At 40.1% G+C, this 144,179-nt stretch overlaps 3 protein-coding genes across 5 annotated transcripts; 1 reads left to right on the top strand and 2 right to left on the bottom strand.

The window, feature by feature from the left end:
• Positions 1–41,658: 41,658 nt before the first annotated feature.
• Positions 41,659–50,078, bottom strand: isg20l2.L (interferon stimulated exonuclease gene 20kDa like 2 L homeolog). The gene is made up of 4 exons (XM_018231438.2): positions 49,940–50,078; positions 44,355–45,279; positions 42,568–42,768; positions 41,659–41,894 (listed from the first exon to the last, which is right to left on the bottom strand). The coding sequence occupies exons 2-4, from the start codon at positions 45,147–45,149 to the stop codon at positions 41,781–41,783; spliced, it is 1,110 nt and encodes a 369-aa protein (XP_018086927.2). The 5' UTR covers positions 45,150–45,279; positions 49,940–50,078; the 3' UTR covers positions 41,659–41,780.
• A 112-nt stretch (positions 50,079–50,190) lies between these two features.
• Positions 50,191–65,342, top strand: mettl25b.L (methyltransferase like 25B L homeolog). 2 transcript variants are annotated; one of them, XM_018229182.2, is made up of 10 exons: positions 50,191–50,325; positions 52,028–52,082; positions 53,586–53,700; positions 54,312–54,433; positions 55,402–55,615; positions 58,155–58,217; positions 59,613–59,738; positions 61,631–62,415; positions 63,481–63,665; positions 65,098–65,342. In XM_018229182.2, the coding sequence occupies exons 2-10, from the start codon at positions 52,072–52,074 to the stop codon at positions 65,274–65,276; spliced, it is 1,800 nt and encodes a 599-aa protein (XP_018084671.1). In that variant the 5' UTR covers positions 50,191–50,325; positions 52,028–52,071; the 3' UTR covers positions 65,277–65,342.
• A 4,475-nt stretch (positions 65,343–69,817) lies between these two features.
• Positions 69,818–94,576, bottom strand: LOC779037 (FL3). 2 transcript variants are annotated; one of them, NM_001096707.1, is given in 10 exon segments: positions 69,818–71,140; positions 73,638–73,672; positions 74,828–74,890; positions 76,301–76,347; positions 77,786–77,801; positions 79,567–79,623; positions 83,040–83,156; positions 85,665–85,943; positions 87,812–87,844; positions 94,505–94,538. In NM_001096707.1, coding segments are annotated over 10 exon segments (720 nt in total). In that variant the 5' UTR covers positions 94,536–94,538; the 3' UTR covers positions 69,818–71,098.
• Positions 94,577–144,179: the final 49,603 nt, after the last annotated feature.

Raw genomic sequence — 144,179 nt, 5'->3', positions numbered from 1 at the left:
GAAGTAGCTGAAAGGCGAATGGTGGGGGGGGGGGAATAATTGTGCCGTAGAGTAATCTAATCCCCTGACATTGTTAAGAGCAGTGTAGATCATTTTTATGGTCCATGTAGCAGACAGCCCTTTCTATGACTTCCCATTTTATTAAGGCAGGAAGGAAACCCTTGCCCCTAGTTTTAATGAAAGGTCTGCAGAAGCTTTCCTGCTAGGGATCTCAACTTGCCCTTTGGAAGCTTCATGTTTTGCTTAACTCATTCAGCATTGCCTTTGTCTGGAGGCTCTCTCAATAAGACCCAACTAACCCCAACTAAAAAGGTAGGTACCAATATTGTTTTGTGTAGCCAAATAATCATTAACAAATGGCACATTTATAGATAACACACATTTTGAAGTCCCACAAGATGTCTTTCATGATGACAATTCTACTTCAACAAGATTCAGATGGGCAGGCGCAAGCAAGGTCAGCTCAGTTTGTAACCCAGACTTATCCAAACACCAGAATGTCAGATAACGGATCTACAGCCAATGAATCCTTTTTGCAAGCATTCCTCCATTGACCCTCACTATGACATAACTTCAACAACCACTTCAACTCCAGCCAATTTTATATGGTGCACCATAATTAAAAACTGACCACACATGGGCGTATATTAGCTTGTAGATTAGACTGAGTCACAAGCTTAGGGGCAAACTGATGGCCTTCTTGAGAAAAGAGAACCACATTGGCATGTTGATGAGTCCTCTCCTTACGGATCTCCTTAAGGTGGCCATACATAGAAATATCCGCTTGTTTAGCGATGTCGAAACGAGCGGATCTCTCCCCGATATGCCCAATGATCAGATCATAACTACACTTATACGGGCGGTCAGATTGCGGAAACACATCAACGAACAGATGTGATCCATGATCCTACGGGATTTTTAAACCTGCCTGATCGACATCTGGCCAACTCTCGGCCAGATATTGATTGGGGAAGCCCGTCGGATGGCTCCATAAACAAGCCATTAAACTGACGATTCGGTCTGTCTGCAGCTTTGATCTGCATGTGTATGGCCAGCTTTAGGCTACTTTTATGGGCAGAGGGTATGGAAATGACTGGATCAGCACCTTGAGCGTCTGTACTGTCTAGCCCTGTGACCTTCATACTACCTCTTGATCTGAAATAAACCATGATCCCTTTGCTTCCCTTTTCCAGGCCCAGTTAAAGCTCCCTTCCACCCTCGTTTTCTGTTGTATCAGACGCAGTTGATGATTGATTTATGGTAAGATCTATCTTGAAATGTGATGGAGCTTGGAAACAAGAAATGGAGTTGATTTACTCTTTCATATACAAAGAATAACAGAATTGTTCGATTGTGAGAATCAGGCTCCTTAGTTTTTCATTTCAGGTTGCACAGATGTTTAAAAAATGCAATGAGTGGTGAGAACCTAAGTTATACCTTAGGCCGTGTTTGTCCTCTAATGTCAACAGCATTCTCGGTATTCTGATTTGCCTTGCAGTCAAAAAATCTGCAATCAGATAACATTTGTAAATAAGGAAATTTGTCATTGTAAAGACCTTAGGTGTTGACTGTTTTCATACAGGGATGAGCAAATTGATTTGACGCCCCACCTGTTGCCTATTCAATAGAAAGGGGTCACTATAATTAGCACCTAAGTTTCCATGAGCAGGGCTTACCTTTACTGCAACTGTTTGCTATAGGCAAAGTGTTTCGCCTTCTATTTAATAAGTCACAGGGACACAAAGGGTAGGGTGTTCTGACCACCGTTGACCACCGCAGTGGTCAAAATGCCACTTGCCAAAGGCCTACGAGAAACCTCCAAAAAAACTGTCAAAATTATGTGACTCGTCATCAGGTCTTGCACAAGCCTCAGCTATTCCTGAATGAGGGTTTTAGGCTTGCTTCATCAATACCATGTCTGTACAACAGCTGAAACCTCCCTTATCTTATACCAATTGTATCGCTCTGCTTTCAGTGTGAGCCTGTCACCTCTAGTTCCTGCTATGAGCAGACCATCGTCTAAGTTTTGGTATAGGAACCCTTACTTTTATTTGTGGCACCCTTTTTTGTAATACATGTTGTATATTGTCTTTTTTGGTAAGGTCTGAAACTCTACAATATCATATCATCACCTCTTATGCAGCTGAGATGACAATAACGTTTGACTTATCTTGAGAAAACTATGACAGGTGGTTCCAGATGGTTTCAACACTATGGACACATGTGCACTTGAGATATGAGATGACTGGCTAATGTGATGTCTGAAACCTTTGCAGTCATAAAGTGCTTTAGAAAGAGCTTCAGGACATTTCAAGGATATTAGGAGGGTTTCAGGTACCTGGGGCACAATGATCAATGATAAGAACTAGCTTGCCCCAACTAGAACCACCACTAATGAAGTAGGCAGAAGAAGAACTTGCATTGACAAGAGACATCATTAACTAAACTAAACTATTTGAAACAAAGAGCAGAGCTCCCACTTGCCCTTGTAGGCTGACCTCTGGCAGAAAAGGGGGCTCAAATGGAAGTACCACATCAGCTATAGGCCTGGATATATATGTTTTTATTTACGGAGCAAATAAAGTCTGTTTCTTCCATTGGTATCTCGGTCAGAAAGATGCTAGCAAAGATGCTAATTAAACAGTGACCTCTGCTGGGATCATTTTCATTAAACACGTGGATAATTACTCTAATGCGTTTGACAAGTTTTTCGCCCATCACTTAATAAAGCCAGTTAAGCTGTCATGGTTCTATAATATTTAATATAAAATCCACAGCAATAACCTGACGCGTTTTGTGCCATGTGTTTTTTTTTTTTATGTGGTTCCTACAGGTCATGAAATCTCTGCTAAACTACGATCAGTGGTGGGAAAAAGACGAAAGAGTCAAAGATAGTGAAGTTTTAAACAATGAAATATCTACCATACTCATCCAATATTTTGCAAAGGACCCTGGGCCCTTTGGATATCATATAGAGGTATAGGATCTGAAACCCGTTATCCAGAAAAACAGTCTCCCATAAACTCCACTTTATCCAAATAATCCAAATTTTAAAAAATCATTTCCTATTTCTCTGTAATAATCAAACAGTACCTTCTACTTGATTCCAACTAAGATATAATTAATCCTTATTGGAAGCAAAACCAGCCTATTGGGTTTATTTCATGTTTACATGATTTTCTAGTAGACTTAAGGTATGAAGATCCAAATTATGGAAAGATCCATTATCCGTAAAACCCCAGGTCCCGAGCATTCTGGATAACAGGTCTCATACCTATGTCATGGAGAAGTTGATTTGTAGTAAAGAGGAACCCATGGAAGGAACTAAAATGCTCCTCCAACCCTGGCTATCTGTAAACTAGACTTATAAATAAATTCCTTACAAAAATTTTGCTGATTCTGAGTTTCTCTGCTTAATTCTCTTTCTTCACAGAAAATAAGCTCTCGGCTCCAGCTGGCCGCCCTCCAGTGACTGTCGCTCCAGGCATTAACGAGGAGCTAACAGTGGAGAGACGAGAGTGGGTTACACCATCGCTGGCTTGTAGTGTGGAATCCGCCTGAAGATATGGTGGGGTTTATACCAGCCAAGAGATCAATGAAATAAAAGAGATGGAAATCTGGATTTCATTTGTACCTGCTATAAAGGCGAGGTAACTGCAAGTCCAAGGAGCACACACTATTTATTTTTTCAAAATATTCCCATGTAACGGACCTATGTGCTGAGCCAACATTGTTTTGACCCCTCAGGCCTATAATCAGATCTTTATATAGAACTACGCAGACTGTCTTGCAGTAGAAAGAATAAAATGAGTGTATATCTGGTGCTGATAAGGGTACAGTACAGTGAAAGGCAGCTAAGCTAATAAAGAGAAAGCGGTAAGAAGAAGAAAGTCTGGTCAAGTAGGTATAGGGTTTTCTATAGGCCCACAGTGGAAATAAGGACAGGCTGATGACAGTAGTCCTAGGCTGGGGGCCCACTAGCCTACTGGTAGATCCTGTGATGCTCTGGTAGTCAGTACAACCATGGCCTACACTTCTCTACTGTATGTTCTGGTTTTCCGGTGGTGTCCTCCCTGTTAAAGAGAATTTTATGAGCATTCTTTTGAGCTGGGATGTTTTTGCTATGGCTAGTGTTGAACTGGAGTGTTCAGGGCCCACTGGGGTCACCGACCTGGGGCCACCCACCCCAGTTGCCAGATCTAGCTCATAGAAATGTACCACCTACCTCTTGCTGCCATGAGCAGGGGCAAGGAGAGCGACAATGGCCAAATCCGACCCTCCTATTGGCTCTTTTAGTTCAGATGGTACAATTTTACTCTTTCCACTAACTACATAGATTGTAAGCTCAAAGGGACAGTTATTCCTTATGTGTTTTTAATCACATGGCACTTTATATTGTACTTATATTAATAGGATATTACATTCATGGGATATTTGTTTACTATTATTTATTACAATGTTGTTGCCTGTGGGCACTTTTCTATACAGGGAACTTTTATCCAGATTCCTTGGGACCTGGGGTTTTGCAGATAACGGGTCTGTCTGTAATTTGGATCTTTATACCTTAAAGGGATCCTGTCATCGGAAAACATGTTTTTTTTTCAAAACTCATCAGTTAATAGTGCTACTCCAGCAGAACTCTGCACTGAAATCCATTTCTCAAAAGAGCAAACAGATTTTTTTATATTCAATTTTGAAATCTGACATGGGGCTAGATATTTTGTCAATTTCCCAGCTGCCCCCAGTCATGTGACTTGTGCCTGCACTTTAGGAGAGAAATGCTTTCTGGCAGGCTGCTGTTTTTCCTTCTCAATGTAACTGAATGTGTCTCAGTGAGACATGGGTTTTTACTATTGAGTGTTGTTCTTAGATCTACCAGGCAGCTGTTATCTTGTGTTAGGGAGCTGTTATCTGGTTACCTTCCCATTGTTCTATTGTTTGTCTGCTGGGGGGAAAAAGGGAGGGGGGTGATATCACTCTAACTTGCAGTAAAGCAGTAAAGAGTGATTGTAGTTTATCAGAGCACAAGTCACATGACCAGGGGCAGCTGGGAAATTGACAATATGTCTAGCCCCATGTCAGATTTCAAAATTGAATATAAAAAAATCTGTTTGCTCTTTTGAGAAATGGATTTCAGTGCAGAATTCTGCTGGAGCAGCACTATTAACTAATTCATTTTGAAAAAAAATTTTTTCCCATGACAGTATCCCTTTAAGTCTACTAGAAAATCATATAAACATTAAATAAACCCAATAGGCTGGTTCTGCTTCCAATAAGGATTAATTATATCTTAGTTGGGATCAAGTACAAGCTACTGTTTTATTATTACAGAGAAAAAGGAAATCTTTTTTGAAAATTCAAAATATTTGGATTAAATGGAGTCTATGGGAGACGGACTTTCTGTGATTTGGAGCTTTCTGTATAATGGGTTTCCCGATAACGGATTCCATTCCTAAAAAACTGTACAGCATTTCGTGTCCTAGTAACACTTTATATCAAGTTATACATACAAACACTAGCAATGGGCACTTCTTGCTCCACTTTGAACACAGGAGAGGCAAGTGAGGGGGTTCAGGCCTCTGGTTGGCTGCCTTGTATTTATAGTAAAAGGCTGATCCAGGGGCTGCAGTGATTTAGGGTCAGAAAGTAACTTTTCCTCTAAAGAAAGAGGAGTCTGAGGGTAATTATGGTTACGAAGAACAAGTGTAAAATGGTAACAAATGGAGCACTTAATGCTTCTCTGTCAGTGACTAATGTGTCTACTAAAAGGTCTAATTGCTGACAAGAACATCAATATTATTCCTTCTATATCCTAGCGGAGGTCTGACATATGGTCCTGATATTGGCCATGGAATCCATGGATGTTCTGAGGAGCGGAGAAGATGTGTCAGGATACATAAGTGAGTGCATATGGGATAAGCTATCTCTTGGGACAAACAACCACAGGGCAACTCCGCTCATGGTAATACAATCCCTGGACCTGGCAGTCGTTTCATGACATCTGAGATTTCTGCCTTGTGTTTGCTATAAAAGCCTTTCAAGAAGTCCTTTATCTCTCACACGGGGGAACTGACATCGGCTTCCTATGAAGATTGCTGAGCTAAAAAAAGCCACAAGTCGGGTCAGTCAGGTTCAGTTGCCAGAGGGAACTATTTTCTGGGTAGGGCTACCTGGCTAAAGCTAATGTCATATGGAGAAACGTTCAAAACCAAAGACTGCCATTGGCTTTAAAGGACTGTGGAACTCTATAAAGCCCTTTTAATGACTGTAATGGGGCAAAAAAGTTGCACTTACTTATTCTATCTACCCATAGTTTCAGTCCTGGCACCACATGGAGCAAGTGCAGCATACTTTAGGGTAGTAGGTATCTCCAGGATTTACTAGGGGTTAGTGATGGTCGAATTTCTCCCGTTTTGCTTCGTCTAAAAATTTGTGAAACTCGAAAATTGACGCCCGCTTCAATTTTGATGCCGGTGTTAAAGTCAATGAGTGTCTGAATAGTGTTTGATGCGAGCGACTTTTTGGACGGGAAACATTTTTTTTTTTATGCCTGGCGAATTTTCGTTGGAGTTTATTCACCGACGACAAAGCGCAGAAAATCACGCCAGGCCCATCAGAGGTGTCTCATTGGCAAGATTTTGTAGGGAACAGCTAGAACACTGATACCTATGCCCCTCGGTGCAGGTTGGTGGGTCTATAATGCACTGGCTGGTATAAAAAATGATGCCAAAGGTTTTGATATCACTGCACATTAATGCTGCCCAGGCAAATACAAACTGCTGTTTTGTCCACACCCAGGGCAGCCATCAGGGGGGACAGGGGGGAGAGTTGTAGGGGGCCCTGTGGGTAAGGGGGGCCCAGCCACGCCACACTTTCTTGATTAGCCGGACCCCCCTGCTTTCTGAGAGCTGCTGACTCCGGGAAGGCACAAGGGGAGGTATCTTCTGTTCATTACTTCCCCTTATTGGTCACTGAGTTTAAGCCCCGGTTGAGCTGCTCAGGGATTGGATAACAGAGGTTTGAACTTCTCCTCCAACTCATCCAATCACCATGCAGCTTTACCAGGACTTGAAATTCTGTGACCAATAAGGGAAGAAAATGCTGTCACTGGAAGAAGATGCAGCCACCTGTGCTCCCCTCCTCCCTTCTGTAGTTGGCAACTCACTGACAGCAGGTGGGCCACACTAATGAAGTAAGTGTGACATGGCAGGGCCCCCCTAAAGGTAACCCTTTTTGGTCCCTGTTGTGTGGTGGGGCCCTGGGCACCAATTTTTTTTTAAACTTCTGGGGGGGGGCAAGTTTTTTTTACATGGACGTTTAAGGGGGGCCCTGGCCAGCAATTGTCTTATAACGTGGGGGGGGGGGCCTGGACACCATTTTTTTATAATGTGGGGGGGGCAGGCCACCAATTTTTTTCCCCATGTGGGAACCATAGCCATCAATGTTTTTTCTTTTTTAGGGGGGTGGACCCAGCGCCGATTCTAATGAAGACGCCGCCTGAGGCGGCTCCTTAAATGCCGCCCCTCCCCTCGCAGAAACACTAGTGCGGAGAGCGCAACTGCGCTCTCTCGCACTAGTAAAGCCGAATTTCCAGTTTCAAAACCGGAAATTCGGCTCTTTAAAGTGACAGGAGCGGCTTTTTGCCGCCCCTGGAATCTTATCTGGCGCTGCCGCCTGAGGCGAGCGCCTCAGCTCGCCTCATTGGCGGAGCGCACCTGGGTGGACCTGTGGGGTGGGGAGGGCGGACCTTTAGGTGGAGCTTGTGGTGGGTGCAGACCAGGGGGCCCAGGAAATTTTTTCATATGGGGCCCTGCGATTTCTGATGGCGGCCCTGCCCACACCATACCAAGATGGCACCTTAGTAACCTGTGTATGGGGTATTTGGAACTGGATATTTGACTGTAAATGGGCCAGGTATATATCAGCAGGTTTGATAATCTCACCAGGCATCAACATGGCAATGTGGACATCACCCTCGACCTTCCCATAGTGGTGCAGTGCCCACAAATATCCACTCATATTGCAGTTTGCACAGAGAGGAGTTTGGTGCAAAGAAAAGCAACAATTAAAACGTTTTCCATTGGCTTGTGGCACATGGGTTGTATCCAGAAAGTTTACATTTATGGCCAAGCAGCCTGTCATTAGTTTTAATGGAATCCGCTCGTTATTAGTGATGAGCGAATCTGTCCCATTTCGCTTCGCCGAAAAATGTGCGAAATTCCAGGAAAATGAGCGAAAAGGTGAAAAATTAGCGAAACGGATTGAAGTCAATGGGCGTCAAAATAATTCTGACCTGCAACAATTTTGACATGACAATTTTTTTATGCGCGTCTCTTTGGTCCTAATGCATTAAAGTCAATGGGCATCCGAAAAATGTTGACGCGCGCCAATTTTGTTTTTTTGCAGTGAAAACATTTGCAGGTGGCAAAATGTGGAAATTCAAAGCAAATCCATGCCTGGTGAATAGATTCGCCCATCACTACCATAACTAGACCTGAAAAATACCGGCATGAATTTCTATAAGCCTTATGGTCACATTCGCTAGCCTAAGGGCAGACCCTTTAGTTTGTTAGCAACAGACAATACATGTAATTGTTCAGCTACAATAAACATCCTGATGCTTTATGTTCTCATATCCTGCCCTGGGGATCTCTACGACAGCCTTGTCAGTGGCACTGGGGGTTCTGGGAGATGTAGTTGAACACAGGCCGGACATGCATTAAGTACCTTGTGCTTTATGGTTCTGGGTGGGTTTTTTTCTGTGTTTTTCTGTGTTCTGGGAAAGCAGTCAGGAAGATAAAGTTATACCAGACAGACCAGGCAGTTTTCCTAAAATATTAACTGTCATTGACAGGCAGAGATTTGTAACTTTTTACATTAAAATTAAAATGCAGCACTCCTGGCTGGGTATCAGTGGGTTGCCTAAAACTCTCACCTCAGTCTGGATTGGTTTGGAAATACCCAGGCCTGTTGAGGTTTCCTACCATTTCCCCCAGCGCAAGAGCAATAATCCCTTCTGGAAAGGAAAGCTACGACTATCAGACAGAAATAGCGAAACGCGTTGGGGGCAGGATTAGGGAACCAGCCTCCAGACAGGAGTGGATTTAGCTGTCAGACATGATAACTGCCCAGACGTAACTCTCAGGGAACCGGATCTGTATTTGCTTAACATTAACTGCTTGGATTGATATCAAGTAATAAGTTAATGGCGTCATTAAAATCTACTGATTTCATGTATGAAGGAATGATCTCTGGGAAATTAATAGCAGGCGCCCCTAGGCCAACAGACGTCCATCGCCTCATCCCCTCCCCTTCCATTGTGCACATATGCAAATTTTCAGCATCGGGTCCGGAGTACTGGGGATTTTTGCACAGGGAATTTTAAAAACGATTTTATCTCCTGTGAATCCCAAGTGCTTCCGAACCAACGTGGGTGTGGGCTGCAAACCACCCTCCTGAAATTCTGCTGCCCTAAGCCCGGGCCTTGTGCTAGGGTTGCCACCTGGCCAGTAAAATTTCGCATGATTGCAATGTTAAGTATAGGGAAAAACCATAAAAACTAGGGATGCACCGAATCCAGGATTTGGTTCGGGATTCGGCCTTTTTCAGCAGGATTTTGATTCGGCCGAATCCTTCTGCCCAGTCGAACCGAATCAGAACCCTAATTTGCATATGCAAATAGGGGGTGGGGAGGGAAATCGTGTGACTTTTTGTCCCAAAACAAGGAAGTAAAAAAAAATTCCCCTTCCCACCCTTGCATATGCAAATTAGGGTTCAGATTCAGTATTGGGCCGAATCTTTCACAAAGGATTCAGGGGTTCGGCCGAATCCAAAATAGTGGATTCGGTGCATCCCTAATAAAAACATAGGATGGCCGGTATTTTTTTCTTGAAAAGGTGGCAACCCTACTTGTGGCCTTTTCACAAATCTGGGCCTGGGGCTATTTACCCAAAAAAGTGAAATTATTTTGCACTTTGTACCCTGCCCTACAGGTATATGAATTGCTGCAGGTCTCTGCACTTGCCCCATACATACAGCGCTGTCTGTGTTTGGCATCAATGTATTAATGAGGGGCAAGTGAGGAGTGGCTTGTAGGTATCACCCCCCACCCCCCTGTACCCTAACTTTCACATTATCCAGAGTCGGAGCACCGAGACCCCAGGCACAAAAGTCACATGCCCCTTAGTGCCCATTTAAAAAAGCCCAAAAAAGCTGGCATAAGGTTAAGAGTGTACCTCCAGTGGGCACAAAGTAGCCTTGTCTGTACCACCAGTTACATTTTGGAGCACAGGGATCTGTGTCAATTCTTCTAACTTCACCCTGCCCTGTAGGAACCCATAATAGTTGCCCTATGTCAGACAGTAAGGTCTGCCTTGTGCCCACCACCTTGTGCAAGATATTATATCCAACGTCAGATACAGAATGCAGACAAATCCCGGGCACAAGCACTTTTATATGGTTGCTTTTGCTTCTCCTAGTGCTCTTGCTTTCTTGCTTGCAGGTGAGTTAGAATCCCATGACTGGTAGAAAGTGCTCAGGCCCATGATTACCAGGAAATAAATGTTTTACAGAGATAACACATCATTCCTATCAGCGATTGCCCCAGTGGAGCTTACAATCTAAGGTTCCTATCTCATTCACACACACACACACTAGGGTCAGTTTGATCGAGCTTGTTAAAACTCTGCATTGCAAGTGACTGGCTGGCTTTGAGAATATACAGTATATATCGTATGTGCAGTTATTGGTCCTTTAAGTCACTTGATCTGTTGCCTAAAATAATTGAATGTCAGAAGCTGTTAACATAACGAATGCCTGGCACTGATAGAATCTACCCTTAAACCAAACAAGGCTCTCTCTGCATTGTGTTTCCCGAAATTCAATTTTAGTTTTATGTATCCCGCATGTTCATACAGCAGCCCTGCAGGAAATATTAAACAAATACAGAGAATAAAAAAAATCTGTAGTTCAAATTTTATACGGTTAATTAGCGGAATGAAGTGAAAGAATGAACGGCGACTCTCACGTTTCCTTTTCGTAATCTTATTTCTGTTGTCCCGTTCCTGCTGCTATAAAAGCAGATAATAGATTTTTTGGAGTTCCCAGGAAGCCTGGAAAGGAATAACGTATAGCACTTTGTGTCACTATGAACTAGGAAACTAGGAATCACACTTTGAGGGGGGGTATTTTTGAAAACTCAAATTTTTCTAATTCCCAAAATGATTTCTTTAATTAACTAAAAAATCTGCAACTGAAAAAATCATGCAACTTTTTCGAATTGTTGCCTGAAAACCACAAATTTTCAGATTTTCGAACGAAAACCAGCATCAAAATATCTAAAACCCTGGTGAGGTCACAAAGGCCCGGGCCTAGGGAGACATGCCGCCCAGCCACATCCCTTACGGAGCACTGGGGACTCAAAGCCTTAACATGCTCTGGTGATTGAAAGTACGCTCACTCGCACTTAGCCTGGCAGGCGCTAGGACCATGTAGCGGCGGCAGCAGGGGGCGTACACAACAGAAGAAGCCGGCGCTTGGACCATGCGGTCTTGGGGTCTGCTACTCGAAATTCGGCCCTGCACGAAGATCATGAAAGCTTTCGGGGCCGGAACTAGAGGTAGTCAGAAGAGGCACCTGCATAAGGCACAATAATAAGGGGGATGCTGGGCAGGTACCTGTTAATGGGTTTTCTGCCTACCCATAGTTACTCCTCTCTGCCACTCCCCCCCCCTCCGTCACTCCCCCCTCCCAATGCTCTTGGGGGGAACATAGTGGCTGGCCAGGTTGGCTAGGACATTTGGTCAGCTTGGCCAAGCACTGCATTTGCCATTGACCTCTACAGGTTTTAGGTGGAGTATTTTCCAGTTTGGATTTTTAGCAGCTCTGGAGCATAATAATTTTAGAAAAATTTGAGGTTTTTTTCCCCTTAAAAACTCGACCAGAAAAATTCAAGGCTTAAGGCCCCTTAGACTCGGTTTTCTCACTCCAGCATATGTTGTAAATGAAGAACATATCTGGCAAATAAAGCACCAGGTGTAGCCATATTAAGCCTAGAATCAATTGGTTCTTACCCTAAGTAGATCAGGGAGCCCAGATATTTGTGTACCGTTGATAAGTGGTTTTTCGGCCAGTTGAAGGGAGCAGATGGTTGGACTACAAGGAAATTGCCACCAGCTTAACCAGGAAGTCAATAGCAAGAAGATAAGGAAGAGAGCTGGACATTCTCTAAAACCAAGATCCCCAACCTTTTTTACCCGTAAGACACATTAAAATGTAAGAAAAAAGTTGGAGAACAACAAAAGCATGCAAAAAGTTCCTGTGAGTGCCAATTATGGACTGTGATTGACTATTGGTAGCCACTGGCATTTGTCAAGAGGCTCTAGGTGCAACATCCAAGGGGTTGGTGAATAAAATTTTGCTCACAAGCCACTGCTCTAACAACTTAGTTCTTCCTTTTATGGTAGAGGGTTTTCGTATAAAGCAATGTGTTTAAAAGTTAATGGTCAGTTTGAGTCAAGTAGTATGGCCCTTGTACATTTGATATAGGGTTTTGACCAGAAACATGTCATGCATCCACTACCCTATTGAAACCAATTGCTATGATAAAGCCTGCTCTCACTTCTTTATTTCTTTCTTATTGAGAAGGGTGTATAAAGGTCACTCAGTGTGGACTGGAGTAGCGGAAGGGTTTGCAAGGGGTTGTGAATTGAGGACAACAAAGTAGAAGGTGTATAATATGGATCTGACTTTTTGGGAGAGGTTATAAATATATACAGTTAGTCTCCTTGTGGGGGACACTAAGGCTTCCTAAGTCTTCATTTTACTCCACCTATGATGATGGTTACGGAGAGAGAGAGAGAGAGAGAGAGGGTGCGAAATAATGTTTTTGCCAGCAGATGTTATGCTGAACTCTTTCTTCTACAATAATCCTCTAGCAAGGCTTACTACATACTGTATACTTTGCCCAGTTGTCTTCTTCACTAACGGTTTGGCCAACTGGATGTTGCCCATCCGGTCTCTGCATGGGATGATGTCAACAGCCATAATCCACAGCCTGTATAACTTTCAGTTATTTAGTCATAGTAGGACAGAAAATATATATTCACCCCAAATCTCACCCTAACTTACCTCCAAGCTGGGATTTTGGGTGTACCTAGGAGAGCAAATGTTCATTCTCACCAATTCTCACTGTAAATGGCCTTCAAGCTGATTAAACTTTGCTCCAAGCCTTCCAAGGGGGTTGTTCCTCTGTTTGGGAACCACTATAATAATGCAAACGTGCATTCTCCTATATACTGTATAGAAAGGATTCATGTTAGAACCATACAAATGTTGAAACTGTTTGGTGCTCTTAATTGAGAACTAAATGGCTAAAAATGCCATATTTTATATATTGAACTTATTGCAACAGCCTATAGTTTCATCAGCAATGATCCAGGACTTCAAACTTGTTACACGGGGTCACCATCTTGGAAAGTGTCTGTGACACTCACATGCTCAGTGGGCTCTGAGCAGCTGTTGAGAAGCTAAGCTTAGGGCTCGTCACTAATTATCCAGCAGAAAATGAGCTTCCCCTGTAATATAAGCTGATGCTACAGGTTTGCTGATTATTAAATTCTGGTGCTAATTGCACTGGTTTCTGTGCTGCCATGTAGTAATTATCTGTATTAATTACTTATCAGCCTTATATTGTGACATTTCTAGTCTATGTGTACTGTATATTGTGAGTGGGTCCCTAAGCTCAGTAAGTGACAGCAGCACAGAGCATGTGCAGTGAATCAGCAGAAAAGAAGATGGGGAGCTACTGGGGCATCTTTGGAGACACAGATCTTTACTGCTAAAGGGTTGCGGTTGCCTTGGGCTGGTACAGAAGCACAAAAGATCATGTACAACATGTCTAGCTACTTCTTTAGTTAGGCTTTAGTTCTTCTTTAAAGGGAGTTCTTTGCTTTTTTGATCCTGCACAGTGTGGAGCCTGTAGATCCAGGGGTATTAATACACAAAATACTGTGAAACAACACCAGTACAAGTAATTGATTATTATACAAAGAGTAACACAGGCCTGTAGGTTAAAGTGTCTCCCTCTTAACAGACTTATACGCAGGCTTTATTTTATACTGGGGTCTGCTTGTATATTTTATAATACAGTCCAGCTGTATTCCATTCATGAAGACACAAATCAGCTATTTCTGGTTTCAAGGTTTCTACTAGATTGAGGCTGATTGAGAATGTTTTTAGCATGCTGTAAAAGCAGGGAAACCCTTCCAAGTCCCTCTAGTTTATGAGGAAACCCACAAAATAATATCAGTAACATGTTAACAGACCACAAACAGTCTCCATCTGTAACCTGTTTAACCACTTCATCTTATTCATCCACGAGTAGTCTTGGGACGCAGAGGAACATTCTTGCCCTCAGAGGTTTATTGGGTTTTCTTCTGCTACCTAAACGGTCAGGATGAATAATGTTCCTGATTTAGGAGGATTCTCAAATGATCTGGAAAATGTGAATCACACCTTTCATCTCATAAGAAGTTTAATGCCCAGCTGGGCGCAATCCCATCAGTCTTACAGGGACATTAAACAGACAAATTGAGGATTTCGAAACAATAAGTTCATTGTTTGGCTCAGTAAATCTAGGTTCCTCCCTTGTCTAAGGATTAGTTAAACAGAATTACTACTTGCAGTGTTCTGCTATATTCCAATTTGACAACTGCAGGTTCTTTTTCATATGGGTTTTATAAGGAAATAAACTACATATAAGCCATATCAAAGGAAGAATTTACCATTGTATTTTCCTGCAAAACAGTACAGGACAGTACCCATGCTGATATAGTGCTCATCTCAGCCTTCACTTTATCTTTACCTTTGCAGCAATGGTCTCTTTAGCACAGTGGTCCCCAACCAGTGGCTTATGAGCAACATGTTGCTCACCAACCCCTTGGATTTTGCTCTCAGTGGCCTCAAAGCAGGTGCTTATTTTTGAATCTTAGGCTTGGAGGCAACTTAAACACTGCATAAAATACAGGTGTACTGCCAAATAGAGTGTCCTGTAGGTTGCCAGTCCACATAGCGGCTACCAAATACCCAATTACATTCCTTATTCCCCTATAGGTTATCTCACCCATGGTTTACCTGCATTTCAGTCTATCAATAAAAATAAGTTTGTGTATTCTATGGGTGAGACTGTGAACCATCTCAATGAGCCAAAGCCATTTTAAACTGAATAATTTATATCACCTGGCCAATGTTTTATATTATTCTAAGATCCCAAACTGTAGGGCTGTCCCCCATAGGTGGACTTGGAACCAGTAGCAGGGGTTGTGACAGTGTGAAGGTTAGGATCAGATTTGTTGACAATTCCTGTTTGCTCTCCTAAATAGACCTGAAAGTCAAGCTTGAAGTTCATTTAAGATGAGATTTGGGTTGAAACTATATTCGTCCTAGATATTCTAAGACCTAAAACCTTTGTCAACATTATATTAAAAGTTCATTTGAAAGTGAATTTATTTTTATAGGAGGATTAACACAGGTGTGGTTTCTTGTCAATTAAATGAATGCATGTTCCTTAAAAATGTTTGCAGTGCTAATGTTGGTTAGACAAGATCTGTGCCCCGGCAATGATCCAATTATTCAGCATTGTGCAGATCTAATAAATTACTTGAAAGGCTGATGCAACCTGATTGGCTTATTACCATATACACATGTTATGGCAGTGGTTCCCAACCAGTAGGGCTGGCCCAGCAGGTGGTGCTGGAAGCTTGTGGCAAGGAGGCTAAAGCTGGCCATAGACGCAAAGATCTGATCGTACGAATCGAGGATTCATACGATTTTCGAACCGTGTGTGGAGAGTCCCGACATTTTTCGTCCGGCGGAGATCGGTCGATTGGTCGATCGGACTGTTAGAAAATTTCTGTCCGCTGCCGATAATATCTCTGCGTGTATTGGCGATCGTACGATTTTCAGTGGGAGACTGTCACCAGCTTTGGTTGGACATAGATATCGTACGATTGCTGTCAGGGGCAGAACATTGCTGATCTGTTCTTTAACTAATCTGACTGGTAAGACTTTGATCTGAATGGTTAGTGGCGGGTCGGGAGATGGGAAAGTCCGATCGTACGATGATTCGTACGATCGGATCTTTGCATCTATGGCCAGCTTTAGCCTCAAGGCCAATTAGAGTAAGAATTGGGAGGAATGGCCATTAGATCTGCTAAATACCGGAGAAAGCCCAGGCTGAAAGTCAGTTTAGATACGCTTTGGTGTGAATATGTATTTGCTGCTCTAGATAGAATATGTATTTGCTGCTCTAGTTTATCATGGGCTCAGCAGATTTCTCTTCCTTGTTGTCAGATTATTGGAGTGGGGAGTCATGTTGGATCTATTCATGGGCCATGATAATGAAAAGTACCTGTAGTTTTGCTCTCAGAGGGAGGCATATTGTAAGGGGTAGCCTACACTCTACTGGCCTGGGAGTTGTTAGATGTAGCCTACACTCTGGTGGCCTGGGAGTTGGTAGAAGTAGCCTACAATCTGGTGGCCTGGGAGTTGTTAGAAGTAGCCTACAATCTGGTGGCCTGAAGGTGACACCGGCCTGTGGGTGTACTATTGATGGAACTAGTATGCTTAGAATTGGGAACCAAGGAGCCAGCATAGCAAAGGTAGAAGGATGGGGGTGGGACGGGGTGAGCAGAAACCAAGAAACATTATATGGATAGAAAACATGGTTATTTGTTTATGATTTTCATAAAGCTAAGAAACATCTTTGAGCATGTTCTTATTCTTCTTCATAGCCAGTATAGAAGAACTGGTCTAGAAGAGCTGGTAAGGGACAAAAACTTTGATTGGCATCCTCATACTCTCCAACCCCTCCATGTCTTTTTCCCAGAGCTGAAGAGATTTCGTGGAAACTAGACTTAACGAATCCTGACTTCTGGCCGAAGCTGTCTGTGTTTATACAATCCATCATCTCCGTATTATTACATTTCATCTTTTATAGCTGCTTTTAATTCATTCCATTTGCTTGAAAGCCAAGTTCCTAACAAGATAAGATTAACTGGGAGATCCATTTGTTTTTTTTTCTTACTTTTTTTTCCCTCTTCCACAATGAGGAAGAAAAAAATAGACTGTTGAATCGGTGACTAAGGAAGTAAGGAACATGCCGAAGCAATTAGACGCTATTGTGAAACTGCCTTCACATCTGCAGTGCTGTGGAAGGTATAGACCAGGAGATGACCTAAGCAAGAACAGACAAAAAGGAAAGCGGAGATTCTTAACCCCTGATATTCTAATTTGGGTATTTTTTAAAATAACAGAAAGAGTGATTGAATGGAAATTGACTCATTATGCTCTGATTAACATGCCCTGAGCTCAGGGGGCAAGCCCTCTTATTTCAACCCCCCCCCCAGATCTAGGAACCAAATGGTTAGGAGATATATATTCAAGGCATCAAAAAAATCCAGGTACAATGTTAGTTAAAAATCTTTTTTATAATTAATTCATTATAGGACAAATATATCCCCAAACAATGTAGGTCTCTATAAAAATACTGCATAAAACAGCTCATGTGTAAAACTCTCCTTCATCTAAATAAACCATTTTAATAATAATATACTTTTCTAGTAGTATGTGTTAATCCTAAACAGAAAACGGGCTTTTTAGGAACTAAGGGCCACCCCGTGGGATCCTATTATTCACAGTGAACACAAAAAAGCCAAACATGTTAGGTTACATTAGGGTCGCTACCTTTTATCGAACGAGACAGGGGACAAGGGTGACATCACAGGGGGCGGAGAGACCTTGTCACGGGTCGGGGTGACTGCATAATTGGGGCGGGGCTAAAAAAAAACATGGCTGTCCAGGTCAAAACCAGACAGGTGGCAACCCTAGGTCACATGAACCAATTACTGGACAAAAGTTCTGTTTTTTGCTCCCACATATATTAATTTTAGTGACCAGGTCCCACCATCACACCACAACAATATCATAGTACTGCAGGGGGAAGAAGCCATTGGGAGAACTCAAAATAGGTTCTTACCTGAACTAGGGTAATGGTCAACCATTCCAGGCATTTTGTAGCCAGAGCAATTGATGGGTATGTGACAAAATGCACCGAACCACCACTCCCATAGGGTATTAATGTTCTAATGATCCATTATTTTCAACAATCAAAGCTGGAGACTTTGTCTTTTTCCAACCTGATTTAACTATGTAACTATCACTTGATGTGCAAGTACATCTGGAGGGTCCAAACGATCCCTATAAAAATCTATCAGGGGTGATTCGAAACATTTTGTTGTCTTCTGAGATTGTTCAGGTGACAAAGCACCCATAATCATCCCATCTGCCATTATCCCTAAACATCCCCAATACATGCACTTGTTGGGTTGGTGTGGGTTTCTTTTTATAGACCAAATACATACTAATAGCTAAATTAGCTTCCAATAAATACATGTGAAAGTTGAACTGCAAGCTTCCCTGGCAAAATAACATCCCTGAAATGTCCTACAGAATATAGAATAGCTATAGAGAAGAAGACTTGCAGAGAAGACAACTTGCAGGGTGGTGACTGAGGTTCTAGGTTCAGTTCCAGCCAGGGCACTATCTGCAAGAAGTTTGTTTATCCTCCCACACTCCAAAAACATATAGGTAGGTGACATATAGGAGTGTGAATGGCACAACCTTGACTGTAAGCTCCACTGGAGCAGGGATTGATGAATAATGTATGTGGATATGCCAGTGCTATATAAAGAATAACAATAACACATGTACGTGTTTTATGGAGTATCACACATCAGTGATGACGACTTGATTTTAAGAGGCTTTACTACTGAACGAGTCCTGTATTTCTTTAGAATCTGCAGGACCAAAAGAAATGGGCTCATTTATAAGAGCGAGGAGTTAGGTTTAATAACACGTGGCTATAGGTATATATAATGAACAACAGTTGTTCCATTGTTCCATTTCGTTTTAATACTCTGCCGAATGAAGTGTGTTTGGCTCGGAAACGTTCCCCAATCCCTTATAAATACCACATCGTATTCTTTTACACAAAGTCTCTGTCTTGAGAGTTATGGTATCCGTCTTCTCCAACACTGCTCTAGTGGCGAAAATTGATAAAATAACTCAAAGCAAGGGGAAAACAAATCTCCATTATTGACATGAGGGATGGATGAGAAGGTGGCGTTGGATCAATGAGTGCCAGTCTTTCTAGTTCCCAGGTTATTACGGCAGTTGGTTCCACCAGGTTGGCTGAGCTGCTTGTGGGCTCGGTGCCAGGCTCAGGATGATGGAGCGAAACACAAGGAAATGTAGACTTGATCACACAGGCAAAGCAAAATGAGTTGGCAGCCGTGCCTAAACTAAAGCACACAGTTATTTGCGTGGTTTGCACATGAAATCATTTCATGGTGTATTTTTTTCTGAACAAATCTAATTATACCCATTTATCACAAAGCTGACCTGGAAAAGGGGGCATTTTCGTACGTCTCATTGGAATTCTAAATAATTTATTTTCTTCCATTCCTTCCAACTTTCTTTTTTTAATTCTTTAAAAAAACAAAACAAAGGTAAATCGATATGGCAGCCCATGCTTGCACAATTCAGTTGAAATAGGGACAAAAATGCATAGTGAGCACTCTTTATTTTTAGTCCCATAAATTGCATGTGAGGCATATGTAAACCTTTCTTGGCAGTAATACCTCCTTCCAGCTGTTCTCCAGGTAGAACACCATACATTATAACCTCAGTTTGGTCCTTTCAAGTTAGTGGAGGACAAAAGGGGTTTAGGAAGCTGAACTGTAACTCTCACTAATTTAATACTTTATGAAATGCTGCTAAGGAGCATGTGAAGGATTAAATTTACCACTCAGGTACACGTCCATGTAATGAATCCCCTCCATTGTATGCCAATCAGGGCCCGTGGGACACTGGGAAAACTTCTCGTCGGCCCCTGATGGCCCAGACCTGCTGCCTGACCTCCCCTACCGGCACTGCATTGTTTCTTGAAGGAAAAAAGTTATGTGCAGGGCAGGGGGGCAGAAAGAGGGGGTTGAGGCTGGGGCGGAGGTCATTGGAGGGGGGTTGCACCTGGGGCAGGGGTCCCCTCAAGCAGCAACCAGTTGGGCCACTGGACCCCCAGTCCGATGCTTAATCAAGGTCAAAAATAACCTGAATCTCTTTGCAATCCATGGTCCCTACATGTTGGAGAACTAACCCTACATTACTATTCCTTGGTGGAGCCCAATAATGCTCTTGCTAAGCTGGGCTGTCTAACTCACAACAACTCCTAGGAGTCTGGTATGAAAAAAACTGCCTTCCCAGGGTCCCTGTTCCCTAACTTCTCTAAGGTTGTTGGTCTCCATCAGGGCCGCCATCAGGGGGGCACAGGGGGTACAACTGTAATGGGCCCAGGCCTGAAGGGGGGCCTGGCTGTGCTGCACTTTTCGAAAGTCGTGCCGTCCTTCAGAAGTCCGGAACCGCCAAAAAGCCAAAGTCCTGAAGCGACGAAAAGACCAAAGTCTCGAAAACAGCTGAAAGTCCTGAAGCAGTGAAATGACACAACGTCATGAAAGGAGGGCGAAGTTGAAGTACTGAAGCCACGAGTTCAATTCTACTGAACACCAATGTGTGTTTTTTTTTAATTTTCTTTAATCCCCTGACCACCAATATTTTATTTTAATACTCTATAGGCCCCTGCCACCAATGTTTTTTTAAAAAATATTCTCTGGTTCCCCAATTTTTTTTTAACTTGTAAGGGGGGCCCTGACACCAATGCTTTTTTAAAAAAATTTTGTTTTACGGGGCCCCGTGATTTCTAATGGTGGCCCTGGTCTCCATAACACACAAAGATTGATACTGGGGTCTTATGCTTTAGGCTTCCACCATATTCACCCCTGGTACTAGGTAGAGACCAAAGAGGAAGAGCCAATTGCCTCCTCCGATTAAATAACAAGAGGAACAAGTCACAAGGTCCCAGGGCCAGTTGGGGCAACCTCCCTCCAACTGGGTATAGGTAAGAGAACCCGGACTTAGCAGTAGGAGAGATTTTGGGTCCTCAACTCATTATCCTGTTTAGGGTTTCAATTTCAAACTTCAACCCTTGACCTTATGTCTAAAACGATTGAAAGGTTATTACTATAAACAAGAAAGGTTTCTATAAATTACTATCCATGGAAGGAACCCCAATTTTTCATCAAGATCAGACTGAATTTTGCATCTCCATCTTAGAGACCCATTTATTAAAGGTTGAATTTTAGAGGTATTGGAGCTTTTTGAAACCATGATTACATTCTATTCCTCTAAAACTATGAATGCCATGAAAGTTTTTAAAAGCTCTGAATATAGAAAGTACGAATTAAAAAAAGTGCGGAAAAAAATCGCAAAACCTCTAAAAGCTTGAATGGCTACATAATATGTCCAATAGGATCAGTATTGCTCCGATTGGCTTTTATGGGACTTCTTTTACTTTAAAAAGTTTTGTATTAGAGTTTTGTGTGTTTTTATTAAATCTAATTTTTTTTTTAGTTTTAGAGAAATAAAAAAACACAATTTTTGGATTATTTGGATAATATGGAGTCTATGGGAGATGACCTGTCCATAATTCAGAGCTTTCTGGATAACGGGTTTCCAGACAATGGATGCCATACCTGTACAGTGAATAATTAATTATTCTTGATCAGTTATATTCTAGAAAAAAAATGAAATCTGATGGTTGGTTATTGGAGACTACACTGGCACAATCAGCATAGTAACCCATAGTGAAACAGATTTATAATACTGCTCTTCAAAGGGCATGTAAAGGCAAAAAAAAATTCCAATTTTCACTTTCTTTAATGAAAAAGAAACCTATCTCCAATAAACTTTAACTGAAAAATGTGTACCATTTTTATAAGAAACCTGACTGTATGCAATGAAATTCTCCCTTCATTTACTGCTGTGTATAGGAATTGTCAGACGGTCCCTAACTGCTCTGCAGGGAAACAATCATACTTATGAACAGCAGGGGGAGCCCCCGCCTTACTTCCCAGCCATGCAGAACTCAAGCAGGTTGTTTGTTTCCCTGTAGAGCAGTCGTGATAGTGTAGAGATTTGTATTGGATTTTATTTTTGCCTTTACATCCCTTTACTGTTTCCAACTCCAGCTGCAGGGACAAAGATCACGGAGTCAGATTTAAACTGGGATTCTATTTGGAGGATTATTTTGCTGCAGCCACTGGTTCTGCAGAGTTAGAGAAAGTTTGTATAAAACAATACAAAAACTATAAAATCTACATTAGATTACATGACAACACAGCGCCCAGTGCAGTATTTTGATCAATCAGTCTTGCTGTATCAGCTTCTGCCAGATATTTTTTGACTTGTGCTGTTTTGATAATTTATGACGATCCCTAAGCAGCCCAGACCACACTGAGCATGTGCACAGTCTTGGTCTTGCAAATATGTTTATGTACAAGATGGTGACCCCCTGTGGCCAACTTTGAAAGCATAAATCATTTGTTTGATTAGGCTTGTGGTGAAGTAATGTTTATGTTTAATATACAAATGGGATACATTGTTGGTCCAATGACCCTGTAAGAAGCTGTTATCTATGGGAATGGCTGTCATTAATGACCTTTTCTACATAGTAACTCTTTGCAGTACAGCTAAACTCGGAACACAAAACTATGTGAGGTCCACAAATCAACCGAAGTGTTAGACCTTATCAAAACAATCAGGGGACTTGGCTGGAGGGCTTGAAGCCGGCTAAGCACTGTTTTAATATGCGGCATTAAAGCATGTGTTTGGCATAGTGGGAATTTCCCATATGGACTCGCTGTATTAATCCTTTCAAAATGAATCACATGTGCAGCTCGACAGGAAATTGAACACTGCCCGAGGTAAATCCAAAGCCTATAGAAGAGGTGATGGGCCAGTTCGAGTTGAGGCTCGGTGGAAAACTAAATTTTGCTGAAGATTTAGAATGAGATAGCCAAGAGAAACAACTCTCCTCTACTTTAATGTCCATGGCCCACATTGACGAAATGGTTTTGATTTGCAAAATTGTCTGTACAACATATTGTAGGATAGTGTGTTTGTGTAAATAGGTTCTGCCAAGTAGTTCATTCTTCTTCCCACAGCCAAAAAGCATACAGATAATAGGTTCCTGATGGATCTGACCATCATGTCTGTGTATGAAAGAGAAATAGGACTGTAAGTGCCATTGGGGTACAGAATGAGGTCAATGATTACAAATTAGAAAGTGCACAACCCTTTTTTGGGTTGTTCTTACTTTGTACATTCATTTTTTGTTGTTGGAAATGATGACATTTATATCTATTTTGTCTTACACGACTAGCAATTAGTATTGATCGTATTGTACTTCACTTTGCATTTGTTAACTGGATGCTTCAGAAAGTGTAAGTAGTCTAAGGCCATGGTTTTTCGAGTTATTTGGTTCAAGCCCACCTGAAGTCTAAATTTTTAAAAAGCCACCTTCACTCCTTACAAGATAAGAGATACGTACATGAATGGCTGTTACATCAGCCATATAGCCAAGAAAATCAAGGGAAGAAAATATGTCTTCTCCCCAAATTAGCTCTAATTGACTTTCGGTGGGTTTCCATGAGATATCTAGGAGAAAAATGAGTCAATCTCCCTAAATATATCTCTAATTATCCTACAGACTAGGCCTTCCCAGCCAAGGCTCTGAGCCCCCCTGGGGGTGGGGGTCAGCCACTAGCTGGTTGTTGCTATAAAAAAAACAGATTAAAGATCACAACACACCACTGTCAACTCGCTACAGAGGACAACCCAGCTTTCCCTGCTCAGGTTCCAATGGCAAATGTCATTAGAAACTCATAAAGGAAGCTCTTCTTCTTATTCGGAACATCTGATACATCATTATAAGTAGCTACAACTAAGGTCAATTTTATCAGAAGCCAATCAACCTGCCTGTATGCATTTGGAAAGTGGAAGGACACCGGAGTACCTGCAGAACCTACACTCAAGCACAAGGAAAACACACAAACACCTTTCATGGTGGACCACATGCAACTTTAAAGAAGTACTATATTTCTATTTCATGTTTGGCAGAAGAGTTTAAGCCACATACAGCGCAATATATGCTTGCATATACACCAAATAGATGAAGGCCTTCATCAACCACTAACTCAGGTCTTTGTATCCTTGATGCTTATATATGTATCCATGTAAGTGGGGAATTTGCAAAGTGAGCACCAGTACTACAATTCCACCATCAGTTTCGATTCAGAAGCTCTTGGAGGGGACACTGGGGGTTGTAGTCTCATTGCAATCAAAGCGTTACAGCATGGAGATCCCTTGTCTACATGGATCTTGCGTTTCACCTCTCGGGGACCTTAGACGAAGTGAGTGGAAGCGACATGTCGCAATGCAACTAAATACATACGTGTCGGATGTTTTACAGAAAACGGAAGTGAAGGAGAAATCGCAGGAAACAACTACACTGATCCGAATGTCGGATGAAAACGCATCGCGCTACATTTTCGCCTCGTCTAGTCCTGCCCAAGGCATTCAACATCTGTTAAAGGGCCAAGCAATGAGACATGTGGTTTCTGTTAAAGTGTGACTAAGGATGAATAATGTAACTGTGGTTTTTGTACTGAGTGGTATTTAAATGTGAGGAAGTGGTCTTCCTAAACCTAACACAAAGGTATTTTTAATTTTAGGGAAAAAAAGGAAAAATTGAGCTGGCAAGTGAAAGGCAGAGAGGTCTCTATGCTTTAGGAGCTGTGAGTTTTGCATGTGAAAATGTTCCATCTGCTTCTGAGTTAACAGCGCTCTGTTCCGAGCTCAAAGCCTCGGGGCAGCCATTTCCACAGTGTAACAATCCTCTCAATGATTCAGTCTTTCGCTCTGCAGCAGATGTTGGAATAAATAATAAATCTGAGGAAAAGGCCACCTAGTATCCTCTTAAAGGGACATATTTGTGATTTTGTCAGAAAACCAGTGGTGGAGTCCCTTTGGAGAGAGTAGCGTGCATAAGTTGGGTTGCCTTTGTAGGAAGTGCATTGTTATTTTGAGACGTTATTATGAGAAATTGCCTCAGCTTGGGTCACTTCTTCCAAGCTTCAACAAGTGACTGGTGAGCCTCAGGAGAGATCAAGTATTTGCCAAAGAAAGGTTTAGTTTAAGTGTAATGCTTATCCATTTAATCACAGGTAGCACAGTGGCTCAGTTGCCTTGCAGCACTGGAATCCTGAGTTTAATTCCCACCTAGGCACTTATTGCTATGAGTTTGTAAGATCTCAACACATCAATATGGGTTTCCTCCCACAATCTAAAATCATGCAGACTGGTTATAAATCTGACTTTGAGACTGAAAATGATTAAAGGAGAACTAAAGTTCAATAAAAAAAAGTAGGTTATAAATAGGTTATAAATGCTACACCTTATGCTTTGGTGTTCTGTATCTGTATCAACTCAAGGCTACCACATCCCTTTAGTAGGGAAGATCTGAAGATGGCCCCAGTAGCGTCTCATCTTCATTTCTGCTGGTTCACAGCTCATGTGCTGTTCATGTAACCTTACTTTCTGCTGTGTTGATGATTTGCAGTGGCCCTAAAGATTTTCAACAGCAGTCCAGAGCACACTGAGCATGTGCAGAACCACTGACATGCAAGATCCAAGATGAGGAGCTGCTGGGTTCAACTTTGAAGGCCTGGATCAGTACAGTTAAAGGGCTGCTGGACGTATAAGCTAGTTCAGTATTAAATACAGCTTTTCTAGCCATATTATTTTTTCGGACTTATGAAAACCTAACGTGAAGTCACACATACCTCCCTCAATCAACTCTGACTTCTCCTGTCACTAACTTTTTTGCATCTACAAAACCTCAGTAAAAGTGAATCACTTGCCCTCAGCTGCCTTTCTTTCACCAACCAAGTCTATTAATTTAGAATCCCTTGTGCTACACATCCCCCAGCTGAACACACCTTGCCTAATATCTATAATTATTGCCAAGAATCAACTCAGCAGGGAGACAGATACAAATAAATAAACATTTTGTATGGAATTGCACTTTCCTCTTTTTTTCTAATGGATCCTCCCTGCCAGATCCAACTCACAGTTTCTCATCACTCATCTGATTCTTTCCTACAGTATCTTTCCAGTAATAAGTTGTAACGTGGCCAGGGTGACAAGAATATCAAACAATAACTATAATTCTGGATTAAGAACCCTGCTGACTTGGAAATTAAATCATTCACTTCAGCTCCTCTCTGGCTTCATAAACAATGGAAATGTCACCTTCAGCCTCACATTCCTCATTATATTGTCAATGTCTGGGCCCAAATGTATTTCTACACCTGTGGAAACCTGGTTGTAGGCTTTTGAATTAACACTTTTGAGTTTTATACAAAGGAAATTAAATTGTTATAAATTATTATAATGAATAGGGCAGAATGCCGGTGCAATAATTAGCATTGCTTCCTTGTAGCACTGTGGTCCTAGGTTTGACACCAACCAAGGCTTTATCTTAAAGAGTTTGTTTGTTCTCCCTGTTCTTGTGTAGTTATTCCAAAAATGTACAGTCAGGATAAGATAAGACATTGATTTTTGAAATCTTTCCAAAAACACAGCTAGAGTCCCCCTTCTGTTGTGGTAAGTAACTCATAAGGTTCCTCTTATTCTATAGTTAGAATGGAACCCTTGGTATAAGGTAAAGTAATGGTATGAGCTGTCTGTTGGGGTGACTACCCAAGGTCATACATATATGGAGTGGCTCTGAAGAGCAGCCATTGTAATGAGCTATAGAAATACTATATAATAACTATAATACTTGGCAGAAGAAAAAGTTGGCAACAGTAGGTCAAGCTGGCGATCAGGGTCAACTTACAGACCTTCAGCACAACACCCACAGGAAAAATAATGTACTCCCCACAAAGTATTTTTTCCTAGACTGGGCACACATAACTGTATAGAGAAATTGAGCAGGCACTTCCAAGGACCAATCTTCCAGGCATACTTTTCAATTAAAAAGTATTTTATTTATTCACTTGTAACAGGACACAACCTAATGCGTTTCGTATCTATAGGATACTTAATCATAGGCGGTGCACCTGGACCCCTTCTCTAAACTGGTGAGTTCTTCACCTGAAAGATTTACTGCATTTAGCTACTAGTGTTCATGATCCTAATTAGAGACCTTGACATTGGGTAGGGTGGTTTTAGCGTCTAGTACCAGTATTATATCCTGATTTGATTAATACAGATTAGAGCAGTTGCCTTCCATTTTGTACGTACCAGCGTTTGAGGTTCAATAGTTGGTCAGAGCCTCTATTGGCTCATACCAAACTTACAGACAAATGAAAACATTCTTATAATATGAATTCTATTCTAGTCCTGAGAATATATGAGCAAATATCCCAAAACTCACCCTAAATAACCTGTAGGTTGAGCCTCCAGGATTATCTCCTAAGATCTCTAAGACCTTAACTTTACTAAGACTCTAACTTCACTGTCCTTCCGGCTTGGTCCCAACCACAAACTGATCCAGGCCCCCTGTGGTAGCCAGCCCACAGTTTGAGAACCACTGGCCTAGAGTAATGTAGTTTGCAGATTGTACCTTGTTGATAGTCTGTTTCGCAGAGGCTTTCAGTATGGGGTCACGTCTTACACAAGTGCACTCAACTGAGAGAAATGAATAGCAGCTGGGCCATTTCAGGGGATTAGTATGTTGTATGTAAGCAAACTGGGAACAAGGGAAAGAAAGGACTTGTCCCCTCGAGCACAAGGAGAATCAATCATAACTTGCTCTCTAACCGTTTTTAATGCTTCGTCGAGGATTAGGTTGGATTTCCAGTAGAGATGAATGCAAAATGATTCTGCGAGTACTTATGGCTCAATGCTGGGAAGAAACTTCACCAATTCCCCAATACAGGGATTGGAGTGCGGTTGCATTTTAAAAAAAAATCTCTGCTCTTTTGCCATTATACTGCTTGTTAGAGAGTCACAATAATCGACTGGCCTACAAGCATTTGGCAAAACAAAGGGATAAAACTAGGTTTTTCTCAATGAACCAACATACAGAGAGAGTTACTGCCCACTCTGCTTTCATGTTATTGTCAAATATAGGGATTCATAGCACTAGATGGCTCACAGTTCATGTGCCAGCCTGTCATCTATTATTGGTTTAATGATCCTCCCTGAGCTGAAGGTGCACCTGGATCCACCATTGATGTGGTGAGTTTTCTATACTTCTGAGTATAATAGTTTCCCTTATTTCCTAAGAGCACTAGATGGATACCTAAAATATAGTGGGACATAGACAACAATTCTATTTTATTTGAGTGGTTCTTGAAGTAGAACTACCAGTCTTTGACTGACTTGGTTCAAACTGTTCTTCAGAAGTAGGTGCCAACCCGCCAGCTATGGCTGAAACAGTATAGGCTGACCAACAGAAATGTGTTACTGTTGCCAACTTGCTGCCATATTCACCTCCTGTATCCATATTTCCATATTGTCACCATCTTGCACTACTGCTGCTGCCATCTTGCCTTACTGCACCATGTTGACCTATTACAGTTATGCCCTACAGTGATTATTTTCCTCTACTGTCACCATCTTTCCCTATGGTTAAAATCATGCCCTGTTGTCACCATTGTGCCCTACAGAAGCCATTTTGACTTACTGTCTCCGTCTTGCCCTACTGCCACTACCTTTTTCAGCAGTTGCCCCCTTGATCTACTAATGTCATGTTGCCCTACTGTGACCAGCTATTCAACTCTATGAACACCCCCATAAAGGCATACAAAAAACAGTATAAAGTGGCCATACACAGGTAGATAAAAGCTGCCAACTCAGCCCCTCCAGATAAAGTTGCTCATTGGCCAATGTGTGGGGGCCTTTGGACCCATAAGTAGTCAAACACTGGCCAGATATCTATAAGGCAGGTTTTTAAATGCCATTGAAGAAGAACTGCATTGGTGCATTGATCAGGTCCTCATCGGACGGGTCTCCCTTGTATCGCAGCATGATCCAATCTTTGGCCAGTATTCAGATCAGCCAGATTTGGCCCATCGATTGTGTGGCCACTCAAAGACACACTTTTTGGTCACTTAGCCGAACAAGCAAATTTCTAAGTGTATGGCCAGCTTGAGGCACATATATAGATACCCCCTTATTTGTCTGAGCATCCAGTCCCCTTTACAGACACTCTGTCATTGCCAGGCGCATTTCTAAGACGCTCTAAGCAAATATCTACACACACACATCACATTTTACAGTTGTACACCCCGTCATGCCCAACTTGTCCTCTCCCACCTCTCTACATACTTCCCTCTCCATCAATCCCTTTCCTCACTTGTCTTACCCAAACATGATTAAAGGGAATGAAAAAGGCAACACATTCCTTATGAAAGGTCATTGCATTAAGCCGCTTCCCAAAAAGCGCTGGCTGTAGAGTTATGGTGATTTAACAAACAACTGCACATTTCATGGTCATCAAATAGTATGTGTCTGTTAATGTTAGAATAGCTAGAATCTCAGCCATAAAGCAAGGCAGGACTGCTGCTTACAATAGGATCAAAGCACTAAGAATAAGGATTTAGTCCTTGATGTCATTTTTGTGGGGAAGAAGAGTTATAAAATAACAGGTAAGCAAAAGTAAGAGTAGAGAAACTCTGCTAAGCTAATGAATAAGGCAGGCAGCCTGTCACTAGCTGATCCCATTACTTATCTCTGGGAGATGGATTTTGTGGCTTGGGATAGCAGGGGGTGGAAAGAGAGACCCAGGGTGATTTGTGTGTCTGATTGAATCATTGCTTATACAAGCCCAGCATGGTTCCCCCCTCAGCCTCTATCAGCAATGATTTCCACGGAGACTCAATTTTATTTGCTTTCCATGTGAGGGCCACAATTCTCCCGCAAGCCAAGCAGACTATGAGAATAAATAATGCTGATATTTTATTTAATGCTGCGCTGGGCGAGATACATATGGTTATGTCAGTCCCGAAGAAGCCAGACACCCCTCCCGCCTCTACTATCGAGTTCTACATCCATCATTCTCCCTTCACAGGGGAAATGAAATATTAATCCTCCCTGACGCCAGAAGCTATTGGCCAGATATCTCTGGGATTCGATCATCTGAATTAGACCCCGTATATCTATTCATAGCGTTCTTTTCTGAAGATATCCAGTCTCTTGCAAACCCATTGGCAATCACATCTGAAGAAGATGTTAACTCTGCAAGGAGGAAATATAAGTATATGGGAATAAAACATTGTGTGCTCTGCAGGAAGAATTTCAGGGTGATGTTTCTGTTAAGTTAGTTTCAAAAGGTTTGCAATAAACCTTTTTATAATGTAAAATAATCATCTAGAGTGTAAGCTATTGTGAGCAAGCTTATATTAGACTTCAGTTTCTCAATGTCATAGATGCCTGTTTCCCATATGAATGAAAGGATAACTTAATATTCACAGTCAAGACCTCATGGCCTTGATGAACACTAAGGGTTAAACTGATAACCCATGGAATCTATTTGTTGGGAGGTTTATGTGAATTGTGGTGTAACTAGATGAATATGCAACCTCTGATAACTGCCACCTCCTAATAGCCATGTCCCTAATCTCCACCAGTTGCCCTAAATCAGAGGTTGTCAGATGTTTTTGATTGAAGACCCCTTTGGAGGATCAATTTTTGTTCAGGCCCCTCTCTCTCCTAGGCCTCCTACAAAATCATGAATTATCATCAATTTATCGATAGTTTCAAGAATATCTAGGAAAGAAAATTGGTGTAAATCTCATTCTAAGTGACCTTCTAGCTGAGCTTGCAGTGGTATTTAGAACAGCAAAGAGCTACTGAGTTAGCCTTGGGTTGTGAAGAAGAGTCAATGAATCAGTTGGGTAGAAGAAGAGTGACCAGGTTAGATTTGGTTTGAGCAAATCAAGGTTTTTAGCTTTGGGTTGGTAGAAGAAGAAGAGTTACTGAGTTAGCTTTGGAGTGGGTAGGGAAAGAGTTATTGAGTTAGCTTGGGTTTGGTGCAAGATTTCCTGACTGACAAAAGAATCAAATTTGTCTTGGGTAGAGGAAGAGTTATCGACTTAGCTTTGGCTATGTAGAAAAAGTGTTACATTAGATTTAGGTTGGTTATATGAAGCGTTATTAAAGGAGAAGGAAAGGTTAAAACTAAGTAAGCCTTATCAGAAAGGTCCATCTAAATATACCAGTAAACCCCCTTAGTAATGCTGCTCTGAGTCCCCTTTCAAAAGAAACACCAAATTTCTTTCCTTCTATTGTGTACACATGGGCTTCTGTATCAGACTTCCTGTTTTCATCTTAAACCTCATTGCCCTGGGCAAGAGCATGCTCAGTTTGCTCCTCTTCCCGCGCCCCCCTCCCTTCTCTACTGTAATCTGAGCCCAGAGCAGGGAGAGACTCAGGCAGGAAGTGATGTCACACCACATCAATACTGCAGCTCCTATCCTAAACAAACAGAGTGTTTCTAGAGCTTTTTACTCAGGTATGGTAAAACATTCTACAGAATAAATATAGCATTCTAGCTTGCACTATTGCAGCTAATCTATTGGCAATAAAATGCCTCTGTAGCTTTCCTTTTCCTTTAAATTAGATTTGGGTTGGATACAAGAAGGGTTAAACAGTTAGATTTGGGTCGGTTACAAAATTTAGTTCTTTAGCTTTGGGTTGGAAGAAGAATTACCAAGCTTTTTGGTTGTTACTATGTTAGAATTGGGTTGGGTAGAGCAAGAGTTACTCAGATTTGGGTTGGGTAGAAGAAAAATTACCAGGTTAGATTTGGGTTGGATAGAAGAAGGATTACTAAATTATATTTGGGTTGGGGACAAGACGAATTAATAAGATAGATTGGGGTTGGGTAGAAGAGTTATTGAGTTAGCTGTGGGTTGGGTAGAAGAGTTACTAAGTTAGCTCTGGGTTGGGTAGAAGAGTTACTGAGTTAGCTGTGGGTTGGGTAGAAGAGTTACTGAGTTAGCTGTGGGTTGGGTAAAAGAAGAGTTACTGAATAAGATTTATGTTGAATAGAATAAGAGTTACCAGGTTGGATTTGGGTTGGGAAGAAAAAGGGTTACTAAATTAGATTTTGGTAATTTGGGTTTGGTAGAAAATAATTGACTGAATTTTCTGTAAGTCAGGGAACAGAATAAGACGGGGGTGGGAAGAGCGATACTTCAAATAAAGGCAGCTAATAAATAGAGGACTCATATTTCAAGGTTGCCTGTTGATATGCGACTACCTCACTGTTCACTCAGAAATTCCAAAGGCATTTTACTTATGTTCCTGGTGAAATCCAATGAACCTCACACAGATCTGCAACAAGTAAGAACTTATGTAGAATGTAGGCCAGCAAATAGAGACAACACCGAGAGCTGATTGTATTGAGGGAAGGTGCTGGATGATACCTTTTTAATATTTATTTATTGTAGGACTCGTACAAGTAAAAATTCCACTCTGGGATGTGCTGCAAAATGAATATATAAAAATGACTAATTATATAGTTGGGGTTTAGAAAAGCTATATATTGATGAGGAAGGCAAAGCAAGGTCACCATGTAAAACATCAGGGACTCCTCTAGATAATCCAGGCTAAAGGTTTAAGTTTGGTGTCTCAACAGCTGAGCAGGTGCTACTCACACTCACAAATGGCCAAACAAAGATGGGAAGCTGCTGTAGATATTGAAATGGATACTTGTTATAGGGTTTCTAAACCTCTGGACTCTGGCTATAGTAAGTTCTCTATATAAAAAACTGCATTTCTAGGCATTGTTTTTAGGATTAACTTTCTCTTTAAAGTTTTTTGCAGCAGCGTCCCGGTGGTCTCCCAGTGAATATCCTGGAAAAGATACATGTGGAAAGGCAACTAGAGCTTCAGAACAGCTATGATCCCAGGAGACGGTTCAGAGGACCAGAAGGGAGTGGAGACTATCTGGCTAGCGGGAAGGTAACCTCGTGATTGCACAGGATGGGGTGTTTGTTTACGAGAGGGGGAAAGTGATTGCAGGAAATTGGATACACATTCTGGAGATGGATTATTTGCATGCACTATGGATAAACTGAATAGAGCTGGAAGTGATTAGCTTGGGTTCTGTAGGACAAACAGGTTTTTGACCTTACTAAGCAAGAACTACAGGGGGAAACTGTAATACAAGGAGGGTGACAATGGGAAATGTAAGGACTAGACTGGGTGGCCATCTAGCACCCACCACATATTCAGCTGACTCTGTATATCTGGTACCCATGTGTTTTATTGCTAAACGTCACCAGGGCCCTTTCTTGTCACCAAGCCAACTTGGATGGTCATTCGGAAATGTTTCTGAATATAGGCCCTTTCTGGTGTATGTTCTCTTACTGAGAACAGTAGAACATCGAAATAGCACTAGTCAAGGTATGGTGTTGGTATAAATGGTATAATAAAATGCTGAATACTTTCTAGCCTTGATTGTAGACTTCTGTGTGTAGTGCCATATGGTTTGAGTCAGCGAGACAGCTTTAGGTTCAGATTATGGATGACTAACTGTACCTATAAAGAAATATTTACCATAAAGGGACACCATGCCTTCATTTTTTGACCTTCTCTTTCTACTTTAATATTAAGATATTAAGATAACATAACCACAGGCTTGCTGTTTTTGTACCGCCTGTGTAGGGTATGATGCGGAGCAGAAGCATTGAGGAAGAGGAGTGAAAGACCTGGGGAGAACTGAGAGTACGTTGGCGTTGCTACGTCAAAGCCTTATGCTCTGGTTATGAGTGGAAGGATACAAGTCAAAGTAAGTCATGCTGCCAATGTCTCAGACAAGCTAACAGCCTTCCATAGTCCTCCTGTTGTGTTATAATTCTATATCAAGAAGTCAGATGGAGAAGTGCACTTCCATGGTGTGATCTGGTAGTCATTGGGAGGTAGGTCTGCTGAATAGAACCATGAATGGCAATCTCCATAGCAGCAACATCTCTAAGTTGACCCTTAACCTCTACAGAGGTTACATAAAAGTATGCCCTGTACTAAGCACAATTCAGATGGAATAACTCAATACATTTGCTCATAGCAAGTACAGCAGTGGCTTTTTGTACTGAATTCCACTTACTTCAAGTTTTCAGAGAGAGTGTCATTAAGTTCCAAACTTTTTGGGGGGGGCAGAAAATAAGAATTCCATCCCAATAAATCCTCAAATTGGGATAACTGAAGCATCTAGAAAAAAAATAGCCATTACAGTGGAACCTCAATTTTACATCACCTGATTTTAAGTTTTCCCCTCATTTTACATTGTTGTTTTGTAGTCCCACCTATATATTATGCATAATACATTTCCCAGATTTTACATTTTCCTTGAATTTACACCATTTTTTTCTGTTCCCCTGAAAAATGTAAATGCGAGTTCTTCTGTATATCCAAATTGCACTCTAACTGGCTTATAGGGTAGACCCCCCACCCATTGCTCCATGTCTCCCAACATGAGTGAATGGAAGGCCTCCAATTTCTTGGCTGTTTCAAAGCCTATTTAATGCAGAGGCACCCTGACAACTCTGGTATAACAATATGACCTTATGTAAGAGCGTATTCCCATACTCAATAGCAGAAATCACTTCCATTCCTTTGCATTCACCTACTTCTACCTCCGGAGCTGCCTCCCTTTATACTGAGCATGTAAAATGGCCTCAGTGGTGGCTGCAGATCTGCATCTCCGGTCTCCAAGCATTATATAGGAATTGCAGCTGCAGGGGTTACTTTCTGGCCTTGAGTGCTGCTGTTTTGACTCCTGCAAATCTTGTCGAAGCAATTCATATGAACTGCTTGGGACTGCATTTCTTTGCAGCCAACTTTAATTTTAGGATAGGAGGGGAGTCTCCTATGTATTGTAGGAAGATATTAACAAATATGATATTGCGCGTCTGTGAATGAGTCACTTACTCCTGCATCCCATACCGATGTAATCAGAGCAAATACGTCATTTTTTTAAACCACAAATGGACTGCGGTAATCAAAACCACTAAGATTATTCGAGATATATTTTTTGCAATTTAATGTGAATAACTGGGAACCACAATGCCAATCAAATGAATTTAATAGCAAAACCATTTGCTCGCTATGTTTGTTACATGACTAAATATCCCTCCGCTCTTGTCCAAAAGTGCCTCTTGGCTAAGGCAGGTGAACATGAGCTATGACCTTCATCCCACTCCTCCAAGGTCAAAGCGAATGAGACTAAAGCAAAAAAGATTTACGACGTGCGACATGAAGCTCTATGAAGCGGAGAGGCCTCATTTTCCGAGACAGGGATTCACATAATGGTGACTGGGCTAGAATTTGATTTATGGGGCTCTGGGCCCATTATTAGGAATAAATGATGGATTTGTGCCAGATTTCCAGTTCATAAACCTGAACTCTGAAGGGAAGACATCAAAGCCCCGGGGAGGAGCCAAGGCCTTTTCTCATTGCCTTTAGCCACTTCATGCTTGACATAGGCCAAGGGGTCGCAATATCTCAAGTCCATGCAACCATTTTATCCATAATGAAAAAGGGAGCGGGTGAACTGGTCATAACTATGCTCAGCAGGATACGGCTATTCCGCCATGCTTCGGGTCTAAGGCCTGCCCCACTACTGACCCCATTCAATAACTGTTTTTTATTATTACAGGCACACAAAAAAAATACGTGTGAATAAAAGGAGGTGGAAACGGCATTGAAAAGACATTGAAGCTCTGGCCTCCTCCTCATTTCATCTCTCTCTAGGGCTTCCTCTCATCACATCAGGACCTGTTTAGTTTCGGCTGTCAGTAGGAGGTCAACTGCAGGGAAGTATGTGGCCCCCAAGGGATTGCAGGGTCCCACATTAGACAGTGGCTTAGGAACGAGGAGGTCAGAAAATCACATGTATTTAACTTTCTCATCAATCCAAGTTGGGAAATGTTGGGGGAGCTTCAGCTTGAATATGAATGTTTCTATAGGGCAGTAGGTCGTAGTAGGAAAGGCAAATAGTGAGAGGAATAAAAATGTAGTCACTACTACACAACCAATATACCTGGGATCACTGACCCTAGGAAACATCTTCCTTGTTTTGGGATCTTTGATCCTGCCCTAGCCTGTGCCATATGCACAGTATCATAAAAAAATGTTTTTGGCCATGGACGAAAAGATTTGATCGTATGAATCTCTGTTTCATACGATCTTTTTGTCCCAACATTTTCGTGCGATGGCGATCAGACGTTCAGTCGATCGGACAGGTTAGACAATTTATGTTGGCTTCCAATATCTCTGCATGTATTGCCGATCTGACAATATCAGTGAGAGACTGTCACCAGCTTTTGTCGGACATAAGTTTCGTACGAATAGCTGAACATCGTCTGATCTGTTCCTTTACTACTTCTGTAATGCACATGAGCACAGCCCAGTCCCTGCATGGGTTCCCTGAAGGTAGAGTGACGCTCACTAGAATACTACCCCATAATGATGTGTCAACAACTCTCTTTAAAACAGGACCCAGGGCAACCTGGTAAGCCGTGACTATTTGTAGACCTGCACCAACCCGTCTACCATTGGCATCAACACTGGGAGTGGGGAGGGGCAGGCGCAAGTATATAAATAAGCAACCAGCTGACAGAGGAAGAATAGTAGCAATGCTAATGCCATGGGCAAGAGGGGTGGTGCATGGGTAGAGTAAGGCCTGCCACCTGTGGGTTTCAAGTCTACCTGTAGATAAAGAACAAAAACAAAAAAAAGAGACCACTATTGATCGCCGCTCTTCCCTCAATCCAGGTGCTCAGTCAAACAGTGTCCCCACTGTGAACGCTACAAAACTCAACAGGCAGACGGCACTTCTGGGATTAGGTTTATTGGGGTTACTGCTGTGGAAACCTAACGCGCTTCGGGAGTATATCCCTTAGTCAAGACGACCTGTACATCTCTACAACCCCATTAAGGAATGTTAATCAGCAAAGAGGGAGATTACTAACAAATTGACCACCCCTAGTGATTCAGTCGTTCCTTCTCCTCTTCCCACATCCTGATGAAGGCTTAAACCCTCCATGGCTACCATTAGGGGTAGAGGTATGAGTCCTAGAAAGATTTAATAGCCAAATGATGGCCCTCTGGAGAAGAAGTGTGTGTTTTGGCCAGACTGTGGGTATGTTTAGGTCCAACTGGCTATGGCTCGTAGCATTTGGGAGAATGGATAGGCATGTTCCACTTGTATGGGCATTTTTTTAAATGATCGTCCATTTTACTTAGATGGCATGGCCCAAGTCAGCGGGCTAATTACCCTATTCCCTTTGGGGGACAGGGCCCTTCTAATATAGAAAAGGTAAAACACACCCTCCCCTTTAGGCATTTCCAGAATTTCCAGTGTGGAAGTGCTGGCGACAGACCCAACTATGAGAGTAGTAGATATAGGGAAGGTTAATTGAGGCAAAGCAAGTCACAGCACTCAACTCATTAGGTACAGAAAACTAGGAAAGCTGGTCCCTTTGTAGTGCAGAAATAGCAGTAAATAAACCTGTTTATAAATGAATGATTATAAGGCAAGGGGGTAATTACATGATGACAGTATTCCCTTAAAGGCATATTATAAGCAGAATTATTACCATTGGACAGATGTCAAGATCTCCAGAATTTTTATTTATACCCCAGTGTTCTACAATGAAGGCTTGATCTACTGCATCTCTACTCTCGTGCCACCCCCAGCTATATTTATGTGTTAATCTGACAGCCATCTTTATATGTTTATTAAAGGGGCTCATTCATGTGAAATGCAGGTAAATTGATGCCGCTTGGCATCGCCCCAAAAGGTAAAATGGGTTTGATCTGTTTTAATCGCAGTGCCAGATCTCCATCCAATGTAATTCCCTGGGCCTCGTTACGTCGTTCCCCTCAGGGTTACGGACTTGCAACTTTGTGCAATTTATATTTCCAGTGAAATATGCCATTTAATATCTCACAAATGTGCAAATAAACAGATCCGGCCTCCTATAGGAACACATTTTATTTCCATGGCCTCGTATATAATTGAAACAATTTGCTTATGGTTTGGCAGGGGTGTAGCTTGGGCTATGCGCTGAGTGGCTGGAAATGCAGCTGAAGGAAGAGAATTCCTCGGGAAAGGAGACTGATTGGGTTTAGAGAGTGGCTCCCAGTACGGATCACTTATTTCCAGGGTTATTGACAATGACTGGATTGGTGTGTTTATATGAACTGCAACTTGATATGTTATTATAATGCAGCCCCCTCCTGGGAGCTTTAATATAGCTATGCAAACTTTTTTTTAGCCGCATTTTTTTTTTGTCTAATGGGGTGACAATTATCTGTAACGGGACTACACTGACCTCTGCTGGCACTGATGTTGAAACACATACAGTGAATGGAATTGTTTTCATGAGCTACTGCTGTACATTTTCACTACAACTTAGTTTGCCTTTATGGCATAATGTTATACGCAGGGCTAGTTTACAAAATGCAGATGTCAACTCACTGGGGCACTTACATCTACTTAAAGGATTAGTAACTTCAAAAAATAAAAGTGTTTTAAAGTAATGAAAATATAATGCAGTGTTGCCCTGCACTGGTAAAACTGCTGTGTTTGCTTGAGAAACACTACTATTGTTTATATAAATATGCTGCTGTGTAGCAATGGGGGCAGCCATTCAAAGGAGAAAAGGCTCAGGTTACACAGCAGATAGCAAATAAGCTCTGTCTGTCTAATATTGTTATCCATTAGTTAACCTGTGCCATATAGCAGTTTTTCAATTTCTGCCATTGCTCCACAGCAGCTTGTTTATATGATCTATAGTAGAGTTTCTGAAGCAAACACATCAGTTTTACCAGTGCAGGGCAACAGTACATGATATTTTCATTACTTTAAAACACTTACATTTTTAGGTGTTACTGTTCCTTTAAATTATGAAGGACAATGGGACACCCCGAAACGTTGCATCACGCAAATAAAAATTTAGCAAGGGTTATCCCTGCTTGCAACTAAAGACCTGTGTGCCGGTGGAATTATTCGTGCTGGAAGTTTGTGGGTTTCCGAAGCCCTCTCGGCCGGGCACCGGGCAATACACGTTTTGGAGAGCCAGGGTGTGCAAGCTGGTAACTATATTTGTGTCTACAATGGGACAGGAGTACCCAGGGCACAAATAAGCACTCACCCCAAATCTCACCCTAACTGGCCTTCAGGCTGGGCTCCCTTAGCTCATAACAAGGTTACAGATATATAGAAACATTAGGGTAACAGTCACCCTGCTATAGTTCCAGGGGTACCCAGGGCACAAATAAACACTCACCCCAAATCTCCCCCTAACTGACCTTCAGACTGGGCCCCCTTAGCTCATAACAAGGTTACAGATATATAGAAACATTGGGGTAACAGTCACCCTGCTATAGTTCCAGGGGTACCCAGGGCACAAATAAGCACTGACCCCAAATCTCCCCCTAACTGGCCTTCAGGCTGGGCCCCTTAGCTCATAACAAGGTAACAGATATATAGAAACATTGGGTTAAAACACTGCTATAGTTTCAGGGGTACCCAAACAAGTTCATTCTGAAAGTTAAATAATTTTTGGCCCAACTCAGAGGCTTCCCACTAGGAAACACATTTATAATGGGCTGGTATCCAGACGAGGTTCTTCTCAGGCAACATCAGACCACACACACAAATCCCTTTCGATTGGAGGAACATCTGGCCTGACTATTTCTCCAAAATGAACAAACACAAATCTTCGACAAACATCAGGATCCAACAATGATACGTTCCCATGACCAGATCTAATAAAAATGGGCTTGTCACCTTCAAACGGAATTTCGAGAGCAAATGCCAGATGACTCCCACTCCCTTAAAACACAACAGAACCAGGTAGAATGCAGTATCCATAAAGAAAACACTTGTGTTTGGCTTACAAATCATTAACTCTTTGCAACTTAAATGATGGTTAAAACTGGGGATATTGTTATGAATGTGTGATCCCGCCAAACCGATTTTTACCGACTCGTCGGGAGAGGATTACATAAACATGCTGACGCTGTCCTTGCCTAACAACTTTCCCACCTGCCCCAGGTACATCTGGCTGATTATCTTTTGGGTGGCAGTATCGCAAAAATTAAAATTTAACATAAGCTTCCTCATACTGAAAAATGAAACTTTTTTAAATACAATCAATTAAAAATTCTGTATCTTTTCTGAGATAATCAAGTTTATCTTCACTATTCCTCTCACAGCATCTTTTTCTCTTCATTCTGTCTTCATGCAGCAGTTGGGTGTCAGATATTTATTGACAGTTAGATAAAATATATCTTATAGGGGGGCTTCCTTGGATGAATTAGAGCTCACTCAAATAACTGATTTCAGTACAAACAAAATCTAACACAATAACTGCATTTTGCACAAATTCTGCATGTAGAGAGACATGATGTCTGGTGAGTTTAATAGAGTGAGCTCTAATACATCTTCTAGGCAAAAGGAGCCCCCCTATAAGATATATTGGAGCATTCATCTGACACCCAACTCCTAAATGAAGACAAAATAAGAAGAAACAGATGCGGAGAGAGGAATAGTGAAGATAAACTTGATTATTTCAAAAACGGTACAGAATATTTAATGGATTGTATTTAGAACGGGTCTTATTTCAGTATGCTGAAGCCAATATTAAATTTTCATTTTAGCAATAGTTCCCCTTTAATACATTCACCACAGTCCAATCACAGTGGTTCCATTGAACCTTTCATACAGGCGGTAGCTGGAATTCATTGACTAGTGAATGTTATTAGGGTCACCCTGATCCAATCACAAACTTAAAGGGGAACGATCGTGAAAATGAAAATTTAATATAAGCTTCATCATACTGAAATAAGAAACGTTCTAAATACAATCAATTTATAAGTCTGTACCATTTCTGAAATAATCAAGTTTATCTTCACTAACCCGCTCTCAGCATCTGTTTCTCTTCATTCTGACTTCATGCAGCAGTTGAGTTTCAGATAATCATTGACAGTTAGATCCAATATATCTTATAGGGGGGCTCCTTTTGCCTAGAAGATGCATTAGAGCTCACTATTAAACACACCAGAAATCCCGTCTCTCTACATGCAGAATTTGTGCAAAAGGCAGTTATTTTGTTAGATTTTATTTATACTGGAATCAGTTGAGTGAGCCCTAATTTATCTGCTAGGTAAGGGAGCCCCCCTATAAGATAGATTGGATCATTCATCTGACACACAACTGCTGCATGAAGTCAGAATGAGGAGAAACAGATGTTGAGAGAGGAATAGTGAAGATGAACTTGATTATTTCAGAAACAATGCAGAATTATTAATTAATCACATTTAGAAGGTTTCATACTTCAGTATGAGGAAGCCTCATTTTAATTTTTGTGATAGTTTCCCCTTTAATATGAGACTTGGTTTAGGAGAGCAGCACTACATGAGAGAGCAGTGCAGTTCTAAATCTGGAAGTGCAAAGTATTGCATGTATATGTAGCAGGTGCACCTCGGAGGTGGCAAAATTCTAAGTGGGCAAGTAGTAACACACTACATAAGGTTGAAAAGAGATGTCCGTCAAGTTGAACCTTTTTTTAAACTGCCAGTTGATCCATATATGGCTCCTTGTCAACCCCTCGGTAAATGAGAACATCCCTCACTGTGTGTGCCCATTGGTTTCAACATCAAAAAAATAAAAAAACACCTTACTTGGCTGAACGTTCACAATTTATTGTGAGGTCAGTATACCAATATATTTTGCAGGATGAATTCGTCAAAAGATCTACAAAAATAACAAATGCATCCCGTGCCCATTATTGACAATGCTCGTGTCACTGTTGAACATGGCCAGCTGCCAATTCTCTCTCCCATTCCACTTCTATAACCCGGTACAGTTCCATGGTGGTCTTGGCATCTTCTACTGATGAATGCCCTTGTCTGCCAGTCTGCAAAAAAAAAAAAACAAAAAAAAAAAAAACAAGAGTCTATGAATGGAATTCTTACCTGTTTTAATTGATCTGCTAATTAGATCAGTGACAGTGTTACGGAAGGTAGCTATACACACATTAAAGGGATACTGTCAAGGGAAAAATTTTTTTCAAAATGCATCCATTAATAGTACTGCTCCAGCAGAATTCTGCACTGAAATCCATTTGTTAAAAGAGCAAACAGATTTTTTATATTTAATTTTGAAATCTGACATGGAACTAGACATATTGTCAGTTTCCCAGCTGCCCTCAGTCATGTGACTTGTGCTCTGATAAACTTCAGTCACTCTTTACTGCTGTACTGCATGTTAGAGTGATATCACCCCCTCCCTTTCCTCCCAGCAGCCAAACAAAAGAACAATGGGAAGGTAACCAGATAGCAGCTCCCTAACACAAGATAACAGCTGCCTGGTAGATCTAAGATCTAACCAGGTCCCACTGAGACACATTCAGGTACATTGAATAGGAGAAACAACAGCAGAAAGCAGTTCCATCCTAAAGTGCTGGCTCTTTCTGAAAGCACATGACCAGGCAAAATGTAAAGGGGAAATTTACTTCCACATATGGAGGGGGGTATCTATTTAGTTCTGGGTAATTTAATAGATAAGATTTGCGCTTTCACTGAACTTACCTGGATATCTTTGTGCAGAAGCTGCTTGGCAAGTCGCTTAAGAGAGGCGACTTCCTTTTCCGGGAAGCCAGCCCTGCGATTCAGGAGAGGGATCTTAGATGTATCCCGGGTCATTTCCTTGGGGTGGAAATGATTTAGGGCCTTGTAGTCGTTGTGGATAGCATGTCCAATCACTACCTTCCCACTGAGGATCTTAAGTATCTGATGGGAAAAAATAAGAAATGCAAATCAATTCTCTTATCTGTCCATTCGGAGAACTCTTGATGGTTAGAACCACTTAGCCTCGCTGTGGCCTGATCTGATGTAGCTTGCTTTAGGGCAGACACGCTGCTATTTAGGGAGATTAGTCGGCCAGCGACAAATCGCTTCTTCTTCGGGTGACTGATATCCCCGAACTGCTAGAATGTAAATCACTCGGAACGCTTTGGGCGACTTCGGAAAGCCGAAGCGATCAGAGTGCCATCCCGCTGGCGATTTACATTCTAGTCTACTACAACATCATGTAAACATTAAATAATCCCAATAGACTGGTTTTGCTTCCAATAAGGACTAATTATATCTTAGTTGGGATCAAGTACAAGCTACTGTTTTTTTACTGCAGAGAAAAAGGAAATTGTTTTTTAAAATTTGTATTATTTGATTATAAGGGAGCCTATGGGAGGCAGCCTTTCTGTAATTCAGAGCTATCTGGATAAAGGGTTTCCGGATAACGGAGACCATACACGTATTGAAATCAGAATATCACTCTTTACGTCATACTAAAAGTTAATTTAAAGGGAACCCGTCACCCAAAAAAATAATTCCAAATCCTATTTTATCACATTAGTCAAGCAAAATGAACTTTAATTACACTATATAAATTATTTGAATCTTGTTTCCTTCAGTCTGGGAATTCATAATTATAGCAAGCAGGCAGGAGCCATTTTGTGGAGACTGTTATTAAGACAAGTCTTGTATCATCTCAGAATCTTGTTTGTGCACCAGAATGGGGGACCTGATGTCCATCCCCATGCCCTGGCTACACAATTAAATGGTGAAGAGAACTGGGGAATGTGGGGAGAGCAGTGACATCTAGGAAGTGCTGAATGGAAGTGTAAGTAATTGCCTAAGGCATAGAGAAGGGGCAGACAATATTTGATTGACATCTGAGATTTTTAAATGAGCTTACAACAGTTATGAATGCTTTAATAAAAAATAGAAATTGGGTTTCATGTTTAATTTGAAAAGGACTTTTATTATACAAATTTGTGTGTCTGGGTGACAAGTCCACTTTAAAGGTGCACTTTGGCTGAAAGCAGCTCTATCATACATTTAAGTAAATGGGAAGCAGAAGGGATTATGTGAGACGCTTCCCCAACAGTTGGAACATTCCCTGTACACATTAGTCCAGGGATCCCCAACCTTTTGAACCTGTGAGCAACATTAGTAAAAGGAGTTGGGGAGCAACACTAGCATGAAAAATTTTCTTGGGTGCCAAATAAGTGCTGTGATTGGCCATTTGGTAGCCCCTATGTGGACTGACAACCTACATAGAGGGTCTGTTGGCAGTACAACTGGTTTTTATGCAACCAAAACTTGCCTCCAATCCTGGAATTCAAAAATAAGCACCTGCTTTGAGGCCAGTGGGAGCAACATCCAAGGGTTTGGAGAGCAACATGTTGCTCACGAGCTACTGTTTGGGGATCACTGCATTAGTCTCCTTCCAAAGAAAGTTTCCTTATCCTAACATCAATTGCTAGTTTGCGCTCACCCTCCTCCCCCAATAATAATAATATAAATTTCCAAACCTCTTTTTGTGCAACGTCAAAAGGAGTGGCATTCACCAGGTGTTCCCTTCTGATTCCACTCCATCTAGTCCTATAATCAGTCACGGGACTTTTGGGTTTAATGTATTTGTCATACATCACATCCCCAAACCAGTTTACAATGCTGCAACGGGCCAGGTCGCTATTTCTTCCATTCGGTCCAGTGCCCACCATTTCGCAGTCTATGGCTACGGCTTTGTGAGATGGGCCAGTTGTAGAAGGGAGGGAAGGAAGGCCACTTTCAAACTCACTCAGGACGCTGTCCTGGGGTTGCCCTGGAAAAATCGGAACCTTTGTGTAGAAGGTATGCCCATTCACCCTTGCTGGTTCTGATGAGCTTGGACCCTTAAAAATGGCCTTTGATGTTTCCTTTGGAGTAAAAGTAGCAAAACGGCACGGATGTGGCCCAGAGTTAAAATGGACTGTCCGGGTACTAGACTGGATTGGCTGTCCTTGCTGTTTGACAGGTGCTTTTTGCTGATGAAAACCATTACAGCTTGTGCTGCTGTTTGTTGTATTAGTCCTATTAAATTGGTTCCAGGTATCGCCTTGTTGCCCTTTTCTCTTGTCTTGGGCCCATGAGTTGATTTGTTGCCCTGAGTTATTGGTCGGCAAGGGACGGTTTGGCCTCGGCGGGCACTGCTTTTGTTTCAGTAGACCTCTTCTCTCCAAGAACTTCCTTCTCTTAATGAAGCGTTTGTGCTTCTGGTTGGTGGGTCCAGCCCGTCCAGAAGGCTGGCTGAAATCCACACCCAAATTTAAAAGCAGGTCCGACATGACCAAGTTGTATGGTGGGACAGAATTAATAAAAACTATGTATGGATAAACAATTGCATAGTCCCACAATCCTTACTCTTGTGAATAAAACATCCCGAGGGAGGAACGAGAGGGAAAATCATGTCCTTGCCTATAAAAATAAGAAAATACAGAGTTCAACATATTCAATATAACATTTATCAAAGGTCGAATTTATGTGAATTTCTTTTTACTCTAATAAATTCGAATAAACTCGAATTGGAGGTTATTTAAGAAAAAAATTGAATGCCTAATATTCGATTGAATAGTCCCGACCTGAAAATTCTAACTGAATTCGAATCGTTTCTATTGAGTTTTCCTCAGAAAAAAAAAATGTCAGGAAGGCAATTAACATATTCAATTTGTTCAATGGACCTCTGACATTGACCTGTAAATTTAGGTCTTGTTAAGGTGTTGAATATTCAAATTAGACTGTTTCCATGTTTGAGGTGGGATAAATCTCATATGAATTCACATTCTAATTGGGGGATTAAAATTCGAATGTGTGAATTTTGAAACCAAAAAAAAAACCAATTTGAATATTCAAATTTATTATTCGACTCGTGATAAATCTACCCCTTATTGTATGACTGATCAAGTCTCGTTAACTTCCCAGCTAACTAGCTGGTTTCTCAGATATACAGCCTTGATAGATTATTACCGCAAATATAGACTTCTTAAAAGGATACTGGGTCCTAGCGAGTACAAAGCTTTTGAGAAGATGTCAATGTGTCTTCAAGGTTCACAAGAAAAGTTACACCTTGCCTACCTTTAAAGGAGAAACAAACCCCTTATTAAAAAAAAAAACCCTACCCCACATAGACCCCCCCTACCTCCTCCCCCCAGCCTAGCTGTTACCCCGGGCAAATGCCCCTAACGTTTTCCTTACCACTCGGTGCAGATTCAGGGATCGGAGTTCATGGCAGCCATTTCCCGGGTGTTCAGTAATCTGAGAATGAGATTGCCGAAGCTCCGGAAGAAGACACGAAGGCCCGGAAGATGGCTGCCGTGAACTAATCCCTGAATCTGCACTGAGAGGTAAGTAAAAAGTTTGGGGCATTTGCCTAGGGTAGCAGGTAGGCTGGGGGGGAGGAGGGAGGGGGAAAGGGTTTTTTTACTAAGGGGTTTGTTTCTCCTTTAAGAGTAAACATAAGCCTAAACTGCCAAGGTCTTTTTTTAAGGAGACTATGGGGTTAATTTAATAATAAACTTGCTCAAATGAACCAGTGCATTCCCTAGATCAAGGGTGTCAAACTTGTGGCCCGCAAGGAAACGTCATGTTGCAATGTCATGCACAGAAAGCATATGTATGCAGTCGCTAATTGCGTGCATGTGTGGTTTAAATTTTACATGGGGTGTGCGGTGTGTGGCTTCCTAGAGCAGAAAAAGCAGTTAACAAGTGAGTGGTTACTTACAAAGGCAGGTAAGCATTCTTCAGCGGTATCGTTTGCTATGATTGGGATACACTCGAGTGAAGGAATAGGAATTTTGAATTTCGAATGTTTTTTTTGGCTACTTCGACTCAAACAATTCAAACTAAAAATCGTTCGACCATTTGATAGTCGAAGTACTGTCTCTTTAAGAAAAAACTTCGACCCTCTAGTTCACCACCTAAAAGCTACCGAAGTCAATGTTAGCCTATGGGGAAGATTTAGGAAAGTCGAAGGATTTAACTTCGACAGTCGAACATCGAGGTTTAATTTACCCTCGACATTCGACCTTAAGTAAATTTGCCCCTAAGAGTAAAATTAAAACCAAATTATCTGATGAGTACCTTGAGAATTCACTGAGAATTGCAACTACTTTCATTCAACCAGATATTGATGCATTGGTTTCTCAAACACAATGTCAAAAATCCCACTAGGTTTATGATGCCCTCTTTACTTTTACAATAAAATAAAGCAATAGCTAGCGTTAGTGTGTATTTCGTGTGTGGCCCCAGAAAATTTTTCTTCTTCCAATGTGGCCCAGGGAAGCCAAAAGTTTGGACATCCCTGCCCCAGATCTTTACTTTCATCTTCTACCTTGTAGTACGGTCCTTGTGGTATAGCTATTTAACTACACTGCATATAAGGGTTGACAATCTACATTTTTAATATGGGAAAGACAGAATATATCGGGGCAAAAAGATTTTAAAACAGCCATTGTACAACATTAAAGGAGTTGTTCACCTTCCAACACTCGTTTCAGTTGCATTAGTTTCAGATTGTTTACCAGAAATAAAGACTTTTTACAAATACTTTTAATTTTTTTAACTTTTTACAGTTTTTCCAAAATCTAAGTTTCAAGTTTGATGTCCCTGTCACTGGTGTGTCTGGCAGCTCAGTAATTCAGGTGCCGATTCTGTTACAACTTGCTATTGAGTTGATCCATTTCTCAGCAGCATCTCTGGAGTATTAGCGACTATTCTATCAATTCTAACAGCTGCCTGTAATGAAACCCAGAGATTCTGCTCAGCAGGGACAGAGATAAGAAATGTATCAACTAAATTTAGCATTTAGAACAGTTTAAACTGGGTTGCTAACCCCTCTCCCAGCTGCTTTAGAAGGTGAAAAATGACACTTTACACTTCAATATTAAAGGGATCCTGTCATCGGAAAACATGTTTTTTTCAAAATGCACCAGTTAATAGTGCTACTCCAGCAGACATCTGCACTGAAATCCATTTCTCAAAAGAGCAAACAGATTTTTTTATATTCAATTTTGAAATCTGACATGGGGTTAGACATTTTGTCAATTTCCCAGCTGCCCCTGGTCATGTGACTTGTGCCTGCACTTTAGGAGAGGAATGCTTTCTGGCAGGCTGCTGTTTTTCCTTCTCAATGTAACTGAATGTGTCTCAGTGGGACATGGGTTTTTACTATTGAGTGCTGTTCTTAGATCTACCAGGCAGTTGTTATCTTGTGTTAGGGAGCTGCTATCTGGTTACCTTCCCATTGTTCTTTTGTTTGGCTGCTGGGGGGGAAAAGGGAGGAGGGAAAAGGGAGGAGGGTGATATCACTCCAACTTGCAGTACAGCAGTAAAGAGTGATTGAAGTTTAGCAGAGCACAAGTCACATGACTTGGGGCAGCTGGGAAATTGACAATATGTCTAGCCCCATGTCAGATTTCAAAATTGAATATCAGTGCAGAATTCAGTGCAGAATTCTGCTGGAGCAGCTTTATTAACTGATTCATTTTGAAAAAATGTTTTTTCCCCATGACAGTATCCCTTTAAAAAAACACATAAAATAGAAAGTAATTGGAAAAAAGCCTTTATTTCTGGTGAACTAAAACCAACAGAACTGAAAAAAGTGGTGGAAGGTGAACGACCCCTTTAAAATGTCCCTGTTTCTCTGTAGACACATCCCAATTCTGGAACAGAGAAACCCAAAGAGCTGTCCCTGCTATAGATGGTCCCATCTCCTCACTAGGGGAGTAGAACACAACAGGAGGCTATTGGATTCTACAAATTATTAGAAAGACAAGCGTGAAACTGCAAGTGGAGTATGCAAAAGAGACAATATTAATATAATAATACAATGACATAACAAACCGATGCAAGGGGAAATAAAAGATATGTAATTTGGCCCAGTAAAGCTGTCAGTTTGGCCCTTTTTAAAGGGGTGGTTAACCTTTAAGTTAACTTATAGCATGTTATAGAAAGGCTAATGTTAAAGGAGACATTGTGTAAAAAAATAAGAATGTACTAGTGCATTATACTCATTTAAATACAGAAGAATTGTGCTTAAAAAAAAGGAGCGTTTCAGGCTGATTTATTGAATATTTCTGCAAAAACCCTTCCCTTCCATATCCTGCTCCCTGAATTCCCAGGCTGTACAGGGGAGCCCACGGCTTTCAGTTCACTGCACTGTAGGACAGGAACCAATCAGCAGCTAGCAGGACCTGATAGGGAACTGAAGCCTGTCTGTGCTTGCGGGACTGCAGGGCTGTGATTGGCTGTCCCCCTCCTACTGTGCTTCTATAGGGAGCTCCAATAAAGGGGCTATTTTTAAAGATAATATTAAGTTTAGCATCATGTAAAAGCAATACCATATATTACTCATAATTGCCTATAAAATTAGGGGTTTTACATTTATCCTATATCTCTCCTTTAAGCAACTTTTCAATTGGCTTTTTGTTTTTTCACATAGTTTATGAATTATTCTTCTGACTCTTTCCAGCTTTCAAAAAGGGGGGCCACTGACCCCATATATTGAAACAAATGCTACAAGTAAGGCTACAAATGTATTGTTATTACTACTTTTTATCACTGATCTTTCTATTCAGTCCCTCTCCTATTCATATTCCAGTCTCTTATTCAAATCAATGCATGGTTGCTAGGGGAATTCGGACCCTAGCAACCACACTGCAGAAACTGCAAACTGGAGGGCCGCTGAATAAAAAGCTAAATAACTCAAAAACCACAAATAATAAAAATAAATGAAAACCAATTGCAAATTGTCTCAGAATATCCCTTTCTGCATCATACTAAGAGTTAATTTAAAGGTGAACAACTCATTTAAGGCGGTATTATTGTCCTGCAAAGCACTGCTGGAATACTCAGGCACAGAGCCTCGGATTGTAGATGGGAAACGAAACTAAAACACAATGAGACTGAGCACTAGCGAACAGGCGCAAGGAAGGCTAATCAGAGGTACGGTGGCCGGGATAAAGCATATTCGAGGACTTGACTAATAATCAGGAGACCCAGTTATGTTAGGAAGCCTGGTAAGGCCGGTAAGTACCAGAGAAAAGGCAAGAACAGAGCACATAGAACAGCAGTAACTTACCTCGCACAAGGGCTGAAGCGGAAAGGAAGTTGTGTACAAACTTCCGGGTTCTGACGTCACTTTCCATAGCAACCAAGAGCCGAGGGAAGATGAGAACCGAGAACAGTAATTATTAGTGTCTGTGCCTGCCAACTGTCTCCGAATCCCTTACAGACATTGGCACTGGCACTGAGTCTCAATCGTTCAAGTGTGCGCCGTTCAGCGTTAATAATCCTTGGCTCGCTCTGTCTCCGCGAATTTCCCATAGGGTCTCGCGCGAAACGCTTCCGGTCACGTGTGTACGTGTACGTACGGCACGGGGTGGAATGGCGCATGCGCGAGGAGTTAGCGGAGTGCAAAGCTGCAAAGTATGGGGAATTGGCTGCATATGGCGTAGAATAGACTCGGTGAGTTCTAACAGTGACCCTGGCCGCCTGTCATCGCTTTTTTATAATTATATGAGTGTCTTTACACCGGCCAAAGTGCTGCTGGGACTTATGTTACTGGAGAAATGTTGAGATAGAAAGGTGTTGGAGAAAGAGGTTGTTCACCTTTAAATAAACTATTAGTGTGATGTAGAGAGCGATATTCTGAGACCATTTGCAATTGGTTTTCATTTTTTATTATTTGTGTTTTTTAAGTTATTTAGCTTTTTTATTCAGATTACCAAATTAACCTAGTAATGATGCTAGCAATACAGGTATGGGACCTGGGGTTATCCGAATAATGGATCTTTCTGTAATTTGGATCTTCATACCTTAAGTCTACTAGAAAATCATGTAAACATTAAATAAACCCAATAGGCTGGTTTTGCTTCCGATAAGGATTAATTATATCTTAGTTGGGATCAAGTTCAAGCGACTGTTTTATTACTACAGAGAAAAAGGAAATCGTTTTTAAAAATGTGGATTATTTGGATAAAATAGATCTTTTGGAAGGTAGTAGATAATGGATCCCATACCTGCGCATATCTTAAAGGCACTTTATTGCCAATAGATTAGCTGCAATAATGCAAGCTAGAATGCTATATTTATTCTGCAGAATGCTTTACCATACATGAGTAAACAGTTCTAGAAACTCTCTTTGTTTAGGATAGCAGCTGCCATATTAGCTTGGTGTGACATCACTTCCGTCTCTCCCTGCTCACTCATAGCTCTGGGCTCAGATCACAGTGAGGGGGGGAGGAGCAAACTGAGCATGCTCACGCCCGTGGCAAGGAGATTTATGCTGAAAACAGGAAGTCTGATACAGAAGCCCATGAGTACACAATAGAAGGAAAGAAATGTGGTGTTTCTTTTGACAGAGGACTCAGAGCAGCATTACTTTGAGGGTTTACTGGTGTATTTATATAGACCTTTCTGATGAGGCTTACTTAGTTTTAACCTTTCCTTCTCCTTTAAGTCATAGCGCCTCAGTGGCCCAGAGGAAATGGACATGTATGTAATTTTGTGGCTGTGACATGTTACATAGTAACATAGTAAATAATGTTGAAAAAAGACTTAACTACCTAAAATTAACTACCTATCTGCCAGTTGATCTATATTGAATATAAACCCATCTGAAGCCTCTCCAATTTGCCTCAGAGTGGAAAAATTCCTTCCTGACTCCAAAATGGCAATGGGACCAGTCCCTGGATCAACTTGTACTATGAGCTATCTCCCATATCCCTGTATTCCCTCACTTGCTAAACAACATCCAACCCCTTCTTATACCTATCTAATGTATCAGCCTGTACCACTGATTCAGGGAGACAATTCCACATCTTCACAGCTCTCACTGTAACAAACCCCTTCCCAATATTTAGGTGGAACCTCTTTTCTTCTAATCAGAATGGGTGACCTTGTGTCAGCTGGAAAGACCTACTGGTAAATAAATCATTAGAGAGATTATTATATGATCCCCTTATATATTTATACATAGTTATCATATCACCCCTTAAGCGCCTCTTCTCCAGCGTGAACATCCCCAATTTGGCCAGTCTTTCCTCATAGCTAAGATTTTCAATACATGTTATCAGTATGGAGATGGTGCGAACCTGTACAAATATTGCTCAAATAAGAATCATTTTTGAAAAAAAAAAACCCTAATACATATTCTTCTGCATTTCAGGTACTTTCATTTCAGGCTGTATAACCTGCAGGTACAGCAGTGCCATGACAGAAAGGTTAGTGTCCCACGAGCAGCCTACACTTATCTGCTTTCCTGTGTTTCTCTGCTGTTTCCTATTACCTACACAGGGGGTGAAGCTGGAACACAATACCTACACTCTTACATCATCACCCAGCATCCCATTGTTATTGTTCCGCCCCTCTAGATCATTGCCCCACCCCTATCAATAAAGATGGCAACCACACTGTTAGATTATGTTGCATGAGGGTTTTAGGTTGACTTGCTCACCAATAACCTGCTCTTCTTCTGACTTGAGTATTTTTTATAACATTTTATTTGTGTTTGTTTTCTGATGTTAGGATACACTAGGATTCACTTTTAAGTTAACTTTTAGTAAATTATAGAATATCTGATTCTAAGCAACTTTTCAATTGGCCTTTTTTTTTTTTTACTTCATAGTTTTTGAATTATTTGTCTGCTGATCCCATCTAAAAAAAACAAATGCTCTCTAAGGCTACACATTTATAGTTCTTGCTACTTTCTGTTACTCATCTTTATATTCAGGTCCTCTCCTATTCATCTAAGATCTAAGCAACTTTTCAATAGGTCTTCATTACTAATTTTGTATAGTTTTTGAATTATTTGTGTTTTTCTTCTGACTCTGTCAAGCTTTTAAACGCAGTTCAGGGAGATAGTCGTTTAGAAGACGAGGCAATTAGTCGCCAGGCGACAAAATCTCCCTGAATCTCCTCGTATGAACTAACCCTTCCAAAAAGCAGCATACCTAAAGGCTTCTATACTCCTTATTATCAGCTTTGTATGTAAATCTTAAAAGATGAAAAACGGCTGACAAAGTGTGGTTATCAGCCTGCAGAACACCTTTCTGGTGTGGATCACAACATGTTTCCGGATGCCTCCCTCTATCAAGTGATCTGCAGGTTGTAAATCTGTATGTTCAGTGTTTATACCCAACAGTGCTGCGGAGTGTCTTGGTACTTTATTAGTAAATAGTTATGATAATAAAGGCTGGAGAAGATTTCAGCATCCTACCAATCAAATGTAACTTAGGATTTGTCTGTACTGATCTACGTACATCTGTGCGCCACCTAGTGGTGAGAATAGCACAGAGCAGGAGGAATAGGAGGAACATCTCTGATAGGGTTTGCATTGCGGTTCAAAGTTTGCGGGCAGGTGCGGGCTGAAATTTAGCCTGTGTCCTTCCTACCCGTGACCTCCTAGTGCCCCACTTCCGCCGGACACTCTCCTTTTAATATACTCGCATGCCCCATCCCCTTCTGTGATGTTGGGGTGGGCGCATGTATGTAAATAGGAGTGCACGGCGGGTCAGGTGCAGTTTCTCAGAGGCCGGGTGCAGGTCAAGTTTTCTCGATACACGCATCACTAGATTGCATTTGAGGCTAATATATATTATTTCAAACTACAGCATCAATATTCAGCATCCCTTTTTTCAAACTAACTTCTATTACATTGTGAAGCTGACAGTTTTTTTGAAGCAGAGACATGAATGCCACTCACCTTCTGTTTACATTTTTTACAGACTTAATATCATGTCCAACATCAAGTCCTTAACTCCACTCCAGCAAAAGCAACTTGCCGAAAATATTGCCAGGGTTTTGTCCGTTTATGGTTTCATCACAGATTCCTATATTATTGTAAGTATCCCCCCCCCGTATCACTCGGCCTCCTATATTGAATATAAAGAAGGAACCCTCATGTAAAAAGCTTGGGATGTCTATAATTATACACAACTCCAGGGGGTATATTTATCAAAAAGTGTAATTGGAGATCGCCACAGTCATCTAGAGTGAAATTCCTCCACTCTCCATTCATTTCTATGGGATTTTTAAAAGAATATTTATCAATGGGTGAAAGTGAAAGTTCATCCTTTGATAAATACACCTTTCAAAATCCCATAGAAATGAATGGAGAGTGGCGGAATTTCACTCTAGAGTAGGGTTGCCACCTGTCCGGTTTTGATCCGGGCAGCCCGGTATTTTGAATGGCTGCCCAGGTCAAAACTTCCTGTCCAGTATTCCAAGTAAGGAAAACCGGGCTGGATTCCCCATAATTGCCGTGCCATAGCCCCGCCCCTCCATGCCACAGCCCCGCCCTCTACATCATGGCCCACCCCTCTACATCAGGGCCTGCTGGTCTCCACGGTTAGAAAGGTAGCAACCCTACTCTAGAGGACTGTGGTGATCTCTCACTTCACCCTTTGATAAATATAACCCTAAATCTTTGTATTCTCATTTATATCCTACAGGAATTTTTTACTGACAACCTGTGGGAGAAACTTCCAGAATCCTGGAGATCCTCACTGTCTGATCTTTCATCCCCCGAATTAGCTGACCAGCTGCTGTCTAACGGGAACAGAGATACTATCAGGTAAGGGGGTGCTGTAAAATTTCTGTAAAATATCATATCCAAGTGCAAGACGCTCTAAATAAAAGTTTAGGTTTTTACACGGTGTGATACAATTGAAGCAAAGATTACATTAGTTGCTTTATATTGGGACAGCCATTCAAACACAGAATACTCAGTAGATAACAGATAAGTACTACTATAGTTTATATAAACAAGCTGCTGTGTAGCCATGGGGGCAGCCATTCAAGCACAGGATACACAGTAGATAACAGATAAGTACTACTATAGTTTATATAAACAAGCTGCTGTGTAGCCATGGGAGCAGCCATTCAAGCACAGGATACACAGTAGATCACAGATAAGTACTACTATAGTTTATATAAATAAGATGCTGTGTAGCCATGGGGACAGCCATTCAAGCACAGGATACACTGTAGATAACAGATAAGTACTACTATAGTTTATATAAACAAGCTGCTGTGTAGCCATGGGGGCAGCCATTCAAGAACAGGATACTCAGTAGATAACAGATAAGTTCTGAAACATCCCATTGAATACTACAGAGCGTATCTGTTATCTGCTGTGTATCCTGTGCCTTGTCTCCTTTTTCAGCTTTAAATGTCTGCCCCCATGGCTACACATCACCTTGTGTGTGTATATATATATAGATTTTCTGAAACAAATACACCAGTTGCACTTCAAGGCCACAGGGCATTACATTTTCAAAATTTTAAAACACTTTAATTTTTTGGTGTTACTATTCCATGCTCACTGCACGGTACATTCTCTGCCTTACTACTGATATCACTATGGAATATGGAGCAGTTGGGGACTGCTTTTTAAACATGTATCTTCATGTGCATAGGCTTGTTGTGATCAGATGATGTAGTACTGATGTACAGTATCAATCTTTTGTGGGGTTTAGTTACCCTTAAGGATAGTGAAAGGATGCCCAGAGTTATTAGGGTGCATATTGTATTTTTTAATAGTTACAGGTCAGCATGGCCACTGAGCCTGTTAGCGCTGAAGGCGACAGCACATTGCCTGGCCTTTCCTAGAATTCCTATAAATGAAGCAGCCAACAAAAACAAGAAAAGGCCAGAGGAATTTTGGGAAAATCACTGCCAGAGTAACAAGCTGGATCCACTCTTCCGGAAACATGTGAAGCCTAAAAAACAGCATGAAATCCGGCAACTGGGCAAGGTAAGAATTTAAATGCGTCTGGATAATCACATCTGCGTGGCTCAGAACTGCCGAATATGATGACTGCTACTATTTTCCATTGGTCATTTTTTTTTACACTTCATATAAAAACATTGACCTGTTAGCCAAGTTTAAAAAGCTTTAAATCCATCCTGTTTTTAGCAGAACACATTCAATAACACAATACCAGTGTCACCAAGGTTGAGCAGCTGAGCAAATGTATGCTTGGTCTTTCACTCTTAAAGGGGTCGTTCACCTTTAAATTTGCTTTTAGTATGATGTAGGAAGTGATATTTTGAGACAATTTGCAATTGGTTGTTATTTTTTATTATTTCTGGTTTTTGAGTTATTTAGCAGCTCTACAGTTTGCAATGTAACCAGTCTGGTTGCTAGTGCCCCACCTCCCCTAGCAACCATGCATTAATTTGAATTAGAGACTGGAATATGAATGGGAGAGGCCTGAATAGAAAGATGAGTAATAAAAAGTAGCAATAACAAATTTATTAAGGGTCAAATTGCAAAACTGAATTACAAATTTGAAAATTTTGAGGTTTTTTATGGCCATATCTGTCAAATTTGACTATGGAATTGTTAAAAAAATAGATTTTTGAGATTTATCATACTCTGGCCCTTTAAGAACTTGAATTAGACTATTCTCCACCTGCCAAATTGCCATTTTAGTCAATGGGAGAGGTCCTGGGATCAGTTTGGAGTTGTTTGCAGCCTTCCTGACATTGAGGGTTTTTTTTGGAGAAAAAACTGGAGTCGAGTTTTTAAATCTCAATTCGAATTCGATTTGAGTTTCTGGGTCGATCCTATTCACCCGAGTTTCAAAAATTCAGTTTTTGTTAATACATTTCGATTGGTCGAATTTGGAGTTTTTAAAAACCTTACAGACCATTTGTTTTTTTTAGATGGGGTCAGTGACCCCTCCATTTGAAAGCTGGAAAGAGTCAAAAGAAGAAGGCAAATAATTCAAAAACTTTAAAAAAGAAAAAATGAAGGCCAATTAAAAAGTTGCTTAGAATTAGCCATACTGTAAAGGTGAACCACCCCTTTAAATCTATCATTTGCCCACTTAGCACAGTCAGACCATAACGCTCCACATGAGCTGGAAACTCAAACAGGGGATTATCCACTATATATATATGTATATATATACGCTTAAATCAACAATCAGCTGTTGGTATATTTGCAAAGCACTCAGGCACTCAGGTATCCTATTGTTGGAACACATACAAGCACTTTGGGTTTCTGCTTTGAGTCTACAGGGCAGATTTATCAAGGGTCAAATAGTGAATTAGAATTTTTGAATAGTTTGTTTTTTTTTGTCAAAACTCACAAATTTGAATCGGGAATAATCCAAACTTGATTCAAATTCGAAATTCAAGATTTATCAAACCTTTACCCTGGGAAACCTTTACCCTTTACCCCTCGGGTTTTATTATCCACCACCTAAAACCTGCTTAGTTCATGTAGAAGTCAATGGGCGAGGTCTAGTGACCCATTTGAAGATGTTAATAGCCTTCCTGACATTCAAGTTTTTTTTCAGAGAAAACTCTCGATTTGAGTTTAGTCAAATTCGAGTTGGTAATATTAGTTTGAGTAATAAATAATAAACAAATAATAATAATAAATCGAATCTAATAATAATTAATAATATAATTATTATATTTATATTATATAATTATTATATTTATAATTTTATATAATTTATAAATATCATTTTTTTAATATAATATAACATTTTAATATATTAATATAATTTGAATTTACGTTAAATTTTTTTCTTTTAATATGATGTAGAGAGTTATATTAGGAGACAATTTGCAATTGGTTTTCATTTTTTATTTGTGTTGTATGAGCTGTTTTGCGATTTCAACAATCTGGTTGCTAGGGTCCAAATTGCCCTAGCAACCATGCATTGTTCAGAATAAGAGACTGGAATATGAATAGGAGAGGCCTGAATAGAAGGATCAGAAATAAAATGTAACACTGTATTTGTAGCCTTACAGAGCATTTGTTTTTTAGAAGGGGGTCAGCGACGCCCATTTGAAAGCTGCAAAGAATCAGAAGAAAAAGACAAATAACTATAAAACTATAAAAAAAATAGACAATGAAGACCAATTGAAAAGTTGCTTAGAATTGGTCGTTCTATAACATAATAAAAGTTAACGTAAAGGTGAGCCACCCCTTTAATTAATAATATAATAATAATTCTAATAAAAAATAAACCTCCCAATCTAATTTCGAGCATTTTCGAATTTATTAGAGTAAAAAAAAAATTACATCAAAGGTTGAATTCATGTGAGCTTTTAAAAATTCCCATAAATTAGAAATTTGACCAAAGTTTATTTAAAAAAATCAAAATTTTGAATTAAATCGACCCAAAACTCAAATTGTCTGTGAATATCAATGTCTACATCGTACTAAAAGTTAATGGGGCTAAGTACCTGTTTAATACATAACTATGTAAATGAGTGGGGCTAAAGGAAACCATTATCTTTGTTACTGTGCCAGATTTCTTCTGCCATTACAGCTGGTGAGAATATTGAGCGACCTGACGGGATGTGACCAAGTGTTGGACATCGGCTCTGGCCAGGTAATAATAAACTGCCCATTATTCATTTAGTCGACAGTTGTCTTGTTTGTGCTGTTAATTGCTTCTGAAAGCAGTGTCTGTCTTGTCTCTATTCTCTCATCTTCTTTCCCTGACTACTCATACCCATTGCAGCATTGTGTTTGTACAGGTATGGGACCTGTTATCCAGAATGCTCTGGACGTGGGGTTGTCCGGATAACGGATATTTCTGTAATTTGGATCTCCATTCCTTAAAGAGATACTGACACCAGAAAATAACCTTTTTTTTTATCATAATATTATCTTTGAATGCTATTTATAATTTTACCGTAAAACTTTTTGCCTGATGCTTTTACATTACCTTTCTTACCCCTATATTTCTCTATGAGGGGGCTGCCATATTTGTGCAGCAGGAGTCCGTTAGCATTAGAAACTCTAACTGACTGGTAAAGAAGGGACAGTCAGGTTGGCAAAACAGTCATGTTTTAGGAACTTCAAGTAGCAATAACTTACAAAAGTAGAAGTGTCCGTGAAAAACGGTCAACATGACCTATAGGTAACTTTTAATGTACATTAATGGTTTGAAAAGAACATTTTTAGTGTCAGTATCACTTTAAGTCCACTAGAAAATCGTAAACATGAAATAAACCCAATAGGCTGGTTTTGCTTCCAATAAGGATTAATTATATCTCAGTTGGGATCAAGTACAAGCTACTGTTTTATTATTACACAGAAAAAGGAAATACTTTTTAAGAATTTGGATTATTTGGATAAAATGGAGTCTGTGGGAGACTTAATCAGAGTTTTCTGGATAACGGGTTTCCCATATCCGTTTAAAAAAAAAAATTGACTTTAAAGGTGTTCATACACTGATATCAGGCTGAAGATCGGCAGATATAATCAGGTATGTTTGATTTTCCTGTTCTATGCAGAACATATCTATCAATCTTGTTGATGCAGCCCCTATTCAACAGGCCTGTAGGCCCCTATCTATGATCTTATCGTTAGGCTCCGGGTTACCGATTGGATCAACCCAATTTGGCCCAGCATGTGGTTGGACAAATGGGGCCTAGATCTACTCATTTGGCGACATTGCAAAACCATGAGTAATAAAAAGCAGCAATTACAATAAACGTGTAGCCTTACAGAGCATTTGTTTTTAGAAGGGGTCAGTGACCCCCATTTGATAGCTGGAAAGAGTCAGAAGAAGAAGAAGACAAACCATTCGAAAACTATAAATAATGAAGACAAGTTGAAAAGTTGCTTAGAATTGGCCATTCTATAACATTCTAAAAGTTAACTTTAAGGTGAAGCACCCCTTTAAGGTTAACTTCCCCATTAACAAACCCCTGCTGGTGAGTTGGTTGCTTATTGTTTGGAAGCTGTCAGTGGACTGATTTTCTTTTATCTCCTTCAGGGCCACTTATCCCGGTTCTTGTCCTTTGGCCAAGGGCTCTCTGTTACAGCGGTTGAGGCTGACCAACATCTGGTCAAAATGGCTGCCAAGTTTGACCATGACTTCATGTACATGTTAGACAAAAAGGTAAGTAAAAGTACCGGTAGTACCACTTTTCTTGGAATGGTTCCTTCTGGCCCTATCGCATAGGGGAAAATGAAGACGTTTAATGCAGGTAATGAACTACCAAGGTCCTATGGCACAACAGATATGTACAAGTGTTTAAAGGGGAACTATCATGAAAATTAAAATTTGATATAAGCTTCAGCATCCTGAAATAAGAAACTTTCTAAATACAATCAATTAAATATTCTGTACCATTTCTGGAATAATCAGGTTTATCTTCACTATCCCTCTCTCAGAATTTGTATATTCTCATTTTGTCTTCATTCAGGAGTTGGGTGTCAGATAAATAATCCAATATATCTTATAGGGGGGGCTCCTTTAGCCTAGATGTATTAGAGCTCACTCTATAGATGTATTAGAGCTCACTATTAAACTCACCAGATGTCCCGTCTCTCTACATTTGTGCAAAAGGCAGTTATTTTGTTAGATTTTTGTTTGTACTGGAATCAGTTATTTGAGTGAGCTCTAATTCATCTGTAGGAAAGGAAGCCCCCCTATAAGATATATTGGATCTAACTGTCAATGGATATCTGACACCCAACTGCTGCATGAAGAGAGAATGAAGAGAAACAGATGCTGAGAGAGGAACAGTGAAGATAAACTTGATTATTTCAGACATGGTACAGAATTTTTATTTGATTGTATTTCGAAAGTTTCTTATTTCAGTATGAGGAAGCTTATATTAAATTTTAATTTCGCGATAGTTCCCCTTTAATAATCCAGCCTGGTGTATCAGGTAAGCGATTATAATCACTGGGGGGCGCCTAATATTTTGACACCAAGAGTGTTTATACAGCATGGTTATTGGCAATTAGTTTCCAGGTAGGTAGAATGGAGAGGGTCATAGCATTAGTTTCAAATGTCTATTGTAACTTATGAGGCCTATTTATAAAAGGTTGAATTTTGAAATTCATGTGACTTTTTTTTTTTTTTAACTCGAATATACTCGAGATTCGATTGTGAGGTTATTTAAAATGGAATGTCTAAAACTCGAACGAATATTACTGACCCGAAAACTCGAATCTAATTAGACTAAACCCGAATCTGAAAAAAAAAACCCCGAATGTCAGGAAGGCTATTAACATCTCCAAATGGGTCACTAGACTTCTGCCATAGACTTCTACATGAACTCGGCAGGTTTTAGGTGGCAAATAGTCGAATACTAAATTGTTCCAAGGGTCAAGGTTTGATAAATCTCAATATTAAAATTCAAATCGAGTTTGGATTATTCCCAATTCAAATTTGAATGTTTTGACCAAAAAAAAAATTGAAAATTCAAACCTTAAAGGGGTTGTTCATCTTTGAGTTAACTTTTAGTATGATGTAGAGAGTGATAGTCTGAGACAATTTGCAATTGGTTTTCATTTTTTTATTATTTGTGGTTATTTAGCTCTTTATTCACAGCTCTCCAGTTTGCTGTTTCAGCAGCCTGGTTGCTAGGGCGCAAATTCCCCTAGCAACCATGCACTGATTTGAATAAGAGACTAGAATATGAATAGGAGAGGCCTGAATAGAATGAGGAGCAATACAAAGTAGCAATAACAATAAATGTGTAGCCTTACAGAGCATTTGTTTTTTTAGATGGGGTCAGTGACCCCGAATTTGAAAGCTGGAAAAAGTCAGAAGAAGAAGGCACATTATTTAAAAACTATAGAAAATAAATAGCGAAGACCAATTGAAGAGTTGCTTAGAAGAGGCCACTCTATAACATATTAAAAGTTAACTTAAAGGTGAACCACCGCTTTCATAAATCTGTATACCTGCATGAGGTTTCTGCCCAAGAGATCTTTTACTCAAGCATATTTATTATCAATAATGAAATCACGCACATCATCTGTTTTATCGTTTTCTAGAGCCACCTTATCGCTGACCTGTTCCCAAATCCTCCGCGGCAAGTTATGGCGTGGGTTGATCCCAAAGCATCGTGGGAAGATCTGGCTAAACAGTTGGGCGAATGTTCATGCGAATGTGGTGGCCGTTTTAAAGCACAACGTATCAGCAGACATGCTGATCTGGGCTCCAGAATTAGTACAGAGAACTCAGGGGATTGTCTCGGTGTAAATAGTGTAGGCTCTTTTCATGCTCCGCAATCTGCATCTGAAATAAACTCGCATTCTTCTCATGGATTATCAGAACCTTCTGCATTTAAACCTGGGCCATGTTCCTGCCTTAAAGGACGGCTTCTATATTCACCTTTAGACAAGTTTCTCCTCACAGGACTCCATGCATGCGGTGACCTTAGTGTGGCCATGTTGCGCCACTTTGCAAGGTGCCCCAGTGTGGTGGCAATCACCTCCGTTGCCTGTTGTTATATGAAGTTAAGCACCTGCGAAATGCCACAGCCACCGGGTGTCCTGTCTTCTTCCCACCCTACCCAGGCAACACAGCCAGAGGAGTATGGCTACCCACTTAGTTGTTGGGTAGCCCAGCTTCCTGGGCACCAACTCTCTTATAAAGCACGAGAGGTGGCCTGCCATGCCATAGAGGACTATAGGCAACGACTAAGAGGTGAAAGCTCCATTCTGAGAACTCATTGCTATAGAGCTGCGCTGGAGACTGTTATCCGCAGCATAGATGCCACCATAAGACGCCCCGGGGTGCAGACAATTAAGAAGGCCCATGAGCTTCCCTTTAAAGAGTAAGTGTCATTTTTAGTTTTCTGTCTCTGATATTAGCTTGCATTTTTTTTTCAATATGCATTCTCTTTCTCTTACCCGATAGTTATCTTACAGGGGACAAATGTATAAAGTTGAAACAGACTAGGCCATAGGCAGTGCTTTAGTCTGCAATCACCCTTTATTGGTGCTTAAAGGGAAAACATGTTTTTTTTTTAGAATTCTGCACTGAAATCCATTTCTCAAAAGAGCAAATAGATTTTTTTTTTTTTTTAATATTTAATTTTGAAATCTGACATGGGGCTAGACATATTGTCAGTCTCCCAGCTGTCCCCAGTCATGTGACTTGTGCTCTGATTAACTTCCATCACTCTTTACTGCTGTACTGCAAGTTGGAATGATATCACCCCCATCCCCCCCAGCAGCCTCACAACAGAACAATGGGAAGGTAACCAGATAGCAGCTCCCTAACAAATAATTCACTCTACAATATAAAATTTAATTCCTGAACCAGCTAGTGTATTTTTTAGTTGTAATATTGGTGTGTAGGTGCATCTCAGGTCATTTTGCCTGGTCATGTGCTTTCAGAAAGAGCCAGCACTTTAGGATGGAACTGCTTTCTGGCAGGCTGTTGTTTCTCCTACTCAATGTAACTGAATGTGTCTCAGTGGGACCTGGATTTTACTATTTAGTTCTGTTCTTAGATCTACCAGGCAGCTGTTATCTTGTGTTAGGGAGCTGCTATCTGGTTACCTTCCCATTGGTCTGTTGTTAGGCTGCTGGGGGGGGGGGTGATATGACTTGCAGTAAAGAGCACAAATCACATGACTGGGGGCAGTTGGGAAACTGACAATATGTCTAGCCCCATGTCGGATTTCAAAATTAAATATAAAAATATCCATTTGTTCTTTTGAGAAATGGAATTCAGTGCAGAATTTGCTGGAGTAGCACTATTAACTGATGCTTTTGAAAAAAAAAAAAAACATTTTCCCATGACAGGATCCCTTTAATATGGATTTTTTTCCTTACTAGGCCAGTTTAGACAGTGCCTTTAGCTGCGACTATTACAGTGTCACTTTCTTCCATAGATATGCTCGCGAGGGACTGAAACGGGTTGGGCTGGACCCAGACACCACCTTAGATGAAGTGTTAGTGGATCGCATGCTTTCCCAGCATCAGAAGGTGGTCGCATTCTTTAGCCTGGCCCTCCTGCTGGCACCATTAATAGAAACTCTCATACTTCTGGATAGGATGATCTTTCTACATGAGCAGGGTATGTGTCTGATGCTTTCTAACGGACTCTAAAGCTGCATGCAGGGCAGCCATCAGAAATAAGGGGGCCCCGCACAACAATTTTCTGGGCCCCCCTTGCCACCCCTTCCTCACCCATCAATATGAAGGCCACACAAGACACAAGCGTTAAAACATTAAGTGACTCCTACAAGTTAAAAAAAAGAACTTTGGTGCCCAGGGCCCCCCTACAAGTTTTGGTGGTCAGTTCCCTCTACAAGTTAAAGAAAAAAACATTGGTGGCCAAGGACCCCCTACAAGTTATTACAAAAAAAACAATTGGCCAGGGCCCCTACAAGTTATTTAAAAAAAAAAACAATTGGCCAGGGCCCCTACAAGTTATTAAAAAAAACAATTGGCCAGGGCCCCTACAAGTTATTAAAAAAAACAATTGGCCAGGGCCCCTACAAGTTATTAAAAAAAACAATTGGCCAGGGCCCCTACAAGTTATTAAAAAAAACAATTGGCCAGGGCCCCTACAAGTTATTAAAAAAAACAATTGGCCAGGGCCCCTACAAGTTATTAAAAAAAACAATTGGCCAGGGCCCCTACAAGTTATTAAAAAAAACAATTGGCCAGGGCCCCTACAAGTTATTAAAAAAAACAATTGGCCAGGGCCCCTACAAGTTATGTTATTAAAAAAACAATTGGCCAGGGCCCCTACAAGTTATTAAAAAAAAAACAATTGGCCAGGGCCCCTACAAGTTATTAAAAAAAAACAATTGGCCAGGGCCCCTACAAGTTATTAAAAAAAAAACAATTGGCCAGGGCCCCTAAAGTTTAAAAAAAAAAAAAAAAAAGCATTAGTAGTCAGGGTCCCTACGAGTTATTAAAAAAAAATTTGGCCAGGGCCCCTACAAGTACTTTTCTGGAAAAAAATACCAGCCTTCCTATATATTTATCTTTTTTCCCTATAAATAACATTGGGATCAACCATCATTTTTACCGGCCAGGCCAGGTGGCAACCCTACCTATAAATTATTAAAAAAAAAAAGAATTGGCCAGGGCCCCTACAAGTTAAAAGAAAACTGCACTTAGCCAGGGAGTTCAGATGCTGGAATCTTCAGTTTCCTGTGCTCTGATTCACCAGTGAAATGTCAGTCCCGGTAAAGCTACATGGCGATTGGATAAAGTAGAGGGGAGGTTCAAACTTCACCCATCCAATCCCCGTGCGGCTTTACCGGGACTTACATTTCATGGCGAATCACAGAAAGATGCAGTCATCTGAGCTCCAGCCCTCCCTTCCGAAGTCTGCAGCTCACTGATGGCAGGGGCCCGGCAATGTCAGTAAGTTCAGCACAGCCAGGCCCCCCTTAACTCCCCAAACCATACAACAGTACCCCCTGTCCCCCCCTGATGGCGGCCCTGGCTGCATGTATCTGTTTATATCTCATGCCCATTCTGTTATCTTGCAGGATTTCATTGTGATCTGATCCCGCTGTTCAAGCCGGAGTTTTCCCCGAGGAATCTGGTGCTGGTAGCTACCAAAGCAGGGCCTTCTCCAGTTAATCTTTTGGAGCAACTGAAGGACTTAGGGGAAAGAACAGGCAAAGATCTGCTTAGTGACGCAGGAAAGAATTCAGCTGTACGGTAGGGACAGCCACCCAGGACGTTTGTATTTTATTAATTTATATTTAAAATAAAAACTTTGAATAACGTTTACATTGTACGGTTCCTGCTGGATTGCACTTAGTAGTTTTAAGTTTTCTGTGTGCAGGCTATGAGCAAACTCACACCCTGTACTGCTGCAGTAATGTGCTTCGAGCAATATATATTGTGGCGCAGCTTTCATGGGATCTCCGGCTATGAGCACTTATAGCGAATTGTCCCTGTGTTAGCGCTGTGCCCCAAAAAACCACGAGAAAATTGTGTGTGCTCACAAATACAATAGTATGTGTTTGGCATAATGTGCGTACACAAGGCCACAACAAATTCAGAGGAACCTCATGGGAAATCACTGGGAGTCAATAAGGCTTAAAGGAACAGTAACACCAAAAAAAGGAAAAGTAATGAAAATATAATGTCCTGCTGCCCTACACTGTTGTCTTTGCTTCAAAAAATTATAGTTTATATAAACAAGCTGCTGTGTAGCCATGGGGGCAGTCATTCAAGCAAAGGATACACAGTAGATAACAGATAAGTACTACTATAGTTTATATAAACAAGCTGCTGTGTAGCCATGGGGGCAGTCATTCAAGCACAGGATACACAGTAGATAACAGATAAGTACTACTATAGTTTATATAAACAAGCTGCTGTGTAGCCATGGGGGCAGCCATTTAAGCACATGATACACAGTAGATAACAGATAAGTACTACTATAGTTTATATAAACAAGCTGCTGTGTAGCCATGGGGGCAGCCATTTAAGCACATGATACACAGTAGATAACAGATAAGCTACACAGCAGTTTGTTTATATAAACTATAGTAGTATTTCTGAAGCAAACACATCAGTTTTACCAGTGGAGGGCCACAGTATTGTCATTCCTTTTAAAACGCTTTCATTTTTTGGTGTTACTGTTCCTTTAAACAAGACTGAATCCGCCAGTAGACCCCTAGACCTTCACTCTCGGCAGCTGATCACTTTTGTGCTTAGAATTAGTTATTGGCCTTGACAAGTCTCTGAGAGACGACAGGTAAGCTTCAGGTGGTGGGCTGCAACTCTTACTGGTTATTCTATTATTTTTGTTTTTACATTTAAACACCACTGGGTAAGATGTGGTATCACTTCACTAGGAGACGTTTGGCAAGACGGTAAACCAGTTTCCTTCGCACACTTGAAGGATCGTTATTATTACCCACCAAAATGAGTGGCTGAATTTGCACAGGTTCAATCGTGCCCTTAAGGCTCCCCACAAGCACCGCGACTTCTATCTCACCCCTTCCTGATATATATAAACAGGGGTCCCACTGAAGGCCTTATCACTATGCTGTATAACAGGCTACAGCAAGATGTATATGGCAATAACCTGGAAGGGTTACGTCATAAATGGGAATCTGATGTGGGCACAGTCCTGGACGAGGAGTGGCAAGAATCAATACAACTGGTATGTCCTAACTACAGGCTATGTATGATCCATATATATATATTGTGCACAGGGCCTGCTACACCCCAGTCACACTTCATTACATTAATGCAGATACTCCAGACCTCTGTACCAGATGTGCCTTAGATAAAGAGACTTTTATCCACATGTGGAGTTGCTGTAAACTTACTTCATACTGGAGGAAAATCATAGATACTTTGGATCTTAAAGGAGAAGGAAAGGTTAAAACTAAGTAAACTTTATCAGAAAGGTCTATATAAATACACCTGTAAACCCTCAAAGTATTGCTGCTCGGAGTCCTCTGTCAAAAGAAACACCACATTTCTTTCCTTCTATTGTGTACTCATGGGCTTCTGTATCAGACTTCCTGTCTTCAGCTTAAACCTCCAGGGCTAGGGCTTGAGCATGCTCAGTTTGCTCCTCTCTACTTCCCTCCTCCCCTCTCTGCTGTAATCTGAGCCCAGAGCTATGAGTGAGCAGGGAGAGACTCAGGCAGGAAGTGATGTCACACCAAGCTTATATGGCAGCTGCTATCCTAAACAAAGAGAGTTTCTAGAACTGTTTACTCAGGTATGGTAAAGCATTCTGCAGAATAAATATAGTGTTATATCTTGCACTGTTGTGGTTAATCTATTGGCAATAAACTGCTTCAGTAGCTTTCCTTCTCCTTTCAGCTAAAACAATACTGAGCACTCTTCCTACTTGAGGCATTATTATTGGCAAAGAGGCTTATAACCCTTGTCCCTCCGACCTATACTACTTGGAAGCAAGTAATGCAGGACACATACAGTGTCGCAAAACTAATGTATATTTAAAGGGGAGTTCCCATTAAATTCCATAAAATCTGGGGTCCCTCGATGTATATGTACCCCCTTTTCACCCACCATAACCCATGGTGAAGCAATAATGTCACGTAAAGAATACGCTGGTAGCTGCTTTTACTTTGCAATTTATCCGATTGCTGCAATTTGTAATAACTACATATATCAAAATGTAAATTCAGTAATCGCTACATTGCCTCCTGATTATTGCTATTGTGACACCAAACATATCCTGTATTGTTACTGACATGCTGAACTGTGATGTGTTTTCTCAGTCGTTCTCTAATAAACTACCTGAATTAAAAAAAAAAAAAAGATCCCAGAAAAAAAAGTGCAATAATGATAATTGTGTAATTGTGATGTTGTATGGTACACACACAGTGTTTGTGTACCTAATTCCTATTTCCTAAACATAGCAGTGCTGTGTATTACACTTTAAATACCAGCACTCAAGTATACAGATGAAAATGCAAGCTTAGGTGTGATCATATGCTCAAAACAATTAACAACACATGTATCCCTTAATATCTTGGAATCAAAAGAAAATAAATGATGAATGTAAGTTACAAAAGTTTTTAGAATAACACAACCATCAATTTTACATTCACTTATTTTAAAGGTTTACTTGTCCTTTAAATATTTATTTTGGGGGTAATGTTTTCCTTTAATGGCAAAGATGAAAAGGACACAAATCATGCCTCAGGCATCACGTAAAATAAGGCTTCACTGAGAGGAGATTGAAGTACCAGGGTGGGATGGATAATGGAGAAGAATAGGAGAAATGGACTTAAAGGGGAAGGAAGCCTAGGTGGCGCAAAAAATAACTTGTTACTTACCCTTCTGCGCAGGTCCAGTCCAGGGAGTTCACAGACAACATCTTCTTCCACGCGATCTTCTTCCTGCTGTGAACGGCGTTTTGGCGCATGCGCAGTAGGATCATTTCGCCGGTACGGATCTACTGCACATGCGCCAAAAGGCACACGCATGCGCAGTAGATCGTACCGGCGAAATGATTCTACTGCGCATGCGCCGTTCAAAGCAGGAAGAAGATCGCGTGGAAGAAGATGTCGTCTGTGAACTCCCTGGACTGGACCTGCGCAGAAGGGTAAGTAACAAGTTAGGGGCATTTGCCTAGCGGGACGGGTAGGCCAGGGGGGGAGGAGGGAGGGTGGGCAACAAACGGGAGGGGGGTGGGGGGTTTGCCCCGACTAGGTTTCCTTCCCCTTTAATAATAATGCAAGGCTACTGGAAACTATAGAGACACCAAGGGAAGTATTTACTAAAACTCTTATTTATCTATTTGTTTACTAAAACTAGGGATGCACCGAATCAAGGATTCAGTTCAGGATTCGGCCAAGATTCGGCCTTTTTCAGCAGGATTCGGATTCGGCCGAATCCTTGTGCCTGGCCGAACCGTATCTGAATCCTAATTTGCATATGCAAATTGCGGGGAGGCGGGCTTTCACATGACTTTTTGTTACAAAACAAGGAAGTAAACCAATTTTTTTCCTTCCCCGCCCCTAATTTGCATATGCAAATTTGGATTCAGTTCGGGATTCGCCCGAATCTTCCAAGATGGATTCGGCCGAATCCAAAATAGTGGATTCGGTGCATCCCTAATTAAAACAAAGTTGACCAAACTCCCATCCACAAATTTAACTCATTTATCAAAGAATCAGCTCAGAAAACTCATTGCAGGAAAAGTCTCCGCAAAATTGTGCGACGATTCAAACCACACACATTTTTCAAGATTGGCGCCAGAACCGCTCGATTTTATTTTGAGTCGTCGCCCGAAAAAACTTTCTTGGACCGTATAAATACCAGCTCAGATCATGATGTCAAGAAACATCTTCAGGCTAATTGGCCATTGACTTATTCACGACAGGTTTGATATGGAGAATTTTTGGATTCGGATTTTAGCAACTTTGGGGTATAATAAAATCTCTAAAAATTCTAGTTTTCCCCTTTAAACTTGACCTGAAAAAAAATAATTTAATAAATAGGCCCCCCAAAATATACACCAAAATATACACCAATATCTCCATTAGGGAAAGGTTAAGGGGGTGTTACAACCAGATGGAAGCGCCTCCAAACTTCATTGTATATTTATATTCCAGTAATTGTGCAGGAAGGAAGGACAGACGTCCATGTTGGTGCAGCACACGGAGCATTATCTGATGATTTCTCATTACTTGTCACCCCCTCCACATAAACCTCCAGAACATTCTGAAACCTTTTCAGCATTTTGGAATGATCTAAAAATGTTATGCTTAAATATTTTTATTGAGTTTTGTGAAATGACAAAAGCGTTCACATATGACTATTAAGAAGCTACACAAGACTCTACATGCGGCACCATTAATAATAGCTTAGAAAATAAAATAATTTAACAAAACAAAAAGGAAAGAGAAAATAAAATAAAAATCTTTTGTATTAGTTACTGAATTGATTTAGCAAAGTAGCGTGGGCTTTGTCAATAATATCCTTATAATTTACAGTAGGGGGTACATTATCCCTTATAATACATGAGTGATACTCAGAGTTTCAAAAAGTTTAAAGCCCTGTCTAAATAATTCAAGTAAATATGCAAATGCATGTAATTTTGAAACAGGGTTTTTTTGTTACAAAGTTATGATCATAATGTTGATAAGCCACCATACCACGTCAAGGTAAAACCCCACATGGTGGTCCCTAATACTCAGAGTTCCCTGTATAACTCAGCCTGCAGCCTTGTGCCTTTATATGGTCACATAACCCCTCAGTGACTTCTAATATCCTTATCATTTACAGTAGGGGGGTACATTATCCCTTATAATACATGAGTGATACTCAGAGTTCCCTGTATAACTCAGCCTGCAGCCTTGTGTCTTTATATGGTCACAGAACCCCTCAGTGACTTCTAATATCCTTATCATTTACAGTAGGGGGTACATTATCCCTTATAATACATGAGTGATACTCAGAGTTCCCTGTATAACTCAGCCTGCAGCCTTGTGCCTTTATATGGTCACAGAACAACCCCTCAGTGACTTCTAATATCCTTATCATTTACAGTAGGGGGTACATTATCCATTATAATACATGAGTGATACTCAGAGTTCACTTCTAATATCCTTATCATTTACAGTAACAACAATATCACTTTTCAATGAATTATAAAGCAAAAACATATTTTCCACAGAATAGAAACATGTTGTACTATAAACAGAATAACAAATAGTAATAACTATACAAAGGGGCAAATATAAAATATAAGAAACATGAATGGGGAATGTTAATGAGTGGAACATAATGGACTGTAAGTATCCGTATAATCCCTGATTCCAGTGCAGGTGAGTTAATAAAAAGAAGACACACACACACACACATTCAATTCAAGTCCCTATGTGTATCCGGCTTCTCCATGTGAATCACAAATTCTCTGCCATCAGAATACAGAAGAGATACATCTATAGGGACCAGTTATAATACTGATCAGTTCCGTATCCTACATCCAGGCAGGGAAAGCTGTCGGGGAAGTTCTGGAAGGTTCTTGTTGGATTCTGATCATTTGTGTTTCTTGGGCATCACCAGAGAGTAAGTAACATCCTAAGAGAATAAATCAGATACATCAGTTATGTACAACAGACAAGTGCTAAAAACTCATTTAAAGGAGAAGGAAAGCTATGGAGGCATTTTATTGCCAATAGATTAGCTGCAATAGTGCAATATAGAATGCTATATTTATTCTGTAGAATGTTTTACCATACCTGAGAAAAAAAGCTCTAGAAACTCTCTGTTTGTTTAGAATAGGAGCTGCAGTATTAATGTGGTGTGACATCACTTCCTGCCTGAGTCTCTCCCTGCTCTGGGCTCAGATTACAGTAGAGAAGGGAGGGGGGCGGGGGAAGAGGAGCAAACTGAGCATGCTCACGCCCAGGGCAATGAGGTTTAAGCTGAAAACAGGAAGTCTGATACAGAAGCCCATGTGTACACAATAGAAGGAAAGAAATGCTGTGTTTCTTTTGACAGGGGACTCAGAGCAACATTACTTGGGGTGTTTACTGGTATATTTAGATGGACCTTTCTGATAAGGCTTATTTAGTTTTAACCTTTCCTTCTCCTTTAAAAATGATAAAGGGTCACTGTACCTTTATAATTGGCAGCAGAATTGTGCTTTATGGACAGTTCAGTATAAAAATAAAAACTGGGTAAATAGATAGGCTGTGCAGAATAAAACATGTTTCTAATATAGTTAGTTACTCAAAAATGTAATGTATAAAGGCTGGAGTGACTGGATGTGTAACATAATAGCCAGAACACTACTTCCTGCTTTTCAGTTCTCTTGGTTTCCACTGATTGGTTACCAGGCAATAACCAATCATTGACTTGAGGAGGAACCCCATGGGACATAACTGTTGCTTTTGAATCTGAGCTGAATTTTCAGGATCAATTGCAAACTCTCTGAACAGTTATGTCCCATGTGGCCCTCCTTATAGTCACTGACTAACTCAGAGTTAGAGAGCTGAAAAGCAGGAAGTAGTGTTCTGGCTATTATGTTACACATCCAGTCACTCCAAGCTTTATACATTACATTTTTGCCTAACTAACTATATTAGAAACATTTTTTATTTTGCACAGCCTATTTATTTACCCAGTTTTTATTTTTACACTGAACTGTTCCTTTAATACAAGAGGCCAGAGCTGTGGAGTTGGGGGTCATGGAGTCGGAATTGGAAGCAATTTTGGGTATCTGGAGCCAGAGTCTTCAAAAATGTTCCAACCCAGACTCCTAATAACTTTAAATACAAGCAATGAAAATAATAAAATCAGATTTAGGAGCTTTTGTGAAGGAGGATATGGATATTGGATTGTATTTCACATATATAGGTGTGTCCTATAAATACGGTGTATTAGGTTTTCCTGTTATTTTTGGTTTATCAAAGGAGGTTTCTGAGTGTTGGCATAAAGCCTTGTATGTTGTCAATCACGGAAATTACATTAGTATATTATAGGAACGGTAACACCAAAAAATGAAAGCATTTTAATCAAAATCCGAATTTTTCAGATGTTTTAAATAAAAAAAGTCCAACCAAACTAGAATCAACGATTTGACCTTATATATTATTTAAAAAGCTCAAATGAATCAGTTTAGGGAAAAACCTGAAAAAAATCGTATTGTTTTTTCCCGAATCGTATGATTTTTTTCAGAAAAGTCAGGAATTTTCATATTTGTACGCGAAAAGCCTGAAATAGTTGAATCTTTGTGCTAATTCCAGCGCAGACTACAGAAACTTCCAAATAGGATAGGGACCTCTCCCATTGACTTATACAATATACATCCTTGATAGGTCTGAGATGGCAGATTTGGACTTTTTGCAGCCTCAGGATATAATAACTCCAAAAAAAATTCGAGGTTTTTTTTTCCCGCTAAAAGTTTTTCTCGTTTTTAGCATTTGGACTTTAATAAATAACCTCCTTTGAGTTGAAAGGCAGTGTAAAACGTGCTACAAACAGGTGCAGGGGTGCCATTTTTTTTTTTTGCACCCTGCCTTCATGGTTTATATCACCAAGGTTGGACTGGCGCATGTGGGGCCCACCAGGTCCCAAACCTCGGGGGCACGCACGTAAGCCGGGATACCGTATGCATGCATAACTGCTGACCGGGCACATGAGCAAAATCTGGTGCACTGCGCCAGACATTTTATTCTTTTCGTTTCAGATGATCGCGGAGCGGGTCTAGGCTGGCGGGGTCCTAGGAGGAACCACCGGGGTTTTTCCTGGTGTCCCGTCGGCCCAGTCCGACCCTGTGTAAGACTGGTCTCTGCACTTGACTTCAAAACAAAGATACCTGTGACTTTCCCAATAAATTTAGTCTATAATCCTAAAGAGTAGGTGAGTGTAGGGACATAAGCCTCCCCCTCTAGCACCCATACCCGTGCCTTATCTTGTGTGCCAATCACATTCACCCATCAGACAGTAAGAACAGGGCTGTGCCCCTCTACCCTGTGCCCTGCACCTCCTGCCTAATATCTCTTTTTTTATCTTTGCCAAGTCTTGGTCTTTACCAGATTCCTTTCTTGCAGGTAAGTGTTACTATACTCACATTATCGATTGGAGACAGTGGTGGAGCTGATGAAGCTGAAAGAATAATATAGAGAAATATTAGTATTACATGTGCCACTAACTTGCAATATCAGTAACATACAGAACATAATAACACCCAGATCAACCAACCCAAAAATGGCGCTTACTCCTAAGCACCATCTTCAATCCTGAGCAATTAGAAGACTAATGTCTTAAACAGAGAATAAAAGAAACCGTATTCTTAAAAAAAACATAATGCGATGGCTCCTTGAATGGTGCTAAATATTTCTTTACAGGGTATAGGGCTCCAAGAGTGATGATCTAGTTCAGCTTTTATTTTCTGCTCTGTCTGTTCCAGCTAAGAAGTAGTTTTATCCAGTCTAGTAACCCGTGACAACCAATCAGAAGTTTGCTTTTAAAGGGACTGTTCACCTTTAAATTAACTTTTAGTACGATGCATCAGGTGATATTCGGAGACAATTTGCAATTGGTTTTCATTTTTTTTATAATTTGTGGTTTCAGCAATCTGGTTGTTAAGGTCCACATTTCCCTAGCAACCATGCATTGATTTGAATAAGACTGGGATATGAATAGGAGAGGCCTGAATAGAAAGATGAGTAATAAAAAGTAGCAATAAAAATACATTTGTAGCCTTACAGAGCATTTGTTTTGTAGATGGGTTCAATGACTCCCCATTTAAAAGCTGGAAAGAGTAACAAAAATGCAAAGAATTCAAAAACTATAGAAATTAGTAATGAAGACCAATCAAAAAGTTGCTTGGCCAGCCCTTTAAACAGCCTACCAGTAAATACTCTCTGCTGATTGGCTACTGAAGTGAAACATTCTTGGCACATAGCATATTTAAAGGTTAATGATGATACTTCCTTCTTGCATGAAAATGCTTAAAAGTTATACTTTCACCAAGAATGGGGGTTACTCACTGCTGGATTTGTTTTTTTTTCAGGGGGGGTTCAGCCTGCATGTACCAATTTAATTTTTATCAGCCTTGCAACAGTTTTGTCCATCAGTCTTGGTGAAAAATACATTTGAAATTCTAGAAATGCTAAATACCATAAACAGTAAAAAAAAAGTAGAAAAATCCAAATATTTTATATTTTTAATGGATTTGTTGTAGAAAAAGTGCAAACTATTCCCTTTATACAGTATTTACTTTATTGAAGGAATGAGGCCAAAACCAGTTGGACTTACTTTTCTGCAGATGATTGATATCAATGTAGGTGTAGCACACGTCTTGTTCAGCAGGGGGAGCTCCTGCACCAAACAGAAAGGGATTTAATATGGACACAACTGGACCATACATGGAAAGGTAAGAATAAAATGTTAATCCCTAATAGCAAATATTGAAATTTTTTTAGTATTAGTAATGATTTTATGAATACCAGAGACCTGGTTAATGCATTTTCAATAGCTAATTAGAATAACAGCTAATGAGAAGATTGTCACAAGACTTTGCTACAGTGAGATGCGGGTCAACTTTTTTCTTGATCTGAACCGAACCCACTTGTGAACCTGGAGAGCCATCGGCATTTATAGACCTGCCCCTGACCTGATCCTCTCTGATGTCACCAGGGGGCAGTGCGACTGACTATAAATGCAGTCTGCCGGTGTAAGTGGGGTATAATAAGGTGGCATACAGGGCTGGAAGATAGCAGAGTGTGGCCTGAATCTCTGTGGGTATAGAGCTGGCCCACAAATTACTACTTTGCTTATCTCACAAAATATATTTTCAGCTGACTGTAACCAGGCAAACAAAATGACCAGCAGGTGGCACCATTATTTCACATTCATTATGTTAGGAGTTTAAAAGAGAACTAAAACCTAGCTAAAGAAGTAGATAGACATGTTGTAGATTATGTTTTGTGCTTCTGTACCAGCCCAAGGCAACCACAGCCCTTTAGCAGTAAAGATCTGTGTCTCCAAAGATGCCCCAGTAGCTCCCCATCTTCTTTTCTGCTGATTCACTGCACATGCTCTGTGCTGCTGTCACTTACTGAGCTTAGGGACCCACTCACAATATACAGTACACATAGAATAGAAATGTCACAATATAAGGCTGATTAGTAATTAATACAGATAATTACTACATGGCAGCACAGAAACCAGTGCAATTAGCATCAGAATTTAATAATCAGCAAACCTGTAGCATCAGCTTATATTACAGGGGAAGCTCATTTTCTGCTGGATAATTAGTGACGAGCCCTAAGCTTAGCTTCTCAACAGCCAATCAGAGCCCACTGAGCATGTGAGTGTCACAGACACTTTCCAAGATGGTGACCCCCTGTGACAAGTTTGAAGTCCTGGATCATTGCTGCTATTGACAAGCTCAAACTTTAGCCTCGTGCAATAAGTTCAGTATACATAATATGACATTCTTAGCCACATTTATTTTTAATTTTTAGTTCTCCTTTAAAAAAAATTATTAATATCTTACAAACTAGGGGAAGAATGATTCATTCCAACTGCAAAGGTGTTCAGAAGAGCATTCTGGGCAATTTTATAGTCATTTGTTTTGAAGGTTTAGTTTAATTAGAATGAAATATCTGTTATAACAAAACAGTGTCATTGAGAGATCTGGGTGTCTAATGTATTTGGGAGAGAAACAGCGACTTGGGTCAGGTTTGAGGAGCAGAACATTATATATGAATTTAGTTATAACTGTACCTGGGGGAGGCTGCTGCTCAGAAGAAGCTGGGTTTTCATTTACTGCACTGTGGGTTGTAAAATGTACGTTAATCTTCGTAAATGGATGATAATGACAGTGATAATTATAGATGGTATTTAATCACAATGAAACAAAAATATAAATAAATAACTATAAAAAGATGTTTTTAGAAATGGGTCATTTTCAGTAGCACTAAGAACACTTTACCACTTTTCCTTTTTTATTAAATATCTTTGGAGGGTATATGTCCCCTTTAAACACATATAGAAATGAAGTGAAATGTTGAATACAATATTTTTGCACCTGTTCATGTCACATGAGACTGAGATACATTTCTAATTACTTATTTATTAACTGGAACTGAACTAGTTTATAGAGATGCTTAGAATTTGCCCACTGCATACCTCCCAACATTTTGGAAATAAAAAGAGGGACAAAAAAAGTTGGGGGGCAATTTTTTACCATGCCCATTTTTGTGGCCACACCCCCAATTACCATTTTCATTTTAAAAAATTTGGCAGGTTATGAAAGTTTGAATATATTTCTGTGGTTTTTTTTTCAGTTATTACAGTTTTGCTAATGAAGGTGAATTGCCCTTTAAGCCAAGGGACCTGTTATCATATATTGTTACAATTACTTATTTGCTTATCTTGAAATTGTAACAAAAGTATCTTATCTGCAGCTGTGGCTGTTCTGGGCTCTCTGCCACAAGCCAATTAAGTTAGAAACTTTGTTTCTTTTTCTGGCTGTTCAGTGCAGAGAAAAACTGGACTTTCCAGTACAAATGAGAGACTGCGGGTTGAGCTGTCAAAAGAGGGACTGTCCCTCTAAAGACGGGATAGTTGGGAGGTATGCCACTGCATGAAGCTTCTGATATATAAACTATAAGGAAAGAAGGATTTAAAGTAGGGATGCACCAAATCCACGATTCGGTTCGGGTTTCAGCCAGGAATCAGCTTTTTAGTTTTTCGATTTGAGCCAATACTTGTGCCTGGCCAAACTGAATCTGAATTTGCTTATGTAAATTTGGGGTGGGTAGGAAAATCATGTGACTTTTTCCTTTCCTGTCCCAATTTGCATATGCAAATTAGGGTTGGCATTCGGTTCGGTAATTGGCTGAATCTTTCACAAAGGATTCGTGGATTGGGTGCGTTCCTAATTTAAAAGGGAAGGAAAGCCCACCTCATCCTGGTCCACCATACATGTTAAATGAAATACCTACACAGTACGAGGAAATAATTGGGGGGCTCTAGTCATAAAAATGCTCCCAACACAATGAATATATCCAGTGGGCTGGCACCTTGTACTGCACATGCTCCAATTGACAGCCAATCAGAAAAGAGGGGGAGCAGGCAAATACGCGTGCCAAGTTTTGTAATCAAACAGTTTTTGAAGAACAACAGGTATGGCATTGACTCATGAGGCTTTGCTTCCCCTTTAAGCAGGACTATCAGAATTTTACAAGGACTGATCTCAATACTTACATAGCCAGGGGAACGTCTAGGGAAAGAAAAAATGTGTGATGTTAATAGCCATTAGTTTGACTTCAGCTTTAACATATATATATATATATATAACATACAAGGGAAAGTTGTGCTCACCACTATTTTCTAAAACCATTAGGTGGGGGTGCAATGAGGGTGTGACCACAAAATACATATAGTCAAACACAAGAGTCCTCTGCACTCAACCCATTATCACACGCAGCGATGCATTTTCAATAGTTGCCCAAAGTTGCCTCAGTGAGGCAATTTCAGGCAACTATTGAAAACGCATCGCCGTGTGTGCATTAGCGCAGGTGACTTTTCATTGTAGCCTATGGGGAAAAACGCTGAGGCAGTTCAGGGAGATAGTTGCTCAAAAGACGAGGCGATTAGTAGCCAGGCGACAAAATCTCCCTGAATCTCCTCGTGTGGCCTTACCCTTAAACAGGTAACTGGTAAATGGTACCTGCTTGTTGGTTGCTATGGGTTACTGCTCCTGGGCAAACTTAGTGCCTTTTATTACATAACCCCCACTTTTCTGTGAAAAATATAATGACACCCGTATAGTGCAAAGAGGTCACAGCTCTGGGTTGATGGGAAGCTTAGAAACCTATGGGCAGATATAAAACAATGCTGTTTGGTTTTTGAGCATTAGTGATGGGCACTGCTGAAAAAACAAGAATTTAAGACTCTTCCATGGAAAAATGTAATTGGTTAGAGCTTAAATAGACTCAAATTGTAATATTGTGCTCATTCTTTTACAGGGAATTCTGTGCAGCATAGGCCACCAGCTTTGTCTAGTATTGGAGCCTCTTATTGAACTTATTTGCCACTGCTATCCTCTAGCTAGCCCTGACGATATAAACCTGTAGGTCTGGCCACTGCAGTCTGGATGCTGCATCTTGTTCCTAGGCCAAAAGAGTAAGTTCCTCATCAAGACTCTTATGCCTTACATAGGTGGGCTTGCCTCCCGCAGGACAACCTTAGGGGTTGGTGCCACCTGCTGACTAAAGCTGGCCATAGACTCAAAGATCCGATCATTTGGCGACATCGCCAAACGAGCGGCTCTTTCCCCGATATGCCACTAACGGCATTGCTATATCGGGGGTAATTCGAACGTTCGGCCTGACTGACAGGAAAATACTTTAACCCAGGAATGGGAAACAAACACCCCTCATAATTGTAATTCAGGCCGAAATCTAGCTGGCCAAAACCCTCCTGATTTAAATGCTGGCTAGTGATGGACGAATCTGTTCCATTTTACTTCTCTGAAACTCCGGTAAAATTTGTGAAATGGCGAAAAATTCGCAAAACGCATTGAAGTCAATAGACATCAAAATTATTTTGACTCGCAACAATTTTTTTGGCCGCAAAATTTTTACACTTGCAATTTGTTCAAATGCATTAAAGTTAATGGGCGTCAAAATTATTTTGATGTGCGACAATTTTTACATGCGCAACTTATGTTGTTGCAGCAAATTTTTTCACTGGCGAACTTTTGTAGCAGTTTCGCAAAACAATTCGCAGGTGGCAAAATGCGGAGATTGGCCGCAAATCCATGCATGGCGAATAAATTCGCCCATCACTAATGCTGGGAAAACCTTTACCCTCCTACATATTATGTTGGTATAGGGGATACTGAAAGTTACTTATGGACGTCAGTAACTGAAGTAGAAGCTGAAGAACTGCAGGTTTTATACTGTAATGTTACTTGTTAGAATGAAGATTATTTGCAGAATAGAAGAACACGTGGGAGGTAATTGTTTCTGATAATCACCTACCTGCATTTGATTGGTCAGAAGGAGGTTTCGTTTGTCCAGTCCTGCGCATAAAGATCACTACAGCAATAATAATAATAATGATGAATGTCACCAGCAGGGGGAGTCCCACTAACAGCAATAAGTTACTGCTCTTGCCTAGAAAAAGGAATAAAACATTGGTAATTGGCTCCTATATTACAAGACTTTTGGTGAAAAATGATTATTTTGGGAGTCAGTAATAAGTGTACATTAATGTAATGAGCCAAAAGCTGTCCATACAAGCTCAGTTCATGCTGCTCAAGGTGGGCGTGTGTAGCCCTTCAACTTGGATTGAGGAGTATTGTTCCTAAAATAACATTTTCATCAGTCAGCCAAAAGGCGGCAAAGAGGAGCCAAATCATTGCGGCTCCTCTTCACTTTCTGCTATTCAGATCCTTTAATCCATTGGCATGAATCAATAGAACAATGTAAAGGTGGGCACATGTATGGCCTCTCACTTGTTCCTTTGGCCCGCCAGCTAATCGGTTGGATTCCTTTAAATTAAACATTCAGATTAAGACTAAAAGACCCTTCCCTAATCTTTGTTAGACTATAGTATATCTAGAATCTTGACGTAGTTGGCCATCTTAAATATATTGCAATATATGGACAAACAATCCCTGTTTTGTTTAAAGGGCATGTAAAGGCAAAAAAATAAAATCCCATTTTTACTTTCTTTAATGAACAAGAAACCTATCTCCAATATACTTTAATTAAAAAATGTGTACCATTTTTATAAGAAACCTGACTGTATGCAGTGACATTCTCCCTTCATTTACTGCTGTGGATAGGAATTGTCAGACGGTCCCTAACTGCTGAGCAGGGAAACAATCATACTTATGAACAGCAGGGGGAGCCCCCACCTTACTTACCAGCCATGCAGGACTCAAGCAGCTTTGTTTATGACGATCCCTAAGCAGCCCAGACCACACTGAGCATCTGCACAGTCTTAGGGGCCGATTCACTAACTTCGAGTGAAGGATTCGAAATAAAAAAACTTTGAATTTCAAAGTGTTTTTTGGGCTACTTCGACCATCGAATGGGCTACTACGACCTTCGACTACGACTTCCAATCTAACTATTCGAACTAAAAATCATTCGACTATTCGACCATTCGATAGTCGAAGTACTGTCTCTTTAAGAAAAAACTTCAACCCCCTACTTCGCCATTTAAAAGCTACCGAACTCAATTGTAGCCTATGCGGAAGGTCCCCATAGTCTTTCCTAAGTTTTTTTGATCGAAGGATATTCCTTCGATCATTGGATTTAAATCCTTAGAATCGTTTAGATTCGAAGGATTTTATCTTTCGATCGAAGGAATAATCCTTCGATCGCTCGATCACACTATTTGCGCTAAAATCCTTCAACTTCGATATTCGAAGTCGAAGGATTTTAATTCCCAGTCGAATATCGAGGGTTAATTAACCCTCGATATTCGACCCTTTGTGAATCGGCCTACTTGGTCTTGCAAAGATGTATAACAAAGTTACAAGATGGTGACCCCCTGTAGCCAACTTTGAAAGCATAAATCATTTGTTTGATTAGGCTTGTGGTGCAGTAAGTTCATGTTTATATTTAGTGTACAAAATACAGCATTTCTAGCCTTATTCTATTTTAGACTTTACATGCCCTTTAAAGGGTAAGGCATTTTTCAGTAGCAGTATGCACAAAATGTCTCTGTCTTAAATATATTGATAATGAGTGCAGAGGACTCTGATTTGTCTAGAATCTTTGCCATGAAGCAACTCATACTGTTATTTGACTAAAAGGAAAAAGAAATAGTCCTAGAAAACGTATTCCTCCATACATAAAGATCCCCTGTAGCTTTTTCAGAACAAAAGTAAGTTCACAAAACTTTACTATTTTAACCTCTTAATATCCACAGATCATAACATTTATGTTACTGACAGTCTGTGCCAGTTACCTAGATTCTATAATTCCAGGTTAATTTAACCCCCATGGGAAAAATACATTGTCTATCAATATATGGTTTCAGGTTTGACTGACATTCAACTGTTTTCTCAGTAGCCAATTATTGTCAAATGGCTTTAGCCCTACAGGCTATATAGAAAGCTGCAGCACACTGGGATTTATCAAAATAAAACTTATTTTATTGGATTGACGTTTCGGTCCACACATAGATTTAGTTCCCGAACCTGCTAGGGGGGGTGATTGGGATCGCATGCTACTGCAAAAGGAGGTATATTGGGTTAAAATGCTAAATACCATTGCCCCCAGAGGACTTAACGAGTATTGCTCGTTTACCTGTTTCTTATGAGTAACTATAAATTTTACACCATTTTATGTATTTTCATTGACAGATAGTAATGAATTTCTATGCAAACAGCTTATGTCTTATGGATTTAATAGATATTGTTTGTTTTTAGAGTATTTTATGACATTTTTAACACTATATTCACTATAATGTCACTACAAAAGAAAAATATTTTCACTAAATTTATTACAACTTTTAAGAGTATTTATAACATGTGATTATGCATTTTTATATACTAAATTATATGGTTCTATGCACTTTGTTTTTCAGACCAAGTTAAAATCATCCATGTTCGCTGGACTTATGGGCTATCTAGGGTTAAAATGTTCACTTGATATGTGGGCGTGTTCTGGTGAAGGTTTACTGGTGGGTGAGTCTATAAAATTGTCTACACTTGCACATTATATTTATCTTGATAAAGGTCCCTGTGTGCAGGGTCGGACTGGGGGGCCTGGGGCCCACCGGGACTGCTGTCCAGGGCCCCCCAGCCCCCGCCTCCCCTTGCTGCAGGGCCCCTGCCTCCCCTTGCTGCGGCACCAGCGCCGCGCTCCCCTTTGGCGTTGTCCCATGCCGGCGCGCATGCGCAGACGGCACCCGTGCCGACGAGAATGCGCAGACTGCGCAGACAGCGCATCGCGCCGGCTACGTTTTTTTTTTTTTACTATTGCGATTGGGGGTCTGGCCCGGCGGGGCCCCTTGAAGGTCGGGGCCCACCGGGTATTTTCCCGGTGTCCCGCCGGGCCAGTCCGACACTGCCTGTGTGGACCGAAACGTTGATCCAATAAAATAAGTTTTATTTTGATAAATCCCAGTGTGCTGCAGCTTTCTACATGAATATACCATTTTTTCTGATTAGCACCTAAAAAAAAAAAAAATCCAAATTTTTCGGATTTTTGGTTGAAACTCAAATTTGAAATTGGCCTTTGCCATTGACTTCTACAGGCCCCCAACAGCTTGGAGATGGAGTATTTTCGGATTCAGACTTTTAGCAGCCTCGAGGTATAAGAAATCATGAAAAATGTGAGTGTTTTTTTCCATTAAAAATTCTGAATCTATAATTAAAAACTCAATTTTTTGGGGTTTTTGGCATTCAGACTTTAATAAATAACCCCCAATATATTTTTTAAGAAAGAAATACAGAGTTTTAAGTTTTGGTACAAGGTAGTTTGGGGATCCTTACCATGAGAGTCTTCTGAAGTGACTCCTGGTGATGTTGGAGTATTATAAGTTTTGGACATACCAGAACCTTCAGGGGTCACATTTGGACTCACTCTTACAGCTGGCGTGGAGCTCCAATCTAAACCGCAAACCAGAATGATACAGATAATAAAAAGAGAAGGCAACAAGAATGTTCTGGAGAAGAATCATACAGTAGATGCAGTAGCAACCCAATCAATGAAATCAAGTAACGAGAGCTAAATCCTACAGAAGTGTCACCAGCTTACAGTTCAATCTTGTACCCCGGCATCACTACATTAATATTTACTATTGCTTCTTATATTCATTTGATATGGAAACGTGTATAGTCTCTGTAATGCAATTAGGATTCATCAGGACTTGAGTATTAAGAACATGTATTTACTAAAGGTATGGGACCTGTTATACAGAATGCTCGGGACCTGAGGTTTTTATGATAACCAATCAATTTGGATCTTTATAACTTAAATCTACTAGAAAATCACATAAACATTAAATAAACCCAACAGGCTGGTTTTGCTTCCAATAAGGATTAATTATATCTTAGTTGGGATCAAGTACAAGATACTGTTTTATTATTACACAGGAAAAAGGAAAAAGTTTTAAAAAAATTGGATAAAATGGAGCCTACGGGAAACAGCCTATCTGTAATTCAGCGCTTTCTGGATAACAGGTTTCCGGAAAACCGGATCCCTAGATTTGATAAATCCTCTGCAGTGTGTGAGGGCCATTCTCCATTTCTTTTTCTCACAATTTCTGTGTAATTACGGCCGTATGTGCCCACACTAAGGGGCAGATTTATCAAGGGTCGAATTTCGAGGGTTAAAAGGATTTTAGCGCAAAAGCTTTGATCGAACGATCGAATAAAAATCCTTCGAATCGAACGATTTCAACGATTTTAAGCGATCGATCGAGGGATTTTTATTCGACCAAAAAAAACTTAGACAAGTGCTGGGGAAGGTCCCCATAGGCTAACATTGGACTTCAGTAGGTTTAAAGTGGCGAACTATGAAGTCGAAGTTTTTTTTAAAGAGACAGTACGTCGATTATCGAATGGTCGAACTTGACCAATTCGATGGTCGAAGTACCCAAAAAATTACTTCCAAATTCGAATATTTTTTCATTCGAATTATTCACTCGGGCTTAGTAAATCGTGTAAGGCCTTTGGCCACAGGCCAAAACAGGTCATGGACCTCTGAGGTGACTTCTAATATCCTCAGATTTTACAGCAAGGGGTACTTTATTTATTATAATAGAAACGTTCCATTGAGTCATGTGACATTAATGACATCACTGGTTATAACTGATGACATCACTTGGCACTGATTTTTAGGATATAATTTACAGGATATTCATGGCTCTTGTGTTTTATACAGGTATGGGACCTGTTATCCAGAATGCTTGGGACCTGGGGTTTTCTGGATACAGGATCTTTCTGTAATTTGGATCTTCATACCCTGTGTGATGACTCAACTTTCCAGTTGCCCATTATTTGAGATTTATCATTGGGGAAAAACTCTTTGCCACCTAAAATGTGCCGAGATTCTGTAGACGTCAGTGGGAAGTTTACCCGACGCATTCAAGGAATGGGATCTGTCATTTGTAACAGAAATTACTGGAACAATTGGTTTTAGTTTGTGATCCTCTTCTTCCTCAATTGCGATTACTCTGTTCAAGTTTTTTCTTAAATCAAGAATGGAAAAAAAAAAAAAGTTGGAGTTTTGCTGTGATGATGATAAATGGAATAATAAACATCGTAATTAAATAAAATAAAAAAGAAATAGTAGCAAAGTAAAAATCACATTGTTCCATTTGTTTTCTGAGGCTGTGACATCCCATTCTTTGAATGCTTCCGATAAACTTCCCACTAACTTTTACAGAACCTCGGCATGTTTTAGTTGGCAAATTATTTTTTTTTTACAAATTTTCATGTTTTTTTATCATGATAAATCTCTGATTATTGTGAGGGGAAAAAACCAACAGCAGCTGTAATTCTATAATTAGAGATGCACCAAATCCAGGATTTGGTTCAGGATTCGGCCAGGATTCAACCTTTTTCAACAGGATACGGCTGGCCAATCTGAATCGGAATCCTAATTTGCATATTCAAATTAGGGGCAGGAAGGGAAATCATGTAAGGAAGGAAGTTTTTTTCCACTTTTTCCTTTCCCATCCCTAATTTGCATAGGCAAATTAGGTTTTGGATTCAGTTCAGTATTCGGCCAAATCTTTTATGAAGGATTTGGGGGATTCGGCCGAATCACAAATAGTGGATTTGGTGCCTCCCTAGTTGTAATGACATTTTATTTCTGCAAGCCATGGCAAAAACACAATCGTGAATTTTAATGAATGTTCCCCAATGGGTACAGTTGTGCTTTGTTCCTGGGTGCTGGTATTTCGTTCCTAGAGGGACCCCGTGTAGTTTCTCTCTTGAAATCAATTGGGTGAGACACTGAGAATGTAGCTTCCAGGTTTCCCAGTCTGTCCCACTGCTAAAGTGGAGGATTCCCAGTTGCCCCTGGTCATCAGCAGATAATTACCCTGTGTCACATTGTGTATAATTTTGAGAGAAATGATCACATGTATTAGACAGAGTGTGGACTCTTACCATTTATCTGAATATTGACAACATCACTCATTATTATATCTTTAGGACTAGTTGAAGAGTTTACTCCACATGTGTAATTTCCACAAAATTCTTTCTTAAATGAATAAATGTGCCATGTGTTGTCTTTACTGAATATGTATGATATAAATCCATTCCAGTATAAACCAAATTCCAGGGTTGTATCCTTGTGTAGTAAATCAGAATGACAGGTTAGAGTTACATTAGTCCCCTCAGTAATCACATCTGGGCTCACTCTTAGTTGAGGTTTAGGGAGCGACTCTGCAAGAGAAAAGAATCACAAAGGAACATCATTTACATTGGAACTGGAACAAAACCAAGACCAGTAACATAAAATGATTTTCCTATCGGGATCCATTTCTCTTCTGTAGGGGCTAAGAGAGGGTGTCCCCATGTTTTATTTGTCTGTTATCAGTCTCACACAGTGACAATACCACTTGTATATGATCTATACACAGTTACTCTGTAATATAATCACCCACATCTGTGCAACACAACACTCACTATAGACTGGACACATAACACACAAATAAACCATGAAACAAAGAACAAGTTACATAGAAAGGTAACAGGGCAGCAGCACATGGAACATAGAGACACACGGATCACTGATCAGACACATATACAGTATAAGGCACTTGAGTACTTTGCAAATCACAATACTATGGGGCTTATTTAATAACATTCAGATTTTTATTTTTTTTTCACAAATCATAATTTCTTCTCAAAAAATCTTGTTTTTTTAAAAAAACGTTATTAAGGGGCAGATTGATCAAAATGTGAGCTTAGAGCTTAATTAATAAAAACTCAATCAAGCTCTATTCATTCCAATGGGATTTTTAGAATTATATTTATGAATGGGTGAAAGTTAGAATTCACCATTTGATAAATATGGTTCTAAATATCCCATAGGAATGACTAGAAAGCGGGTGCGTTTTTATTTATTAAGTTCTAAACTCACATTTTGATCAATCTGCCCCTGAGTGTAAAAAACATGAAAAACTTTAATACAGGTATGGGACCTATTATCCAGGATGCTCAGGACCTGGGGTTTCTGGATAAGAGATCTTTCTGTAATTTGGATCTTCATACCTTAAGTCTACTAGAAAATCATGTAAACATTAAATAAACCCAATAGGCTGGTTTAGCTTCCAATAAGGATTAATTACATCTTAGTTTGGATCAAGTACAACCTACTGTTTTATTATTACACAGAAAAAGGAAATCGTTTTTAAAACTCTGAATTAGATAAAATGGAGTCTATTCCATAATTTGGAGCTTTCCATATAACGGGTTACCAGATGACAGATCCCATACCTGTACAAAACTTCACCAAGTAAAAGTAGTCGAGGTTCCATAGAAATCATTTGGAGTTGCACTGATCATATCGGACCTTTTTTAAACCATTCAGACTTTTGAAGGTTTTCAGATTTTTTTCGCTAGTAATTGTCCCAAAAAGCTAACATTTTTAGAGGTTTTAGAGGTATTTGTATTTTTTAGTGCATCGTTCATTGTTTTTATTAGTTTTTGTACTTTTTATCATGAGATCTTTCAGTATCTAATAATATCATAACATTTGTGATTTTTAGAGAAATATATATGGGGGTTATGTAATAAAAGGCACTAAGTTTGCCCAGGGTCAGTAACCCATATTAACCAATCAGCAGGAAGCATTTACTGGTCACCTGTTTTAAAGCAAACACCTTATTGGTTGCTATGGATAACTGCTCCTGGGCAAACTTAGTGCCCTTTATTACATATAGGGGATAGAGTTTAATCGTGGTTTCAAAAACCTCTAAAACCACTAACATTCAAGCTTTAATAAATGGGCCTCTTTAAACTTGTGCCAGCATGGTGTTTTATGTAATAGATCTTGCAAGTCTAATCTTATTGACTTCTATGAGGAGGTGAGTGGGAAACTCGACTCTGGGATGTGACACTTGGATGCTGATTTGTCTAAATTGGAAAACTGGGCAGCAAACTAGAAAATGAGGTTCAATGTTGATAAATGCAAAGTTATGCACTTTGGCAAAAATAATATAAATGCAAGTTATACACTAAATGGCAGTGTGTTGGGAGTTTCTTTAATTAAGAAGGATCTAGGGGTTTCCATAACTATAGGAACTCACCTTTGAAATCACCGCTGTCTGCTTTGCTCATTGCTGAAAAATAAAACAGAGAAAATATTAAGGGGAAATAAAACAAAACAAACCCAAAAACAAATAAAAGAAACCCTGACACTGTGATAGAGCCCAGGGTGGTGACATTTTGTATCAAAGCTGACCTGTCGCCCCTATTGAAGGCTGGTGTCTAAACTTTGTTTATTAGGAGACAAACACTGTGTGGAAGAGAGACTATAGGAGATACTACTAATGATGAGCAAATTCCGCATTTTGACTTAAATGCATTTGGAGCAAGAAAATGTGTAAAGAAAATTACTCCCGTTGACTTCAATGCGTTTCATGAATTTTACGCGGTTTTTCGCGGGACACATTTGCTCATCACTAGTTGCTACACACTGTTACTAATCATGATAAATTCTTTCACTTTAGTAGTATCTCTGCCTTGTGGCCCCACCATAGAGATCTGTTCTCATGGGTAAGTTGAAGAGGAATATATTGTCCCAGTGGTACATCCGCTGCAATCTTAGTCCTCTCTACAGAGACATTCTATTGAATCATATACATATGCTCATCCGACAGGGAATACGTTCTATATACAGTATATCATTTAGGGGCAGATTTCTCAAGGGTCGAATCGAAAATTCTAATTTGTTTATGGTCAAAACTGTCAAATTCGACAAGGAAGTTATTCAGATTCTATTCAAGTTTCTTAAAAAAAATTTAATTTGATTTTGAAGGTTTATCATACTCTGGCCCTTTAAGAACTCAAATTCGACTATTCGCCCCCTAAAGCCTGCCAAATTACTGTCAGTTTGGAGTTGTTTGCCAGCCATTCAAGGTTTTATTTTGGAGAAAAAATCTTGAAGTGAGTTTTTAAACTGGAATTGAATTCAAACCAAATTCTCTTCGAGTTTTTGGTTCAAGTCAATTCATCCGAGTTTTAAAAATTAGATTTCATTAATACATTTTCGATTGGTCAAATTTCGAGTTTATGGGAGTTTAAAAAAACTCACAATAATTCGAAATTCGACCCTTGATAAATCTGTCTCTTCAAGTGGAACTCCATCCATGTTTTCCTAATGGAAAAAAATGCAAATTCAATATATTTTCTGAACCGACTTCTGCTACATTGTAGCAAAAAACAGAATGGGATAAACCATTTCTGCTTTCAACTAATGCCAATGACATCATGATCACTCTACCACCATGATATGACATAACAATGCTGTTCAATATGCAGTTGTAGGTTCTTCTTGTAAAGTTCCTAGGTGGCCCTTTAATTCTATATTAATCTAGATTACACTGGATCTTGACTTTCTGCCTCTTCCTGACTATTCTGATCTGCTTGTCAATCCTCCTCCTTAATATCTTACTCCTACTCACAGGTCTGTAAATATTATGTTTTATTACTGCTCGTATATTGTATTTACTATCGTCTATTGAAAGAGGAATGTTTGCTGTATTTAAAGTTCATTACTAAGAACTTTGGAAAGCAGAAGTCAAGTTTGAGGAACATATTATTTTTCTTAAGAATAATTTTAGAGAAATAAAATATTGTGGGGAAAGACTCAGTGGGGCTTTGCTAGAAGTGTAGCGCAGAGGTTGAAAAGGGCATCGACTTTTAAAAATGATCATATTCTAAAGTACAATGAAAAGACAAGGAGTGCAGCCTAGATTATAGGGGCCATTACAATCTCCAAGGAAGAGTCCATTTCACTTTTATTTCTGCACTTTTGCACAAAACCAGAAATCGGAAATATAATAAGAAAATATTCTGCTTTCAGCTTCACCATGAGGGGAGCAGTTCCAGTTTGGAGAACACTGGCTTGTTGTATACAAATATAAATATGTGAGGGATTGGGGAATTGGTTTTCCTCCTGTAAAGGTGATGAAGTAGGTTCTGGGAATGATTTCACCCCAGTAGAAGAGGTCTAATTGGATCCCCCATACATTTTTGCTCCTCTAAGATTCTGCAACTGGCCAGCATTGAGTGTAACTAGAGTTGTCCCTTGAACCTGGGTCTTTATCATGATCTCGTAACCTCTAGGCCAACTTCTTCTTCCCAGGAGGAAGTGCAGTGTGATGTAATGTAACCAATGGAAAGGCAAAAACCAGTGGAAAGTCAAAAAAAGATGTCATTTCATATAGACTATTGAGGGATTGAACTTAATGAACTGTGGTCTTCTTTCAACTCAAATGTAAGTATATCAATAGGCATCATTGAGACACACCATGAAATATCATGAAAACTCAGTTCTGGCCTGAGTCTTGACCTGTAGATTTGGTCAGTGTCTGCCCCAAAGTAGAACCCAGAGCACCCAGGAACCCAATAGTAGAACCCAGAGCACCCAGGAACCCCATAGTAGAACCCAGAGCACCACAGAACCCCAAAGTAGAACCCAGAGCACCCAGGAACCCCAAAGTAGAACCCAGAGCACCCAGGAACCCCAAAGTAGAAACCAGAGCACCCAGGAACACCAAAGTAGAAACCAAAGCACCCAGGAACACCAAAGTAGAAACCAGAGCACCCAGGAACACCAAAGTAGAAACCAGAGCACCCAGGAAAATCAATGTAAGCATGTATAGAACACACAAATTTGTAGTGTGTCTTATATGGATACAAACCAGGACCCAAGTGCCAGCTAGTAGGTTACACCACTGTTCTAAACATGTCACCCCCCCAAAAAAAATGCAGCCCCCACTAAAACACATATCATTTTTGGTTGAAATTACAGCATTTACTTCTTAATGAATCCCTATTACAATACATAAATTGGTTCTAAGGGTCAAGAAACCCTCAAGAAAGGCACCACAAACAGTACCTTGTGATGAAGTTGCAGAAATCCATGTTGATAGCAAAATAATTATCTTTTAGGGGCTTATTTATTAATAACCCTAGTAACTAGAAAACTCCAATTTTTTGTGAAATAAAACTTGAATTTTTCATGATTTATTATAGAAGAGCATCTTTAGTTTATGGATACAGAACGTTTCCTCTCTGGATATCGACTATATTATTTCCACGCCATTGGGGATATTTCTAACCTATTGCAATGAATGATGGATCTGAATTTTGTTTTATTTTAAAATGTGCTAATACACTGTGATGCAGATTTACTTATGGTCGAATATCGAGGGTTAACTAACCCTCGATATTCGACTGCCGAATGTAAATCCTTAGACTTCGAATATCGAACGAAAAAACGTTCGATCGAACGATTAAATCCTTCGAATCGTTTGATTCGAAGGATTTTAATCCATCGATGGAACGATTTTTTGTCGACCAAAAAAAGATTGCAAAGCCTATGGGGACCTTCCCCATAGGCTAACATTGACTTCGGTAGGTTTTAGATGGCGAACTAGGGGGTCGAAGTTTTTTTTTAAAGAGTCAGTACTTCGACTATGGAATGGTCAAATAGTCAAACGGTTTTTAGTTCGAATTGTTCGATTCAAAGTCGTAGTTGAAGGTCGAAGTAGCCCATTCGATGGTTGAAGTAGCCAACAAAAACATTCGAAATTCAAAGTTTTTTTTATTCTATTCCTTCACTCAAGCAAGTAAAGTCAAGTAAATGTTGTTCATTAGTGATGGGCGAATTTCTCACGAAAAATCATGAAATCGGAAATATTATGAAAAAAACGTGAAATTTGTATGTTTTCATGAAAAAATCAAGCAATTTGAATGGTTTCACTAAGAAATCTAGCAATACAAACATTTTCACTTAAAATCAAGCAATTCGAACGTTTCCACGGAAAAATTGAGCAATTCAAACAATTTCACTAAAATCGAGCAATTCAAACATTTTTTCTAAAAAAAAAAGAGCAATTGAAACGATTTCACAAAAAAACGAGCAATTCGAAAGTTTTCACGAAAAATCAAGCCATTGGAACGTTTTCACTAAAAAATTGGAAATTGACACCAGCAAATTTTCACCAGCGAATTTTCGTTGGAGATTCGCAAATTTATTCGCTGGCGGCGAAACGTGGAAATTCCCAGCAAATTCGTGCCAGGTGAATTTATTCGCCCATCACTATTATTCATATGTTCCCTTGTCCTGGTTTTCAGGCATCTCTCAGGTATAGAATTTATACTGACTCAAAATTATTTTTGATTCGAAGGGGAGTATTTTTTACAGATCAAAGGGACCGCCATGGGAACGAGATTCACGCCAAGCTACGCAAACCTTTTTTATGGGCTACTGGGAAGAATTGGTAATAATAACACCTTGCCTTATAGATAATATAGGTCTGGTAGCTTGGAAACAATATATTGATGACTGCCTGTTCATATAGAATGGCCCTGAAGCAAAACTTATCCAATTTTTAAACAAACTTAATATCAATAATTTTAATTTAAAATTGACCAGCAGTCACAGTACAGAAAAGGTACATTTTTACCTTTTTTTCGACCTTTCAATTTTTGTTAATGACTGAAAGCTAGCAACTAGTATATACCGGAAAGCTACAGACCACAATGGTTTTATTTTAAATAAAAGCCGCCATCATAAGAAAATGGCTCAACAAATATTCCCTTCAGCCAATTCAATAGGATTAAAAGAAACTGTAGTCGTACTGCAGATTATGAAAGAGAATGTGTAACAATAACTAATCAGTTTGAATAAAAAGGTTACAAAGATGAAGTAATAAACAAAGCCAACGAAAGGTGTGACATTAAGGGGCCCATTCACTAAGCTCGAGTGAAGGAATAGAGGAAAAATTGTTTGAATTTCGAATGTTTTTTTTTTTGCTACTTCGACCTTCGACTAAGTCAAGTGTCTCAGTGCTGCTAAAACTAAAACAATGGCTGGGAGACTTTACTTTTCCTTTATTCAATCAAATTGCTAATTATTGCATCATTCATTAGGCCAAAACTAGTAAAATAATGCAAGTGTGAGTTAAAAACTTTTTACATATCAAATTGTATAAAATAGACCTATTTTGATTATTCAGTGTTTTACTTGTTTTGTTAAAGGGATACTGTCATGGGGAAAACATTTTTTTTTTTCAAAATGAATCAGTTAATAGTGCTGCTCCAGCAGAATTCGTCCCTGAAATCCATTTCTCAAAAGAGCAAACAGATTTTTTTTATATTCAATTTTGAAATCTGACATGGGGCTAGACATTTTGTCAATTTCCCAGCTGCCCCAGTCATGTGACTTGTGGCTACACTTTAGGAGAGAAATGCTTTCTGGCAGGCTGCTGTTTTTCCTTCTCAATGTAACTGAATGTGTCTCAGTGAGACATGGGTTTTTACTATTGAGTGTTGTTCTTAGATCTACCAGGCAGCTGTTATCTTGTGTTAGGGAGCTGTTATCTGGTTACTTTTGTTAGGCTGCTGGGGGAAAAAGGGAGGGGGTGATATCACTCCAACTTGCAGTACAGCAGTAAAGAGTGATTGAAGTTTATCAGAGCACAAGTCACATGACTTGGGGCAGCTGGGAAATTGACAATATGTCTAGCCCCATGTCAGATTTCAAAATTGAATATAAAAAAATCTGTTTGCTCTTTTGAGAAATGGATTTCAGTGCAGAATTCTGCTGGAGCAGCACTATTAACTGATTCATTTTGAAAAACAATTTTTTTTCCCATGACAGTATCCCTTTAATGAGGCTTTTACACCTATAGGGTTAGCCAGAAACTTGTGCCCTGACTATAAAATGCTGATCCCTATTAATATGATAATAATTCCCCAATAGAGCACCCACAAGAGGTGGGAAATGAAGACTGGGTGAACCAAAGCAAATGATCTTAGAATTGATCTGACACATGGGGAAGAGTTGTACTGAGCTTTACTTTACGTTTAAAATGTCGTTTTTTGTGCCATTTAGAAAGACAAATTCATAAAAGTGTCAGTAAACTGTGTTTCTTTCACTAAAATATGAAAAGTGGCAGTTGAGTTGAAATTTAGGCGGATTTCTGTTTGTGAATATAGAGAAAGCATTTTACACCAGTTTACCATCACTTTTACTCCAAAAATGGTCTCTCTCCACTTTTGTGAATTTCCCCCCAGTGTGAAAGTGGAAGGAACATATCTTGTTTGGTGAAACAGTGTCATTGTCCCGATAGAAATGATAAAGAAAGGGAAAAAAGACAGGGGCACCCAGGCTTAGAAGTTCCCTTTAACTTTGCTTAATATTATTTTTAACATATGGACGTGTAATTGCTGAAGTCTCTATAAGTGCTGCCACTAAGCAACCAACGTTACCGAGCGCGGAGTTCACCCTCATTGTACCCCCTAAAATATCCTGATGTGCACTGGGGTTTGTGCAGTAATCCGAAGGTTCCATGGTTTTCTGGTGTCAAATCCGAAAAAAAGTCACCGTTTTCAGGGACAAATCTGAAAAAGTTGCGGCATTCGGATTTTTTTTCACAATTTTTCCCAAACAAGAAATTTTCAGGAAAAATGTATTGATAAATAAGGGGGAAAAAGAAATCTGTGTGGATTTGGTTGAAGTAGTTTTCAGAAAACTGTGAGATATTTTTGGATTTTTGACAAATACCCCCCACCCATTATTCTAGTATTTCTATAACAGTGCAATGTATTTTATCCTTTTCAATGAAGAAATAAAAGTTGCCCTGACTGTGTTTACTGTCTAATAAGTAAATATATAGTATTTACTAAGCTTTGTAGGTGTAACAGTACCAAATATTTATCAATAAGAAAACGACTGGAGTAAAAGACAGAGAGACACAGGTACTTACTGAACAGGATCCCAAACAGCAGGACTAACATGTTGCCTGAGACTGGGGCACTGACATGGACACTCTATAGTAAATACTGTACTTAGAAGTTTCCACCCAAAGTGACCACTGATTTTGCTTCCTGTTTCACATCTTTCTCTTTATCTGATCTTTCTCATGTGGTTTCACTTTGGTGCAAGAATCTGGCTGCAAACAAATATGAATCATTAATTGTAAAACATCGGTTCTGTTTTTATAGTTAAAGGACATGTAAAGGCAAAAAAATTAAATCCCATTTTTACTTTCTTTAATGAAAAAGAAACCTATCTCCAATATAATTTAATTAAAAAATGTGTACTGTTTTTATAAGAAACCTGACTGTATGCAGTGCGGCACCCCAGCAAAGAGTGCAATTGTGCTCAATGCACTAGTGGTGCTGCCCTCTTTTGACCTGCTCCGACGCTGATTTTTAAGCGCAGAGGGGGAGCGGCATCTGGCGGCAGCAGCAGCCCCAGAATCGGCACTGGTAGGGTTACCATCTTTTTGCCTAGTGGAATCTGGACAGGGGCGGGGCTGTGACACTACAGGGGCTGGGCTATGACGTGGCGATCAGCAATTTGCTGGTGGCCAAGTCAGTCATAGGAAATCCTTTCAAAAAACCAGGCTGTCCGGGTCAAAACTGGGCAGGTGGAAACCCTATTGTATGGGGAGACTTTGGCCACCAATTTGTTTTTTATTCTGTGGGGTCCTAGCCACCAATATTTTTTAATGGGGGTCCCTGAACACAAATGGTTTTTTTTTTATTAATGTGTGGGGGTCCTGACCAACAATGTTTTTTTTATGAACATGTGGGACCAGATGCGAATTTGAGACAAATTTCCACGTTTCGTCGCCGACTAATAAAACTCCCGCGAAAATTCTCCGGCGGCAAAAAAATTTGGATGTGCAACAGAAAAGTAGCTTGCGTCAAAACCGGCGTGTGTCAACACAATTTGGACGCTCATTGACTTTAACGGCGGAGTCAAAATTGATGAGGGCGTCATAATTCAATTTTTGCAAATTTTTCATTGTTCCGTGAACTTCAGACCTCTCAGCCTTCAAGAATAAATTGTCCTTTGTGGTAAATTGAATGGGGAAAATATCGGTTAGGCGGTGTTGGTTCAGCAGCTGCGGTTATTTGGTGAAATACAAAAGATACGTAAAGTTCAATCACGCAAAAAAACAACAACAAAAAAATGGTTTAATAAACCAGGTTTGGTGTGCCAGTGCAGTGTGAATACTTAGGGGCACATTTACTAAGCTCAAGTGAAGGATTCGAATATAAAAAACTTTGAATTTCGAAGTTTTTTTTTGGGTACTTCAATCATCGAATAGGCTACTTCGACTACGACTTCGACTCAAACGATTCGAAGTAAAAATCGTTTGACTATCCGACCATTCGAACATTCGATAGTCGAAGTACTGTCTCTTTAAAAAAAAAACTTTGACTACCTACTTCGCCACTTTAAACCTACCGAGCTACAATGTTAGTCTACGGGGACTTTCCCCATAAGTTTTCGAAGCTATTTCTGATCGAAGAAAAATCGTTCGATCGATGGATTAAAATCCTTCGATCGATCGATCAAAGTATTTGCAGTAAATCCTTCGACTTCGATATTTGAAGTTGAAGGATTTTGCTTCGAGTGTTAATTAACCCTCGATATTCGACCCTTAGTAAATGTGCCCCATAGCGTCACCAAAAAAGGTTTCCTTATCCTCACAGTTTGTTTTGGCGCATATGATGTGCCCATTACGATTTAGCCGCAAAAGTTCACCATATAGAGCCAACCACCACCCTTAGAAAAATGTCATTTCCCCTCTTGTATAACACGAGTTTGTGCTACACCGGATCTCGAACACCTGACGCGCGTTTCCCCACGAGGGCTTTGTCAAAGGCAAAGATGGCGACGTGATCTCACGATCTATAGGTAGTCACGTTGTTGTCCATTGGATGAAGGTGATCACATGCCTGTACATCATTCTGACGTCACGGACCAGTATAATGTTACACAGCCATAGTTCTCTTAGACATATTGCTATGGTGCTATTACATATTATACACTCTCTATATCCAGAGACAATTATTTGCAGTTCCTTTCTTGTGGGATATTTTTTCCTGGAAACTGCTCTGTAACCTTATTAAATATAGGATAATAATAATCCCCTGAGCTCTGTTTATAAACAAGTTCCCCGAATGCCAGTAATGGAGAGGGAAGTGAGAATATATCAGCCCCACATTGGATTCACTGAAATGAATAAAACATGGAACTAACACACAAAGCTTAATATATTGTATTATAATACACAAAAGCCATGAATATCTTGTAAATTATATCCTTATAAATGGTGAGTTCTGATGTCATCAGTTATAATCGGTGAGTTCTGATGTCATCAGTTATAATCGGTGAGTTCTGATGTCATCAGTTATAACGGTGAGTTCTGATGTCATTTCTGTCACATGACTCACTGAAACTTGTGTATTATAATAAATAAAGTACCCCCAGTTGCAAAATATGAGGATATTAGAAGTTACATTGGAGTTTCATGAAACTCCTTGGTAACTGATCCAACAAACAAGTAAGCTTGATGAAGGGCTGGAAAAGCTCGAAACGTCGCTTAGCTTGAGGCACGAATAAAGCAACAATTTGTTCACCATAATCGGAGTGTTGCTGAAGTATTTTCTTGTCCTTGGTAACTTATAATATCCTTATATTTTACAAGAGGAGGTACTTTATTCACTATATAATGAACCAGCCGTCCCAGGGAGATGTAAGTGCAGTAACTCATATACATATTAAGGTTCATTATATTGCTGAGTGCAAAGGATAAGTTTGGTTGATGTGGGAGATGTTGTCACATCCTCATTGCAAATTTTAGTTAAAAATATTTTAGTGACGTGCGCAACTTCCCCTTTTCATGTTTTTTTCTGACCGTCATTTGTCTCTTTTCCCATGTTCATGTCTTGTCTCTATGTGAGAACAGCTACCGAATCCAAGGGGAGGTACTTGGGGGGAACATAATGCTACCTGGGGTACTAAGGGCTTTTGGAAAAAGAACATACTGTATGGAACTGAACTTTGTATTTATTAGTCCCCTCCGGAGTTGAACTGTGAGACTGTGTTAAAGGAGAACTTAAGCCTAACTAAAGAAGTAGCTAGAAATGTTGTATATTATGTTTTGTGCTTCTGTACCAGCCCAAGGCAACCACAGTCCTTTAGCAGTAAAGATCTGTGTCTCCAAAGATGCCCCAGTAGCTCCCCATCTTCTTTTCTGCTGATTCACTGCATATGCTCTGTGCTGCTGTCACTTACTGAGCTTAGGGAGCCACTCACAATATACAGTACACATAGAATAGAAATGTCACAATATAAGGCTGATTAGTAATTAATACAGATAATTACTACATGGCAGCACAGAAACCAGTGCAATTAGCATCAGAATTTAATAATCAGCAAACCTGTAGCATCAGCTTATATTACAGGGGAAGCTCATTTTCTGCTGGATAATTAGTGACGAGCCCTAAGCTTAGCTTCTCAACAGCCAATCAGAGCCCACTGAGCATGTGAGTGTCACAGACACTTTCCAAGATGGTGACCCCCTGTGACAAGTTTGAAGTCCTGGATCATTGCTGCTATTGACAAGCTGAAACTATACGCTGCTGCAGTAAGTTCAGTATTTAATATATGCCATTTTTAACCATATTGATTTTTAGAGTTTAGTTCTCCTTTAATGTGTAGGTCAGAGTGTATTTATTCTAGTGAGTCAGACAGAGCCCAATGTGTCCCCATTTCAGGAATACTTGAATGTATTAGATGCCTGTTGCATTTTTGTTGTTATTATTGCTGCAAATCTCTGTGTAAATGTTTTAGCAGAGAGCTAAGGGCTGTTCTGTACTAATGACCCTGTGAAAACAGCGACCTCTGGTGGCCAAACAATTGCATGAATGAATACAGCACAGATACAGTTCCCTGGTTCTACTCAACAAGAAGAACTGTGTCATCTCTTACTGGTTTCAACAGACTTATGTTTTGTTGTGTCTGACAGAGCTGCTATATTTTAACCTAAAGGTATAGGATCCGTTATTCGGAAACCCATAATCCAGAAAGCTCTGAATTACTGAAAGGTTGTCTCCCATTTTTTCAAAATGTTTAAAAATGATTTCCTTTTTGCCTGTAATAATAAAACAGTAGCTTGTACTTGATCCCAACTAAGATATAATTAATCCTTATTGGAAGCAAAACCAGCCTATTGGGTTTATTTCATGTTTACAGGATTTTCTAGTAGATTTAAGGTATGAAGATTACAGAAAGATCCATTATCCGGAAAACTCCAGGTCCTGAGCATTCTGGATAAAAGGTCCCATACCTGAACTAGAATTTAATTCTCAGTTGATACATATGCATTGAACTAACTGATGGGCTTAATATAATCAGGATACATTCTACCACAATTTGGCTCTGTGGCAAAGAATCCTGGTACAAAACTGATGTAATTCTGCCCCTATTTTGGAAAACTGTGTAAATAGATAAGCTGTGCAAAATTAAAAATGTTTCTAATGTAGACGGGTAAAGGTTTTGCTAGCCTTTAGGATCCTTCGACTAGGGAATAGTCCAAATTCGATTCGGATTTGAAAAAAATGAGAAAATAATAATACGGACCTATTCGGCCAAAAAAAATACCCCTTGATTTAATTTCGGTTGGTCTTTTTGAATTCGAATTTCGACGTTTTTCAAATTAGGAATTCAACCCTTGATAAATCTGCCCCCAGTCACTTCAGCCTTTATAGATATATTTTTGGCTAATTATATTGATTTTTTTTGCATGGTCTATTTACCCAGTTTTTAATTTTACACTGAACCGTTTCTTAAAAAGTGACCATATATGGACTGAGTTATATCAGCCTGTGGGGCAAATGGATAGAAAACATTGAGGGGCCATACACGTATATACTGTATACCCACCTTTGTACTGGAACAATGGGAACAGCAGGAAGTAAGAGAAATTGCAGAGCGCGTGGACCCTCTTTACTTCCATATGACTGACCAATAGAAAGTTTTATCATCAGACCAATAATCACTGATCCACCAGAACTGAAAACAATTCTCCCACTTAACCAGATAACAATAATGCGACACATGATCTTAAAAAGCATATTTGCATATGCAAATTAGGGGCGGGGAAGGAAAAAGTGGAAAAAATTGGTTTACTTTCTTGTTTTGCTACAAAAAGTCATGTGAAATCCCGCCCTCCCCACAATTTGCATATGCAAATTAGGATTTGGATTCTTTTCGGCCAGGCACAAGGATTCGGCCGAATCCTGCTGAAAAAGGCTGAATCCCAAACCGAATCCTGGATTCGGTGCATCCCTAGTTATTTATTTTGTAAAAATATACAGGCCTATTTATGAAGCCTCAATTTTTTCTGGTCAAGTTTTTTTAGGGGAAAATTCAAATTTTTAGAGGGGAAAAAACTAAATTTCTTAGAGATTTATTATACCCCAAAGCTGCTATTTGCTAAATCCAAATCCAAAAATACTCCAACTAAAACCAGTCGAGGTCTCATAGAAGTCAATGGCAGATGTCCTTTTTACAATTTGTTTCTTGACATCATGATCTGCTGGTTTTCATACAATAATCCGAAAAATGTCAGGGTTTTTTTCAGGGGAGACGTTTCCGCACTGACTTTTTCTAGCTGATTTTTTCAGTTAAAATCGTGGATTAGGTTGAGTTTATTTAAACTGGTTAAATACCCTCCATAATGTGATCTTTATGACACTGGTAAAACTATCACAGCAATAATCAATTATACAAAAAGTTGTTTCACTATAATGAGTCTGGTAGCAATAGTTTTCCCTTTCCTTATTTACAGATATATCTGTCAGAACCGAACCTCTTTGAAAATCTTCCTGTAAACATCCATTCTGCAAGATAAAATGTTATCTAAAAACGAATCATTCTGCGTTCAGTGTTTCTGATCTTATCTGACTGCTCTATACCAAGATGGCAGCAGTTACAGGTAGTGGTTAGGGACAAACTTCCTCAAATTTAGCACTTACTCCTGGAGGCAAGACTGAGTAATAGTGAAAAATGTGCGAAATGGGCGCCAGCGACAAATATTTCTATTTATGAGTTTCAATTTTGACTGAAGTATTCACATGTATTCACATACTGTATATTGGCTTGCTGGTCCTATTGTTGGTTGTTATGTAATTTTTGTTTTTTATTTAAGTTTTGATAATATATATTGGTATCATTTTATACATAAAAACATACTATAATGTAACATTCTGTCAAAGCAATTTACTGAGCAGAGAGTTGGAAAGATAAATTGTCCTTTGTTTCTACAGACGAGACTTTGGCTCCATCTGCTGGTGGATCTTCAAGTGGTGGAAGACAAGACATGAAGCCAGAAGGAATATGAAGGCCGACGCCGTCAGTCTCACTGTATTCTGTACTGTGTAATTTCTACCTGGATTGGTGAGAAGTGGAAATGTATCATTACAAGGGGTGGTGAGTGAAGTTCCTGCTCTCTAGTCTATATAAGAGAAGGGAGCACATAGTTGTGTCTAGGAGATGCATTGGAGTTCAGTAGCAAAATCCCTAAGATACCCAAGGCATTAGTCATTTAGATAAGTGACCCAGTAAATAAGGTAAGTGGAATTTATTAGTAATGTTCCATAGACAGGATGGGCTAAAAAAAGCCGCTTTGTTCTCCATCGAGGAGAGGGTATTATGTGTAGTTTTCCAGGGAATCCAATGGGTAGGACTTGGAGCAAACTGTGAGAATCCTGGTACATTGGAGCCAGACACTTATGGTGTGAGTTTTACCCTTGAAAACTCTAAAACAGACAAAGAAACCATGGGGACACCCTCTCTTAGCCCCTAGACCAGGGGTGCCCAAAAGGTACATCGGGATCTACCAGTAGCTGATGATCAGTAGATCTCAAGACAATGTCAACAAACAGCTTGTCTAAATCACCCTCCTGTTTCATGCTTTTTATTCACATATTTATTATGTCAAGGTTACACAAGAAATAGATTGTTAAATATAACAATATACAATTCCCCATTAATCAGTATTGAAGTAATAATTTGAATTTAATTTAATAATTTGAAGTATTCATTCTCCATGGAACAGAATGCTGACAATGTAGATCATAATGGGACAACATCACTAAAAGTAGACCTCGCATTAGTAAAGTATGGGCCCTCCTGCTCTAGATAAGAGAAATGGATCTTGGACCTTTGCCATTGACTTGTACAGGCCCCCAACAGCTTGGAGATGCAGAATTTTCGGATTTGGACTTTTAGTAGCCGCGAGGTATAATAAATCACAAAAAATGTGAGGGTTTTTTTTTCAATTAAAAATATGGATTTTATAGTTAAAAACTACCGTATATACCTGAGTATAAGCCGAGTTTTTCAGCATCCAAAATGTGCTGACAAAGTCTACCTCGGCTTATACTCGGGTCAGCGGTACCCGACCCATGTAGCTGAGATTGCAGTCACTTTTAATCATTCCTATACCAACAGTTCACTTGGGGAAAGACTGCAATATCACACAATGCCCTCTGTTGGTTATATGAAAGAATAACAGTGCGCCCTCTGTTGGTTATATGAAAGAATAACAGTGACTGCAATATCACACAGCGCCCTCTGTTGGTTATATGAAAGAATAACAGTGACTGCAATATCACACAGCGCCATCTGTTGGTTATATGAAAGAATAACAGTGACTGCAATATCACACAGCGCCCTCTGTTGGTTATATGAAAGAATAACAGTGACTGCAATATCACACTTATACTCGGGTTGGCTTATACTCGAGTATATACTGTATAATGTTTTTGGCATTCAGACTTTAACAAATAACCCCCTATATATATTTAATATATTTTTAAAGAAATAAATACAAAGTTTTAAGTTTTGGTACAAGGTAGCTTGGGAATCCTTATCATGAGAGTCTTCTGAAGTGTCTCCTGGTGAGGTTGTAGTATTATGATCTTTTAAATATTTTATTTGATTTTCACATTGAACAAATAAAATCAATATGACAACAAATATTATGCAGATGAAAGAAATATGTTACATTCGATACAAATGATAAGATATGGACATACCAGAACCTTCAGTGATCACAGTTGGACTCACTCTTACAGCTGGCGTGGAGCTCCAATCTAAACCACAAACCAGAATGATACAGATAATAAAAAGAGAAGACAACAAGAATGTTCTGGAGAAGAATCATACAGTAGATGCAGTAGAAACCCAATCAATGAAATCAAGTAACGAGAGCTAAATCCTACAGAAGTGTCACCAGCTTACAGTTCAATCTTGGACCCCGGCATCACTACATTAATATTTACTATTGCTTCTTATATTCATTTGATATGGAAACGTGTATAATCTCTGTAATACAATTAGGATTCATCAGGACTTGAGTATTAAGAACATGTATTTACTACAGGTATGGGACCTGTTATCTAGAATGCTTTGGACCTGGGTTTTTTTGGATAATGGATCCTTCTGTAATTTGGATCTTCATAAGTCTACTAGAAAATCATGTAAACATTAAATAAACCCAACAGGCTGGTTTTGCTTCCAATAAGGATTAATTATATTTTAGTTGGGATCAAGTACAAGCTACTGTTTTATTATTACACAGAAAAAGGAAATCATTTTGAAACATTTGGATTATTTGGATAAAATGGAGTCTATGGGAGATGATCTTTCCATAATTCAGAGTTTTCTGGATAACAGGTTTCTGGATAATGGATCCTCACATTTAATAAATCATCTGCGGTGTGCTTGAGCCATTTTCCATGTGTTTTTCTCAAAATCTCTATGTAATTATGGCCTTATTAAAATGCATGCCCACACTAATTGTGTAAGGCTTTTGGCCATAGGCTTTTAAACAGGCCAGGGATCTCTGATATCTGATATCTTATCTATGTCTTCTAATATCCTCAGATATTACAACATTAGGTATTTTATTTATTATAATAGACACGTTTCATTGAGTCATGTGACAATAATGACATCACTGGTTATAACTGATGACATCACTTGGCACTGATTTTTAGGATATCATTTACAGGATATTCATGGCTCTTGTGTTTTATACAGGTATGGGACTTGTTATCCAGAATGCTTGGGACCTGGGGTTTTCCAGATAATGGATCTTTCTGTAATTTAGATCTTCATACCATAAGTCTACTAGAAAATCATGTAAATAATCCCAATAAACATTAAGGGGCCAATTCACTAAGTGTTGAATATCGAGGGTTAATTAACCCTCGATATTCGACTAGGAATTACTTTCCTTAATTAAAATCCTTCAACTTTGAATATTGAAGTCGAAGGATTTAGCGCAGATAGTTCGATCGAACGATCGAAGGATAATTCCTTCGATCGAACGATAAAATCCTTTGAATCGAACGATTCGAAGGATTTTAATCCAACGATCGAAGGAATATCCTTCCCCATAGGCTAACGTTGACTTCAGTAGCTTTTAGATGGCGAACTAGGGGGTCGAAGTTTTTTTTAAAGAGACAGTACTTCGACTATCGAATGGTCGAATAGTCGAACGATTTTTACTTCGAATCCTTCGATTCGAAGTCGTAGTCGAAGGTCGAAGTAGCCCATTCGATGGTCGAAGTAGCCCAAAAAAACCTTCGAAATTCGAAGTTTTTTACCTTCGAATCCTTCACTCGAAGTTAGTGAATCGGCCCCTTAATATACCCAAAAGGCTGGTTTTGCTTCCAATAAGGATTAATTATATCTTAGTTGGGATCAAGTACAAGTTACTGTTTTAAGAAAAACAGAAAAAGGAAATCTTTTTTAAAAATCTGAATTATTTGATTATAATGGAGTCTATGGGAGATGTCCATTCGGTAATTCGGAACTTTCTGGATGACGGGTTTCCAGATAACAGATCCTATACCTGTATATGGTATGTAGCAGCTCCTCAGAATGAAAAGAAGGTCAAATAGAAAGAATCAGCCCATTCTGGCCAACACTGAAGGTGAAGCTCTTGTTTTGTTGCCAGATATCATAGTGCTACTGCCATTCTGCATGATGAGAGTGGCTTTGAAGAATTTAGCGCTACCTAATTATTTACAAGACCTCTTTTGGGGTCTGCGTGATAACTCAACTTTTCAGTTGCCCATTACTTGAGATTTATCTCGCAATTATTCTGTTCAAGTTTTTTTCTTAAATCAAGAATGGAAAAAAAAGACTGATTTTTTTTCTGCAACCATGTATTTTTTAGGGGGCCGATTCACTAAATTCGAGTGAAGGATTCGAAGTTAAAAAACGTCGAATTTCGAAGTATTTTTTGGGCTACTTCGACCATCGAATGGGCTACTTCGACCTTCGACTACGACTTCGATTCGAAGGATTCGAACTAAAAATCGTTCGACTATTCGACCATTCGATAGTCGAAGTACTGTCTCTTTAAAAAAATCTTCGACCCCCTAGTTCGGCAGCTAAAAGCTACCGAAGTCAATGTTAGCCTATGGGGAAGGTCCCCATAGGCTTTCCTAAGTTTTTTTGATCGAAGGATATTCCTTCGATCGTTGGATTAAAATCCTTCGAATCGCTCGATTCGAAGGATTTAATCGTTCGATCGAAGGAATAATCCTTCGATCGTACGATCGCAGAATTTGCGCTAAATCCTTCGACTTCGATATTCGAAGTCGAAGGATTTCAATTCCTAGTCGAATATCGAGGGTTAATTAACCCTCGATATTCGACCCTTAATGAATCAGCCCCTAAATGTATTAAGACTAGCATGTCGAAAACAACACAACAAATGGAATAATTAAAATAAAATAGTAGCAAACTAAAATCACCTTGTTCCATTCTTTTTCTGAGGCTGTGACATCCCTTTCATTAAATGCTATTGATAAACTTTCCAGTGACTTTTACAGAACCTCAGCAGGTTTTAGTTGGCAAATTATTTTTTTTTTTTTTACAAATTTTCATGTATTTTATAATGATAAATCTCTAATCATTTTGAGGGGAAAAACGACAGCTGTAATTAGGGATGCACCAAATCCAGTATTCAGTTTGGGATTTGGCCAGGATTTGGTTTGGGAATCGACCAGGATTCGGCCTTTTTCAACAGGATTCAGCTGAATCCTTGGGGTATATTTATCAAAGACTGAATTAATAGTGAAGTTCTGCCACTAGAGTGGAATTCCGCCACTCCCCATTCATTTTTATGGGATTTTTTTAAAGGCGTATTTATCAAAGGGTGAACTTTCACTTTCACCCATTGATAAATAGGCCTTTCAAAATCCCATAGAAATGAATTGAGAGCTGCGGAATTTCACTCTAGTGGCGGAACTTCACTCTTTGATAAATTTACCCCCTTGTGTCTGGCCGAAATGAATCTGAATCTTAGGGGCCGATTCACCAAGGGTCGAATATCGAGGGTTAATTATAACTCGATATTCGACTGGGAATTAAAATCCTTCGACTTCGAATATCGAAGTCGAAGGATTTTAGCGCAAATAGTTTGATCGTTCGATCGAAGGAATAATCCTTCGATCGAACGATTAAATCCTTCGATCGAACGATTCGAAGGATTTTAATCCAACGATCGAAGGATTATCCTTCGACCAAAAAAAACTTAGGCAAGCCTATGAGGACCTTCTCCATAGGCTAACATTGAGTTCGGTAGCTTTTAGATGGCGAACTAGGGGGTCGAAGATTTTTCTTAAAGAGACAGTACTTCAACTATCGAATAGTCGAACGATTTTTAGTTCGAATCCTTCGATTCGAAGTCGTAGTCAAAGTCGAAGGTCGAAGTAGCCCATTCGATGGTCGAAGTAGCCCAAAAAACACTTCAAAATTCGAAGTTTTTTTACTTCGAATCCTTTAGTGAATTGGCCCCCAAATCTGCATATGCAAATCTGGGGCAGAAATGGAAATCATGTAACTTTTTGTCACAAAACTAGGAAGTAAAAAATGTTTTTTCCACTTTTTCCTTCCCATCCCTAATTTGCATATGCATATGCAAATTAGGGGTCCGATTTGGTTTGCTCTTCGGCACAATCTTTTATGAAGGATTCGGGGAATTTGGCCGAATCACAAAAAGCGGATTTGGTGCCTCCCTAGTTGTAATAACATTTTATTTCTGCAAGCCATGGCAAAAACACAATCTTGAATTTTAATAAATGTTCCCCAAAGGGTACAGTTGTGCTTTGTTCCTGGGTGCTGGTATTTAGTTCCTAGAGGGACCCCGTGTAGTTTATCTCTTGAAATCAATTGGGTGAGACGCTGACCATGTAGCTTACAGGTTTCCCAGTCTGTCCCACTGCTAAAGTGGAGGATTCCCAGTTGCCCCTGGTCATCAGCATATAATTACCCTGTGTCACATATGATCACATATACAGCTATTAGATCCATTATCCAGAAACCTGTTTACCAGAAAGTTCCGAATTACTTGAAGGCCGTCTCCCATGTTTAAGGCTCCATTTTAGTTTAAGGCTCCATTTTAAACTAATAATTCAAATTGTTAAAAATGATTTCCTTTTTCTCTGTAATAATAAAACCTTGTACTTGATCCCAACTAAGATAGAATTAATCCTTATTGGAAGCAGAACAATGCCATTGGGTTTATTTCATGTTTAAATAATTTTTTAGGAGCTTTAAGGTATGAAGATCCAAATTAAAGAAAGACCCCTTATCCAGAAAACCCCAGGTCCAAAACATTTTGGATAACAGGTCCCATACGTATATTAGACAGAGTGTGGACTCTTACCATTTATCTGAATATTGACAACATCACTCATTATTATATCTTTAGGACTGGTTGAAGAGTTTACTCCACATATGTAATTTCCAGAATAATCTTTCTTAAATAAATCAATGTGCCATGTGTTGACTTTACTGAAACGGTACAATATCAATTGATTCCAGTATAAACCAAATTCCAGGGTTGTATCCTTGTGTAGTGAATCAGAATGACAGGTTAGAGTTACATGAGTCCCCTCAGTGATCACATCTGGGCTCACTCTTAGTTGAGGTTTAGGGAGCGGCTCTGCAAGAGAAAAGAATCACAAAGGAACATCATTTACATTGGAACTGGAACAAAAACCAAGACCAGTAACATAAAATGATTTTCCTATCGGGATCCAGTTTCTTTGTCTGTTTTTCAGTCTCACACAGTGACAATACCACTTGTATATGATCTATACACAGTTACTCTGTAATATAATCACCCACATCTGTGCATCACAACACTCACTATAGACTGGACACATAACACACAAATAAACCATGAAACAAAGAACAAGTTACATAGAAAGGTAACAGGGCAGCAGCACATGGAACATAGAGACACACGGATCACTGATCAGACACATATATTTGAAGCATATAGATATACATAAGACATATACATAAGGCACTTGAATACTCTGCAAATCACAATACAATGGAACTTATTTGCCAACATTCAGGGGCCGATTCACCAAGGGTCGAATATCGAGGGTTAATTAACCCTCGATATTCGACTGGGAATTAAAATCCTTCGACTTCGAATATCGAAGTCAAAGGATTTTAGTGCAAATAGTGCGATTGAACGATCGAAGGATTATTCCTTCGATCGAACTATTAAATCCTTCGAATCAAACGATTCGAAGGATTTAAATCCAACTATCGAAGGAATATCCTTCGATCAAAAAAACTTAGGAAAGCCTATGGGGACCTTCCCCATAGGCTAACATTGACTTCGGTAGCTTTTAGATAGCGAACTAGGGGGTCGAAGTTTTTTCTTAAAGAGACAGTACTTAGACTATCGAATGGTCGAATAGTCGAACGATTTTTTTTTTTTTTTTTTTTAAAGTTTTTATTTTCCATTTTCAATACAAACAATAAAGGCAAAAGGAAAAGAAAAGATAGAAGAGAGAAAAGAAGGTGCAAGACAGCAGTATGCACCATTTTACAAGACACGCGAATTAACATACATTCCATTCCATAATACAGTGAGGGTTAGTGGTCCAACATCACTTCCACAGACCCGACGATAACTGGAGTAGAAGATGGAACTAAACCTGTAGCTGAAACAGTAGTTTAATTGCCCACATCCTCAATAGTGTGAATGTCTAGCCAGGGGGACCATATCGCGTCAAACTTCCCAGAGGAACCCCGGGCTTCATATGTAAGTCGAACAGAAGGGAGTATCTTATTAACCAGGTTGACCCAGTGGTCCACAGTCGGTACAGTATGTCCCATCCAGTTTATAACAATTATTTTCTTTGCATAGAAGAGTAAAGTTTTAGCAAGCGTTCTAGACCTGTTTAGCGGGAGAAGGTCGTCTACTAGGCCCAATAGGCATAGCTCAGGACTACAGACATTCGGGAAGGCAATATTATCGACCAGGTAGCGTATCACACCCTTCCAGAACTCATGGATTAAGGGGCATTCCCAGATGAGGTGGAAAAAGGAGGCATCAAGCCCTTGACATTTAGGACAGACGGAATCCAACCTCACCCCCATTCTCTGCAATTTTAATGGGGAGCAATACAACTGATGTATCAATTTAAACTGGATCATCCTGTCCCTGATCGAGATAAGATCTCGATACAAACCATCAACAGCATCATCCCACTGCTCATCACCAAGGTGGGGGATAGTTAGCAACCATTTCCGTTTGGCTTTATCAAAGGGGGGAGGGACAGAGTCCATTAAAGAGCTATAAAGACGTGACGTGAGCTTGCCCGTTTGTGGATTATGGAGCACTGTTGCGACTGATGGGGAGGCGTATTCGATGGGGAGTGAGCCAAATTGTGCATGAAAAGCATGGCGCAACTGTAAGAACCTGTAAAATTGTATCCCAACCCCTCCGACTTTAGCTTGTAGTTGCTCAAAGGATGGAAACATATTGTCAACAAGGAGATCGGCTAGTGTCCGAACCCCCAATCCAGGCCAATATTGGACATCCTGTAGTGTCCTAAAGTGAGGGAGACGAGAATTACCCCAGAGCGGTGTAAATGGGGACTGAGCAAGTGAGGGGTGACCGGTGATACGACATGCGAGGGTCCATGCCCTAAACGGGGTAGTGATTGTCGATGGACAGGCTGCATAGTCACACAGTTTCCTATAAGGGAGATGTCTCAATGCCTCCCATGAGCCTAGCTGAAGGGCCAGGAGTACAGTGCCCGTATCCGTTTCATCCATGTGTATCCAGCTGTGCATATAATACATTTGGCTTGCCAGAAAATAGAGGTGTAAATTTGGAAGTGCCAGACCGCCTTTAGAAATTGGAGCGGTGAGCATTATCCATGAGAAACGCGGGACCTTATTGGCCCATAAAAAGGGTATAAGTATTGAGTTGATCCTTTGAAAGATAGATTTGGGGATCCAGATTGGGGAGTTATGAAGCTTGTACAAGAATTTAGGGAGATAGATCATCTTAAATAGAGATGTCGCGAACTGTTCGCCGGCGAACTTGTTCGCGCGAACATCGGGTGTTCGCGCTCGCCGGAAGTTCGCGAACGTCGCGCGACGTTCGCCATTTTGGGTTCGCCATTGTTGGCGCTTTTTTTTGCCCTCTCACCCCAGACCAGCAGGTACATGGCAGCCAATCAGGAAGCTCTCCCCTGGACCACTCCCCTTCCCTATAAAAACCGAAGCCCTGCAGCGTTTTTTCACTCTGCCTGTGTGTGCTGAAGAGATAGTGTAGGGAGAGAGCTGCTGCCTGTTAGTGATTTCAGGGACAGTTGAAAGTTTGCTGGCTAGTAATCGTTTTGATACTGCTCTGTTATTGGAGGGACAGAAGTCTGCAGGGGTTTGAGGGACATTTAAGCTTAGGTAGCTTTGCTGGCTAGTAATCTACCTTCTACTGCAGTGCTCTGTATGTAGCTGCAGTGGGCAGCTGTCCTGCTTCTGATCTCATCTGCTGACTGCTGCAATAACAGTAGTCCTTGTAAGGACTGCTTTTATTTATTTTTTTGTTGTTTTACTACTACTACTACTACTACTATAAGAGCCCAGTGCTATTAGTCTAGCAGTGTTGGGGAGTGGGACTGGTGTGCTAATCTGCTGCTCCTAGTAGTTCAGCAGCACCAACTTTAATTTTTTTTTTTAATATTCATTTTTTTTTTATTTTACTTTTTTTATTTTACTACCGCTGTAGTAGTGTATAAGTTGACCTTTTAGGCATTATTTGCCCTGTAGGCATTATTTGCACACTGTTTTCTTCAACCCGCCATCTAGCTGTGTGACCTTGTTCACATTCTGTCTAAATATCCATAATATTACCGTCTCCAGAAAAAACACCGGAGTGACTTTTTTCAAGCAGCATTCATATATTTTACGTAATCCGTATCCACCGCTGTAGTAGTGTATACGTTGACCTTGTAGGCATTATTTGCACAGTGTTTTCTTCAACCCGCCATCTAGCTGTGTGAGCTTGTTCACATTTTGTCTAAATATTGATAATATTATCGTCTCTAGAAAAACCACTTGAGTTACTTTTTTTCAAGCAGCATTCATATATTTTACGTAATCCGTATCCACCGCTGTAGTAGTGTATACGTTGACCTTGTAGGCATTATTTGCACACTGTTTTCTTCAACCCGCCATCTAGCTGTGTGACCTTGTTCACATTCTGTCTAAATATCCATAATATTACCGTCTCCAGAAAAAACACCGGAGTGACTTTTTTCAAGCAGCCATAATATATTTTACGTAATCCGTATCCACCGCTGTAGTAGTGTATACGTTGACCTTGTAGGCATTGTTTGCCCAGTTTTTTTGGCCGCAGCCACTGAAGCACAGAGGCCAGAAAAAATATGCCATATAAATGCTGAAAATAGTCATTTTTTGCCATACGTTGACTCAACGTATATGGCAAAAAATTACTATTTTCAGCATTTATATGGCATATTTTTTCTGGCAACTGTGCTTCAGTGGCTGCGACCAAAAAAACTGGGCAAACAATGCCTACAAGGTCAACGTATGGCAAAAAATGACTATTTTCAGCATTTATATGGCATATTTTTTCTGGCAACTGTGCTTCAGTGGCTGCAACCAAAAAAAACTGGGCAAACAATGTCTACAAGGTCAACGTATGGCGAAAAATTACTATTTTCAGCATTTATATGGCATATTTTTTATGGCAACTGTGCTTCAGTGGCTGCGTCCAAAAAAACTGGGCAAACAATGCCTACAAGGTCAACGTATGGCAGTTGTTTAAAGAGAACAGTAGATTACTAGCCAGCAAAGCTACCTAAGCTAAAATGTCCCTCAAATCCCTGCAGACTTCTGTCCCTCCAATACAGAGCAGTATCAAGCAGATTACTAGCCAGCAAACTTACTATCATCTGTCCCTGAAATCACTAACAGCTCTCCCCCTACACTATCTCTTCCAAGCACACACAGGCAGATTTTTCAGATACATTTTTGCCCTTGATCCCCCTCTGGCATGCCACTGTCCAGGTCGTTGCACCCTTTAAACAACTTTAAAATCATTTTTCTGGCCAGAAATGTCTTTTCTAGATGTTAAAGTTCGCCTTCCCATTGAAGTCTATGGGGTTCGCGAACCGTTCGCGAACCGCTCGCATTTTTGCGCAAGTTCGCGAATATGTTCGCGAACTTTTTTTCCGACGTTCGCTACATCCCTAATCTTAAATAAATTCACTCTGCCCCACAGAGTCAAAGGCAGAGTAGCCCAAACCCCCATAGCACTCTTGAACTGGCTAAGCACAGGCTGTATATTGTCAGCGATATACATGGATGAATCAGATGTGATGAATATCCCAAGGTACTTAAATTTGGACACCCACTGAAGGCCTTGAGTAGTACTAGGTGGATCAGGAATTGTGTCCAGTGGGAGAATGACCGATTTATCATTATTAATGACCAGACCTGAGTAGACCCCAAACTTCTGAAGTGTCAGTAAAGCTGTTAAAAGAGAGGCCTGCGGATCCGCTAGGAACAGGAGAAGGTCATCCGCGTATAAGGCCAGCTTATCCTCTAGGGGACCAGTCCTATAACCGTGTATGTTCTCATGCTGTCGTATAAGTAGGGCTAGTGGTTCTATGGCAATAGCGAAGAGGAGGGGGGAGAGTGGACAACCCTGCCTCGTGCCACGTGAAAGGGGAAAGAGTGGGGAGAGCAGATTTCCTATTTTTATCTGGGCCGAAGGTTTCTGATATAACAGCCGAATCAGGGATACAAAACGTGGGCCGAAGCCAAATTTCTTGAGTGTTTCCCACAGGAAGGGCCACTCGACAGAGTCAAAGGCCTTGGCTGCGTCGAGCGAAACCATGATCCTGGACCCGCTATTGTCATGAGTAGTCTGTATGTGGGTGAATACTCTCCTAAGGTTAGTGGCAGTGGATTTCCCGGGCATGAATCCGGATTGATTGGGGTGGACAATGGAGGTAATGACTTTCATCAGCCTGGTCGCTAATATCTTTGCGAAGACCTTCGCATCTGAGTTGATGAGCGAAATGGGACGATATGAATCGCAGAGTTCTGGATCCTTGTCCCCTTTATGAATCAAGACTATAATAGCATTGTGAAACGAGGGGGGCAAGGAGCCAGACTCAATTGAACTCAAAAGGGTAGTATGGAGATGACGTACTATGTGGATGCCATGAAGAGCGTACCAGGCCGACGGAAAGCCATCAGCTCCCGGGGCCTTCCCACCCGCCAAGGACGCAACAGCGTCAGCCACTTCCCTTTCTGTAATAGGGGTATCGAGGTAACTAGATTCCTCCGATGTCAAGGTAGGGAAATCAATAGAGTTCAGAAAGGTACTAAGTTGTTCCCCATTATATGAGACTTTAGAACTATACAGGGTTTCATAATAAGAGGCAAAACAGGCCAGGATATCTCGGGGGTCAGTAACCAGGGCACCACCTGCATCCCTGATAGTCGAACGATTTTTAGTACGAATCCTTCGATTCGAAGTCGTAGTCGTAGTCGAAGGTTGTAGTAGCCCATTCGATGGTCGAAGTAGCCCAAAAAACACTTCGAAATTCGAAGTTTTTTACTTCAAATCCTTCACTCGAAGTTAGTGAATCAGCCCCTCAGACTTCTTTTTTTTTTTCACGAATCATATTTTTTTTTAGAAAAGGAGAAGGGGCAGATTGATCAAAATATGAGTTTAGAGCTTAATAAATAAAAACTCACCCAAGCTCTATTCATTCCTATGGGATTTTTAGAACGAATCAATGGGTGAAAGTTAGAACTCACCATTTGATAAATATGGTTCTAAAAATCCCATAGGAATGACTAGAATGTGGGTGAGTTATTTTTATTATTTATTAAGTTTTAAAATCACATTTTGATCATTCTGCCTCATAAGTGTAAAAACCATGAAAAACTCTAATACAGATTTGGGACCTGTTATCCAGAATGCTCAGGACATCAGACTTTCCGGATAATGGATCTTTCTGTAATTTGGATCTTCATACATTAAGGGGCACATTCACCTAGGGTCGAATATCGAGGGTTAATATTCGGTCGATATTCGACTGCCGAATTAAAAGCATTCGACTTCGAATATCGAAGTCGAAGGATTTAGCGCAATTCGTTCGATCGTACGATTAAATCCTTCGAATCAAACGATTCGAAGGATTTTAATCCATAGATCGAAGGATTATCCTTCGATCAGAAAAACCTTGGTAAGCCTACATTGGCCCTCGGAAACCTTGGAAAGCTAACATTGGCCTCGGTAGGTTTTAGGTGGTGAACTAGGGGGTCGAAGTTTTTTTTAAAGAGACAGTACTTTGATTATCGAATGGTCGAATATTCAAACGATTTTTAGTTCGAATCGTTCGATTCGAAGGTCGTAGTCGAAGGTCGAAGTAGCCCAATCGATGGTCGAAGTAGCCAAAAAAAACATTTGAAAATCAATTTTTTTCCCTCTATTTTCCTCTATTCCTTCACTCGAGCTTAGTGAATGGGCCTCTAAGTCTACTAGAAAATCATGTAAACATTTGGGGGCCGATTCACTAAGCTCGAGTGAAGGATTCGAATGAAAAAAATTCGAATTTCGAAGTATTTTTTGGGTACTTCGACCATCGAATTGGTTAAATTCGTTCGAATTCGAACGAAATCGAACGATTCGAAGTAAAAATCGTTCGACTATTCGACCATTCGATAGTCGAAGTACTTTCCCTTTAAAAAAACTTCGACCCCCTACTTCGGCAGATAAAACCTACCGAAGTCAATGTTAGCCTATGGGGAAGGTCCCCATAGGCTTGCCTGTGATTTTTTGATCGAAGGATTTTCCTTCGATCGTTGGATTAAAATCCTTCGAATCGTTCGATTCGAAGGATTTAATCGTTCGATCGAACGAAAAATCCTTCGATCGATCGGTCGCAGGATTTGCGCAAAATCGTTCGACTTCGATATTCGAAGTCGAACGATTTTAGTTCCCAGTCGAATATCGAGGGTTAATTAACCCTCGATATTCGACTCTTGATGAATCGGCCCCTTAATAAACCCAATAGTCTGGTTTTGCCTCCAATAAGGATTAATTATATCTTAGTTGGCATCAAGTACAGGCTACTGTTTTATTATTACACAGAAAAAGGAACTGTTTTTTAAAAATCTGGATTAATTAGATAAAATGGATTCTATGGGAGACGGTCTTTCGTTATTTGGAGCTTTCCAGATAATGGGTTTCTGGATAACGGATCCCATACCTGTACAAAACTTCACCAAGTAAAAGCAGTCGAGGTCCCATAGAAATCAGTGAGAGTTGCACTGATCCGGTTGGACATTTTATTAAACCATTTAGACTTTTGGAGGTTTTTGGAGGTTTTTCACTAGTAATTGTCTAGCTCACATTTGTAGAGGTTTTAGGGGTATTTCTATTTATTAGAGCATCGTTCAGTGTTTCTATTCATTTTTGTACTTTTTATAATGAGATATTTTAATATCTTTCATGGCGTTCGTGACTTTAGAGAAATAGAATTTAATTGTGGTTTCAAAAACCTCTTAAACCACTTCTTTAATTAAGAAGGATCTAGGGGTTTCCATAACTATAGGAACTCACCTTGGAAATCACCGCTGTCTGCTTTGCTCACTGCTGAAAAATAAAACAGAGAGAATATTAAGGAGAAATAAAACAAAACAAACCCAAAAACAAATAAAAGAAACCCTGACACTGTGATAGAGCCCAGGGTGGTGACATTCTGTATCAAAGCTGCCCAGGGACCCACTGAGCACTGACCTGTCGCCCCTATAAAGGCTGGTGTCCAATGTGTGTTTATTAGGAGACAAACACTGTGTGGAAGAGAGATTTTATGAGATAGAGTCACTACTAGTGATGAGCAAATTTTCAGCCATGGATTTGTGGCGAAAATCAGTATTTGGCCAATGCAAAGTTTTTTGCGCAAACATTTGCAGTAGAAAAATTTGCTGCGACAAAAAAGTTCCAGGTACAGGTATGGGACCTCTTATCCAGAATGCTCGGGACCTGGGGTTTTCCGGATAACGGATCTTTCTGTAATTTGGGTCTTCATCCCTTATGTCTACTAGAAATTCATTTAAACATTATGGGGCTGATTCACTAAGGGTCGAATATCGAGGCTTAATTAACCCTCGATATTCAACTAGGAACTAAAATCCTTCGACTTCGAATATCGAAGTCGAAGGATTTAGCGCAGATAGTACGATCGAACGATCGAAGGATTATTCCTTCGATCGAACGATTAAATCCTTCGATCGAACGATTAAATCCTTCGATCGAACGATTAAATCCTTCGAATCGAACGGGACCTTCCCCATAGGCTAACATTGACTTCGGTAGCTTTTAGCTGCCGAACTAGGGGGTCGAAGTTTTTTTTAAAGAGACTATCGAATGGTCGAATAGTCGAACGATTTTTAGTTCGAATCCTTCGATTCGAAGTTGTAGTCATAGTCGAAGGTCGAAGTAGCCCATTCGATGGTCGAAGTAGCCCAAAAAAAACTTCGAAATTCTAAGTTTTTTTACTTCGAATCCTTCACTCGAAGTTAGTGAATCGGCCCCTAAATAAACCCAATAGGCTGGTTTTGCTTCCAATAAGGATTAATTATATCTTAGTTGGGATCAAGTACAAGATACTGTTTTATTATTACACAGAAAAAGGAAATCATTTTTAAACATTTGGATTATTTGGATAAAATGGAGTCTATGGGAGACAGCCATTAAGTAATTCGGAGCTTTCTGGATATCGGGTTTCCGGATAAGGGAACCTATACCTGTACAAAAAAAGTCTACATAGCAAAAAAACTCCTATTGACTTTGATGCATCTGCCAAAAAAAAACGCCCATTGACTTAAATGCATTTGGAGCAAGTAAAAATTGCCAATTGACTTCAATGCGTTTCGCAAATTTTTCGGCAAAGCAAAAAGGGACATAATTACTCATCGCTAGTCACTACACACTGTTACTAATCATGATTGGGGAAAATTCTTTCACTTTAATGGTATCTCTGCCCCACCATAGAGATCTGTTCTCATGGGTAAATTGGAAGAAGTGTATATTGTCCCAGTGGTCCAGATCCCAGTGGGATAAACCATTACTGCTTTCAATTGATGCCTATGACATCATCATCACTCTACCACCATGATGTGACATAACAATGCTGTTCAATACCCAGTTGTAGGTTCTTCTTGTAAAGTTCCTAGGTGGCCCTTTAATTCTATATTAATCTAGATTACACTGGATCTTGACTTTCTGCCTCTTCCTGACTATTCTGATCTGCTTGTCAATCCTCCTCCTTAATATCTTACTCCTACTCACAGGTCTGTAAATATTATGTTTTATTACTGCTCGTATATTGTATTCACTATCATCTATTGAAAGAGGAACGTTTGCTGTATTTAAAGTTCATTACTAAGAACTTTGGAAAGCAGAAGTCAAGTTTGAGGAACATATTATTTTTCTTTAGAATTATTTTAGAGAAATAAAATATTGTGGGGAAAGACTTAGTGGTGGCTTTGCTAGAAGTGTAGAAAAGGGCATCGACTTTTAAAAATGATCATATTCTAAAGTACAATGAAAAGACAAGGAGTGCAGCCTGGATTATAGGGGCCATTACAACCTCCAAGGAAGAGTCCATTTCACTTTTATTTCTGCACTTTTGCACAAAACCAGAAATCGGAAATATAATTGGAAAATATTCTGCTTTCAGCTTCACCATGAGGGGAGCAGTTCCAGTTTGGAGAACACTGGCTTGTTGTATACAAATATAAATATGTGAGGGATCTGGGGATTGGGTTTCCTCCTGTAAAAGTGATGGACTAGGAAAACAGTAGTTCTGGGAATGATTTCACCCCAGTAGAAGAGGCCTAATCAGATCCCCCACACATTTTTGCTCCTCTGAGATTCTGCAACTGGCCAGCACTGAATGCAATTAGGGGTTAGTGCTCCCTTGAACCAGGGTCTTTATTATGATCTCATAACCTCAAGGCCAACTCCTTCTTCCCAGGAGGAAGTGCAGTGTGATGTAATGTAACCAATGGAAAGACAAAAAGAGGAATATCTTGTTTTATTGTGGTTTGTGTGAGTGACAGCTAAGTCATTTCACATGGATTTGGACTCTGGGGTAAGTGAAACCCACAAGACAGATGTGATGTAAGGAAAATATGTATGAAAGTGAACAATAATGTAATTTATTTTACACCCACTAATAACCAATTCCTGTTGCACAAGGACTTTTTGGATTGGAGGGAACTTAATGGACTATGGTCTTCTTTCAACCTAAATTAACTATGTAAGTATGTATTAATGGGCCCCAGTTCTGGCCTGACATGTGTCCTGAACTGTAGGTTTGATCAGTATCTGCCCCAGTAGAAACCAGAGCACCCAGGTAACCCAAAGTAATAACCAGAGCACCCAGAAAATCAATGTAAGTATGTATAGAACACACAAATGTGTAGTGTCTCCTGTATGGATACAAACCAGGACCCAAGTGCCAGCTAGTAGGTAAAACCACTGTTCTTAACATATCACACCCCCAAAAAATGAAGCTCACTTAAACATATATTAGTTTTGGTTGAAATTACAGCATTTACTTACTTTACTTACTGAATCCCTATTACAATACACAAATAGGTTCTAAGGGTCAAGAAACCCTCAAGAAAGGCACCACACTCAATTTACCAAGGGTCGAATATCGAAGGTTAATAAACCCTTGAATTCGACCCTCGAATTTAAATCCTTAGAATTCGAATATCGAAATCGAAAGATTTAGCGCAAATCCTTCGATCGATCGATCAAAGTAAAAATCGTTCGAATATTGAATTAGAAGGATTTTGCGCAAAAGCTTTGATCGAACGATCGAATAAAAATCGTTCGATCGAACGATTTTAAGCGATCGATCAAAGGATTTTTCTTCTATCAAAAACTGGTTAGGAAAGTGCTGGGGAAGGTCCCCATAGGCTAACATTGTAGCTCGGTAGGTTTAAACTGGCAAAGTAGGTAGTCAAATAGTCTAACGATTTTTAGTTCGAATCATTTGAATCGAAGTCGAAGTCAAGGTCGTAGTAGCCTATTCAATGGTCGAAAAAATACTTCGAAATTCGAAGTTTTTTTCATTCAAATCCTTCACTCGAGCTTAGTAAATGTGCCCCACAGTACCTTGTGATGGTAATGAAGCTGCAGGGGGTTATTTATTAATAACCATAGTTACTAGAAAACTCAAATTTTTTTAGGAAAAAAACCTTAACTTACGTGATTTATTTTACCCCGATGCTGCAAAAGCCTGAATCTGAAAATTCGCCATCTCAGACCTGTATAGGTCCTGTATAAGTCAATGGTAGAGGCATGTATCTCAAATTGAAGTTATCTGGGTCTTCAGGGAGTTTCAAAAGTCAAAAATTTGACTTTTTCAGGGTTTTTTAAAAAAAAAAAGATTCAGGAAAAAAGCCAGAAAAATTCCAGCAATTCAAGTTTTTGCTCGATTTTATATGGGGCAGATTTATCAAGGGTCGAATTTCGAAGATAAAAATACTTCGAAATTCGACCATCGAATTAAAATACTTCGACTTCGAATATCGAAGTCAAAGTTTTTTTCATCGAATTTGGGTATCCTGCGGTCGAAGTAAAATCCTTTGATCGAACGATTAAATCATTAGAATCAAACGATTCGAAGGATTTCAGCGATTGAACGAACGATTTCACTTCGACTTCCAAAAATTTGGAAAATTGGTAGTATCCAAAAAAATTACTACTTCGAATTTTGAATTTTTTTACTTCGAAAATTCCGTCAAATTCACTTCCACTCTTGATAAATCTGCCCCTTAGCTAAGTGTTTCTGCGATCTGATTAATTTGGATTATTTTATTAATAAATAACATCAAATCGAGCATGGGAGTTTTATAAATAAAATATCATATAAATATGAATTTTATTAAATAACCCCCTTAATGTTTACTGGGCATGTTTAAAAAATTGCGAAGAGTCATTGTTTTCAAAAGTCCATAAATGTTCAGGTTGTGATAATTCTGGGTCCATTTTATTTAGGCATGCACTGAATCCAGGATTCGGCATTTTTCAGCAGGATTTGGATTCGGTTGAATTCGAACCGAATTGAAACTTGGCTTTTTGTCGCACAAACAAGAAAGTAAAGAAATTTGTAACTGCGCAAGTGCAGCATATGTAAATTAGCATTCGGATTCAGTTGGGATTTTGGCCAAATCTTTTACAAAGGAGTCAGGATTGGGCCGAATTCCAAAATAGTGGATTCAGTGCACCCCTAATATTATTACAGGCAGTCGCTACGAGATAGGGTCTGTAGGTTTGTTCTTAAGTTGAATTTGTATGTAAGATGAAACATATACATTTACTTATTAAATGCAACTTAGACAGATATTTGTCTTAACATAGTATTTATTTTTACCTTTCTGTGCTTCGTAGTAGACAACACGCCAGAGGGGGTTGGGGCGGTGGTTTATTAAAGCTAGGGGGCTGATTCATTAAGGGTTAATTAACCCTCGATATTCGACTAGGAATTGAAATCCTTCAACTTCGAATATCGAAGTCGAAGGATTTAGCGCAAATACTGCGATCGTACGATCCAAGGATTATTCCTTCGATCGAACGATTAAATCCTTCGAATCGAACGATTCGAAGGATTTTAATCCAACGATCGAAGGAATATCCTTCGATCAAAAAAACTTAGGAAAGCCTATGGGGACCTTCCCCATAGGCTAACATTTACTTCGGTAGCTTTTAGCTGCCGAACTAGGGGGTCGAAGTTTTTTTTAAAGAGACAGTACTTCGACTATCGAATGGTCGAATAGTCGAACGATTTTTACTTCGATTCGAAGTCATATTCGTATTTGAAGGTCGAAGTAGCCCATTCGATGGTCGAAGTAGCCCAAAAAATACTTCTAAATTCGAAGTTTTTTTACTTCGAATCCTTCACTCGAATTTAGTGAATCGGCCCCTAAATGTTAAAAAAGAGCAAACAAACCACAGTACATTATTTTTATTGCCTCTGTATGTAAGTGTGAGTTGTATGTAAGTCGAGTGTAAATAACTCAAGGACTCCCTTTATTTGATAATTGCATTTTGGGTGATGCTTTTTCTATTATCATTATTGAAATCTAAAATGTAAATGCTTTAAAGCACTAAGGCTGCCTAATGAAAAGAGCTCTTATCTGGTAAATGCACTTTTTTCAAAGTCCATTTATCTCATTGGCATTTTAAAGAGGTAAAACACAATTTCTTTTGTTAAATAATAGCTTTTTTCGGGAATTTATTAAACCCTGAGGGTGTTAAAAGTCAGAATAAAAAATTACTCCAACTCAGACCTGCCGAGTTCATGTAGTTGTCAGTGGGAGAAGTCCCTAAGAGATCCAGTGGGATTGGCACTCGGAGCACTTCGTTTTCCACCCCATGCGGGTGGAAATAATATGATACAGTTGATATCCAGAAAGAACCGTTCTGGATCCATAAACTAAAGACGCTCACCCCAAATGGATTAGACATTGAAATTGATTTGCGAAACAGATCTGAATTCAATTATGTATCATTCAATTTTTTTAAAAAAAATAAAGAATTATAATTGATGAATTCATTTTTCCTAAAGGTGAATGATTGCTTTTAAATTGATATTATGCACAATGAACTATGTCATTTATGCTACTAATTACCTTGTAATTTATGCTGATTTATTTCAATTGACTGACTATTGGTTAAAAACACAGAGTTGTATCATGGGTAATGCCTGTGGGGTAGTATACACATATATATTCCGCATTCATCTGTAACAACTCGCACAAAATGATTTTAATAAGGTTTCGCAGAATTCGGAGGACGTGGAGATCAACTGCAGATAGACAGATAAAAGTTGTGTGGTTATGATCGACATGGAGAGAAAGACTGAATCGGAGAAAGGAGCCCTGCGACTCCGAAATCCACGTCAGGAGTACAGCTTCTGAAATACCCGGCCGGAAGGAGCATCCCCCCAACTCTAAGATATACGTCTCACAACCTTCATGTTGTAAGTATAATCCATATCTGGGCCATCGGAGGGGGGTACTTCACTATTGCAGCTTCACTGTCGGCAGGTCTAATTACTATTCCGAAGCCTAAGTAGTCATTGCACATACACACTGCTTACTAATCCTACTGAATGTGAGTAGGTTTAATTAAATCACGGCTACCCATCTATGGGTTAATACGCTATTGGCACCTTCTTTCTTTCTAGGAAATTTTCAAGACTTAGAAGACTTTGCTTAATATTATTTTTAACATATGGACGAGTGGCTCCTGAAGTCTCTATAACTGCTGCCCCTAAGCAACCAACGTTACCGAGCGCGGAGTTCACCCTCATTGTACCCCCTAAGATATCCTGATGTGCGCTGGCTTTCATACAAAAATCCGAAGGTTCCATGGTTTGCGGCATCAAATCCGAAATAGTCACCATTTTTGGCGACAAATCACGGTATTTGGATTTTTTTTCACAATTCTATCGTTTTTTCCCCAAACAAGAAATTTTCAGGGAAAATGTATTGATAAATAAAGGGGGAAAATCTGTGAGGATTTCGCCCCCCCCCAATATTCTAGTATAAAGCTGTTTCTGTATCATTTTCATTAGTCAATGAAGAAAATACTGTATTCTGTCTAATAAGTAAATATATAGTATTTACTAAGCCTTTTAGGTGTAACAGTACCAAATATTTATCAATAAGCAAAAAACTGGAGTAAAAGACAGAGAGACACAGGTACTTACTGAACAGGATCCCAAACAGCAGGACTAACATGTTGCCTGAGACTGAGACACTGACATGGACACTCTACAGTAAATCACTATATAAGTTTCCACCCAAAGTGACCACTGATTTTCCTTCCTGTTTCACATCTGTCTCTTTATCTGATCTTTCTCATGTGGTTACACTTTGGTGCAAGAATCTGGCTGCAAATGAATATAAATCATCCTATATAATAAAGTTCAAGTGTCTCCAGGGCTGGTCCTATCAAATGTGGGGCCCAATTGGAACCATGTTGGCGGGGCCCCTAGACAAAGTGTTGCTGGCTACTGACACACCAAGTATTTAGGAAAATAAGGGCATACAGGCACAAAATAGAAAGGAAAGGGGCAGACAAGGTAACATAATAGGGGCACACAGGGTAAGAGAGAGAGGGAGGAAATAGGAGAGTGGACTGGGCCAATTAGTTTGGGGCAGGCTGGGCCGATTCAGCTTGGGAGCAGGCTTGGTTGGATTGGGGGCAGGCAGGGCCTATCAAGGTTGGAGGAAAGCTGGGCCTATGAGAGTTGGGGGCAGGCTAGACCTATGGAGTTGGGGGATAGGCTGGCTTATCAGAGTTGGGGGTGGGCTAGACCTATGGATTTGGGGATGGGCTGGACTCTCAAAGTTGGGGGCAGGCCAGGCAGCATCATGTGCTGAGGGAAATATTATCTGTGCTGCCCTGTAGTGCGGGGCCCCCCAGAGGTGCGGGGCCCAATTGGTCCAATAGGCCTAAGGCCGGCCCTGAGTGTCTCTGCGTCCAGTCCCTGTGTCCGTGGGATTGCGCTACTGCGCATGTGCCCCACGGACCGTCTGTGGCATAAGTGGGACAGCGGTAAATAGCCATTAGCCATTATGGGTTGACTTTCCTTTGTGCCTCAGAGAAAGCCCCGGTTGGCAGGAGAGTCCACAAGAGCCACTATTGTGTGTGTAGGCGGGAGCAGCAGAGCAGGCGGGTCGGTAAGTAGGAGGGTAAGTGTGAGGCGTCAGTCACAGTCCAGAGAAGTAACAGACAGGAGGGCTCCGTGGGAAGGAAGAGGCAGTGGCAGATCAGGGGGCGGGGTCACGGTCCATCTCAACTGAGCCTGGGGGCGGGGTCACGGCAGATCAGCTGAGCCGGGGGCGGGGTCACGGTCCATCTCAACTGAGTGACTCCTCTGTACAATCAGATCTGTGTGTGGGAATCAGTAATCCTATATAATAAAGTTGAAGTGTCTCTGCATCCAGTCCCTGTGTCTGTTGGATTGCGCTACTGCGCATGTGCCCCACGGATCGTCTCTGGCGAATTTACGCTAGCGTGAGCAGCTCGAGCTGTGGGATGTTTTACCATTGTGGGTGATAGTCTGAAAAACGTAAATACGTTACCGTTCGCCGACCTAGAACAATTCTGTTTTTATAAATGTTTGACTACATATGTTCTAGCGCCCGTTAATTTAACAGACTTATTTAATCATAAAACATCAGTTCTGTTTTTGTAGTTAAAAAAACTAAAATGTATATGAATGTGCAATAAAAATAAGGGAACCTCTGTAGTTAGGGTTACCACCTTTTCTGAAAAAAAAATACCGGCCTTCCTATATAATTATCTTTTTTCCCTATTAATAACATTGGGATCAACCATCATTTTTACTGGCCAGGCCAGTAAAACACAGGCCAGATGGCAACCCTAGTTGTAGTGAATGACCTGCGTCTGTTATGCAAAAATCTTGAAAATTAGAAGAAGACACTCACTTCGGGGCACATTTACTAAGCTCGAGTGAAGGAATAGAAGAAAAAATACTTCGAATTTCGAATGTTTTTTTGGTTATTACGACCATCGAATTGGCTACTTCGACCTTCGACTTCGAATCGAACGATTCTAATTAAAAATCGTTCGACTATTCGACCATTCGATAATCGGAAAAAAAAACTTCGACCCCCTACTTCGCCACCTAAAAGCTACCGAACATCAATGTTAGCTTATGTGGAAGGTCCCCATAGGCTTTCTAGCCGATTTCTGATCGAAGGAAAATCGTTCCATCGATGGATTAAAATCCTTCGAATCGTTCGAAAAAATCTTTCTAATTGAATGAATTGCGCTAAATCCTTCGACTTCGATATTCGAAGTCGAAGGATTTAACTTCGACAGTCTAGTAAATAAATGTGCCCATTCATGTCATTTAAATTGTGTGTTTATATAATAATTTATTGGATAAAATGTTTAGACTCCATAGTGCAGGCGGACATTAGACTGTTAGCTCTGCAGGGGCAGGGACTGATATGGGCAGGGCCGCCATCAGGGGGGTGAGTTAGCCAGAAGTTTAAGTCCCGGGTTGAGCTACTCAGAGATTTGATAGCTGAGGTTTGAACTTCCCCTCCAGTTCATCCAATCGACATGCAGCTTTACCGAGATTTAAAATTCTATGACTAATAAGGGAAGAAAATGTTGTCACTGGAAGAAGATGCAGCCACCTGTGCAACATGGCGTTTTCAGAGGGACAGTCCCTCTTTTGACAGCTCAACCCACAGTCCTGGAAAAACCCAACTTTCTCTGCACTGAACAGGCAAAAAAAGAAACAAAGTTTCTAACTTAATTGGCTTTTGGCAGAGAGCCCAGAACAGCCAGCAGGTTCAGATAAGATACTTTTGTAAAAATATAAGATAAGCAGGTCCCTTGGGAAAAGTCAGATCCACAGCTTAAAGGGTAATTCACCTTCATTAGCAAAACTGTAATAACTGAAAAAAACAGCAGAAATATGTTCAAACCTTCATAACCTGCAGAATTTTGTAAAATAAACATGGTAATTAGGGGGTGTGGGCAGAAAAATGGGAGTGGTCAAAACATTTTGGGGCTGATTCACTATGGGTCGAATATCGAGGGTTAATTAACCCTCGATATTCGACTAGGAATTGAAGGATTTAGCGCAGAAAATTCGAAGGATTATTCCTTCGATTCAACGATTAAATCCTTCGAATCGAACGATTCGAAGGATTTTAATCCAACGATCGAAGGAATATCCTTCGATCAAAAAAACGTAGGCAAGCCTATGGGGACCTTCCCCATAGGCTAACATTGACTTCGGTAGCTTTTAGCTGCCGAAGTAGGGGGTCGAAGTTTTTTTTAAAGAGACAGTACTTCGACTATTGAATGGTCGAATAGTCGAACGATTTTTAGTTCGAATCCTTCGATTCGAAGTCGTAGTCGAAGGTCAAAGTAGCCCATTCGATGGTCGAAGTAGCCCAAAAAAACCTTCGAAATTCGAAGTTTTTTTACTTCTAATCCTTCACTCGAACTTAGTGAATCAGCCCCTTTATGTCTCTCTTTCCCAAAATGTTGGGAGGTTAAATCTTGGTGGTCTCTGTTATTGTATGGTAAGGTTGCCACCTTTTTGCCCAGTGGAATCCTGACTAGAGTATGCTTCGATTCTGATGCAAACCCCTTACACCCACAAATACACTCCACTCACAGATCTTTTGGTGAAAAAGGCCGCAGCTTGTTTATTAAAGAACATTTTCATTCACTTATTCAATTTAACTCCCAAAAAACATACCAGCATAAAATAATACTGCATAACACTTTGACATTTTGGGGTAAAAACAATAGCCGCTGAAGGCTGCACATAACATTTAACGATGTTTACCATAACTTCCCAAACCCCTCTTAGTCAAAACCCCATTAACCAGCCTAAGGCTAAGACTCTGTCACCTGCTTTCTCACTTTCGTTGCCTCCTTGCCCCCTGAGCCTCGCCCCAGGCCTAACCAACCAACCTCACTTTACCTTCCAGCCCCCTTTTTGTCTACCCAGTAGGGCAGCCCCACTATGCTATTGCTGCGACGTAAGAATCCGTCCAACCATCTCCACAGGGCGGGAGGGAGGGACGTTGACTCTCCTGTGCCCACTACAGGTAAGGTGATTTCCCGCACTTTTACCCTTATTTAAAGGTTAAGCCCTGCCCCCTTTTACTCCATACTACAATTCCCATAATGCCTGTCACCACTACTCCTTTATTTCCTCTACTCTCCCCTCAGTCATGTGCCCTGTCCCAGGCTCGCTATTTTGGGCTTCTGGACAGGGGGCGGGCTGTGATGCGGCACAGCTGTGATGCGGCAGGCTGTGATATTACAGGGGCGGTGACTGGCCAGTCGCCACGTCAATCATAGGAAATTCTGCACGGCTTTCCTAATTTGGAAAACCGGCCAGGCAGTTTTGACCCGGGCAGCCCTTCAAAAAACTGAGCTGCCCTTGGTCAAAACCAGGCAGGTAGCAACCCTATTGTATGGGGGGACCCTGGCCACCAAATTTTTTTTATCGTGTGGGGTCCTAGCCACCAATATTTTTAATGAGAGCCGACCACAAATGTTTTTTTGTGGGGGGCCCTGACCACCAATATTACTTTTATAGTGGGCCCTGACCAACAATGTTTTTTTTATTAACATGTGGGGACCCTAGCCACCAGTTTTGTTTTGTTTGTTTTTTTTATGTGGGAAGGGGGCAGGACCTGTGGGTGGGGCTTGCGGTGAGGTAGGTGCAACCCAGGGGGCCCAGGAAATTTTGTTGTATGGGGCCCTTTGATTTCTGTTGGCGGCCCTGCTATACATATTAAGGTTCTTTATTATATTTGTGAGTGCAAAGGATCAGTTAGGTTTATGTGGGAGATGTTGTCACATCTTCATTGCAACTTTTATTTAAAAATATTTTAGTGACACGTGCAACTTCCCCTTTGATGTTTTTTTCTCACCATCATTTGTCTCTTTTCCCATGTTTATGTCTTGTCTATGTGCCTGATATGTGGGAGCGGATATCAAATCCAAGGAAAGGTACTTGGGGGAACTAAACACTACCTGGGGTACTAACAGCTTTTTGAAAAAAGATTGAATGGAACTTTGTATTTATTACTCCCCTCCAGAGTTGAACTGTGGGACTGTGATATTCCAAGGACTGTGTTAAAGGAGAACTAAAGCCTAACTAATGAAGTAGCTAGAAATGTTGTACATTATGTTTTGTGCTTCTGTACCAAGACAACCACAGCCCTTTAGCAGTAAAGATCTGTGTCTCCAAAGATGCCCCAGTAGCTCCCCATCTTCTTTTCTGCTGATTCACTGCACATGCTCTGTGCTGCTGTCACTTACTGAGCTTAGGGACCCACTCACAATATACAGTACACATAGAATAGAAATGTCACAATATAAGGCTGATTAGTAATTAATACACATAATTACTACATGGCAGCACAGAAACCAGTGCAATTAGCATCAGAATTTAATAATCAGCAAACCTGTAGCATCAGCTTATATTACAGGGAAGCTCATTTTCTGCTGGATAATTAGTGACGAGCCCTAAGCTTAGCTTCTCAACAGCCAATCAGAGCCCACTGAGCATGTGAGTGTCACAGACACTTTCCAAGATGGTGACCCCCTGTGACAAGTTTGAAGTCCTGGATCATTGCTGCTATTGACAAGCTGAAACTATAGCCTCTTGCAATAAGTTCAGTATTTAATATATACCATTTTTAACCATATTAATTAGAGATTAGTTCTCCTTTAATGCGTAGGTCAGAGTGTATTTATTCTAGTGATTCAGACAGAGCCCAATGTGTCCCTATTGCAGGAATACTTGAATGTATCAGATGCCTGTTGCATTGTTATTGTTATTATTGCTGCAAATCTCTGTGTATCCCTCCCATTAGACAGAGGCACGTTTCCCTGTCCCCAAATTCCCACGGAGAGTTCCCAGGTTGGCAGCAGGTAGTGGCAGCTGTATATTGGGACCTATTCTAGAGGAATGTGTGACAAGAAAGTGTGACAACTATGTTACTATACAGTAAATGTTTTAGCAAAGAGCTAAGGGCTGTTCTGTAATAATGACCCCTGTGAAAACAGCGACCTCTGGTGGCCAAACAATTGCATGAATGAATACAGCACAGATACAGTTCCCTGGTTCTACTCAACAACAAGAACTGTGTCATCTCTTACTGGTTTCAACAGACTTATGTTTTGTTGTGTCTGACAAAGCTGCTATATTTTAACCTACGGGTGTAGGATCCATTATCCGGAAACCCATTATCCAGAAAGCTCTGAATTACAGAAAGGTTGTTTCGCATTTAATCCAAATATTAGAAACGATTTCCTTTTTCTCAGTAATAATAAAACAGTATCTTGTACTTGATCCCAACTAAGATATAATTAATCCTTATTGGACGCAGAACCATCCTATTGGGTTTATTTAATGTTTATATGATTTTTAGTAGACTTAAGGTATGAAGATCCAAATTACAGAAAGATCCGTTATCTGTAAAACCCCAGGTCCCGAACATTCTGGATAACAGGTCCCATACCTGTACTAGAATTTAATTCACAGTTGATACATATGCATTGAACTCACTGATGTGCCTTCAGTATAAATTCTGCGCAATTTGGCTCTGGTCCCAAGTGGCAAAGAATCCTGGTGCAACAATGATGTAATTCTGCCCCTGTTTTGGAAATCAGGGTAAATAAATAGACCTTGCAAAATAAAACATATTTCTAATATAGTTAGTTAGGCAAAAATGTAATATATAAAGGCTGGAGTGACTGGATTTGTAACATAATAGCCAGAACATTACTTCCTGCTTTTCAGCTCTCTAACTCTGAGTTAGTCAGCGACTTGAAGGAGGGCCACATGGGGCAGTAAGTTTGCTTTTGCTCATAACCTACTTGCTCACAAACTCACTGTATATCCCATGTTTCTCCCTTTCAAGTCCCTGACAATGTAAGAGCAGTGTCGGACTGGCGAGTGCAGAGCTCACCAGGGCTATTTCCCCAGGGGCCCCTTAAAGGAAAACTATACCCCAAAATGAATACTTAAGCAACAGATAGTTCATATCATATTAAGTGGCATATTAAAGAATCTTACCAAACTGGAATATATATAAGTAAATATTGCCCTTTTACATCTCTTGCCTTGAACCCCCATTTTGTGATGGTCTGTGTGCTGCCTCAGTGATCACCTGACCAGAAATACTGCAGCTCTAACTGTAACAGGAAGAAGTGAGGAAGCAAAAGACACAACTCTGTCTGTTAATCGGCTCTTGTGACCTAACATGTATGGTTTGTTGGTATGTTTGTGAGTACAGTGAATCCTACGATCCCAGGGGGCGGCCCTTACGTTTTAAAATGGCAATTTTCTATTTATGATTACCCAATGGCACATACTACTAGAAAAGTATATTATTATGAAAATGGTTTATTTACATGAAGCAGGATTTTACATATGAGCTGTTTTATGCAATATCTTTTTATAGAGACCTACATTGTTTGGGGGGTATAGTTTTCCTTTAACCCCGAAGGGCCCCTGTTACATCCCCACACCCCCCTACTGGGGTCGCCACCACCTGCCCTTCCCCCAAGCATGCATAAATATAAAACCTTCAGTGTATTGGGGAGGGAGATCAACGGCCTGGGGGAGCACTGACGGGCTTCAGGTCTAGGCTGGCAGGGCCCACCGGGTTTTTAAAATAGGTTAATAGGAAGTAGTGTTCTGTTAGACATCCAGCCATTCCAGCCTTTATACATTACATGATTGGCTAATTATACTGATTTTTTTTTTTTGTTTTTGCATGGTCTATCTACAGTATTTATCCAGTTTTTAATTTTACACTGAACTGTTTCTTAAAGGAGAATTCAACCATAAAGTTAAAAAAAACCCTACATAGATCCCCCTCCCTCCTTCCCCCAGCCTAGCTCCCCCCATACTCTTTACTTACCCCTCTGTCCAGCGAAGTTCACGGGCGCCATCTTCTGGCTCTTCGGTAATCTTGTGAATTAGACCGGCGCTTCTGCAATTTCTGCAAATTCATCGCATATGCAGTTGTCGCGAAACAGAAAATTGTTCCACCTGCGCATGCGCCGTTATGTCGCCATCATTCCGAAGATTATCAAAGAGAAGAAGATGGCGCCCGTGAACTCCGATGCCTGAATCTGCATGGAGGGGTAAGTAAAGAGTTAGGGGCATTTGCCCCGGGTAACACTTAGGCTGCGGGGGAGGAGGGAGGGAGGTCTATGTAGGGTAGGGGGGTAGGGTTTTTTTTACTTTAAAGTTGAATTCTCCTTAGTCCATATATGGACTGAGTTATATCAGCCTGTGGGGCAATAATAGATAACATTGAGGGGCAAAACACGTATATACTGTATACCCATCTTTTTACTGGAACAATGGGAACAGCAGGAAGTAAGAGAAATTGCAGAGTGTGTGGACCCTCTTTACTTCCATATGACTGACCAATAGAAAGTTTTATCATCAGACCAATAATCAATGATCCGCTAGAACTGCAAATCTGAAAATTCTCCATCTAAAACCTGTCCAGGTCATGTAGAAGTCAATTGACTGATGTACATTTTACAATTTGAAGATGTTTCTTGACACCGTAATCTGCGATGGTTTTCGTATGATAATCCAAAAAAAAGTCAGGGATTTTTGGGTGAGAACTGAAAAAAACGGTGTCATTCTGATGTCAATTTATAAAAAGCGGTCGCATGATTTTGTCAAGACTTTTTCCACACTGACTTTTTCAAGCAGTTTTTTTGATAAATGAGTTAAAATCGTAGATGGGCGTTAGGTTAAGTTTATTTTAATAAAAAAATTGGATAAATTTGAGTTTTAGTAAATACCCTCCGTAGTGTGCTCTTTATGGTGTTGGTAAAACTTTCACAGCAATAATAGTTTACTATAATCAGTCTGGTGACAAGTTTTCCCTTTTCATATTTACAAATATATCTGTCAGAACCGAACCTCTTTAAAAATCTTCCTATACTTCCATTCTGCAAGATAATAAAATAAATAATAATAATAATTAATTATAATAATAAAAAATTATTATGATACCTGGAAAAAGTCTGAATCCGAAAATCCAGCATCTCAGACCTGCTGAAGTTGTATATAAGTCAATGGGAGAGGTCCCGATCATATTTGGAATTTTCTGTGGTCTGTGCTGGAATTAACCTGAAAATTTCAACTATTTCGGACTTTTCGGGCAAAAATCCAAATACTTCAGGCTTTTCGGTAAAGAGCCCGAAAAAAATTGAGCAATTCGGGAAAAAACTACTAATCCTAAAATAATTGTACAATTTGGATTTTCACTTGATTTTTTCGTGTTTGTCCCTGATCCAATTAAATTATGCTTTTTTTAATAATAAATAATGTCCAATTGTGGATCCTTGTTTGGATGGACTTTTTTTATTAAGATAAACTGAAAAAATCTGATTTTGATACATTTCTAAAAACTTTTTCCCAGCCTGGGACAAAAACGAACCATTCTCAAGACTGCGTTCAGTGTTTCTGATCTTATCTGACTGTTCTATACCAAGATGGCAGCAGTTACAGATAATGGTTAGGGACAAACTTCCTCAAATCTCACGCTTAGGGGCACATTTACTAAACTCGAGTGAAGGATTCGAAGTAAAAAAGCTTTGAATTTCGAAGGTTTTTTTTTTGTAACTTCAACCATCGAATAGGCTACTTCGACCTTCGACTACGACTTCGACTCGAACAATTCAAACTAAAAATCGTTCGACTATTCGACCATTCGATAGTCGAAGTACCGTCTCTTTAAAAAAAACTTTGACTACCTACTTCGCCACTTTAAACCTACCGAGCTACAATGTTAGCCTATGGGATCCTTCCCCATAAGTTTTCTAATAGAAGGAAAATCCTTAGATCGATGGATTAAAATCCTTTCGAATCGTTCGATTTGAAGGATTTCATCGTTCATCATAGGATTTGCGGTAAATCCTTCAACTTCCATATTCTAAGTCGAAGGATTTTACCTCGAGGGTCAAATTCGAGGGTTAATTAACCCTCGATATTCGACCCTTAGTAAATGTGCCCCTTAGTCCTGGATACTATGGGGGTTATTTATCAAAGACCGAATTTATCTCAATATTTTCTGAAAAAAACTCAGACCAAACACAGGTTTTTTGGTCTTATTTATTAATACACTTTCTCGAAAATTTTGTTTGCGGGAAAAAAACTGAGAACATCGATTTTCCTAATTTTTTCGGATTTTTCACCTGAAAACTCTGAATTTTGCCAGAAAACTTCAGGGTATTGCTAAAAACCCACCGCACCGGACTTCTCCCATTGACTTATATGCAACCTCGACAGGTCTGAGATGCCAGATTTTCAGATTCTGGATTTTTCCATCCTCGGGGTTTAATAAATTCCGAAAAATTTGTGATTTTTTTTTTTTTTTAAAAGTCAGTTTTTATTAAAAAAAACATGAATTTTTCGTGATTTTTGCATTCAGAGTTTAGTAAATAACCCCCTAAGTGTTTCCGACATGCTGTGCTTCTGCTGTCTTTTTATTCATTTATTGGTATCATTTTATACATAAAAACATACTAATACAATGTAACATTCTGTCAAAGCAATTTACTGAGCAGAGAGTTGGAAAGATAAATTGTCCTTTGTTTCTACAGACTTTGGTTCCATCTGCTGGTGGATCTTCAAGTGGTGGAAGACAAGACATGAAGCCAGAAGGAATATGAAGGCCGACACCATCAGTCTCACTGTATTCTGTACTGTGTAATTTCTACCTGGATTGGTGAGAAGTGGAAATGTATCATTACAAGGGGTAGTGAGTGAAGTTCCTGCTCTCTTGTCTATATAAGAGAAGGGAGCACATAGTTGTGTCTAGGAGGTGTGTGGATGCTGCTGAAACCCCTAGGCAGTGGACTTCAGTAGCAAAATCCCTTAGATACCCAAGGTTTAGATAAGTGACCCAGTCAATAAGGTAAAGCCAGTGGAAGGTATTAATAATGTTCCATAGACAGGGTGGGCTAGTAAGAGCCGCTTTGTTCTCCATCGAAGAGACTGTATTATGGGTAGATTTCCAGAGAATCCAATTGGTTGGACTTGGAGCAAACTATGAGAATCCTGGTACATTAGGGCCAGACACCTATGGTGTTAGTTTTACCCATGAGAACTCGATGGGGCAAATTCACTAAGATTCGAAGTTGCGCCAGGTGCAACTTCGCCGCGCTTCGCCGCACTTCGCCAGGCGTAGTTTCGCCAGCGCTCCGCAAATTCACTAAAATCCGAAGTTGCGCTCAGGGGTAGCGTAAGGTTGCGAAGTTGCGCTAGCGTTAATTCGCTATGTAAAGCGAAGTTACGCTAGCGAAGGCTAATTTGCATACGGCGCCAAATTCAAATTTGAATGGAGGAACACGTATCAGCACTACAAATGCCAAGAAAACCTTCAAATCATCAAATAAAATTTTTATTTTGCCCTACACATGTGCCCACTGTCTAGGTAAGTTGCCATGAGTCAGGAAATGTAGGGGGGAAGGAGGGGAGCCCCAAAAAAATTTTCGATCTTTTTCAGCCTATCACCCATAATGTGGAAAACACGCCAGCGTTTTTTGGGACTTAGAAAAAATTTTGACTTTTTTTGAAACAATCCCTATCTACTCTATTGCGCTTCGCTGAGGTGGCGAAGGAAGTGTAGCGTAAAAGGTAGCGTTCAGTACACTGCGCAAGTTAGTGAATTTGCGTAGTTACGTCGCTAGCGAAAATTTGCCTGGCGTAAGGGTGCGAAGTAACACTAGCGAAACTACGCCAGCATTTGTTAGTGAATTTGCGCAGTAACGAAAATGCCAAACGCTAGCGAATTCGCTTAGTGAATGTGTCCCTATGTCTATTAGGGATGATCTGTATCCACTATTTTGGATGCGGCCAAACCCCCGAATCCTTTGCGCAAGATTTGGCCGGATAGTGAACTGAATCTGAATCCTAGTTTTCATATACAAATTAGGGGTGAGAAGCGGATTTTTTTTTTTACTTTCTTGTTTTGTGAAAAAACTCATGCGATTTCCCTCCCCGCCTCTACTTTAAATATGCAAATTAGGATTCGGATTCATTTCGGCCGGGCAGAAGGATTCGGCAAAATCGGAATCCTGGTGCAAAAGTCCGAATCCTGGATTCGGTGCATCCCTAATGTCTATGATGTGATTATGCCACAAATATTTGTTATCCAAAGGAAGTATTTTTCTGTACTTTTCCTGGTAAGAGCCACTGCTGCTCAAGTGTCTTTGTGTAAGTGAGAAATTGAACTTGGAGACTTCCTGCAAAACTCTGTAAAGGTTAGGTTAGGTTTACTACTTATTCTGGAAAAAAAAGGCAGCATGTGGATTCTTACCTTGTATATGAATATAGACACTAGAGCTTCTCTGTTCTTCTCCATTTGAGGTTGTAACTTCACATGTATAATCTCCTGACTGCTCAGCCCGGGCCTGGGATATGTGCCACTCACTGGTAGAACTGAATTGGTACAATATTGTTTCATCTCTGTATAATGCAAACTGCAGGTCTGAACTCTCTCCTGGTGAGGTTGGAGTATAATGACAGAATATGGACATATCAGAACCTTCAGTGATCACATCTGGGCTCACTCTTATTTCTGGCTTGTGCTCTAGGCGGGAAATCCGAATTAGACAGTATATTAAATGTGAGAACAACAAGAACACAGTGAATATACAGTGATGGCATCATTCAAAAAAAAAAAAAGAGACATAGAGGGAAATTTATAATTTACTGCATCCTGCAATGTTTAAAGAAGAAGGAAAGCTACAGAGGCAGTTTATTACCAATAGATTAGCCACAACAGTGCAAGCTATATCACTATATATATATTTTCAGTGGAATGCTTTACCATACCTGAGTAAACAGCTCTAGAAGCTATCTCAGTTTGTATAGGATAGCAGCTGCCATATTAGCTTGGCGTGACATCACGTCCTGCCTCAGTCTCTCCCTGCTCACTCATAGCTCTGGGGGAGGAGGGAGGGAGAGAGGAGCAAACTGAGCATGCTCAAGCCTTAGCCCTGGAGATTTAAGTTGAAAACAGGAAGTCTGATACAGAAGCCCATGAGTACACAATAGAAGGACAGAATTGTTTCTTTTGACAGAGGACTCAGAGCAGCATTACTTTGAGGGTTTACTGGTGTATTTATATAGACCTTTCTGATAAATCTTACTTACTTTTAGCCTTTCCTTCTCCTTTAACTTGCTACAGGACTTAGCGGTCCTTTCTTTGTACCCTTTACCCACCCCTAACTTGCACATTGTGTGGTTTGTGTTACACGCACTTGTATAAGTTCATGGAAAAGTTAATTAAAGCAATAGATGATGTAACAATTAGAGAATTCAGCTGAATCGTTGGTCATTGAATTTGTTTGTTTAGGACGGGACGGGAAGGGATTTCAGTTAATATTTAATATCATTAAGCTTTTAGTCAGTAAGCCAATTAACTTTTGTGGTATGAAATTAAATCGAATGCTGCTGTTCCATAAAACTCCCTCTATTTCGGGGCATCGTCCATGTTTCGGAAGTCTAGAGTAGATTGATGAGTTTGGGAAGCTGCACCCAGACCATGGACGAAGCTTTAAGAGTGTCTTTATAACTATAATAAGAAATGCTTTTTATATCTAGTCTGAAGCACAAGCACCCGGGCCATGGAAGTCAGCTGGTGAGTGATATTTGGATTTACCATTTAGTATTTGACTATTGTTTCCCATATCAGGTGCCAGGACTAAGACTGTAATGCCCACATTGCTTGCAGGCCACTTGATACAACACACTGCAGGGTTATATAAAAAAATAAAACTTTGTCAGGTTTTTGGTAGAAAGCTTTTTATTTGCAGAAAACACTAGCGAGTGAAGGAACTCACTGGCATGTTCTGACATCGATTAAACCAAACCTACAGGTGAACAGGTAATAAAGATGCCCATGGGGTTGCCACCTTTTTTGCTTCTTCAACTTCAGGCAGGGGTGGGGCGGGTGACATTGGAGGTGGGGCTAATGACCTCAGTGGTGGTACTGATGAGTGATGACGTGGTGATCAGGGCCGGATTTACATAGTGGGCGGCCCTAGGCCCACTGCTGTTCGTCGCCCCTGTCCCCTCCCCTTTATTCGTGCAAATTTTCATAATCTGGACTGGAGCAATGGGGATTGTCGCACTAGAAATTTAAAAAATTATTGTACCCAGTGTTTTTTAACCAATGTGGGTGTGGTTGGGCAGCATGCCGCCCCCCTAAAATCCTGCCACCCTAGGCCCGGGCCTAGGTGGCCTTTCCACAAATCCGGGCCTGGTGGTGATCAGTGATTGGCTAATCTCCATGCCATGAACTTTAATGTCCTGTCCGGATTTTCTCATTTGGAAACCCTTCCAAAAACCGGGCTGTCCAGGTGTGAACCAGACAGGTGGCAACCCTAGATGCCCATATGTGCACTGCTGAAATCCACTGAGCTTGTGGCTACCAGGTTTTCCATTCTCTGTCACTGCTAAAAGAGAGGCTTCCCAGTTTCGCTTGATCAACCAGCAGGTAAGTACTTACCTAAAGTGTCAATAGTCTGGCAAATTGGCAATACATGTAACTGAATTGCGAAAATTCATCCGGAAGTGAATGAGTTAATACTGAGAGACAATGATCACACATGTAAGGCATATGGATTCTTACCCGTTATATGAATATTCACAGTGTTACTCGTCATTATGTTATTGCTGGAAGAGGTTACTCCACATGAGTAATCTCCAAAGTTTTCTTTCTTAAATGAATCAAGGTGCCATGTGTTGCATGTACTGAAATGGTACACTATAAATTCATTCCAGTATAAAGCAAATTCCAGGGTTGTATCCTTGAGTAGTAAATCAGAATGACAGGTTAGAGTTATGTCAGACCCCTCAGTAATCACATCTGGGCTCACTCTTAGTTGTGGGTTAGGGAGCGACTCTGCAAGAGAAAAGAATCACAATGGAACATCTCTCAAAAAACAGCAGTCAAAGGGTTAGTTCACCTTGAAGTTATCTTTTATGACTTATGAGGCGGCCAATAAAAAAACTGAAACAACTTTCAATTGGTCTTCACATGTTATAGCGAGTGGGTGTATATTTTTAAGTTATTTTCTTTTTCATGTGCAGCAGCTCACCATTTGTCATTTTAGCAGTGATCTGGGTGCTAGGGTGCCTTCCAGCTGTCCCGATTCCCTGCTGGACAGTCCCAATTTTTGTCCAGAATGAGCTACTAAATTACCTGAATCAGTGGCGTAACTATAGAGGAAGCAGACCCTGCAGTCACAGAGCCCCACAGTCGCAGGGGGGCCTAGGTGATAGGGGGGTCTCTTTCCCATATAGTTAATAGAAAACCCCTCCTCCCCAGCCAATCTGTTACCTGTGACCAGGAAGGAGGACGCAAGTAGGACGGTAGTGGGCGGAGTCAACAGGATGGAGGCGAGACATAAAGTGAGCGGGAGGATAGGGTGTAGAGTGGGCCGGGCCCTTCTGAAGATTTTATTGCAGGGGGGTCAGCGCATTCTAGTTACACAACTGACCTTAATTTAGTACCAACCCCAGAAATTATTTCTGGGTCTCAGCCCCCTGTTTTCAGCCAACACAAAATTCTCCTTTCTCTCCTCACCACTTTCCAGTAGTTTGTCTGTATTTCTCCTCCTGCCAGAACATATAGTACATGTAGTTGATCCAGGGACTGGTCCCATTGCTATTTGGGAGTCAGGAAGAAATTGTTTCCCCCTCTGAGGCAAATTGGAGAGACTTCAAATGGTGTTTTTCGCCTTCCTCTGGATCAACTGGCAGTTAGGCAGGTTATATATATAGACTCAAAGTGGAACATGATGGATGTTTTGTCTTTTTTTCAACCTAACTTACTATGTAACACACATAAGGGAGCAACTCAGAATGGTCAAGTATCTGGAGATTCTCATTTGAAGTGATCCCACCCAACATCAATGGAACACTCCAATTTTTCCATTGAACGGGAAGATTTTCAATCTGCTGCCACTCTAACAGCTTTGAAGCTCCAGTCACCAGACTTAAATCACATAATCAAGGGGTCACCCTGAATGAAACAGTGGCATTTATTGGACGGCAAAGTGCGAGGAGCCAGCAACAGCCAATTACATTTCACCCATTGATCTATTGACTTTCACTGGTTTAAATTTAAACTGACGTCATTATTTAATTTTATATTAATTCCAGGGTTGTTAAACTTTGCAAAGTTAGTCACTGGGTAATTGTGCAAATTAGAAAAGGTGGGCGGAGCCATCAACAGCCAATCACATGTCTCTTATTAACGTTTAATGTTGAAATGTAAAATGCTGCCAGTCCCACAATTTTTACCCCAGGTTCCCCAAACTTTGCACAGTTTTTCACTGGTTGACTGCAGTTCACAAATAGAACCAGTTGGCGGGACCACCAACATCCAATTAGATTTCATTGATTGAATTTCATGGTTTCAATTTAAAATGCCATCATTCTCACACTATTTATGCCAGGGTGCCAAAACTTGGGTTAGAAAAAGTGGGCACATCCACCAACCACCAATCACAATTCACCCATTGACTTTTATTGTTTTTTAAAAAAACTGCTGCCGTTCTTTAAATATTTATGCCAGGGTCCCTAAACTAAACTGCAGAGTTAATCAGTGGGTAACTGCAGTACAAGGTTACAAAAAGTGGGTGGAGCCACCAGCCATCAATCAGATGTCACTTTCAATGGGAAAATTTTAATTGCTGCTATTAAACCCAGGGTCCCCCAAATTTTTACTATATGGCTGTGGTCCAAGGTTAGAAAAACTGGATGGAGCCATCAACAGCCAATCAGATTTCATTCAGTGTCTTCACGTGTTTTTCAAACCAACAAGAAGTTTGTTCTCAAACTTCACTTTCTAATTCCATGCTGCTCCATTATTTGCTCTACTTGCACTCTTGAGTTACAGCGTGTAGACTTACCTGTACCTCCACCCACTCAGAATTGCACTTTGGAACAATGGGAGGGCACATGATTACCAGAATAACTTCATGGGGGCAGATTCACTTTCGCCAGCGTTGCCACAGGAACTTCGCCAATTTGCTAGCGTTCATTCGCACTCTATCGCCAGGCAACATTCTCCACAAATTCATTAAAACGCAGATTATACTGAACGTTATGTCTTTCGCCAGACTTGCCTTTGCCAGCTCAGACCAGGAGAATAACTGTACAGTGGGCTCATGAGTAGGGCATTATAACAACTCTATTGTCTTTATTAAAGGGATCCTGTCATCGGAAAACATGTTTTTTCAAAACGCATCTGGTGTGGAAACAAACTTACAGGTGGTTTTCCATGGACGTGACGTCCTTATATTCCTCTAAAGACCACAATATGGGCTTAAAGGGATACTGTCATGGGAAAACATGTTTTTTCAAAACAGATCAGTTAATAGTGCTGCTCCAGCAGAATTCTGCACTGAAATCCATTTCTCAAAAGAGCAAACAGATTTTTTTATATTCAATTTCGAAATCTGACATGGGGCTAGACATTTTGTCAATTTCCCAGCTGCCCCTGGTCATGTGACTTGTGCCTGCACTTTAGGAGAGAAATGCTTTCTGGCAGGCTGCTGTTTTTCCTTCTCAATGTAACTGAATGTGTCTCAGTGAGACATGGGTTTTTATTATTGAGTGTTGTTCTTAGATCTACCAGGCAGCTGTTATCTTGTGTTAGGGAGCTGTTATCTGGTTACCTTCCCATTGTTCTTTTGTTTGGCTGCTGGGAGGGGAAAGGGAGGGGGTGATATCACTCTAACTTGCAGTACAGCAGTAAAGAGTGATTGAAGTTTATCAGAGCACAAGTCACATGACTTGGAGCAGCTGGGAAACTGACAATATATCTAGCCCCATGTCAGATTTCAAAATTGAATATAAAAAAATCTGTTTGCTCTTTTGAGAAATGGATTTCAGTGCAGACTTCTGCTGGAGCAGCACTATTAACTGATTCATTTTGAAAAAAAAATTTTTTCCCATGACAGTATCCCTTTAAGGTTCCCTGGACTTGTGTACTTAACAGTGGAAATTTAAAGGGATACTGTCATGGGAAAAAACATTTTTTTTAAAATGAATCAGTTAATAGCGCTGCTCCAGCAGAATTCTGCACTGAAATCCATTTCTCAAAAGAGCAAACAGATTTTTTTATATTCAATTTTGAAATCTGACATGGGGCTAGACATTTTGTCAATTTCCCAGCTGCCCCTGGTCATGTGACTTGTGCCTGCACTTCAGGAGAGAAATGCTTTCTGGCAGGCTGCTGTTTTTCCTTCTCAATGTAACTGAAGGAGTCTCAGTGGGACATGGGTTTTTACTATTGAGTGTTGTTCTTAGATCTACCAGGCAGCTGTTATCTTGTGTTAGGGAGCTGATATCTGGTCACCTTCCCATTGTTCTTTTGTTTGGCTGCTGGGGGGAAAAGGGAGGGGGGTGATATCACTCCAACTTGCAGTACAGCAGTAAAGAGTGATTGAAGTTTATCAGAGCACAAGTCACATGACTTGGGGCAGCTGGGAAATTGACAATATGTCTAGCCCCATGTCAGATTTCAAAATTGAATATAAAAAAATCTGTTTGCTCTTTTGAGAAATGGATTTCAGTGCAGAATTCTGCTGGAGCAGCACTATTAACTGATTCATTTTGAAAAAAAATTTTTTTCCCATGACAGTATCCCTTTAATGTATTTGCTGCAACTTGTAACATAAAGACATCTATTCAACTTTAAATTTCCCGCTGTATGCAAATCAGCCTGAGCGCAAGACCTCTAGCGAATTTGCGCTAGGCAGAAATGAATGATAGCGCATCTTCGCTTTGAATTGCTCGCATTGCCGAAGTAACGTTAGAGAAAAGTCGCCAGCGTTCGGTGACCGGGACAAAACTCTGCATTTTAGTGAATTAGCGTTGTCTGAGCGAATTTTCATCTGGCGAAGTATATAGATGGGTGCGAAGCGGTCGCTGGCGACTATTCACCGGTTAGTGAATCTGCCTCATGGTGTTTCTTCAGCTATTGATGCCATGGCTTCAGCCAGTCCTCCAATGATGTCTATCAGGAGTCTGGAGAGCTATCATGTATGAGGACATCTTGTCAAGCTCATGATAAGTTGGAGATCTTAGTAGTTTTACACTCTATCATGGATAATTCAGAGGGTTCATTTAGCCCACTGCCAGCCACTATTGTCATGTCTCATCCTATTTTTTCCTGAGCATTCAAAGACAGATTTCTAACTGACAAACTGATATATTCATCTAAAACCTAATCAAACACACCAGCAGTTTTTTTTTGTGAACTAGAACTGATAATATAAATTTGTGACAGATACTATAATCCATAAGACGTTCTTTACAAAATGATGCTGCTCACCTGAGTCTCCCAGGGCCATTGCTGTAATGTAAAACAGAGACAGTATTAGGGAAAAATATAAATAAAACAACAATCACAGTGCACTACTTGTCCCAGGAATACAGCACTGACTGAAGCCTCTACAATTTACCTTCCGAACTCCCAAGGGTGCAGTCTGACCCGTCCCTGGATCAACCTTGTGCCATACAGTGTTTGGGGACTTTCAGCTTTGTGGTGTCCATTTCCTTCCTGTCTTGTAACCTCAGAGTCACACCAGGCATAATACTAGTAAGTTCTATATAATGTTCTGTTATTTTTATTAATTTTATTAATTGGTAATACCACCCAAAAAATTTTGTTTTTCTGCACAATAAATGAAATGGTAATTCATTTTAAGCAATGCTTCAATATAAATTATATGAAGTTACATAATAACATAGTTAAATTGGGTTGAAAAAAGACAAAGTCCATCAAGTTCAACCCCTCCAAATGAAAACCCAGCATCCATACACACACCCCTCCCTACTTTTAATTAAATTCTATATACCCATATCTATACTAACTATAGAGCTTAGTATCACAATAGCCTTTGATATTATGTCTGTCCAAAAAATCATCCAAGTCCCTCTTATAGTCATTAACTGAATCAGCATCACAACATCACCCGGCAGTGCATTCCACAACCTCACTGTCCTGACTGAAGAAACCCCTACGTTGCTTCAAATGAAAGTTCTTTTCTTCTAGTCTAAAGGGGAGGCCTCTGGTACGGTGATCCACTTTATGGGTAAAAAGGTCCCCTGCTATTTGTCTATAATGTCCTCTAATGTACTTGTAAAGTCTAATCATGTCCCCTCGCAAGCGCCTTTTTTCCAGAGAAAACAACCCCAACCTTGACAGTCTCCCCTCATAATTTAACTCTTCCCTCCCTCTAACCAATTTAGTTGCACTTAGTCTCTGCACTCTCTCCAGCTCATTTATATCCCTCTTAAGGACTGGAGTCCAAAACTGCCCCCATACTCCAGATGAGGCCTCACCAGGGACCTATAAAGAGGCATAATTATGTTTTCATCCCTTGAGTTAATGCCCTTTTTTATACAAGACAGAACTTTATTTGCTTTAGTAGCCACAGAATGACACTGCCCAGAATTGGACAACTTGTTATCTACAAAAAAAACACCTAGATCCTTCTCATTTCAGGAAACTCCCAATACACTGCCATTTAGTGTATAACTTGCACTTATATTATTTTTGCCAAAGTGCATAACCTGCATTTATCAACATTGAACCTCATTTTCCAGTTTGCTGTCAGTTTCCCAACTTAGACAAATCAATGTGCAAAGTGTCAGCACCCTATATGGAACCTATAGTTCTGCACAATTTAGTATCATCTGCAAAAATAGAAAAAGTACTTTCAATGCCCACCTCCAGGTAATTAATAAACAAGTTGAAAAGCAAGGGACCTAGTACAGAGCCCTGCGGTACTCCACTAGGGATGTAGCGAACGTCGGAAAAAAAGTTCGCGAACATATTCGCGAACTTGCGCAAAAACGCGAGCGGTTCGCGAACGGTTCGCGAACCCCATAGACTTCAATGGGAAGGCGAACTTTAACATCTAGAAAAGACATTTCTGGCCAGAAAAATGATTTTAAAGTTGTTTAAAGGGTGCAACGACCTGGACAGTGGCATGCCAGAGGGGGATCAAGGGCAAAAATGTATCTGAAAAATCTGCCTGTGTGTGCTTGGAAGAGATAGTGTAGGGGGAGAGCTGTTAGTGATTTCAGGGACAGATGATAGTAAGTTTGCTGGCTAGTAATCTGCTTGATACTGCTCTGTATTGGAGGGACAGAAGTCTGCAGGGATTTGAGGGACATTTTAGCTTAGGTAGCTTTGCTGGCTAGTAATCTACTGTTCTCTTTAAACAACTGCCATACGTTGACCTTGTAGGCATTGTTTGCCCAGTTTTTTTGGACGCAGCCACTGAAGCACAGTTGCCAGAAAAAATATGCCATATAAATGCTGAAAATAGTCATTTTTCGCCATACGTTGACCTTGTAGACATTGTTTGCCCAGTTTTTTTGGACGCAGCCACTGAAGCACAGTTGACAGAAAAATTATGCCATATAAATGCTGAAAATATAAACTTTTTTTGGTTGCAGCCACTGAAGCACAGAGGCCAGAAAAATTATGCCATATAAATGCAGAAAACATGCATTTTTTTGGTCGCAGCCACTGAAGCACAGTTGACAGAAAAATTATGCCATATAAATGCTGAAAATATAAAT

This window comes from Xenopus laevis, chromosome 8L (genome assembly GCF_017654675.1).
Source record: "Xenopus laevis strain J_2021 chromosome 8L, Xenopus_laevis_v10.1, whole genome shotgun sequence".
Lineage (NCBI taxonomy): Eukaryota > Metazoa > Chordata > Amphibia > Anura > Pipidae > Xenopus > Xenopus laevis.
This window is presented reverse-complemented; position numbering and strand designations above follow the sequence as displayed.

What these genes read in the sequence shown, in the direction of transcription:
- isg20l2.L (XM_018231438.2), bottom strand. Translation starts at nt 45,149, where the DNA reads ATGTCGGACCTGCTTTTAAATTTGGGTGTGGATTTCAGCCAGCCTTCT. An exon ending in TTGACGTTGCACAAAAAGAG is followed by an intron (nt 42,769 to 44,354) that starts GTTTGGAAATTT and finishes TTTTCCCATCAG; the next exon opens with ATACTTAAGATCCTCAGTGG. An exon ending in TTCTGCACAAAGATATCCAG is followed by an intron (nt 41,895 to 42,567) that starts GTAAGTTCAGTG and finishes TTTTTTTTGCAG; the next exon opens with ACTGGCAGACAAGGGCATTC.
- mettl25b.L (XM_018229182.2), top strand. An exon ending in TCACAGATTCCTATATTATT is followed by an intron (nt 53,701 to 54,311) that starts GTAAGTATCCCC and finishes TATATCCTACAG; the next exon opens with GAATTTTTTACTGACAACCT. An exon ending in CATGAGCTTCCCTTTAAAGA is followed by an intron (nt 62,416 to 63,480) that starts GTAAGTGTCATT and finishes TTTCTTCCATAG; the next exon opens with ATATGCTCGCGAGGGACTGA.
- LOC779037 (XM_041572188.1), bottom strand. Translation starts at nt 94,535, where the DNA reads ATGTTAGTCCTGCTGTTTGGGATCCTGTTCA. An exon ending in AGACAGCGGTGATTTCAAAG is followed by an intron (nt 85,944 to 87,811) that starts GTGAGTTCCTAT and finishes TTTCTCTTGCAG; the next exon opens with AGTCGCTCCCTAAACCTCAA. An exon ending in TATCAATCATCTGCAGAAAA is followed by an intron (nt 73,673 to 74,827) that starts GTAAGTCCAACT and finishes TTATTCTTTCAG; the next exon opens with CTTCATCAGCTCCACCACTG.